At 41.5% G+C, this 144179-nt stretch overlaps 3 protein-coding genes and 1 long non-coding RNA gene across 6 annotated transcripts in view; 2 read left to right on the top strand and 2 right to left on the bottom strand.

Moving 5' to 3' along the window:
• The first annotated feature begins 12291 nt into the window (after nucleotides 1–12291).
• GHRH (growth hormone releasing hormone) lies at nucleotides 12292–14364 on the top strand. Its single transcript, XM_070419501.1, has 3 exons — nucleotides 12292–12371; nucleotides 12692–12796; nucleotides 14223–14364. Exons 1-3 carry the CDS (start codon nucleotides 12292–12294, stop codon nucleotides 14362–14364), a joined length of 327 nt encoding a protein of 108 aa, XP_070275602.1.
• An 11196-nt stretch (nucleotides 14365–25560) lies between these two features.
• On the bottom strand, nucleotides 25561–81295 carry RPN2 (ribophorin II). Of its 3 annotated transcripts, none has more exons than XM_070420284.1 (18): nucleotides 81197–81295; nucleotides 77326–77519; nucleotides 65860–65955; nucleotides 64378–64553; nucleotides 62254–62329; nucleotides 59809–59943; nucleotides 56566–56742; nucleotides 54444–54562; nucleotides 51721–51826; nucleotides 41720–41811; nucleotides 40012–40126; nucleotides 37552–37746; nucleotides 36268–36354; nucleotides 34718–34813; nucleotides 33056–33131; nucleotides 30721–30850; nucleotides 29200–29247; nucleotides 25561–25893 (listed from the first exon to the last, which is right to left on the bottom strand). In XM_070420284.1, the coding sequence occupies exons 1-18, from the start codon at nucleotides 81207–81209 to the stop codon at nucleotides 25881–25883; spliced, it is 1944 nt and encodes a 647-aa protein (XP_070276385.1). In that variant the 5' UTR covers nucleotides 81210–81295; the 3' UTR covers nucleotides 25561–25880. The 3 variants fall into 3 exon arrangements, with proteins under 3 accessions (XP_070276385.1, XP_070276387.1, XP_070276386.1); XM_070420285.1 differs by having other exon boundaries at nucleotides 25804–29037; XM_070420286.1 differs by lacking the exon at nucleotides 29200–29247.
• Nucleotides 81034–124157, top strand: MROH8 (maestro heat like repeat family member 8). The gene is made up of 18 exons (XM_070420282.1): nucleotides 81034–81343; nucleotides 84906–85024; nucleotides 90023–90120; nucleotides 94874–95002; nucleotides 101038–101117; nucleotides 102188–102332; nucleotides 103168–103263; nucleotides 104405–104509; nucleotides 107099–107234; nucleotides 108970–109088; nucleotides 110082–110234; nucleotides 112698–112858; nucleotides 117017–117152; nucleotides 119723–119913; nucleotides 120994–121131; nucleotides 121398–121512; nucleotides 121846–121986; nucleotides 123627–124157. The coding sequence occupies exons 1-18, from the start codon at nucleotides 81057–81059 to the stop codon at nucleotides 123801–123803; spliced, it is 2526 nt and encodes an 841-aa protein (XP_070276383.1). The 5' UTR covers nucleotides 81034–81056; the 3' UTR covers nucleotides 123804–124157.
• Nucleotides 124158–140800: 16643 nt separating this feature from the next.
• The window catches only part of LOC139014561 (uncharacterized), a 3628-nt gene continuing 249 nt past the window's right edge, over nucleotides 140801–144179 (bottom strand). Inside the window, exons 2-3 of the long non-coding RNA XR_011472243.1 lie at nucleotides 141943–142028; nucleotides 140801–140868 (exon numbers count right to left, since the gene is read on the bottom strand). This is a non-coding gene — a long non-coding RNA (uncharacterized lncRNA). The remainder of the gene's footprint in view (nucleotides 140869–141942; nucleotides 142029–144179) is intronic.

Genomic DNA, 144179 nt, shown 5'->3' with positions numbered 1-144179 from the left:
CTTCCTCTCCCTCCCCACCCCCGTGCTTATTGCCTTTAGCATCATCCTCTTTGAATGGCTGGCTCCCACACACTGGAAATTTGCAACACAAATGCTCGGCTTGTCTCTCCGTGGAGCCCCACTGCCCTAGCCTTTTGGGGCCTTTTAAAGCCTGCCTTTCTCTGGAGCGCTTTCTTTCCATAGCTCAAGCCCCCAGCCCCTAGCTAATTAACGCTGGGTTAAACCTTGTCCTGGGAAGAGAGCTGGGTGGCAAGTGAGGCGAGGCGTTCCCACCGCCTCTCAAGGGATAAGGACCTGGTGGCAGGAGTTGGAGGAGGCTGGGCTCTTACCCTCAAGGTTCCTTCTGGCTTCCTCCCTCCGTCCTCTTCCCCAATGGGTTTGGGGATTTACTGCAAATAAAGCTTGTCACCCAAGATGGCTCCCAGCCCTCCTTCCCACGGGCTTCCAGAGCTCAGCGCTGATCATGAGAACTAGAGTAACACATACCATTTGCCAAACATAGCAGACACTTCACATGCATATTTCTTTTTTAAAAAATAAGTTTTTGTTGATTTCAGAGATAGGAGGTGAGAGAGAAAGAAACATCAATGATGAAAGAGAATCATTGATCAGCTGCCTCCTGCACGCCCCCTACTGGTGATTGAGCCTGCAACCCCCGCATGTGACCTGACTGGGAATTGAACCATGACCTCCTGGTTCATGGGTTGACGTTCAACCACCGAGACACACTGGCCAGGCTACATGCATGTTTCTGATCCTCACAATAACATGGGGAGACAGGTATTAGCACCCCCATGCACAGATGTGGTAACAGGCTCAGAGAGGTTAAACACTTTGCCATAATCAAACAGCTTGCAAGTGACAGCTGAGTTTCAAATCCAAACCCATTTGCCACCCAAACTCATGCCTCCTGTTTTAGGCTTTTCTCTGCTCCTGTCTAATGCTCTCCCAGCTTCACTGTGTCTTTGCCCTTCTCTCCGTTCCTATGTCCCTCTCTGGGTTTACCTGCCCAAGGTAATTCCTCAGCTCCTCACATGCCCGCCTCCTGAAGCTCTCTGAAACCAAGCGCTTGCCACTTTCCTCTTAGCACACAAGAAAATGCCACTCGGGGGAGAGAAGGCCCACCCCATCCTCCTGATAGCAGACAGGGACCAGGTCTTCTGGAGATGGACTCTTATGTGCCTAAGGAGGTGCTTAATAGGTGTTTGTGGGATGAGGAAATTAATGCTTATTTAAGAACTGGTGGGGTGGCTCTTTAGCACTATTTGTGGGGAATGTAAATGGCACTGCCACTTTGGAAATAGTTTGGCTGTCTCTTAAAAAGTTAAATCTTCACTGACCCAGCAATTCCACTCCTAGGTACCTACCCACAAGCAAAGAAAGCATATGTCCACACAAAGGACATACATGTTCATAGCAGCATTATTCATAATAGCTTCAAACTAGAATCAACCTAAATGCCCAGCAGAGTGAATGGGTAAAAAACTGTGGTACATCCATAAAATGGAATACTACTCAGCCACCAAAAGGAACTTATTACTCACACGTGAGGCAACATGGATGAATCTCAAAAACATTAGGCTGAGTGAAAGAAGCCTAACACCAAAGAGGAGATGCTATGTAATTCCATTTCTGTGAAATCTCTAGCAAAGCAGGGGCAAAAAGCAGGTCAGTGGTTGCCTGAGTCTGGAGACAGAAGTGAGAATTGACACCAAATTGGCTGAAGGGAACTTTGGGGGCGATGGAAGGTGTTCTAAAACAGGATCGTGGTGATGGTGGCACAGCTATACAAACTTACGAAAACTCAATGAAACAGCTTCAAAAAGTGGCTTTAGCCCCAACCAGTTTGGCTCAGTGGATAGAGCGTCGGCCTGCAGACTTGAAGGGTCCCAGGTTCAATTCCAGTCAAGGGCATGTACCTTGGTTGCGGGCACATCCCCAGTGGGAGGTGTGCAGGAGGCAGCTGATCGATGTTTCTCTCTCATCGATGTTTCTAACTCTCTATCCTTCTCCCTTCCTCTCTGTAAAAAAATCAATAAAATATATATATTTTTAAAAAGTGGCTTTAATGGTATGTGAATTATTCTTCAATAAAACTGTTAAAGTTCTTTTTTAAAAAAAAAAAAAGTAGAAGAAGAACTAGTGGACCAAGGAAGGACATTGGGAGATCATCAGGTTGGTATGGGGCACTGCATTGGAAGTCAGAAACCTCTATTTGAGTCCTGACTCTGCCACTGCCCAGCTGTGTGACTGTGGATAAGTGGGTAACCTCTCTGTACTTCTGTTTCCTCATTTATAACAACAACAATAATTGCAGTGATAAGAGCTAGTTTATGAAACCGACTCTGTGCCAGTCTTATACTGTGTGAACTGTTACATTTAATCTTTACCCAACAGCCCATTTCACAGATGAGAAAACTAAGATCAGGCATGAAGTCCTTAGTGTCATATCTGCCACATTGAATTCTGATTCCTATGGCAACTCCTTGTGTCCTACATCTGCACTCTGGCCTGGTGTCCATTCTGGCTCTAGGTGGTCCCCACCTTGCATTTGCTGAGATAATGCCATACTTCCCAGCTGTATAAGAGAGCCCACTGGCCTGGGGCTGCCAACTATTCCATCTGCCACCTGCTGCTGTGGCCCATCAGCCCACTCTTAATCCCTGGCGATCTGGCCTGACCACTTTGTCTCCAGACGGGCAGAGTGACATGCCATTCAGTCCCTGCTTTTATGGGGGAACACCCCATGTTTTCTCTGCACCAAAAACATGGCTCAGTGCAGGCTAAAAAGCAGGACCATCAAATATCATTGCTAGGAGATTCCTTCAGAAACCACTGGTTCTAACAGTGACCCAGAGAAGTGTCTTAGGTGCAGGCAAAGGGAGTCTCCACTCCTCCCTCTTCAACCAGAGCAGCCCAATTCATTTTTAAAATTTGTTTTATTTACTGAACCTCCACAGAAGATTTCCAAAGAAAGGGATATGTTACTTTTTTTAAAGTTTGGAAGTTGCTGTTGTCTGCCACCTCTGGACTTTCCAGGTATAGAAACTGAGGCCTGGAGGGTAGAAATAACTTGCTCAGGTCACAGAGGTCGTGATTGACAGATACAGGCGGGTCAGCAGGTCTCTGTGTGTGAAGCTTAGAGCCCTCCACAACAGCCGACAGGAAAAACAGTGTCTCTGCCTCACACTTTCATGCCAATTTTCCAAGGATCCTTTAGCTATAGGCTAGCGAAATCTGGAAGCACGAGGACTCTCTCAGGATTTTCCATCCCTTTCCTCTCACTTCACACAGCTCTGAGGCAACTACCAATTTGGCTGCCTTGACACATGTCGGCGGATGCTCCCGGGGCGAGCTGCCTCCACCAGCCTGGGACCACAGCAAGTGTTAAGTCAAATAGAGGGAAATCTTGATAATTGGACGACAAGGGAGATGGCGAACAACTTTCCTACTAAGGAAAGAAAAACCCTCATCTATAATGTTGACTCCCCTAAAGTAAAATAAAGTTGCACACGGACGAAACAAAAGCATACGAACTTTTTAAGAGGCACCTTGATCTCAGAAGGTAAACGAGCCCCTTGGTGTTTTCACCGGAAGGAGTCCTCCAATTATTCGAGTAGCCGTACCAGACTCTCTGTTCTTCTTGGAATCATATTCTAACTTTGTGCTCTGTCCACTCGCTCAGAGAAAAAGGGATAGTCCAATCTGAGTCTCAGTTTGTAAGGGGCAAACTCTTTCCCCTGTTAGGGCTTGTCAGTGTGATGCTAAAAATGGTCCTTCGGTTGACTTGTGAGTAATTGATTCTCTGACGCTGACAACACTTAGGAAAATGAAGGTATAAATGATGGCAGTGCCGCGCAGCCACCGAAGCAAACGGCGAGCTGAGGGCCGTGGAACTGGAGCAGCGCCTCATAGCAGAGGGAGACCTGCCACTTCGCAGGTGAGAGGGGGGGTGTTCCTAGGGGCTGGGCTGGAAGGGAGCATGAAAGTTGACCTTCTCACCAACTCAGAAGCACCAAGTCAAAGAGGCCTACCGCCATCCTCTTTGCCGTGGTCTGGTGAGTACATTGAGGCCCCCCGTTAGGGGATCTGGAACGCGCTTCTGATGGTTGGCGCCACACTGAGGTTGCCTGGGACGTGCGGCACCTCAACCCATGGAGAAGCGGCCGGCAGACAGACATCTTGCAGGTGTCTGTGGAGGCGGGTGAGGTCTCCGTGCTCCTTTGAGTGTGTGTAGGCAGGCTTCTGCGGCAAGACGTGGGCTGGCTAGATTCTCCTGTCAACAACAGGATTCCGTATGGGTCGGAAAGGAGCCAAGTGGCGGTGCAAATCAATACCGCGCATCGATCGCTCAGAACCGATTCAACATAATTGCCTGGAAATGGATAACATTTCGCTTTCTTGCTCAATTGCAGCCGCAATCATTCCTCTAGGTTTTAGACACAATTACCTGCCCTTGGAGCGCTCCATTACCCTCATGCTTATTTCCCGATCTTTGCTTTTAATGGTCTTGAAGTATTTGTGTCTTTCATCATAAGCCACCGCAAACCCTTTCTGAAAGGAGGTGGGGGTGTCACTCTCTTGGGTGACAATTCTAGACAATTCCTCGTGAAAAGCGTAGATTTCCTAAGACTTGGAACACTATTGGTGAAACAGTTTATAAACTAGACCAGGGTCCTTAAAATACAAGGAATATTAAGAAAGGTAAAAGGCCCTAGTTGGTGTGGCTCAGTGGATAGAGCATCGGCTTATAGGCTAAAGGGTCCTAAATTTGATTGCCGTCAAGGGCATGTGGATGTGGGTTCAATCCCCAGTGGCGGGGAGGGGGCATGCAGGAGGCAGCCCATCAGTGGTTCTCTCTCATCATTGGTGTCTCTCCCTCTCCCTTCCACTCTGAAATCAATAAAAATATATTTACAAAAAGAAAAAGAAAAAGAAAAAGAAAGGTAAAAGATTTTCTCCTTAGATGTTGAAAAGTGGCCTTGCTAGCTTGGGCACTTGTGACCTGACCTCTGCTGTTAGCTGAAGGCACTTCTGCAGAATTCTCACGGCATCTGTGGCATGAAGGCTGGCGAAAGGTGGCACCTGGTGTAGACAAGTGCCCATTTACCTGAATCCAGACGAACTCACATATATCTAATCCCAGAGTTGGTTTGTAAGCAGTGCGGAAAGCTAACTGATCCTCATAATGACAGATAATAAACTCTAAAATGCTTTGGAGACATCAAGGAGTTGTCGATGATGTTGTTGGATTCGTGCTACACTTAAATCAGTGAATTCTAGCTCTTTAGACTGATCATGTGGAATGTGTCTGTCAACAGCTATTTTATCCTCGGTGATGCAGCCTCTATCCTACTCTTAGCATAAGCTGGATTCTTACTGTTTCCCATCTCTGTCCAATGGGATTTTCAACCCCATGGATTGGGTTCTCACAGCTCAAAGGGCACAGTGGTGTCTTGACCCATCCCTGGGGCACTTGGTTTATGGCAGATGCTGTGCCACTTGGTTGACCAGACTACATAGTTGCTCATTCTGAATGAGCAAGGGGTTACTGTGTTTACTATGACTTGCCCCCCAAAGTCTGCCCTCTTATCAGGTTATTTTCTACTCCCTAAACCAAGAGTGGGGAACCTTTTTTCTGCTAAGGACCATTTGGATATTTATAACATCATTCATGGGTCATACAAAATTATCAAGTTAAAAATTAGCCTTCTATATATATTTTTTTAAATATATTTTATTGATTTCAGAGAGGAAGAGAGAGGAAGAGATAGAAACATCAATAATGAGAGAGAATTATTGATTAGCTCCCTCCTGCACACCCCCTACTGGGGATCAAGACTACAACTCGAACCCAAGTATGTACCCTGACAGGGAATCGAACCGGGACCTCTTGGTCTATGGGATAATGCTCTATCCACTGAGCCACCATAGCCGAGCCTGCTATATTTGGTCAAACATTTAATTAACTTACCCCTAATGCCTTGGCAGGGCCAGACCAAATGATTTTGTGGGCCTTTTATGGCCCATGGGCCGGACGGTCCCCACCCCTGCCCTACACCATTGAGTGTAAGGACAAGCCAACCAAGCAGGTGTTCCTGTTTGTCCCCCCCTTTCTTCCCCAGAGACCAGTGAAGAAGGGCAGACCCCTTTCCCACATGCAGGTGATAAATTCTGAAGTGCCCCATGAATGGGGAGCGCTGTGAATAGGGTATTGTATCTGGGAGGCTGCCCTGCGGAAAGGAGGAAATCAGGTGGCCTGGGAATTGCGAGGGCCATTCTGAAGTGCACACACCAAAACTAATTTGACGGAGAACCATAGGTAAAGGCCCTCTCCTCTCTAGGCTCATTTCCTCAGCTATAAAGTGAAGATCTCCCCAAAGGAGAAGGGGAAGGTGGGCTGGGCAGGCCAGGAGGGCACAGGGGCTGAGAATCACTTGTGCCAGCCCCTGGAGAAGGGGCAGGAGGTGGGGAGGCCAAGGGAGGGCTTAGGCCAAGAGCAGGGATTTTGGCTTATTCTGGAGGGAGTGGGGCGGGGACTTCTGTGCAGGCGAGTGGGGTTGTTAGGGGCATAGATGTGCTCAAGTCTTTAAAAGATCAGCGAAGAGCCCAGCTGGCATGCCCCAGTGGTTGAATGTCAACCTATGAACCAAGAGGTCACGGTTCGATTCCAGGTGAGGGCACATGCCAGGGTTGCAGGCTCAATCCCTAGTGGGGGGCCTGCAGGAAGCAGCCAGTCAATGATTCTATGATCATTGATGTTTCTATCTCTCTCTCCCTCTCCCTTCCTCTCTGGAATCAATAAATATATTTTTAAAATACAAAATAAATACATAAAATAAAAGATCAACAATGAAGAGGAAAGCCCAGGCTGAAGCTGGGAGACAGGAAAGGCAGTGGTTGTGTCAAGGGGCTCTCCTTGCCTCCAAACATCTCCCTGCTCAGGAAACGCTGGAGATGGACTCAGGTTAGGAAAGGTGGAGCCACATGGAAAGTGTGTTGAGGACAGAACACTGAAGGTCCTTGCTTTGGGGATCAAAGGCCTAAGTGAGATGCAAAACACATCCAAGGGGCTTGTCGCGTGGATGAAGGTGCAGGAGCTCTGGGTGGCATGGCAGGTGGATATCAAGGGGCAGCCCTCGGGGGCAGATGCCCTGTTCTCATCTTTTCTCTAGCCCAGTCCTTATCAGAAGCTTAGCAAGTATTTGCAGGATAAGGAAACTTGGACTTGACACGATGAGAAAAACTTCCTAACAGGAAGAGCCACCTGGAAATAGGACAGACTTGCTTAGAGGTAGTGAGTGTTTGGGCAGGAACTGGAGGGTTTTCTGGAGTCAGGTGGAGGGAGGGTACACATCAAGAAAGGGCTGAAGACAAGCCTGGATGGTGGCTCCCTCCAGCTCTGGGGGTGTGGGGATCCGCCCGCATTGAGCTACCCCATTGTGCTCCCTTGGGTCTCAGGGTATCCCTGGGTCAGGACCCAGTGTCTGGGAGAAGGGGGATGATGCCCTGAGAGGGCAAGAGAGCCCAGGAAAGGAAGGTGGACCCTGCCAGGGCTGAACCGGCTTGTGTGAAATCGTTCCGAAGCAGGACCAGGGAGCAAATCGAGCAATGTGGGGTAATCGTGAGAAAGGTAGGGTCCTGCCTTTGAGGGGGTCGGGGGTTAGTGGGGGCTGGTGAGGCTTCTGGATGGGTTTGTATCCCCATGGAGTGGATATCCTACTGAAGTGGGGGGAGGGAGCCATGGGAGATGGAGAGACCCAATTCCTTGGTGGCTGAGTCACACCAGGGCAGGACTGGGTTGACAACGGAGGCACCTCCCCGCCCCTCTCCCCCCGCCCCCCCTTCAAAAAGAGGAGGGCTCTTTCCCTGTTGACAGTTCTTCCTCTAATTGCAGAGTACGGTGTCAGCAGGCCCCAATTAAGGGCAATTATGTGATCTATGAGATACTTCTGCTGCACAAGCTCCCCAGGCTCCTTGGTCTCTTTCAGGACTCAAACTCTTCGGTGAAATCTAAGCGTCTAGAGCAACAGTTCTCAACCTGTGGGTTGCGACCCCTTTGGGGGTCGAATGACCCTTTCACAGGGGTCGCCTAAATACATCCTTCATATCAGATATTTACATTACGATTCATAACAGTAGCAAAATTACAGTTACGAAGTAGCAATGAAAATAATTTTATGGTTGGGGGTCACCACAACATGAGGAACTGTATTAAAGGGTCGTGGCATTGGGAAGGTTGAGAACCACTGGTCTAGAGTAAGATTTATAGACTTCCCTTCCCTCCAACTCCACACAAAAACAAAACAGCCCATGCCTAAAAAGACTACTTGAGCAGGTCTAATATTAGATCAGCAAAGCAAAATTTTGTGGTGAATTCCCCACACTATAGGGGCCTTGGTTCATCAGATGCTCACAAGGACCCTATGCAGTAGGTAGAGTTATCAATTCCATTTTATGGATAGGAAAACTGAGCCCCAGAAAAGAGAAGTCACTTATCCCAGGATGCACAGCTAGTCGTGGCAGAGCCTGAATATGGACTCAAATTTGTCTCACTCAGAGACTGAGCTGTTAACCCTGCTCAGTACTGTCAGTGCTACACAGGAGGGTGGGGAGTGACTTAGGAGAGACTAAGGGAAGGTGATTGCTCCTCCGCTATCCCTTGCTGAGGCTTGAATTCCATGTATAATGCCTTACAGCAGTGGTTCTCAACCTTCTGGCCCTTTAAATACAGTTCCTCATGTTGTGACCCAACCATAAAATTATTTTCATTGCTACTTCGTAACTGTAATGTTGCTACTGTTATGAATCGTAATGTAAATATCTGATATGCAGGATGGTCTTAGGCGACCCCTGTGAAAGGATCGTTCGGCCGCCAAAGGGGTCGCGACCCACAGGTTGAGAACCGCTGCCTTACAGGAAGGGGTAGTTCACCATTATTTTTAATTTTCTGTTCAACCCTAAGAGGTCAGCAGGATAGCTTTATCATGCCCATTTTACAGTGACGCAATGAAGCATAGTAATATTCATCTCAGGTAAAAACTGCTGTTTGAATTTTAACCCTGCTATTCTGGCTTCTGTACACACCTGCTTGCTTAAACAATAGGGTAGTTACCTTAGTTTCCAGATTGAGACCCGGAAACTCACATAAATCACCCCATTATGTTGCCAGCCCACATCACAAAGGTTATTCTCCTGTGTCTGAGGACCAGAACCACAAAATTGCTTTCCTTAACTCAGTGGCTCTAGGAACTGAAACTATAGATAACCTTTAGAGATTATTAACTTTGCTCAATTTTGCTTCTGTAAAACTGCTTTTGCAAGATAATTCCACATTTCAATGTCTAGCAGGATGTGGTTTTTGCCTTTATAAGCTGGCTATTGCTCTCACTCAGGCGCTACAAGATTTAGAGAGCATTTGCCCCCTCATAGCCGCCGGCTTTGAAATAAATGTGGCTCCTTAATTCGACTTCTTGAGGCATCCTTGTGTGATTCGTCGGGTACACTCCAACATTTGGAGGCCCCAGCGAGATCCAGCCATTAGGGGGCACTGGTTCTGACACCGAGGGAGGCCAATCTTCCCTGAGCAGGTCGCAGTACAAACGGCTCTGCCAGACTTAAAGGATGCTCCGCTATCATCACCAGATGAGGTACTGTTCACAGATGGGAGCAGCTATGTTCAGGATGGAATCCAGTATGCAGGGGGCGGTGGTAGTCACTCTGGACCGCACTATTTGAAACAGGGGGACTTCAGCACCAAAACCTAAACTTTTGGCCTTGATCCAGGCCCTCCGATGGGGACATAGTGCCATCTACCAGGAAAGAGGGTTACTAACTTCAGCTGGAAAGGACATTAAAAATAAGGCTTAGCCTTATTAGAGGCCATTGGGCTTCCCAGAGCAGTTGCAATAGTGCACTGTGAAGGTCATCAGAAAGGGGGAACAATTGAAGCCTGAGGAAATCGGGCTGCAGACCAAGCTGCCAAGGAAGCTGCCCCAAAACCAGTGGGGTCTTCACAAGTCTTACTAACCCTGCCGGACCCAGACCTACCACAAACCCCCTCTTACACCAAACAAGAGGAGGAATTGGCAGAACAGAAACGAGCTACCAGAGGACCACATGGTTGGTGGACTCTACCAGATGACAGACTGTTGGTCCCAGAGGCTCTAGGTTGGATAATAGTTGCTCAGTTACACCAGGCTACCCACCTAGGCATCACCAAGACTTCTGAACTTTTGCGAGGGAGGTACTACATACCAAGCTTAGATAAGATAATTAAAAGCATAATCACTAGATGTACTGTCTGTGCACAGTTAAATGCTAAGCAAGGTAGGGGGGTCCCCCTGGGAATTCTGGCCTGGGGAAACTCCCCAGGAGAGCATTGGGAGGTAGATTTCACAGAGCTCAAGCCACCGGTGGCAGAGTATAAGTACCTGCTAGTTTTTATAGACACCTTCTTGGGTTGGGTTGAAGCATACCCCACTAAGACAGAAACTGCCTCTATCGTAGTCAAGAAATTACTCCAGGAGATTATACCTAGATTCGGGCTACCAGCAGTCATAGGATCAGATAATGTACCCTGCCAAGGTATCTCAAAGTATAGCTCAAGTCTTATGCATAAATTGGAAACTCCATTGTGCATACCAGCCACAAAGTTCATGACAGGTATGAACAGGACTCTAAAAAGGACTTTAACTAAATTTATCCTAGAAACCAGTGAAAACTGGACCAACCTCCTGCCCTTCGCTCTCTTATGGGCCATGTGTACCCCCTACCAGGAGGGGTTCTCCCCTTTTGAAATCATATTTGGTAGACCTTCCTCTAACCTACCCAAGGTTAGGGAGGAATTAAAAGCTGAAATTCATAACCATTCCTTGCTCAAGTCCTTACAGGCTCTGCACTACACCCAGAGAGCCACCCATAAGCTTGTGTGAGACGCCTTGCCAGTGCCAACCTTGGGCCCTATACATCCCTGCCAGTCTGGAGACTCGGTGTGAGTAAAGAAGTTCATGACCCAAGGACTAACCCCAACTTGGAAGGGACTATACACTGTTATCCTGACTATGCCCACAGCTGTTAAGGTTGACGGCATTCAGACCTGGCTACACCACTCCCAGCTCCTACACCAGGAAACGGCCTGGATCTTAGCAGCCAATGGCCTCACCCATGAGATCCCTAGCCTGGGCTCCACGCAGGCCAGGAGGAGGCTGGACGCCTGCAGGAAGGGAACTGGGCTTCAGTGAGGACAGTACTGATGGGGGCTGTGGCACTAGGGATCTTGGTAACTGTAGGAACATTTTTGCTAACAAATGAGAAAGTCCAGGGCCAAGTAGGGCTAGATGTGCTAGGGGACAGGAGAGCAAGAACAGAACAGAGAATGCCCTTGAAAGAAATAGGATGAGTAAATAGAAAACTAAATGTGCCAAGCAGGCAGTTAGAAAAATTAATTCAGTCAAACTACTTGTGGTTAGGGGGCATTACAATCCCCTAACTAATGAAGATGAGTCCATGATTTGACATGTACGTAAAACCAGTGGAGAATGAAGCAATGAAGCATAGTAACATTCATCTCAGGTAAAAACTGCTGTTTGAATTTTAACCCTGCTATTCTGGCTTCTGTACACACCTGCTTGCTTAAACAATAGGGTAGTTACCTCAGTTTCCAGATTGAGACCCGGAAACTCACATAAATCTCCCCATTATGTTGCCAGCCCACATCACAAAGGTTATTCTCCTGTGTCTGAGGACCAGAACCACAAAATTGCTTTCCTTAACTCATTGGCTCTAGGAACTGAAACTATAGATAACCTTTAGAGATTATTAACTTTGCTCAATTTTGCTTCTGTAAAACTGCTTTTGCAAGATAATTCCACATTCCAATGTCTGCAGGATGTGGTTTTTGCCTTTATAAGCTGGCTATTGCTCTCACTCAGGCACTACAAGATTTAGAGAGCATTTGCCCCCTCATAGCCACCGGCTTTGAAATAAATGTGGCTCCTTAATTTGACTTCTTGAGGCATCCTTGTGTGATTCGCGGGGTACATTACAACAACAGATGGAGAAAATGAGGTCAGAACTTGTGACTGGCAGAGGCATAACTTGAACCCAGGTCTGTCTGACTTCCAGAGTCTGGGTTCTTCTTCCTACCCTACTATTCCAAAGGACAAAGACCAAGGCTTGCACGAAGCCAAGTCTAGGGTTGGGCCCAGCCAGCAAAGGGCATCCCTGTGACTATGGCTACATCTGACCTCCCCTCCTATCGCTTTCCAGGTGCCACCACAAGGGTGAAGGATGCCGCTCTGGGTGTTCTTCCTCATGGTCCTAACTCTCAGTGGTGGCTGCCACTGCTCCTCACACTCCCCGACCCTCAGGTAAGCAGTCCTGCCAACAGGGCCTGGATTTCCGCCACCCCAAAACCATCCCTGCTGGAGAAGGGGTGCTTAGAGGATGCAGAATCCAGCCATCAGCTGGCCTCAGCCATCTCCTCAGGCAGCGCCCCCTGCCATCTCTGGGAGGGGGACAGACTCTGAGCTCCAAAGAGGTTGGCTAGCTCAGGTTCCAACTCTCTCTGGGGATGAACAGGGAAAAGGGCAATACAAGGACCTAAGAGAGACCTAATGAATGCAGCCACCTCTGTCCCCTAACCTGGGCCCACCAGACCACCCTTTGACCTTTGACTCCTCCCACATAGGATGCCACGGTATGCAGATGCCATCTACAACAACAGCTATCGGAAGGTGCTGGGCCAGCTGTCTGCCCGCAAGAAGCTCCAGGACATCATGAGCAGGCAGCAGGCGTAAGCAGAAGTTCTAGGAATTTCTTTCCACACTGCAAGTGCATCAGAGTTTGGAGGGACCAACTTTGGTTTCTTCCTCTGCAAAGCATCTGTCATTTCTGGACTTGCCGTAGCAGAAGGACCCCAGTGTCAAATCTCAGCTTACCTCTAGCTATTAAATGACTGTTGAACACTTGTTATGTGCTTCTCCCTATGCTGGGCTCCAATAGTAACAACACTGATGGTAGTTACCAGTAGATCGTTACTCTGTGCCAGAACCAAAGGCTGTGCGTTGGGATATTTACATGCACTTGGCACAGTGCTGGGCACAGTAAGCCCTTGGTAGTATTAGCCATTATTTCTCATTTCCTATTTGCTCTAACAACTCTATAAAGCAGGACTCTTACCCCATCGTCTGGAGCCATTTATAGCTCCTAAAGGACACACACCAAAGAGTGGCAGATCTGGGGTCCAAGCAGCCAAACTCCACAGCCCGTCCATTTTTCAGTTTTCATTTTGAAAAAATTTCAAACTTACAGAGAAGTTGCATCAATGGCACAAAGGACTTCCACATATACTTCCCTATATTCAATAATTTCTAACATTTTTATCATATTTGCTTACTCGTCTATAGCTATAGCTAGATATAGACCTATACATACAAACACATGTGCACATTTATTATTCTTATTCTTCTTCTTATTATTAGTGCAGAACTAGTTGAGAGTAAATTGCAGTCATCATAACCCTTTATCCTTAAATACTACTATGGGTGTCTCCCAATAGCTAATAAAAGGACATTCTCTTACATAATCACAGTATAATTATCACTTAGGGTCCCTATTAAAATGTCAGCAGTTATCCCAAAATGTCCTTTATAACAGGTATTTCTTTTCCTGATTCAGGATCATGGGTTGTATTTAGTTGTCATGTCTCTTTAGTTTTTTTCATCAGGAACAGTTCCTGTCTTTTAGTCCTGACGAATTTGTTTAGTAAAGTCCAGTAGTTTATAGAATGTCTCTCATATTGGACTTGCCTGATGCTTCCTCACGATTAGTAGAGTCAGAGTAAGCAACAGAAGTGAAGTGTCCTTCTCAGTGCATTGTCTCAGGAGACACATGAGGTCGATTTGTCCCATTATTGGTGATAACTTTGATCACTTGGTTAACATGGTGTCTGCTGGGGGAAAAGTTAATATTTTCCCTTTTGTAATTAATAAGTAATCTGTGGGGAGATATTTTGCAAATGTCTATTTTGGAGCCTCTACTCTTCACTACATATATACTGCTTTCCTAAATGTTGCTGAATCTAATTCAGTTGGATTAGATACCAGATGTCAGAAAAGGGACACACCCTGCTCTGCTCACTTTGCCCTGGCCCTTCCCAGGCCTCTCCACATCCTACCCAAAGAGCAACCTCAGCTGTTTCTCTTTTTCTAATGGAACAGAGAGAGAAACGAGGAGCAAGGAGCAAAGGTGTTGCTTCGGCGTCAGGTGGACGGCATGTGGGAAGACCAAAAGCAGATGGCATTGGAAAGCATCCCGGCAACCCTGTCGCAGAAGCTCAGGTGGGAATACATGCATGTGTAAGTGTATGCATGTGTACGTGTATGGGTGTGCATGCACATGTGTGTATGTGATATCTAGGGAGCTCTGAGGCTTCCTTCAGCAGGAAGAGGAAAGAACCTCCTCCTCTCCAAAAGCATGGGGCTCTGCCAAGCTCTCCTGACACACATCAGGAACTGGAGGAAGGGGAGAAAATGTGTGATGGCGACTGGATCTTATCCACTGCCATGTCTCCATGTGTAGCAAGAGGCTGGGCTCAGCGTCTGTGTCCAAAAACATAACTCACTCAATCGTTCTGGGATAGGACCCAAGAACCTGAATTTTAACAAGTGTCCGGGGCGGGTCTGTTGGGTGTGATCTGAGAGGTGTGCTCTGGGTTCCTTGCCAAGCTCACAAAACTATAACGTCAAAGGAAGACAACCCTTCTCAACACCCTCAGGTAGACTAGTGTGTGCAGCACTCAAGCAGGGGAGAGAGGGGAATGACACACCATCTCACTGACCCTCACATTCCCACTGGGAGTCAGGGAAGATGAGGAACGAGCTTTCCCATTTTACAGAGGAGGAAAACAGAGGCAAAGAAGGGGCAGCAGCTGGCTCCAAGTCAGGGACGGGCAGGCCCAACTGAGACCTGCTGCTTCTCTTTAGTTTCTTCACAAGAAGCCCATTTTAGTGGACAGTTTCCCAAGAATGACACGACTGTTGGGAGAAACTCTGCTATATTTTTTAGGCTGATTTTCAACTGTGAGCACAAATGTGTCCCAGTATGACTTTGCCAGGCACTTCTGGACCTAGTAAGCAAATCCAGTTTCTCCATGTGCCCTCTTACCTTCCTTCCAACCTAATTAGACACCAAGAGCTCAGAGATCTCACCAACCTCAGTCCTGTGGAGATACAAGCAGCAGCAGGCTGATGGGCAGCTGCAGGAGGGGTGAGAACCAGGATGGGAAGCAGGATGCACATCTGAGCCCCAGGTCTGGTTCTGCAGCCAACTCACTGTACACAGCAAGCTGGCTGCCTTGTTTCTTCCTCCATGAAAGGAGGGGCTTAACACCGACCACCTCTAAGGTCCCTAATGCCTCTAAGAATAATGCCTACCTTGTGCCTCTCATGCTGGGATTAGGTCATCATTCACCTGCTTTATGGCTCCCACAAGGCCCAGTAGGGTGGAGTGGCCCCATGGAGGGCCGAGTCCTAAGAATGCAGGCTTTGTTCCTGCAGGTTAAAAGCCAGAGGCTTCACAGAGCTCAAATTCACAGAGCAGCAGGAGGGGCCTGGAGGCTGCTATGGCCATTGTTCCCCCTCCAGCTCAACAGCTGCAAATACCAGGGTATCACTGGTGGGCCTGGGAAAACATAAAATAAGAATAAGTTCTTCCACCTTGATAGTGCAGAGTCAAATGATTTGGCAGATGGCACACTTTTGCACCCACCACCCTTCATGTCCACCTAACAGCCCTGTAAGGAACTGAGGTTCAGATTTGTCTGTCCTCCTGGCTCTTAAAAACATCCAATGCGTGGGGGTTAATGGGGGGGGGGATAAGGACACATTTGTAATACCTTAACTAATAAAGAATTAAAAAAAAAAACATCCAATGACTTTTATGTGCCAGTCTCTGAGCTGAGGGAATAGCAGGGAAAAGGACAGCAGTGGTCCCTGCTCTCATGGAATTCATAATTTAGTGAGACAGACAAAACTTAAACAAGTACTTGTACAGTGGATTATTTAATTTGTGATAAATGGTATGAGACATAAGGGGTAGGGTGAATGTGTGTGGCAGAAGGAATACCTAAGCTAACCCTGCAGTGACTTCAAGGCAAGTGATCAGCCTGGGATCTCAGTGGAAGAAGATCAGCAGAACTGGGGCTAACAATGAGGTTCTTTTTAAAATTTATTTCATGGGCATTTATTTTTGTCTGTCTGACTTATTTTACTTAGTATAATATCTTCTAGAACCATCTATGTTGTTGCAAATGGCAAGATTTTATTCTTTTTTATGGTTGAGTAATATTCCATTGTATACATGTACCACCTCTTATTTATCCAATGACCTACTGATGGGCACTTGGGTTGCTTCCATATCTTGGCTTTTGTAAATAATGCTCAATGAACATAGGGGTGTGTATATCTTTTTGAATTCATGTTTTGGATTTCTTCAGGTAAAGACCCAGAAGGGGTATTGCTGAGTCATGGGGTAGCTCTATTTTTAATTTTTTGAGGACCCTCCATACTATTTTACATAGTGACTGCACCAATTTACTATCCTACCAACAGTGCACAAGGGTTCTCTTCTCAAGAATGAGGTCCTTTTGGGACCCAGACAGTCTTAACACTGGAACATCCATCCCCCTGGTTTCAACTGTCCATGCCCTAACCTGCCCTTTCTTCAGTCCCCATGATTGAGCTTGTTCTTTCTTTCTGCAACAGGAATTCCCAAGGATGAAGATTCTGCCTGTGTTTTATGCTGCCTGGAGCCAAAACACAACTGCATCCAGTTCATCCTATTTAATTTTTGACCTACTTTTCCTTTTATAAATACAATAAAATTCCCCCATCCTGGTCTGCAGTTTAATTTTCTTTAATCTTCCACCTAATTTGTATGTGTTTTACATAGTTATGTTTCCCAAAGTAGTATTACATGGTAATAATAAAAAATAGCTAACATTTACCAGACTGCGCAGTACCACCTGGGCAGCTTCATGCCTAGAATCGCATATGCTCCTCACACAGCCCAAACGGAGGCATTGACACCCTTCTCATTTTACAGACAAGGAACCCTGGTACAGAAAGATTAACTGGATTGCTACGGTCACAGCCAACAAGGAGAGAGCTGGGATTTAAACCAAGGCAGTACAGCCCAGAGCCAGCCTCTTGACCATATTCTTCTACTCTGGGCCAAACTCATCCTTCATTCATTTGATGACTTGTTCATCTATAAGCAGTATCATATATTCGTTCAACATATATTTATAGAGTACCTACTATGTGCCAGGCATTGTTTTAGGCACTGGGAATATAGTTCCAAACAAACAGACAAAGGCCCTGACCTCAAAGAGTTTATATTCAAATTAGGGAAAGAATAACAAAAACAAGTAAATATAGAATATGTCCAAAAGTAGCAATTACAAAGGATAAATATTTAAGGGGATGGGCATGCCAGAGGTCATTATTTTATCTATAATGTACACATGTGCTGTGTAGTGGTCAGGGGAGGCCTCATTGATAAGGTAACACTTGAGTAAAGGCCTGAAGGAAGCAGGGTGTTGGCCTTGTGAATATCTGGGTCAAGAACATTCCATACAGAGTGAAAATCCAACACAAAGGCCCTGAGGCAAGAGCAGGGAAGGAGGAAGAATAAGGAGGTTAGAGTGGCTAGAACAGAAAGAAGGTGTTCGAGGAAGGCAAGGAGGCCCAGATGGAGCAGGAGGCCAGCTCATGAGGACCCTGCGAGGCCATGGTAAGGACTTCGGATCTCACCCTTGGTGAGACTGGAGTCATCACAGAGTTTAAGCAGAAGAATGACATGATTGGACCTGCATTTAAAGTCACTCTGAGATGAGGTCAAATTCTGAGTACATTTTTTAAAATATATGTTTTTATTGATTTTAGAGAGGGAGAAAGGGACAGGAAGAGAGAAACATTGATCCACTGCCTCATGCACAGCCCGTACTGGGGATCAAGTTGGAAACCCGGGAATGTGCCCTGACCAGGAATCAACCAATCACCTCTGGATGCATGGGATTACCCTCTACCAACTGAGCCACACAGGCCAGGGCTCTGAATACATTTTTTTTAAATATACTTTATTGACTTTTTACAGAGAGGAAGGGAGAGGGATAGAGAGTTAGAACCATCCATGAGAGAGAAACATCGACCAGCTGCCTCCTGCACACCCCCTACTGGGAATATGCCGGCAATCAAGGTACATGCCCTTGACCCAAATCGAACCTGGGACTCTTCAGTCCACAGGCCGACGCTCTAGCCACTGAACCAAACTGGTCAGGGCTCTGAATACATTTTTAGGGTAGAACTCATTTGTTGATGGATAGAGTATGGGGATTGGAGATGAGTCAAGAATGACTCCAAAGTTTTTGGCTTGAGCAACTGAAGTATGGAGTTGCCATTTAAGAGCTTAGTGGATGGGAGAGGAATTCAGAGATGGGTTAGACATGTGGAAGTCTAAGTAAGGATGTTGAGTAGGCACCTGGATATCCTGAGTCTGGAGACTGGAGTTAGGCGAGAGGTCTGGGCAGCCAGTTTGGTTTGGCAGCTGTCACATTTAGATGGTTTTTAAAATCAGGAAAGTGATTTAGATCATGAAGGAAAAAGTATGGAAAGAATAGAGAAGAGGTCCAAGAATTGAACCTGGGGCACCCCCACATTTAAACTTTGGAAAAAAGATGAAGAACTAGCAAAGAAGACTGAGAAGGAGCAGGCAGTGAGCTACTGGGAAAACTACAAGAGAGAAATTTCAGAAGTCAACTGAAAAAAAAGTGTTTCAAGAGGAAGAGAGTGATCTGCTGTACAAAGTGCTGCTGATGGGTCAGGTCAGTTGAGAACTGACCATGGAAGTGATCATGGAAGACACTGATGACCTTGGCAAGAACAAACTGGGTGGAATGGTGGAGGCAAAAGTCTGACATGAGGGGGTTCAAGAGCAAATGGTAGGGGAGGAATCAGAGCTGGCGAGTATAGACCTAGCTGTCCAATATGGCAGCTACTAGTCACAGGTGGCTACTGAACACTTGAAGTGTGGCTAGAATGAACTGAGACAAGCATTAAGTATAAAATAGACACTGGATTCCAAAGACAACATGAAAAACATAGCTCAAATTTTGTTTTATATTGTTACATGTTAAAATAATATTTTGGATATGTTAGGTTAAATAACATTTTAAATTTTTCATATGTTCCTTTTTTAGTTTTTTATTGTTGTTACTAGAAAATTTTAACAATCACCCACATGCTTTGCATTACATTTCTATTGGACAGCACCAGTAGAGATAATTCTTTTATTTTTGCTATAAAAGGAAGATGAGAACTGAAGTCACTGACCAGAGGTACTTATGTCAGTGATTGTTTTGCTGGTGGAAATGGTGTTCTTTCACAGAGTCTCAAGAAAAGCGTGGGAGGATGAGGTCTGGTGGTAAGATTTATTTGGGTGGAAATAGAAGGCTACCCCAGGTTCCCAGTGTCTCATCTCCATCCATCCCATCATGGAAAAACTCCAACCTTGTCTTTATCAGGCCGAGAAATAGAACGTGTCCAGACATTTTGCGCCATTGGTTTGGTCCATGTTAAAGCTTAGTCCATTCCAGTCTTTGTCTGTCCCCATCCAGCTAGCATAGTCTGTTTCCTGCTGCCCTTTGGCTGGTGCTGCTGTACCCAGGCTCACACTGTCTGTCATGGGCCTCAGGTGGCTGCTAGGGTCACATGGCTGCTATGGAGAGAAAACGCACAAGCCAACTGGGCAAGCACATGTTACAGGTGAGGGAGCACTTTGTTAAACTTGGGTTATATTATCCCCGGCTTGGGGAGGACCAGGTGGGCTTTCAAACTAACCAATCAACTTCCCAATCATTTGGGGGCTTCACTGGGTTCTCTCCCTAACCAATACATTTCCTAAATCTTCCCTGGCGGGAGGCGGGGGTCTTTGTCCCTTATCCAATCCAATCCTTTTCCCAGGCTACACAGGCAGGCCTCTGTGGTTGCCATCTTGGCTTTTACTGTGCATGCCTCATAGAAGCATCTCCCCTGTGCCATTTTGGTTTCTACTGGGCATGCGCCCAACAGAGGAATTTTCCCTTTATTAAAGTTCTATCTTTCCCCCCAGTAATCTGCAGGGAACTGCCCTGGGGACTGTGTGAAGCTATAGCTCTCTAGTGAAACCGGCCCAATATTGGATTCAGCTTTCCAGATTATTAGGTTTAATAATGTTTGATTCCCATTGTTCCCTTCTTTTATTAATATCTAGCTACCTACACTAATATCATTACTCAACTTTTTCTATTTATGAACCATTTCACTTGGGCCAGATATTTCCACACATCACCAACCCTACCCTGCCTCTTATTAAAATATGAACTTTCTAGGTGGATCAATATGTTATAACGGTGTCCTACCCTGCCTCTTATTAGAATCTGTGAACTTTCTAGGGGGATCAATATGTTATATCAGTGTCGTTAGAAGTAAAAATTCATTGAGCTGCACACTTAAGATTTGTACATTTTACTATAAGTATATGAAATATTTTTATAAAAATGTGAAAAGTCTGGATGATGGGATGTAAGTTTGATTAAAAGTAGAAGAATCACAGGTTTTAGTTGGTGGGGACTCAGAGATGAGCAATGCCACCCCCATCATTTTCCAGCTGGGGACACAGTCCTGTGAACTTCCTTGCCAGCACCAGAATAGAAAGCCTTGGTTCTTCACAGCAGCGGTCGCCAACCTTTCGGACCTCACGGACCACCAGTGGTCCACGGACCACCGGTTGGCAACCGCTGCTTCACAGGGTTTAGGTCACCTGCTCTCCCTGGAAGCCCAGTTCACCTTCCAAGAAAGGATGTGAATCGTGGAAAAGCCTCGGCAAGGGGCCACTGTAGCAGAGGAGACAATATGAACAATGGAGAAACAAAAGCCCCCTCAAGAAAAAAAAAGGCTGGCCATTGAGGGCGGGCAGCTCACTTCAATCAAGAGCGGCAGACAGCTGAGAAACTGCCAAGGAACAAAGGAGGGGACTGCTGAATAGGGGACGCACTCAGGCCAGCCCCCAGCCCACTCCGTCCCCCAGCCCCACCTGCTCATCTCTTTCCTCCTCCTGTCACCACAGAAGCAAACACTGAGGGCTCTCTCAACTTCAATTAGTTTTTCAAATGAAATTGTGACCATTTGGGACCCGCTGCTACTTGTGGTTTTCGAGGTGAATGCAATTATAAAGGCAGAAACCATGATGGCAACAATTCCGGTGCTTTATCACCATTAACAACGACACTAATGGAGTCTTAAAAGACTTAACCCCTCTCCACAGAGGTGCTGGGAGCTTCCTGTCCCATGGGGATCCTACTTAAGACCAAAAGCTATTTTTCCCCCTAAAGAAATGCCCTAATCAATGAGGGACTCGTCGCTCTCAATGATAATCCCTTATGGTTGTACTGAAGTTCACAGAGAGGTTTCCCATGCATTATTTCATTTGCTCCCTACCACAGCCCTCGGAGAAAGGCAGAGCAGGGTGCAGGCCTCACATGGAGGTGAGAGGAGCAAAGCCAGGAACTGATTCCTGATTCCTGATTCTAGGGTGGTGCTCTTTGTTGTTTCAAGACTCCCAGCCCCTCAGGAAATGTGAGCTGGACAATCAAGTGAAATAAAGAACAAGCAAACGTACATGGACCTGTTATAAACTGTTTCCTGGGCTCCGGCTAAAAGCACACAGGAAATAACAATAATACCTACACTAATCAGAGCAAACAGAGTCCATGCTAAGTGCCAGGCACTGTGGTATGTGCTTTGGGTGTGAGCTCAATTAATCCTTAGAAAGCCCTCAGAGGTATTATTCCAGCTTTTACTGATGGGACACAGGCCCAGAAAGGTTAAAAAAACAAACAAAAAAAAGATGTCTAAGGACAGGAATTCAGAGTGGGTCAGTTGGACTCTAAACTGCTGTGCTTAATGCTCCTTAGAGAAGGCCCAGCACTACTGTGGTGTCAAAGAAAAACCAGAGATGCACAGCAGTAAAAATGTGGTTAAAACAGATTTTACTCAGGACTATTGCAACAGGGAAAAAGAGACCTCAGTACAGAACTTGACTCAATCCCAAATACTGCCTAGGCAAGCGAGAACTTATAGCCAAGGAGGAGGGTGCGGATCAGTGGGTGGAAACTTTAAGAGGAAATGCCAGGGGTCAGTGGGATTCTGGCTAAACCGACCTAACAGGATTCCCGAAGGCAGGTGAGGATATCAGTTATCACTTGGGAAGTGGTGGAGGAGAGGAACCAATCAGATATCAAGGTGATCAGACACTGAGTGTGGGGGTTTCTGGTTAAATGGACTCAGCAGGCTTCTCCCTAAAACTAGATTTTACAAGGAAGTGCACAGATGGGCCTCGGAGTAGATTTGGAAGCCTGACTAAAGGTTGGTCAAGCAAAGTATCTTTATCAGTGGTAATTTGAGCGACAAATCCTGTGGATTTCATTAGCTATAGGAATTAGCCTACTGTCAGCTCCGGCCTTCCCAGATTCTCTGTGCAGCCTTGCTCCAGAGCTGGCGCTAAGAGCCCTTCAAGAAGCTTCACCAGGTGGGAAGCCAGAGAGAGTGCATGAGTTGAGTTTCTGCCTCTGCCATATCCCAGCATAAAATTCTAGTTCCCTAGAATTTGTCATTGGTCCTAAAATACAATCTATTCCCTTCACCATGGCCCTTAAAAGCCGTATTTGACCCTGGCCAGTGTGGCTCAGATGGTTGGAGCATCATCCTGTGCACCGAAGGGCCGCTGGTTCCATTCCCAGTCAGGGCACATACCCAGGTTTCGGGTTGGGTCCCCCGTTGGGGTGCATACAGGAGGCAATAGATGGATGTTTCTCTCACATGGACGTTTCTTTCCCTCTCTCTCTTCCTTCCTCTCTAAAATCAGTAAAAGCATATTCTCGGGTTAAGATTTTAAAAAAAAAAAAAGCAGGGAGCATTTTCTTAATCCTTTGAGATTTTGCTTCCCAGCAATTGTCATGTTTGGCTCAAATAAACTCATAGAAATTCTTTAAAAAAAAAAAAAAAAGGCAGTATTTGTTCAGTCTTCTGGGGATACTCCTTGCTAACTGCACCCTAATTGCACTGGCCTACTTTCAGCTCAAATATGCCAAGATCTTGCCTCAGAGCCTTTGCATTTGTTAATTCTCTGCCTGGAGTCCTCTGCCCCAGCTCTGCAAAGGTTCCTTCTTGTCCTTCAGGTCAGTTTAGCTTTCCCAACCCCTCTAGATAAAACTGCTTCCATTAGCCCTAGCTGGTTTGGCTCAGTGGATAGAGCGTCGGCCTGTGGACCAAAGGGTCCCAGGTTTGATCCCAGTCAAGGGCACATGACCGGGGTTGCCACACCAGGTTTGATTCCACTCAAGGGCACATGCCCAGGGTTGCAGGCTGGATTCCCAGTGGGGGGGCGTGCAGGAGGCAGCCAATCGATGAATCTCTCTTATCACTGATGTTTCTGTCTCTCCCTCTCCCTTCCTCTCTGAAATCAATATATATATATATATATATATATATATATATATATATATATATATATATATATTTTAAAAACTGCTTCCTTTAAAGCCCTTCTCATGTTTGTAATCATTTTGCTCCCTTTCCCCGTACCCTGGTTCTAAGTGGACCAAGGGCAGGGAATGTATGTCTTGCTCATTGCTGTAGTTCTGGGCACAGCACCAAGCCTGGCACGGCACAAATGTCTGCTGTTGCCTGATTCTCCAGTTCCCTCTGGGTCTGCAGGCCAGCCTGACCCAGCCTTGGTGCTCCTTAGCCTTGCCAGCCCTGCCTCTAGGAAGCCGTTGCCTGACTTCCTTTCTTCCAGCCACTGCACTTCTATCATCAGGCCCAGTTCCTCTTCCCCATAAGGCTGTCCATCAGGCCTCATCCGGTCTGTCTTCCAGAACTGTACAGGTCTGGTTACAGGGGTAACCAGCAGCCCGCCCAGCTCTCATCCCTTCCACACCACTCTAAGCTGAGGTCCCTAAGGGATACTAGAAGCCACCCAACAGCAACGGGAGGTCAACATCATATTTTCCCCTCAGGGTGGGATAAGCTACAACTTTTTTTTTTAAAAGCAAGGCTTCAGTCCTATGTCCACAGGAGTGAAGTGGCAGATGGAACAGCATGTTATGGTATGTGTACTGACACCTGTGAGGGGCAGGGCTCTGGCACACTGGGAAGTGCTGGCCCCATCCATTGGGAGCTGCTATTCAGTTCCAGCTGATTATTACCAACTCTGAATCCAAAACCCCAAACCTAGATTTTTACATGAACTTTCTCAATTTGTAAATGTTAGCTACTAATTCAATTTAAAAAAAGTCATTATGGGTCAAATAAAATGTATCTATAGGCCACCAGCTGCAACCTCCGGGAAGGTGAGGCTTTCTTCCCATCTTAGAGGCATCCCTGTAATTGCCCACATGGCCCTCTGGTCTGCAGAATCTCATTCAGAACTAGCCCCAAGTTCCAGTACCTCCTTTTGCCTTTTCCCAATCAATATCCCAATTTCCTCGCTGCAGTGAAGTCCAGCTTGGAAAGCAATCTGAATAAAAAACACTCTCTACCCCCAAATTCAATACTGTTAGGATTAGCTGCATTTCAAAAGTTATCTAAATGTATTAGTTATGTTTCAATTAATAGAATTGGAAGCAATGAGCCAAAGTACATGACTTTGGGCCAGTTAGGAAAGATGCCAAGCACTGAGCCAAGTGCTTTAGATGCATGATACTGCTTGTCAGATGAGGTTGTTATGTCTTTTACTGAAGAAAAAAAAGGAGGCTTAGAGAAGTTCAGGCCCTTGCCTAAAGTCCCTCACCCTAATAGTGGTAACAGCAGGTCTGCCTGACACTGAAGTCTATACACTTACCACACCAATTCAACGTTACTTCTCTAAGTGGTGTTATATAACCTCCATGTGATGGTGGTCCTGGGCACAACCTCACAAGGGGTGTTCTTGAGATGTGTGTGATCCTCTAAGACAGTGGTTCTCAACCTTGGCTACACATTAGACTCACCTGGGAATCTTTTTAAAATCCTGATTTCTGGGCCTCATCCTCCGGAAATTCTGTTTCTTTGTTACTAATGTTGTGGCCCCACCCCATAACAAAGAAACAGAATTTCCGGAGGATGAGGCCCAGAAACTAGGATTTTAAAAAGATTCCCAGGTGAGTCTAATGTGTAGCCAAGGTTGAGAACCACTGCTCTAAGAGCTAAGATAATGCATGTGGTCAGCCTTCTTTTAAGACAATCCCTCCCCTTCCCCATTGCACACTGACACCAAACTTTCAAGGCAAAAGCAAAGCCTTCAGATACCAACAGGGCCCCTATGCAGACTGAAGAAAGAAAGGACACTGGCTTTTCCAGGTGAGAAGGACCAATGTGAAAGGGCCTGAAGAAACGTCCTGGCTATTGTGTCAACAATACTTCCCAACTAAGTCCTCGTGTGTGTGCCCCAGGAGTCCCACAGTCCAAAACTACTAGAATATACTCTCAATCAAGCCTTTATTCCCATTATTCCCTTTATTCCAAAACAGCTTTATTTGGGTAAGTTAAGAATATTCACAGCATCCTGCTAAGGCATCATGCCAAAGAAACAAAATATCTGGCCTCACAGGAATCTGCTGTGTTGGGGCAATAAAAAAAAAAAAAAATTAAAAAAAAGAGCAAAAAAATTCTAACCACAATTTCAACTTAGGTCTTTTTAAATAAAGTTTGTTTTTCATTCCTCTTTTCAAACTGAATTGTTCTTGATTTCTCTTCTTGACATTCATTTCAGGTTTCAGAGTTTCCTTTTGACTTCTGGAACTAATGTGCTGTTCTGAAAAATGGAGAAAAATGCAAAATTATTGAAGGTTTCAATTTACTGTCATTGTTCCTAACCGGTGACAAGAGAGAGACCAAGGTACTCTCCTACTATAAGTTCCCATTAATAAAGGAATAATCATTTTTCTATGAATTCTATTTACTTATGTCCCATCTCATTTCACAAGAGTAAAAGAGCTAGTTCAAACTAAAACTGATGACAAGTTAAATAAAAATAATGAAACAAACTTGATAACTAAGAAAGTGATATGTGAAAATTTAAGATGAGGTAATTCCAGGCACACCTCTCACAGTGCAAGGCCAAAAAGACCGTGTAAATTTTTTTTTAAAAGATTTTTTATTGAGTTTTAGAGATCGAGGAAGGGAAGGGGAGAGAGAAACACTGATGTGAGAGCAAAACATTGATCAGCTGCCACACTGGCCAGGGCAAGACAGTATAAATTTTTATTATGTGAACAGAAAAGATGATTTAAAGAATGCTCATCTTCAACTTCCCAGACTCTAGGTCCACCAGCCAACATTTGGCCCTCATATAGCTAGGGAGACAACGTTCTGACCACGCAGTACAGAAACCTGCATGTGGTTATGTTCTTGCCAATGGTCAGAATCTAAATCTTAGAAAGAATGATCCTCAAATATGGGACTCAGCTCACAGAAAAATTTTAAGACGGAAAAAAACCACTAATCTCTTTATTCCTTCTTGCTGTAAGGCTGCCTGTCCCTAGACTTCAAGAAGTAATGGGGAAACACAAGAACAAAAATGACAATCTAGACAGACATTGTACAACTAGGAGGGTGACAACAGCAAGTAAGTGATTTGGTGGCTCTGGCAAGCAGACGCTGGGTGCTGACACACACGCTGTCCTCAGCAGGCAGCTATATCCAGTGGTGAGGGCCGATGTGATGACACAATCTTGCAGATGGCTACCTTCAACTCAATTAATCAGCAGTTCCAAGGGGCAGGTACAGGCACAGAACTAATCCTGAGGGCTGAAGTGAGTGCTCCTAACTCCCTACCAACACTCAGGTACTTTAAAATGTGTGTTCCAAATGTTCACGTGGAGAGGATAGCATGAGTATGAAACGAGAACAGCTGGAAGGGTAGTGGCCCACAAGCCTTTAATCCTGGCTAAGATGTTATGCTCCTGATCACATCAATGTATGACCTCAAATAAAAACCACCTAGCTACCAGGGACTTTCCTTTAAAATCCAGCCCTGGCCGGTGCACTCAGTGGTTAGAGCATTGGTCCTCACACAGAAGGGCCTCAGGTTAGGGTCAAGGGCACTGGGCTGTAGAGTCCAAGCCTGGCCCCAATCAGGGTGTGTGCGAGAGGCAACCAATCACTGGTTCTCTCTTACATTTCTTTCTCTTCTCTATCTCTCTCTCTCTCTCTCTCTCTCTCTCTCTCTCTCTCTCTCTCCCCTCCCCGCCTCCTTTCTACTCTCAAATATCCTTGGGTGAGGATTTAAAAAAAAAAATCCTAGGTCTCAACTTCAGAAAGTCCTAAACATCCAAATAATCAAGGATTATTTCCTCTCTTTCAAGCAATATGATTTGGGGACAGTAGGGTGAGGGCAGGCTATCTAAAAATCAAGAAAGACAAAATCAATCTTTGAAAAATTAAAGAGCTCAGTATTTAGCAGAAAGGACCAGTTCTGAAAGCAAATCTCAGACAGAGCATGTATGTACTTTAGGATAAAACCAAATGGAAATGGCCAAGGAATGAGGATGGGGAAGAGGACTCACTAAAAAGGGACACAGGGGCACTTTTTGGAGTGTGGAAATAGGCTATATCTTGATTGAGGTGGTGTTTACACTATTGTATGTGTTTGTCAAGATTCACAGAATTCTACACTAAAAAGGGTGAATTTTACTTTATGTAAGTTAAACCTGAAAAAATAAAATTTAGTTTCTTTTTGTGTTGAGGATGAGACATTTCAATTTATGGTCACACATCAGTGAAAAGGCTCTACAGTCTATGCTTTTGTTGATTTTTTTTTATTTTCAGAGGATTAAAAATTAGATGGCTTCATTGCTCTGGCAGGGAAAGCAATTTCCACAGAAAGAGATGAGGGAGAACATGACTAGAAAATTCAAATACTTCCACCCTCTTTTTGATCTAGTACATGGGTCAGCAAACTATGCCCCAAGGACCAAATCCAGCCCACTGCCTGTTTTTATAAGTAAAGTTCTACTGGAACACAGCCATGCTCATTTATTTTCATAGTCTGTAGCTGTTTTCACATTACAGTGGCAGAGCTGAGTAGTTCTAACAGAGACCGTATGGTCTTCGAAACCTAAAGTATTATCTGGCTCTTTCCAGAAAACTTTTGCCGATCCCTGGTCTAGAGGAGCTGATCAATGAAGCATCAGACACTCTCTCCTCCTCGCTTCCACTTCATCTTTGTTCGAGGACTAATACCTGCATGGAGAATGGGTGATATTTCACACGACATTTCAGTCACACAGGGAGCAGCCCTGATCCATATCCTAAACTCTAGGAATCTGGGTTCTGATACTGGCTTTGCTCTGTGGCCATCAGTCCATAATTTAGAGTCTCACCAAACCAACAGTTTGACCCAACCAAAGATTAGTGTTACAGAAAGGCCTAGAAACCATGACAAGGCGTGCCAGGATTTGTCATCAGATCATCATAAAATGAATTTAGATGTTCTGAATGGGGTTCCCTTTTAAGAAGTCCAAGGCTGGACCTGTCTTATCTCGACTCTGTTCTCCTATAAACATAGAGAGAGGGACTATTACCTAAAAAGTACCCCATGAGCCCAGCCAGCACAGTTCAGTAGTTGAGTGTCAACCTATGAACCAGGAGATCACAGTTCATTTCCTGGTCAGGGCACATGCCCAGGTTTGCGGGCTCAAACCCCAGTGTGGGGCATACAGGAGGCAGCTGATCAATGATTCTCGCTCATCATTTATGTTTCTCTCTCTCTATCCCTCTCCCATTCTCTCTGAAATCAATAAAAATATATTTAAAAAAAATAAAAAGTACCCCATGAGACATTAGGGAGAATGGAGTTATATAGGTAAAGCCAGGTCAAGGTTGCTCTGCTGCAAACTTACCTCACCCACTGGGCTAACTCAAGGGGCTTTGGCTTTTGCCCCGGGGCAGTCACAACCTGGGCCAGAAAGTGGGAAAATGGCCTCAGGATTCAGCTTTGGTTTAGGGATGGGTGGGGAGGAATGAGTGGGCTGCAAACTAGGTAAGTAACTGACATGCATGAGGCAGGCAAGGGGGGAAAGGGGCCCTGCTTCTGGATGAGACCGCCCTTCATCGTTACCGTAATGTCCTATATTTTGCCAATCTACTGCTCTGCTCTGCAGCGATCCTGCCAAAGGAAAGAGGGATTGAGAATCAAGAAAGGACAGTGAGAAGAGAAATAAGCTGAGGAAAGAAACCGCAAACACCCAACCAGAGCTTTCTTTAGGGTCACTGACTTTCCCAGTGTTTGTTCTAGGACTCACACATGGCAATGTAAGAATGGGCTTTAACCTTCTGTATGGGATGTATTGGGGGGCGGAGGGGGGGGGGGGGGGGGGGGAATAAGAATCATGATCTCTTTCTCCAAAAAATGTACACAATTTTAGGATTCCAGATTAGGAACTCATGCTAAGTGGGATTTCAATCAAATGGTTTCCACCCTTATCTCCCCTTGATTTTGTTTGTCTTGTGGGGCAACTTCCAGAAATAAAAGAACTCAGCAGAGTATGGCCTTGAGCTCCCTGGAGCCTAGACTTGTTGCAGCACGGTAAAGGGGCTCAGAAAACCTAGCCCTTTCTCAGATGTAATGCATAGCTGCCAAGTGAAGGCTGCTGGAGGGGCAGCAAAATGAACAGCTGCCACTGCTGGTGCTAAGGGAAGCTCTGGTGGAATCTGGATTATTCAGGGCAGTCCAGGTGCACGTCGGGGCTGGGTCTCGACGGTGAGGCCCTAGAAAGCTCACAATGGAGATTCAGGCAGGGATGAGATGTGTGGCTCTCCCGCCCACTAATGATCTCTGAGAAGGCTTCTCTCTGATCTGACCAACTTAATCAGCAGCCGTGTTGAAGGGCACACTACTGAATTACATTCTTCCAGCAAAAGTCCTGGAGAGGAGAAAGCAGGACATGTCTAAAAATGCTAACTTCCAAAGGAGAAAGCAAGTCTGACCCTCTTTTACTGACCTTCACATGGCTGAAATCACCCAAGTTCTAATAAAGTCAAATCAATGAGAAACACCTATGTGACATTTAAATGTGCCCCTAATCCAGGTTCAAAAGTCAAGATGCCATCACATGAGATCTGATCAGTGTGTGAACGTAACATTGTCTGGTTCTTGGGGACGTGGTATAGGCTACTGAGCAGTGAGGCTGTTTCTGGGGGAAGAGCATGGACCTTCATGCTCAGGAGGAAAAGCTCCGGGAGCCTGTGGAGGTTACAGAGAAGTAACCCCCTGGGGCAGGGGAGGAGGGGAGGGTTCTCTGGGGCAGCAGAGGAGAACATTGTTATACAGGCCAGCACATTAACAACAATCTTCTGCCACATGTCCTAATCCATTTTAATCTTCATAAGACAATTATTTTCTTCTCATGTTCTAATGTGTCAGGGTATAAATGGCTGGGATTTTAAAACATTTAAAGCTGACTACCAAGGCTCTTTTCTGACTTAAAAAGGCTTCTGTATTGGGCTGGATTAACATGCCACACTTGTCCCTAAGGATATAAATATTTTACCACATACTGTTGTTCAGAAAGTTGGGGGAGCAGAGCTAACAAAACATTTCTAATCCCACTCTGGGACCGTGGTCCATCCCCAATCTTACCTTTTGATTGCCTGCTGGGCCAGCATCCGATTGCCAGCCAGAAATGTCACACTACCCAAGATGGCCAGGTACTTCAGAGTCTGGAACATGTTGAGCTGAGTCCAGTAGACATACATGAGCCCCAGCATAGCTACAAGAACAGGCACCGTGAAAACCAATTAAATGAAACAGTGACAACAAACTGGGGCAGAGGACAGTGAGGAGCAGTAATTGCTAGATCCAAAAAAGGTCTGTATTTCTAGACCAGCTTGTTTTATTTCTTTTATCTGATACCAAAAAAATAGATAACTCAATATACTTGCCTCTCAGCCTTCGCTATCAAGAAATCCAGAGGTGCCAAAACCGGTTTGGCTCAGTGGATAGAGCGTCGGCCTGCGGACTGAAAGGTCCCAGGTTCGATTCCGGTCAAGGGCATGTACCTGGGTTGCGGGCACATCCCCCATGGGAGATGTGCAGGAGGCAGCTGATTGATGTTTCTCTCTCATCTATGTTTCTAACTCTCTGTCTCTCTCCCTTCCTCTCTGTAAAAAAATCAATAAAATATATTAAAAAAAAAAAAAGAAATCCAGAGGTAAAAACCAGACCTCAGCTACTTTATCTTATTCCACAGTCTGACTCACATAGATTTTCTTTAATGTCAATTTTTTTAAACATTATTGTTATTCTTGGGACTCATTTTATTTTGAAAATTCTGAATAAAAACATACAGGATTAAATAAATAAATAATTTCCTTTTTCTTAAAATTTTTTAAAATATGTTTTTATTAATTTCAGAGAGGGAGAGAGAGATAGAAACATCACTGATGACAGAAAATCATTGATTGGCTGCCTCCTGCACGCCCCCCACCTGGGATCAAGCCAGCAACCCAGGCATGTGCCCTTGACCAGAATGGAACCTGGGACCCTTTAGTCCACAGGTCGATGCTCTTATTCACTCAGCCAAACCGGCTAGGGCCTTAAAATTTTTTAAAGGATAATTTGCCACTGTGCCTAGGAGGACTGAGGAGGCTTAGTGAAAAGGGCTCAGGCCTGCGCATTGAGAGTCCAGGGTTCTGGTCCAGGCCCTGCCCTTCCATCCACTTAATTTCTCTGAGCCTAAATTCTCATCTATCAAATATGGATCATAATTCCTGCCCTGGTCACTCCCATCAGAGTTGTAATGAGAATCAAATGAGGGGATGTGCACACAAAGCATTCTGGAAGAAAAGTCACGGCTCTAAACAAATTTATATTCAGGTTTTATTCTCAACCTGACCCAGGAGGCTATCACTCAAATCCAGTAACTGGACTGGAGAGAAAGGTCATCCTATCAATTTTGCCCAGAAGATGATGAATGAACTACAGTGGGGGTTGTTAACCATTTTTGAGGTCATGGACCACTGTGAGAATCTGATAAAAGTTATAGACCAGTGATGGCGAACCTATGACACGAGTGTCAGAGGTGACACGGGAACTCATTTTTTTGGTTGATTTTTCTTTGTTAAATGGCATTTAAATATATAAAATAAATATCAAAAATATAAGTCTTTGTTTTACTATGGTTGCAAATATCAAAAAATTTCTATATGTGACACGGCATCAGAGTTAAGTTAGGGTTTTTCAAAATGCTGACACACCGAGCTCAAAAGGTTCGCCATCACTGTTAAGACTCTCTCTTTCCCCAGAAAAGAACAGATACACATTTGCCTAGAATTTCAAGGGATTCATCTGTGGTCCCCTAAAGAACCCACGCACTATGGACACAGGAGGGTCTCCTGAAAGAGTCAAATAAATTAGAAAAGAATATGAAAGTGAAATGCAAGGCAACACTGATCCAATGGTGTTGCAGCCTTTGAAATGCTTAGCTGATTTGTGAATTGAAGTTTAGGTCCTAAGTTCTCAAGAGAACAATGCAGGACAGGGTGTCTGACTGTGGAAAAAACTGTTTTCTATTACTGTCCAAACACAGCCGCCAGCAAATGTGAAGATTGATACCTTGGGGAAAGATAACCTCTGGAAACTACATTAATGCTCTTTGTCCAGGAAGATGGCTCAATGTAAAGATACGATAAGTGAGTAATCTCTGGAAATGAACAGGGCTATTAAAGGAGGGTAAATGGCCTGCCAACAGCAGCCTATTACAATGAAACCCAATATAATGACAGCTGTTCTAAGCTGATGGCCCAAACAGGTTTATCATCATATTAACTGTCCTAAAAGGCCAGGAGGAAGAGGGAAATGTTATACTATTAAGTCATTATAGTTAATAGGCTGTGGGTCTACTTAACAGGGCGTTTGCGTGGGCAGGCTAAATGTCAGAGGAGGTTAAATGGAATTAGCAGCCGGGAGCACTTACCAGCATGTCCCAGGTGAAAGATAATCGTGCTAGGAGCAAAAGTAAAGTTGGAGATATTGGCACCAATCCGGATCCACTAAACAATGGGGAGAAATAAATTAAAAAGACTTTACAATATGAAAGGGAGGCAACACCTGGCATGTCAATGCTAGTCCAATGAACAATCCTAAGGGCTTACAAGTTCATGCATACTTGGACAGGGAATTTTCCCAAGTGACAATTAACCTATTCTAAGTCTTTAGGAAAAAGTGTTCCTTTTTTTTTCCCCTTTAGAAAGGCATTCCAACACCTGCTCTCAAATGTGCTTGGGTAACTCAAACCTGAACATCATATATTGACAGCAAACTTTTCTATTTTAAAATAGGTGAACCCATGAAGCTGAAAGGTCAGAAAATGCGTTCATGATAAAGTAACTGGCACCCCTGCTATTTCCTCTAAGTATTGGTAAGATAAACCCACTGGCAGCTGGTAGGATGCGTGCTCTTGCTGTGGGTTCCTTGGCTTTTGAAATTCTGATCTCTCAAATATGACAACAGGTACCCATACCCTAGGGTCTGGTTTCTGAAAGCTTGTGGCATGCCTTTCAGATTTATATTGACCAATAATTATTTTATTAATATCAATGAATGAATTAGGAACAGGCAATTTTCCAAAAGTAAGATCTAATGAGTTGCTAATTTTCTGAACTTTGATGATATGAATCTGTTTATCATTTTTAAAAAGAAAAATAATTTGTAAAAAATTTTCAAATAGTACTTTAAAGCATAAAAGGTAAAAATTTCTTTTCTCTATACTCCTTAAAAAGACCTCTCCTTAGAGGTAACCCTATCCTAACCCCTTGTCTTCTTCACTCAGTAAGACATCCTAGCAATCTTGTCATATCAGCATATAAATCTATCCATTCTTTTAATAAACTGCATATTATTCCACAGTATGGATGTCCCCATAGTTTATAAAGACTTTAGGTTGCTTATAGTTTCATGCTCCAGTGCTGAAATGCACAGCCTCTGTACTCTATTTTTATATAGCTATAGGCATTGGAGCCTTTTTTATTTTTCTCCCACACCTCATCTGAACATTCCTAGATAGAGCATCCCAGTCCATACACCCTTATCATTTTCAATGGCCATTGGGTACTTTCTCATGCCCCTTATTAACACTTGGAGTGCGGGAAACGAGTTAAGTCGGCTCGCGTGAATTGCGCGGGAGCCGTCTTAACTCGGTTCATATAGATTTGCGGTGGAGTGCGGGAAACGTGTAAACTCGGGCCGATTGTAACTGCGTATTACCAAATATTTGTTTGTTTGCCGTTCACAAAGATACCTACCTGCGTATGCGAACCGTTTCATACCCATTGGGGTAATAGGTATCATAAAAATCCCTGATTTTGCGCGGGAAACCTAAATAATTGCCCGCGCCATCTTATATTTTGGCGGGAAATTCACCCGACACCGTAGTGTTAATGGAGTGGTTTATTTGGCTGCTTCCCCATAGCGGGGACTTTTAGTTATTCTAAAAGTTTTTGACCATTGGTGCAGGTCACAGCTGCTGGACCCCTTTGGAGCTGTGCTGAGGCCAGAGCACAAAGCCTCCTTTGGAACAGCTACATCTGCTGAATCTGGCGCCAGACACATGCTGCCCATGCTAATCACAGCTACTTACCAGAGCAAAGAGCAGGAGCAAGGGCGAGAGGATCAGGGCAGTGAATGTATTAGACACCACTGTGGGGGGCCTCTTCTCAGGCTCACGGAACAGGTGCTACCAAAATAAGTCACACCAAGAATATTTAAGAACATGCCCTTCCCAGTAGGAGCTGCCATGTTTACCAGGGTCCAAAATGCCAATGACAGTCAAGATGAGGAACTGTCTCTCAGAGGCTAAAACCCCCTGGCAATGAATGGCCACTTGGCCTTTTGCCTCATCTCAATGCTGGTTTCTGATCCCAGAGGTCTCCTTTCAAAGACAATACACTAGTCTCAGCTCACTACTTGGCCAACCCTCTTTATCCCTTCAAAGACTCATTGCCATTTAGAGGTTGGGGAAATGCAATCCATCAAGTGGCATTTGCCTAGTATCAAAGAGGGAGCCCAGGTATATGAATGGCTTGAGCAACACACTCAAGGCAGGAGTCTGGATTTTTTAATGCTTCTGGGTCTCCAGGGTGGGACTATCCATCATATGTCACTCCCCCACTTAAGTCAGCTTGTCTTTTTTTTTTAAATAGTGAAATAAGAGTAGTCTGCTTGGAATACTTCAACATTAATTTACACATAGGTTTCCACATTACTATAGTAAGATCATTTCTCATGAATGCAAAATAATTCAGAGTGGATCACCTCAGTTTTCTTAACCAGTGATGAAACTGTTGAACAATTCTTGTGCTTATTTTGAAAGTGTTTTAGAAACTTTTTAAAGCCTTTCTTGCCTTATCCATTTTCATTATCTGCTGTTTTTTTTGTTTTGTTTTTTAAATCCTTATCCCAGGATATTTTTCCCATTGATTTTTATAGACTGGAGGGGGGCAGGGAGAGAGGAAACATTGACATAAGACACATTCATTGCCTCCCGCACAAGCACTGACTGGGGCAGGGGATGGAACCTGCAACTGAGGTATGTGCCCTTGACCAGTAATCACACCCATGACCCTTAGATCCAAGGGCTGATGCTCTAACCACTGAGATAACCGGCCAGGGCTATCTATCCATTATCTGTTTTGATCCTCACAGTAGTCTGTGAACTGCGCTGGGCAGGGATCGCTAATATTTGTGTGCAAGGAAGGTGAATCCCAGAAGAGAGGAAGAATTTACCTCGGGGAGGAAAGCCCTGTTGTCCCAGCTGAGTTTTCCACCAGTCAGCCCCATCAGCCCTGATTTATGTAGGCGCAGGCAGAAAGAAAGCCAAGCCCAGCTTTGCTATAACTGTCAGGCAGTGATCTCAGGCTGTACCTCCTGGATGTTTAGGAAAAACAGACTCGAGTTCTGAGATTGTCTACAACTACCTGCTTTCTGGGAGCTGGTCACAGGGCTCTTTGAGCCAGTTTTGTCATCTCTAGAATGCGATTGATATATGCTCTGCCTAATTCACAGGGTGGTGAGGACCAAACTATACAGCATTATACAGACAGGTTAAAGAAGGGCCCAGAGCCATTGTCCAGAGTTCTGCTGCCATTTGACATTTCCTTGTGCTTAGTGGAGAAGCCTCTTGAAATATACCTGAATTTCCTGTTTGGGGGTGAAAAGGTTCTTGGACAGGACAGTCGATGGAGCATCTTCCTCAGGGAACTTGATGACCACATCAGCCTAAAAGAGTAAGAGCATCTTTAAAGTCACAGGGGCAGAGAGGGGGTAAGATTCACTAGCACAATAGTACCCCCTAACTCACATCCAGGATCATAACTGGAAAAAGTTCCAAGCAGTCCAATCACTTCTAAGTCAGCAAACTGAGGCAGTAAAAATTTCAAGAACAAAATAATAATTTATTGAAAATGTTTTTTAGAGCAAGAATTCCAATTTTCTACTAGCCTGGTGAGCTGCTTAATACAAAAATCTCAGCTAGTACTCAGGCTGTTACAGCTGCAATCAGAAAACACTCAGTGTCCCTGGGAAGTGTGATTTAGTCACAGAAAAAAAAGAAAAAAAGAAATGAAAATGCGGTCTCATACAAAAAGCAGCCCAAAGTCCAGGAGAAGAAAAGGAGCTTTGAATACAACACAAGAAGCACAGCTGCCCCTTTGTCTTGCAAAGGGAGCCAACCACCATTCAAGGATGCAATTTGGCCTCTGTTACCTTTCCAATCTCTTTGTCTACTGCTGCTGACCAGATTCATCAGGTGCTCCAGTAAAATAGACCCACACACATTGCAGTGAAAGTACCTCAGGCTGTTCCCCAGTGATCAGCCCACAGCCTCATATACTATTCTGATAAACCCTTGTAATTCTTCAATACCTAGCTCAAATGCCATGTTTTTTAAGAAGTTTTCTCTTATCAATTGAGATACACAGGTGAAAGGCACTATGTAAACTATGACATGTTATGCAAATGTTATTAGTTTATTAGCATTTTGAATATCCTATAATTCAATGTTCCACACCATCCTGGTTGTTACTGGAACTCAAATCTTACCCCAACCCCAATCCCACAAGGTATACCATATCTAGCAGTTATGTATCCTACATAGTGCTTTGATGTAATATGAAAACCATCTTCTAGTATAACTTTTATAGAAATTTGCTAGAACCCATGAGGGCAAATATATACTTCATTCATTCACTCGATTACTGTTTATTAAGCACCTACTATGTGCCAGGCTATATCATGCCCCTAAGACTACTAATAGTGACAGCACACAGCCCCTCACCCCACAATGCATATTTGTTGCCCCGTGAATGGCACAGGCAAGCCTAGGGTAAAAAAACCCAGGGCCCTGAAAAGGAACTGCCTGTGTCTGACTGTGGCACAGCCACTCTTGCCTAGGTCAAGGTGCATTTAGGCACATACCACATTCCAAAGGATTGGGTTCTTCAAAGTGGCATCTCCGATGATCAAGTAGAGAGTGTAGATGCCAGAGGCAGAGTCAAATTCGATCTTTCTCTCCGAAGTATCCAGCTCAAACTTGTACACATTCTTGCTGTCCGGCTCAGCTACAAACACTACTTCCTGGCCAGTCTTCTGGTTATGGAGTCGGACAAATGTCTAGATGAAACAATAATATTGTATCTTATCTGATAATTTAAAAACTCCCTCAGGGCCCAATACTGAATCAATGAGGCAGCAGACTGCTGACTCTTTCAACACAGTGAGAGCTCCTGCCTGAGAGAGCGGAAGGAGTGGCCATCCCACCCTAGTTCCTGGATCAGGCAGCAGTGATAACTTTTGCTAGCCTAAGAAATTTAACTTAGGGATGCAGCCAATTCTTGACACTTGGAGGATGAATGCCCAGTTTGTGGATGATTTAATCCCTTTGCTGTTGCTGCAATTTCTTCTTCCTGCCAGCCTTTTGGCCACTTCACTGCCCAATTAACTTCTTCACCAGAGGATAAAAAGAAGGGAAATGAGGTGGAACTGTGAGAGGCCCATTTTCAATTTCCTACTGCCTCCAGCTAAAGATTTAGTAGTGCAGGCTTGGAGACTGATAGCAAGGCGGAGTTCTAATCAAGCAGAGCAGCCTGGTGTCACTGACAGCGCCCCGGCTTTGAAGACAGACAGACTTGGATCCACTACTTATTAAGTGCAGGTTACTTAACCTCCTTAGGCCTTGATTTCATCTTTATGACAGTAAGATTAACTTCAACGTGCAGTATATCTGTGTGAAGATTATGTATACAAAGCATTTAGCACAGGACCTCATGTACTCTAGCTGGTCAACAACAAACAGCAGCCGATATTATCAATATGATGGTGCCAGTCTAATCACTTTATCCCCCCATGCCATAAGAAACTAAGGTTTCTCCACATTATAACTGCAGCAAAACTTAATATCCCCTCATAGCTTTTCTTCAAAATAAAGAATTCAACAAGGCAAGTAGATTGGTTCCATTTTACAGATCATAAGGCATGCGGATTAAATGAGTTACACAGCTAGTGCTGAATCCATAGAAAAAATACAAATCTCATTTGTTACTCTATACCTGGGCAACGAACCCTCAAAAGTATTTAGGAAAAGGGACCAGAGATGTGAAGCATCCTGGCTACAGTCTTGGCCAAGAAGGGGATTTCAGGAGCTCAGATGTCTGATCTTCCTCCTGTCAGAGCCAAGTGCAGGCGGCAGCCAGGTTTGTCTGCAAAATGCTATTATACCTGGGAGGTCTCTTAGCCATGGTTTTCAAACCAGAATCTTAGATGAGACAAGTATTCAGTTAAAGTTAAATTTCCTCACTAACTTTCATACCCTAACCCAAATTTCACCAATTTATTAGTCTTATAATTTCCTTTCTTCGTAGTCTTTCTTTCCTTGTGCTGTTTGGTTGGTAAATATCATTCTGAGAAGAGCTGCAAAATGCTAAGAGGCTAAGTACTTAACAGTTGGTTAGCCATGGTCCTGATCAAGTACACAAACCAAGCTCTCTGGAGCTTGAGGGTGGAAGGGAGAGAGGAACAAAGAAGTGCTGGGATGATGTTCCTGCAAGCAGTCACGTTGGGGGCTGGGCACAAGCGAAGCCACTGCAGCTATAGGAAACAGAAAGCAAAAGGTTTCCAAGTAAATTCACCCAACTCAGAGGTCAGCTCTGAAGCTGCCCCTCAAGCATGGACACAAGTCTAGTGGCTCTTGCCAAAGCATTGCTTACAAAGCACCTAAATCAAGCCCATTAAGTCCCATACTCTTTCCTGTCTTTTAGTATTCAGAGTATTTATCCGAATTTCCCTTTATAATACAACCATGGATGAGACAGTGCTGAGAGCAATTACTGCCAACCATGGGGGATGACAGAGGTGCCTGAGAGGACAGGAGGCCATATCTGATTCTCTAGGGAAAGGATTTGGTTTGAAAATCTTTCAAAGAATATTATTATTTTATAAAACTGAAACCTATCGTTTTCATAATATGAAGTAGGGACAAGTTAAAAAGAACTGTTCTTCAGATTCCCACAAATAGAAACCTGCTTTGGCCAGAACAAAAACATGCTTGAGCCCATTGCCTAGGTTTTCCTTTTTTTAAAATTATTTTAAGGCATAGTTTTTGTCGGGAGTTTTTGTCAGAAAGAAAAAAGCCTCAATTAAGTGCTAATCTGTCTTAAATATATCTTCTCAATACTAGTTAATATTTTTTAAAAAAGAGTGTATGCCAGGTTCAGGATTACAACCAATATGAGAAGGGGCAGAGTGTCATGTGGGAGAACCGGATGGACCTTCAGGGTGCAGAGTGAAGATCTGAAAGCAGAAATTTGGAATCTTCTCTAGCCAGTTATATAGTTGACTGTAATGTTTCAAGGCAAGAGAATGCCTGGGCTTTTTCCTGACCTGGTGAGGGGTGAGCTCAGCACCAGTATTCACATCTACCAGCTGGAAGAACAGAGCAAAGTTCTGGTGGCTGTCTGCGATGAACGTGCCCTTGGCCTTGGCTGGATAGGTCACCCTGAAAGAGATATTTATACAGTAAATTTATAGAGAGGATCTGCACATATCTAAGAACAGAGTAAAGAATGCAAACTTCACTTCATTTTTCAACTTCCCTCTCTCATTGTTGTGGACAGACAGACATGGAGAAATGTCTGTGACCTTAGGGTTAACTGGATTGATAAAACCAGGACCGAGAAAAGCACAGAATAAATTTTTATCAGGGTCTGGAGAAATGCTATGTTATGTGTCCAGGCTTTCTTTCACTTCAAGGACCTAAGACGTCAACCAAGTCAGGAACCAGTAGGGCTCATGTGTCCCCCTGCAGGTACACAGATGGACTAGAGCGCTGGGATGGCAAAACCACAAGGAGAAATAATAATCAGATCAATGTTAACAGCATATGTGAGCAAGGTTGGAAAATGGGGTAGGAAATGCAAAGGAAAAAAAGGGTACTTCTAAGTTTTTCTTTTTTTTAATGCTGTATGTTTTCCTAGATACTTTTTCAATTTCTTTTTCTGCCTGAAATTGGATTTTTAAAAGTCATTTTCTGAAAGGGCAGTTTTATGAGAAAACTGTTGTTGTCAAAGCTATTTCCCGGTATTTTAGGTTAAAATGGCCAGAGGGTAGAACAAGCAAAATGGTTATAGAGCTCACACCTGGCTATATTTTATACTTAGGCTTTATATTTACCTATGAGTAATAAAACTCTTCCTTTATATAGAACATTAAACTTTGCAAAACACTCTCACAGATATTATTTCAGTGGATTTTCAAAAGTGCTTTCATCTCCAGTGTCACTATGAAACTATCCAAACCAGAGGAAGAAGGGCCAGCCCTTTCACAGGACTTAAAGGTTTTTCTTGTAGGTTCTAGCTAATATCCCATCTTCAAAATGGTCTTGAGGATTCACCTACTTTCTTTGGCATCTATATCCACCCAAGTTAAGATGGGGGTCTGACTATACCCAAAGATATAGATGACCCCTCAAAGTTAGGATCTAGGAAAAGCCTGACAAATGGGCTTCATACAGTGTTCTGACTGAACCCTGATCAATTTTACTAATGGTTACTTAGAAGGTTCTGTTAAAAAAGATTCTAAGTTCAACAGGAACAAATGCTGTGACTGATCAATGATGTCTTTCATGAACTTGAGAAAGGGAATCATATTCCTACTGTTAGGTATGTGCCATCTCAGTTCTAAGAACCTATGAGGCTTCCAACATTTTCCAGACACACTGTGGGCCAAAGAGAGTTGCCATGAGGCCACTCAAAGCAACTTCAAGACTGTGAAGACAAAGAGATTACACCAGAATATAAATTAATATACTGCTTCCTTCACTGAGAAAGTTTTTCTTTAATGTGCTTGGTGACATAGCTGACTGACTCAGACTTACTCCTTATTTCATGGACCGGTTTGCTCAGAGACTGACAGCTGGTACAGATATCTCCCCAAACTGCTTGGATGCCAAGCAGCAACCCTGGTGGTGTGCCAGCAGAACTATAGCCTCTTCAATTTGGAGTGCAAGCTGGATCACTGATGACAGAAATGACATCTAGAGGGGCTCAGCTCAAGCCTGAGCTCCCCTGTGCCCAGGAGGCATCCCACCTACCGTGTGGTTTTGGGTGCAATGCTCTGATCCTTATCCACAGTGGAGAGATCAACATTTGTGATGCCAACTTCAGTGGAAATCTTGACCCTGAGCTAGAGAGAAACACAGAAGAAAATCAAAAAGTCACCTGGTAGATGTCCCAGGAATTAACACACATATCCAAACTAAGAACCAGGAGGTCACATTTCAATTCCAGGTCTTTTCTTATGTCCTTTAAAATGAATAAGGGGGGAAATCCTTAAGCAGTACCCTTCAAATAACTTAAATCAAAATCAACAGGTACTCAATTCTAATGATAGCTAACGTTTATTGAGTGTTTACTATGTGAAAGACACTGACTTTACAAAGATTATCTCATTTAATCCTCACAACTCTGTAAGGCAGTGCTATTTCAGATGGGGAAATTGAGTCCATGTTAGGCACCTTGCTATCCAGCTTCCCAGCAACACTTACTCTGTCCCAAGCAGACTAAGTCTACCCATGAAGACCTAAGAAGCCATGGCAGCCATCTGTACTGTTCACCAAGTACTGCTGGTTCTCCTGAGCATATGGTGGAATTGTACTTCCCTGCCCCTCTGGAGTCAAGCGTAGCCATGTGTCTGCTTTGGCCAATGAAATGTGAGCAAAAGTGACGTGTGTCACTTCCAAGTGAAAACTTTAAGAGTCAGCGTGTGATTCTTTTTCCCTCTGACATGGGCAATGCACAGAGAAAGGTTTGCTCTTTTAGCCTGGGTCCTAGAGTAAGGAAAACATGAAGCAGAGCCTCCAGTTGACAGATTATATACCTAGCATGGGCCAAAAAGAACCTCTTGTTTTAAGCCAGCGGCTGCCAACCTTTCGGACCTCACAGACCACACCATCAGTGGTCCACAGACCACCGGTTGGCAACCGCTGTTTTAAACCACGGAAATTTTAGAGTTTATTATAAGCACAAACCAGTCCATTTTGACTCTTATCATGTTTGAATTCTATACATTCCTTATAAACGTCTTCACAAAGAGCTCACTGATGCCAGTACACAAATTTTTAAAAATTAAAATATAAAATTCCAAAAAAGACAGAAAATATACTGTCTATTCATAGAGAATTTTTTAATTTAAAATCTAAATTCGAATGTGCAAATTATGCAAACACACCAAAGGCACTTATGTGTAAACATCTGTGAGATTTCCAAATATCTGATAAGCCTGAATGCAATACTTAAGGAAATCTTTGCCAAAATCCACTGGTTTATAGTCTAAGTCAAGATCAAGGAAGAGAGATAAAGGACTGGAGAAATAAATGAAGGATAGCTTCAGCATTTTTCTAAAATGTACTATCAAGGTGTGACAGTCTCAAATCAAGGACAAATAAGAAAAATTATAAAAGAATAAAGATAACTATCAAATAATTCCTTTTAACAGCCTTCTCTTCTGCCATCATAACTATTTTGTGACAACAGCCTGCATTATCAGATTGAATAGGGGTGTTCTGTTTTGCTTTAAAAAAAAAAAGAAAAGAAACTTGAATGTAAAAGATTTATTATCAAAAGCCGTAAGGCTGTTATCTATTTTTTGAATACATAGCCACCTATTGACAGAATTATATTTAGTATCACTGCTTGTCACTGAATCTAGGCAAATGGGTGGATTAGGCAGTGTGGGAAAACAGTCGGCCTTTAAGTTGAATAAACCCCCAAGGAGAGAGCTGGGAGCCTCTACTGACTCTTTGGGCTCTCTGCTGAGCAACAGCTTCACAACTCATACCGAACACAGAAACAGCAGGCTCTCTTTCTATATAAAGCTCAACCCAGAGACACACTGACACTACTTCCATTTGAAGAAAAACTGAAGTGGAAGGTTCATCTGGAGCACCTAGGTACAGGGGATATACAGAGATGGCAAAATGTACTTCCTGTCCTCAAGGGACGCATATATGCAAAGCTAAATTATAAGAGACCAGGCTGCTTTAATGGAAGAATATACAAAGTGCTACAAAAGCACAGAAGGACCGTGACTCAAGTTGGCCTTAGGGTATCCCTGGCTGGGAAGTAGAAAATGTAAGGAAGGAGTTGTTTAGCAAGACCCCATACTATTAAAAAAAACATCTGTCTTCATAGTAACTACTCCGCAAACTTCACCAACATTAAATAAGTCCCTCTTCACTCCAGTGACTCATTCTCTTAAGAACTCACTCATTTAATTTGTAAATGTGATCTTGAAATCATCGTCCCACCTAAACGCCCATAAACAGGAGACAAGTTAAGTAAATAATGGCACATGTATGCTATGAATTACTATGAAGCAATTCAAAAGAACAAGGTAGATGTCCACAGACTCCTACTTTTGAATACACAGCCATCTATTGGAAGAATTATACTTAACATCACTGCCTGTGATCAAGTCTAAGCAACTGGGTGAATTATTGGGGGGGTTGGGGGAGGAGAGAGGAGGCCATTAAGTTGAATAGACCCCCAAGGAAAAAGCTGGAGGCCTCTACTTCGTGACAAAAGCAAAGAATACAGCTGCTTATAGAATGATCCCTTTTGTGCAAATAAGAAAGGCTATGCAGACATTCATTGATACATGCATCCTTCTTTTTCTTAAAGTGAACAGTTAACTGCTAATAATGGATTCTCAATAAGGAGAAGGACTGGATTGAGGGTTTGAGAGAAGGCTCTTATATTTCATTACATATATATTTTTTAAAATATGTTTTATTGATTTTTACAGAGAGAAAGGGAGAAAGATAGAGAGTTAGAAACATCGATGAGAGAGAAACATCGATCAGCTGCCTCCTGCACATCTCCCACGGGGGATGTGCCCGCAACCCAGGTACATGCCCTTGACCGGAATCGAACCTGGGACCCTTCAGTCCGCAGGCCGATGCTCTATCCACTGAGCCAAACTGGTTTCGGCCATTACATATCTTTTGGTACCTTGAATTTTTTTTAACTACATGCATATTTTACTATTTTTATTAAAAATAGGGATTATTTGAGTAATAAGATTGCATGCCATATACCTTCTTTTTAAAAAAAAATATGTTTTCATTGATTTTACAGAGAGGAAGGGAGAGGGATAGAGAGTTAGAAACATTCGATGAGAGAGAAACATCGACCAGCTGTCTCCTGCACCCCCCCTACTGAGGATCGAGCCTGCAACCAAGGTACATGCCCTTGACTGGAATCGAATCCGGAACCCTTTGTCCATGGGCCAACACTCTATCCACTGAGCCAAACCGGTTAGAATTACCTTCTTCTTTATAAATGTTTTGTATTAAAAAGTACCACCACCACCCCAAAAGTACCACCCAATATATATGATTTTGAAAATAATTACTCTCCTTTCAGCAGATGGATATACACAAACTGATGTTCAAAGACTAGTGTAAGGCTCTTCCATATATGCTAATTATAGTGATAAGGAAGCCATTAGATTTTTGCTTAGACTCCCGACTATAAACTTACAATAATAAGATGATCACTAAAGTCTACTAATCAAGATTCAATTGTGTTTGTTCTAAGAATATCATAAGTATTCCCAGACAATACAGACACACGAATGACAAAAGGGCAAACTACAGTGAACTCAAGCCAATTGGGGTTTGCTCTCAGCCCTAATTTTAAAAGGCATCCTAAGTTGCAGCTTTATTATACAGAAATATTGTAGGGCAGTTCTTAAATAGGGAAGTTTTTGAAAAATCCTTCTATTCCTAAAATCTTACTACAAATGGGTCTCTGAAAACATTGAAAAGAAAAGCATTTTTATGATACTCTTTTAAAGCAAACTGAGAAATAAAAACCATCGTAACTTTTTTCAAAGCCCTGTTATAAAGGGTTCAAAGTAGGATACTTGTTGGTTAGCTTCTTCCTTTAACCAAGCACAGCAAGATTAGTTTTTATAAGAGGGAGGGGACTTGTTTAGCCACTTTAAATGCAGCTAAACCTGTTTTACAGTGAATCATGCTAAGTCCTTTCTTTGGCTGTGCTGCATGCCACATACACCTCAAAAAATGTTTTAACTCCAGGAAATGTGGTCTTTATGCTGAGTAATAACCCCTCTGTTTAGCTCATTATTGTCAAAATTGATGGTGCATTAGGGGCAATTAATGCTAAAGACAGTTCTAAAACCGATGCTTCCTCTGACAGCAAGTGCAATGCAGTGAGTGCTATTACAGGCCTTTCATACCAAACCACTGTTAATGCACTCTGACCAATGTCAAGCATCCCTCAGGAGAGTAAACAGGACCTGCTCACCCACTCTAAGGCTATAAGTGTGACTATTACTGAAATTACAAAATAAAGCCGCCTATGCGACAGAAGTTAGAGCATGCACACACACAAACATGCACATATAAAGCTCTAATGTAATGAAAAGGGGGAGAGGAGATTTTGAAATGTTTACCCCATCACTGTGAAGTAAAAGGACAGCAATGGCCTAAATGAGGGCTTATTTCATTGCACGAATAACAGCTATTAACTGTTCTATTTCTGCTATTTTGTACTTCGATAATTTTCCCAACAACCACAGAAACACTTGGACAAACACCAAATTTGAATTTTGTACAAAACGCCAAGCTATTACAGTAATCAAGACAGCACAGTATTGGTGGTATAAAGATAAAAATACAGGCTAATGAAACAGAAGTGCAAGTCTAGAAATTAACTCTTAAATTTATGGTCAACTGACTTTTGACAAGGATGCCAAGGCAATTCAACAAGAAAAGAAAAGTCCTTTCAACAACTGTACTGGGGACAACTGGCTATCCACATGCAAAAGAAGAAAGTTAGACCCATACCTCAGACCATACATAGAAATTAACTCAAAATGGATCAGAAACCTAAATGTGAGAGCTAAAACTACAAAATTCTTATAAGAAAACAGGAGTAAATCTTCATGACCTTGCATTAAGCAATGTTTCTTAAGTATAACACTTAAAGCACAAGCAGTGAAAGAAAAATAAAGAAATTGGACTTCATCAAAATTAAAGTTCTTCGTGCTTCAAAGGAAACAAGGGAAAAGAGGGCCTAGAGACTGTGAGAAAGTATTTGCAAATCATATACCTCCTAAGAGACTTGTACCAGAATATAAAAAGAAGTGCTGCAACATGTAATAGTTCATGTGTACCATGAGATGAAGAAGGTTGAAAATCGATGCTCTAGATAAACAAGACATGCATAAGGAAACATGTACTAAGATGTTCACAGCAGCATTGTAATAGTGGAAATCTAAATGTCCAACAATAGGAAAATGAATAAAATCTGATTTATTCACAAAATGATTACTTTTATAATTATCCATATTTATGCATATAGCTCTAGTTCTACATGTATAAATATGGCTAACTGTCATAAAATTAATATTGAGTGAAAACAAGCAAATTGCAAATGGAACATATAGTGTAATGCAATACATAAATTTCGAGAAGATGCAAATCAATGCAACATATTGTTTAAAAATACAGTAGGGCCTTGACTTACAAGTATCCCGACTAACAAGTTTTTTGAGATACCAGCTGTCTCTCGGCAGATTTTTTGCATTGAGTTGATAGAGTAATTTGAGTTAACGAGCTCCTTAACGAGCTCGGTCTCGGAAAGAATTAAACTCGTAAGTCAAGGCCCCACTGTACATACTCTACATGTAAAAACTGGCATTGGAACAATAAACCCAAAATCTGGGGGAAAAGTGTTTGAGAAATACAGAGAGCTTGAATTTAACCTATAGGGGTTTTATTTCTTCCCCCCAAAATGGAGCAAATACAGCAAAATGTTAGGGTCTGAAAAAGATGCATGGCCAGTAGTACATGAGGATTAATTGTATTATTCCCTGTTTCTTTCTGTGTATTTAAAATAGTGCATACTGAAAAATAAAATTAAGTTCTAGGAAAGCACGATGAAGGGGCACCATTCACACTGAACCAGCATATGAGCAAGGAAAGGGAAGAGCACTGGGTGGAAGAAACAGAAGTCCAAAGGCATGAGCATACTTGGGGATCAGTATGCAGTCAAAAGCAGCTAGAGCTGAGGCGATGGGGATGCACCCACACTGAAGTATGTGCATGTGCCTTGTCGAGGACCTTCTAAGTCATACTGAAGGGTCTAGACCTCACTCACAGACAATAGGAACCAATGAAATGTTTATGCAGAGGAATAATGTGTTTTTGCCATTCTAGTGGCACTTATGGAAAATTAAATAAAAGGACAGAGATCAATGACGATGAAACTAGTCAGAAACTATCTTATCAGTCTAGATCAGTGATGGTGAACCTTTTGAGCTCGGCGTTTCAGCATTTTGAAAAACCCTAACTTAACTCTGGTGCCGTGTCACATATAGAAATTTTTTGATATTTGCAACCATAGTAAAACTAAGATTTATATTTTTGATATTTATTTTAAATATTTAAATGCCATTTAACAAAGAAAAATCAACCAAAAAAATGAATTCGCGTGTCACCTCTGACACTCGTGTCATAGGTTCGCCATCACTGGTCTAGATAGAAAGCATAGGGCTCTACCCAACTAGGATCACTGCGACTGAAGAACAAAGGGCTCATGCAAAGGCCACTCAAAGGTGGAATCAACAGACTTGGTGACTGACCAGAAGTGGTTGAGTGTGGAAAGAAAGGAAGAGGTTAAGAATGACTGTGATTACAGGTATGGTACTTAAAATGAATATGTTATTATCAATTGTAGAGGTAGAAGAAGAAGAGGTTGCAGACAACAAAGGAAAAAAATTGCCTTTTAATGTGTTCAGTTGCAAATAAGGCCCCTTAAGGAAGGAAGCGAAAATGGAAAGAACCTAGACTTCACATGTTAAGGCACGCACTACAATAGTTCCTATCCAAACTTTGTGTTAGTGAATGGACTAGGACCAAATGCCTCCTGCCCAAAAAGGTCAGGCATGAGGCTGAGAAAAGGCAGAGACTAGAGTTCCATAAAAACATCTTCCTTTCTGCCAAACTTTAAATATAAGTGTGTAATCTACCTATGTTAAGTAATGCCCCACTTTTGAAAGGTCAAACTTTCCAGCTGTCTCTTGTCTTATCATTTAAAAAAAAGTGAGTATCCCAGGAGCCAACCTGAGAAGCTCTCCAAAGACCAAATCTGGGATATGAGCAACACAATAAATGATAGTAGTGAATCATAATCTACAAAGTAAAATAATTATTCATGAGTCCAAAGTGTTATAAATAATTGAATGAATAATTAAATTGGGGTGGGGTGAGACAGTTGGTTTTTTTATTTGTTTTTTTACCACAGAATTCTAATTAATAAATGTAGAAGAAATGAAAGGAGAAAGAAAGAGAAAATCACTTTTGGCAAGTACCACATTACTAACTGTTGCATGCAAGATCATAAGGACATTTGCAGAGTCTCAAGGTATCATTCCACCAAATACTAAATTACAAAGCAGAAAAACAGCAACTTTACAGTGGAGAAACCTAGCAGACACCGCCTTCACCAAGTGATAAAGATTAGCATGTCAATATCATATACTTGTGTTTAACAAGATGCACTGACAAAGGCAGAGCGTCCCTTTGGAGTATTCTTGCAAAAAATGCATAACCTAAATTTAATTATGAGAAAATTTCAGACAAACCCAAAGTGAGGGACATTCTGCAAAGTAACTAGCCAGTATTCTTAAAAAGTGTTAAAGTCACAAAAGACAAACTATCTTAGATTGGAGAAGGCTAAAGGGATATGACAACTAAAGGACTATGTGATCCTAGATTGAATCCTGGACCAGAAAGGAACATTAGTGGGATAACTAGCAGAATTTTAAATAAAGCCTGTGGACTATTTAATAGTATTATATCAGGATAAACTTCTTGGTATTGATAATTATTTTCGTTATATAAGATGTTAATATTTGGGGAAGCTGGGTAAAGAGTATATGAGAATTCTTCATACTATTTTTGCAACTTAAGATTGAAATTATTTTTAAAATTTTTAATTTAAAGGTGAGTAGAGTCCGGCTGTTGTGGCTCAGTGGTTGAGTGCTGATCCATGAACCAGGAGGTCATGGTTTGATTCCTGGTCAGGGCACATGTTGGGGGTGCGGGCTCAATCCCCAGTCGGGGGGCGTGCAGGAGGCAGCCGATCTCGATGACTCTCTCTCATCATTGATATTTCTATCTCTCTCTCCCTCTCCCTTCCTCTATCATAAATCAATAAATATTTTTTTAAAAAAAGAACCAGAGCTTTTAAAAAATACATTAAAAAAAAAGAAAAAGGTGAGAAAATGATATTTGATAGTGAAGAAAAGAGTTGTCACAAACAGCATATATTTAACTATTCAGGGAAGTTACAGTACTACTCCAAGTTCACCTGACCCAACAGAGTGTATGACAATGTAGTTGAGTAGAAGCAGCAAAGAACAGAGGCAGAAACATTGAGAAATTACAACTAAAAGGAGAAAGCAATATCATAAGGAGAGTTGCTGGAGCTGCACAGAGCTCAGCCTCTAGACTAGCTCTCTACCAGGGCACACTCACTAACCTGGTACTGTACAGGAGATCCACCCAAGTGTAAGTTGGATGTCCTTGGACAAGTTACTCTACCCCTTTGAGCCTCAACTATGAAATGAAGATGACTCCATCCATCTCTAGTGGTTGTCCTAAGAATAACATAATATACAAAGAAGTACACAGAACTGTACTTCTCATGTCACAGGCATTCAATAAAGGGTTCATACTCATGATCCTAATTCAGAGTAAGAAAAGGCTAACCCATTTCCCATAGTTTAAGAAAGTAAGAAAATCGCTCTGGCCGGTTTGGCTCAGTGGATAGAGCGTCGGCCTGCGGACTCAAGGGTCCCAGGTTCGATTCCGGTCAAGGGCATATACCTTGGTTGCAGACACATCCCCAGTGGGGAGTGTGCAGGAGGCGGCTGATTGATGTTTCTCTCTCATTGATGTTTCTAACTCTCTATCCCTCTCCCTTCCTCTCTGTAAAAAATCAATAAAATATATATAAAAAAAAGAAAGTAGGAAAATGCATAATTCATTGTAAATGTCTATCCAAAAAGGTTAAAATGAAAGCCACAGTGCCTGAAGGGGTACACTTCAATTAGCTAAGAAAACCACTCATGTGAAATACCTCATACCCACAAAGCACCAGATAAATTAAGCATAGCTTTCCATCCTTAAAACCACTTGGATCTTCAACACAACTAGAGTCAGCTAAACATCTGAAGCACATCTATAATAATAAAAGCATAATATGCTAATTAGACCAGCCGCCTTTCCTGACAAAGCCAGGTCTGCGAGGGCCAAGGCAAGCCACCGCAGCTGCAAGGGCCAAGCTCCTTGCATGAATTTTGTGCTTCGGGCCTCTAGTTTCAATATAAAAGATTACCAATTTTGCCCTAGCCACTTCGCTCAGTGGTTAGAACATTGGACTGTGGACTGAAGTGTCTCAGGTTCAATTCCAGTCAAGGGCACGTACTTGCAGGAGGCAACCAGTCTATGTGTCTCTCTCACATCAATGTTTCTCTCTCTCTGTCTCTTCCCCTCCCTTCCACTCTCTCTAAAAATCAATGGAAAAAAATATCCTCGAGTGAGGATTAACAACAACAAAAAAAGATTACCAATTTTCTGTTGTACTTCACCTAAAGAGCTCACCACAGTGCTATCTATCACTTGATATTTTTCATTGACCAATTAGCATCAAGTACTGTTCTAAATCTATCAAGGCCCACCACAAAAACATTTTAAGAATACTTATGCCTCAGTGGAATTATGGGTGATTTTTATTTTTTCTACTTGCCAATTTTGTGTAAATTTTTAAAAAGTTAAATGGAAAATGAATTAATTTATAAATAAAAGAAAACTTGCTATAATCAAGTTCTTGGCTAATTCTGTCAAATAGCATATTTCAAACCTATCCCTCTTTTAATATAGTCACATTAACATGACCGTAAAGTGAAGTCAACATACCAGACAATCAATGCTGTGTGCCTATTCAGTCATTTCTTTGGATATATCAACATGGCAACGGGGAAGACAAGAAAAGCACTTACCTCTAAACTATTTGCAATATAACGATTGTCACCTTCAACTTTGATAGAGAAGTCGTAATAACCACTGGACAACTTGACATTCACAAAGTTTAGTTCAAAAACATCCCTGTTAAGAATGACAGCAGGGTTAGCAAGCACTCACATGGGAAAGTCATAAATACAACAAATGGGCTGCAAAGAGAGGCACTCCTTGAGACAGTCCAGGGCTACACCATTATTTTGTTGTTATTGTTAATCCTCACCGGAGGCTATTTTTTTCCACTGATTTTTAGAAGAAGTAAGGAGGGAGGGAGAGAGGAAGAGAGAAGGAAAGAAACATCTATGTGAGAGAGACACATCAATTGGTCACCTCTTGCACATGCCCCGACAGGGACTGGGGATCAAACCTGTAACCCAGGTAAGTGCCCTTGATGCATGGGACAACATTCTAATCATTGAGCAATAGCACCCAGGACTACACCACTTCTTCCCTTTTGATTATAATGTGGGAAAAACTTTAAAAACAATTAAAAAATCAACTCTTCCAAAAAAATCCCACCTCTCTGGGGATTTCATTTCACAATGAAATGCCAAACAGGTGAATCTACAATATGATCCCCATTATGTTAAAAAAGAAAGAGAAAAAGAAAAGAGTGATTAACTCTAACTACATAGCAAAATCCTCAATGTCTTTTACCATTCCACTGATCATCCCTAAAAATGACTTTGCTTTTTTATTTCACATATTGCCTACATATCTTTAATCACTAAGAATTGCACTTTCTAAAACTCAAAGTTCCTGATCTCATTAACTTACTAATTTAACATTTAACAAAGTTTCACATAAAATTGACCTTTAATTTTTAAAAAATTTACATAACAATAATATGTAGCCATTAAAAATAAGGCTATAAAAGAATATTAATCCTTTTGGGGAAATGGTCATGACACATTGTTTTAGATAAGGCATAATCTTAATTCAATTTTTAAATATATTTATATGCATAGAAAAAAGCCTACAGAAGATAGCAAAATGTTAATAGCAATTATGTATAAGTTGTACAATTATGGGTGACTTATATTTTTTTTGTGTGTTTTACCATATTTTTTCCTACAATAAACACGTATTACACATAAAAAAAAATATTAAACTTAAAACTGGCTAAATAACAACTAGAGGCCTGGTGCATGAAATTCATGTACAGATAGGGTCCCTAGGCCTGGCTGGTGATCAGGGCCGATTGGGGCCTTCTGGCTGCCGGCCACTGGTTGGGACCTCCCTTCCCCAGCTGCTGGTCGCGGCCTTCCTTCATTCCATGCTGCCCCCTGGTGGTCAGTGCACATCACAGTGAGCAATTGAACTTCCAGGCTCCCTGTCGAACTCGTGAAAGGACAATTTGCATATTAGGCTTTCATATATATATATATATATATATATATATATTCGTGCACTGGGCGGGGGGGGGGGGGGGCCCTCAGCCCAGCCTGCCCCCTCTCACAGTCCGGGAGCCCTCAGGGGATGTCCTACTGATGGCTTAGGCCCACTCTCCACAGGGAAGCGGGCCTAAGCCGCAGTCTGGCCTCCCTCTGCAGGAGGCAACCGGGCTGATCAGGGGAAGGCGCTACCCCCATCACCACACTGCTGCTGCCACTGCCAGCCGCCACAGCCACCAAGGTGTTTTCATCAACACAGGCTCCAGTCCCTTCACCACGAAAAAATGACAACTTTCTTTAGGCATTTTCAAGATGTCTCTTTCATGTGATATGACATTTCTTTCTTTCTTTCTTTTTATCCTCGCCTGAGGATATTTTTCCATTGATTTTTAAAGAGCGTGGAAGAGAGAGGGAAAGACAGAGAGAAACATCAATGTGAGAGGCACACTGCGATTGGTTGCCTCCTGGATGAGCCCTGACCTGGGCCCCAGCCAGGGACGAGCCTGCAATCTAGATACATGCCTTTGATCAGAATCGAATCCGGACCCTGTGGTTCGCAGGCCGAGGCTCTATCCACTGAGCAAAACTGGCTAGGGCAGGATATGACATTTCTTAGCTCCTCCAGCAGCGGACCTTCGTTTTTTCCTCCAGGAGTGAGGTGGAAAAGCCCTAGACCACCTTCTTGGATTCTTTATTATGCAAGTTACCAAGAACTCTGTGAGTGGCGTACAAGGAGCTTAGCCAATGAGCGGTAAGAAAAGGTGTTTCCTCTACAGCTCACGTGCAGAGGCGGGACTGCTGGCGCACAGCGGCTGCTGGGGCAGGCAGCCATGCCGCAACCACTGGGGCTGGGGCAGGTCCCCTGTGTGTGTGTGTCTCCGCTCCAGGCCCACCCCAACCCCATCCATGCCATGGCCACTGGGGCTGGCCCCCGTGTGTGTCTCCACTCCAGGGCCGCCCCCCGACCTCCTGTCTCTGGGCCTGCGCCATCTGTGGCTTGCCTCACCATGCACACAGTCCCCTCCCGCCCATCTGCGTACGCAGCCTCCTCCTGAGCCAGTTGTGACTGTTATGGCATCCTGGCTAATTTGTACATATATCTTTTTATATATAAATATATAGATATAGATGACAAGACAGAGACAACTATAGGATTTTGATACCAGTAGGTCAAATTTACCTAACCAAAGTTTAGGTAAATTTGGTTTTATGATCTTGGTAATATCAGCATTAATCTGGGTTATTTTTGTTTCAAGCTACTTTCCAAAACAAGTTTATTGGCCCCTGATAAAAATATGCTCAGAACTTACCCTACAGGGGTGAAAGAAGTCTTCTGGAGGACAGTGGCTCTGGAAGCAACAGATTTAGCATGTTCTAGTTTAACAGTGGCCTGAGTCAGAGGCTGGGACAGAACATTGGTGACCTGCAACTGGAAATAAATTTAAAAATTATCTGTAGCAACCAAGGTGGAGGGAACACAAAATTTTGTTCTAGGGTGTTTTATCTAAAGGGAGTGAGCTCTGCAGAAGAAACACCTCATTTTAGAAAATCTTCACTGACCTTTGGTCTACTGTCTATCAGAGATCAAATACAGAAAAACACAATTATATTGGGAATGGGATAGATTATAGAATGTTAAAGGTGGGGAGGATCTTAAAGATGATCTTGTCCAATGATCTCATTTTTCAAATAAGCAAACTAGAGCCCAGAGAAAGAGAATGACTGACCCCAGATCATACAGTTATGTGACCTTCTTTCTGTTCCCTGTTCTATCCACTCTACCAGAATATATTTAAAAAATACATATCAGCAAGAAAAATACTTCAGGAAAGTATGGGCAATGAGAAAATTAAAGAAATATGGATAACATTAATAATTATCTCTTGCCGAAACCGGTTTGGCTCAGTGGATAGAGCATCAGCCTGCGGACTGAAAGGTCCCGGGTTCGATTCCGGTCAAGGGCATGTACCTGAGTTGTGGGCACATCCCCAGTGGGATGTGTGCAGGAGTCAGCTGATCGATGTTTCTCTCTCATTGATGTTTCTAACTCTCTCTCTCTCTCCCTTCCTCTCTGTAAAAAATCAATAAAATATATTTTAAAAAAAATAATAATTATCTCTTGTTGAAAGTCAACTATTTGCCAGATACAAAACTAGGTCCTTTATTTTCCCATCAATCATCAGAAATAGATAGCTTAATCTCTATTTTAGAGATGAAGAAACTGAGGTCACAGAAGGTTTAAGGACTGCCAAAGGTGGGATTGCCACTTAAGTGACAAATAGGACAGAGATTTTCAACCTTTTTCTTTTCATGGTACACTAAACTAATTACTAAAATCTGCAGCACACCAAAAAATATATTTTTTGCCAATCTGACAAAGGAATTGGTATAATTTTGAATCATTCATACTGGACAACTATTGTTGTATTGGCTGTTGTCATTTTTTTTTTTTAATTTGACAATCTAAGGAAAAAGAGGTCAGTGCCCCTACTAAATAGTCAGGTAGTTCATGTTTTAAAAATTCTTGCTGCACACTGGTTGATCTAGGATTCAAACCCAAGCCCAGTTTGCAAGACAGTATTTTTCTACTTTGCTCTCGTACCACTTACTGTCTCATGATGAATTATGTTAATTAGGTTACTTCTCATTCTAAGTAGGTTGTAAGTAGGGGCAGGAGAGGCAATTTTGAAGTACAGGGCACTTCCTCAGGAGAATATCTGCAGAAAATAGAACTGATGGGACAGACAGAACTGTCCCATGTGGAACTCCCAAGGTTTAGATATAAAATGCTTCATTTTTTTTTTATAAAGATCTAACTTATCAGTGATTTTCAAACAACAGCAACAAAAGTTTCATTTGAGATAAAATCTCTAAGTGAATTCAATAATGGTGCATTTGCTCTCTGTTCAACAAGTTAACACAATAGAGAAGTCTATGGTTACTGCTGAGTGAGAAGGAGGGTCATACAATGAAGAGACAGAAAGATACACTGTCAACACCAGGAAGGAAGATACCTGATATTTTATTTTAACAACTATAAGTACCAAAAGTACTCAGGAATTTTAAAATAATGTATTTAGAAAGTTTTGGTGTCAAAAAATGTATTTTAGAAGCAAGACTTCTCTAAACTTCTCTGGAGTTATGAACCCAGGAATGCAATTTTCTTGTACTTAATTTTTTTAAAGCCTTATTATTAAAATTTCTCTAGAAAAAAAAGGTCTTTTTTTTTTTTTTTAATGGATCTCAGGGGTTTTCTGACTAGCTCACTCAGTAGTCATGTCCCATTTCCAGGCTAAGGGAATGAGCCTTGCTCTACATTACTGGGTAAGTGCTCATGGGTGACAATAGACTGTGTAGCAGTCTTTAGATTTCTGAAAGCCTCACACTGGAAATGGCAATCAGGGCAGCATGTTTGGGGCATGGAGGTCATACCCGCAGGATCGCCTGTTCATGAGTGTCAGAAGGAGAGCCCTCGGATACAACCACAACTGGCACGTGGTAGCGATTCTGGGAGAGTGCAGCGGCAGCAGAGGCCACACTGAAGGCTTCTGAGAGTGAGTCAAAGTTCTTCTTGCTAAAGATTGTATTCATTAGCTGGATGACCTGATCCTGAAAGAAAAGGGAAATGCAGTTCGAGATCTTCCTCCAGCAGGAAGGCAGGAGAGCCAACGTCCCTCCCCACTGGCTCAAGTCATTCCTTATCTGTTTCTAGGTGTTCACATGGAAGGTCTTTTAGCTATTAATCCAAGTTGGTAGATGGGGGGAAAGCAAATATTCACTTAAGTTTAAAACTTAGATTTGGTTGTTTATTTTATACATCTTCCAGTACAAACTGAAATTCGTGCATTTATTTGTTAACCATTTATTAAATGTTTACTAGACATTTGCAAGGTACCTGTAGGTAACTACTGAGATATGAAAGTATATTATAAAATATACAAAACAGTAACCATTTGTTCAATGTCTATACGTGCCAGACACTGTTATAGGTGCTTTATGTGCATTAACTCAAATCTTGACAAAAACCTGGAAAAGACTAATATTATCAATGTTTTTCAAACAAGGAAACTGAGTCTAAAGGAGGTTAAGTAACTCCTACAAGTTATTTACGGAAAAAAAAAAAAAAAAAAGACCAAAATTCACATGTAGGTCTATTTGTCCCCAAAGTCCTTCCACAATAAAATTCATTCTTTCCTGATTCCTCTCACCCTCCCAGCTAAGCTACCTTCCCTCACAGCACACCTCTAAGCAGAACAGGGCAGCCTAACAGCCAAAATATACATTAGAAAGAAACTAAAATAACTCTCCATTAAGAATTAATGGGCTGCTTAGAAGAGAAAACTAAAAGCAATTTTTTTAAAAAGTAGAACCTAAAAGGCATTATTAAAATTCTGGAGGTTGTTTACTTAGGAGGAAAAATTTTCCATTTCAATCAGTTTTGTTTTTTAAAATCTACCATCTAACAAAAAAGCTCTCTTGTTCCCGACAGTGTTATTCATAGTCGACATGAAATAATTTTCTTTAATTGACCAATTACATTTTTCCATCACTAGGCTGTTGACTTGTTAAAATGGGTGACTGTTCACCAGAACGGTTATGTCAAAAACAGTGACAGCAAAATTACTCCATCCAAATACCTGATTACTAAAAGCTTGGGAATAAAGCAAGAAAAAGTTTAAGTTATATACAAAGAATATCACCAACTTATCTAACATATTGTGCATAAAAAAGTCCCTAGATGATTTGTATCCTAAGACCCACATTTTTGCACTTTAACTCAAAAACAGAAATTAAAAGGCATTATGATATCTCCAGACTTCCTATACTTAGGATGAAGGAAAAGACAACATAAGAATGCTAATACATGAATAAATTATTAGATCATGTCCTCCATAGAAAATATGAAATTAATTCAAATTACCCAGGCAGATAATCATTTACTGTTCACTTGAAAAAACTCAGCACAGAACTCCTAATGCATAAAAGAAAGTTCTAAATGTTATTACCGATAAGGGTTTAATCTCCAACATTTACAGGGAACTCATGCAACTTAACAATAGGAAGATAAACAATCCAATCAAAAAATGGGCAATGGACCTAAATAGACACTTTTCAAAAGAGGACATTCAGAAAGCCAAGAGACATATGAAAACATGCTCAAAGTCACTAATCATCCGAGAGATGCAAATCAAAACAACAATGAGGTACCATCTCACACCTGTCAGAATGGCTATCATCAACAAATTAACAAAGGACAAGTGCTGGAGAGGATGTGGAGAAAAAGGAACACTCGTGCACTGCTGGTGGGAATGCAGACTGGTGCAGCCACTCTGGAAGACAGTATGGAGTTTCCTCAAAAAACTAAAAATGGAGCTCCCATTTGACCCCGTGATCCCACTTCTAGGAATATATCCCAAGAAAACAGAAACACCAATCAGAAAGGATATATGCACCCATATGTTCATAGCAGCACAATTCACCATAGCTAAGATCTGGAAACAGCCTAAGTGCCCATCAGTAGATGAATGGATTAGAAAACTGTGGTACAGCTACAGGATGGAATACTATGCTGCTGTAAAAAAAAGGAATTCTTACCATTTGCAACAGCATGGATGGAACTGGAGAGCATTATGCTAAGTGAAATAAGCCAGTCAATGAAGGAAAAATACCACATGATCTCACTCATTTATGGGTAATAAAGACCATTATAAACTTATGAACAAAAATAGACACAGAGGCAGAGCAGCCTCGAACAGACTGTCAAACTACAGCGGGAAGGCCAGGGAGGGTTGGGGGGCAGGAGGGGAGGGTAAGAGATCAACCGAAGGACTTGTATGCATGCATATAAGCATAACCAATGGACATAAGACACTGGGGGGTAGGGTAGGCCAGGGGATTGTCAAGGGCGGGAAAAAAAGGAGACATATGTAATACTCTTTGTAATACTTTAAGCAATAAAACAACTAAAAAAAAAAAAAAGAAAGAAAAGTTCTAACTTGAAACCCCAACCTCTCCTCCTAAAATTAAAACAGCAGCAGTTTATATTTTAAGCCCTTTAGGTCAAGAGTGGTAATCTTCCCATAAATAAGGGGTACAAAGAGGGTCCTACTCCAGAAGACTTCCCACACACATCCCGCTAAAGGTTCTTTCAGGTTAACAAGCTCCTCTTGAAAAAGAAAAAAAGAATTAACTCTTGGTGGGTGTCTGGTAGACACACAAGCCTCTCATTGAACTATATCAATCAACAAAGATTAGCTAAGATTTAGCCACTGCTAAATGAGGGGGGAGGGAGAACAGGCAATTCTGAAGTACAAGGCACTTCTCAAGAGAAAGAGGATTTGATTGGGCCACCAACACGGAAAGCATTCATGAGACAAGTGGGAGTTATCAGGAAGAAAAGGGAGCTGAAACAAGAGTAATACACTTGGCCTCCTTGTCACTACCTCATACGTTCATACCCCATTTGAAGCAAGTATAACAAACTGTTTACATGTCTATCCCACTGACAACCAGCTTCTTGAGGACAACTTTCTATTTCTCATCCTCAATGCCTAACCCAAGACACTGAATGACTACACCCAAGGCTACTGAACAGCTCTCTGAAAAAAGCTATCTGGAGCAGATAAAGTCAACAACCCCTTTGGGATTCACTCTTGAGAATTATTAGACAGGCACCTCCTTAATGGATGGCTCGGTTCCCACATGGTCCATGAGCTTGTAGGTGGCAGCCACAAATAATGCTGTTGTTTCCAGTCCTTCTTCAAACTGAAGATATACACCTCCCAGTTCATCCAGGCGAGCAACAAGGTCCTGTCACAACAACAAAGAAGCATGTTGGAAGTCACGTGAGAACAGAAATGAGAGTGCAACAGTTTTGAGAAATCTCACTCTAAATCTGGAGACCATTTCAGTAACTTAGTATTTCTCAAAAAAAGGTGTAGGTAGAGAGTAAAGTATATTGTACAGGCATTTGAAGAGAACATCGTCTTCTGCAGCTCTATGAGTATACCTTCCCTGACCCTTTGTACTCAAGTCTAAACCCAGGAGTCATGATACTGAAGGCACCACCTGCTCTGGGCAGAAGGCCAGTGGGTCAGGCTACAGTGCACCCAGGAAGCATCGTGACACAGACAGTTTCCATGACCATTCATTTGGATACAGCCTACAGAGCTGAGCATTTCTCTTTCCCAGTCAATGCTCTAAGGATGAAGAGAGACATACTGCTCTCCTGGGCCACATGATGAGGTAGCTAATGTGCTTCTGGAGCATCCAGTGATGACACTGTCAGGCTGCCTGTCATCACTGACTATGCAGTCCAGGAGCAGCAGGAGGTTCTGGGCACTGGAAAGCATAGAGTAATAATAAAAACCACAGTGACCACTTGCTGAGCACCTATATGTATGAGGTACTTTAGCACCTCACTTGTTCCTACAACCACAGGAAAAGGAAACTGAGGTTCAGACATTAAATAATTTGCCACAAAGTAGTAAGTGGCAGAAAAAAAATTTTGATTTCAGGGTTTTTGGCTCTAAAAAAACTTGGACTATGAAACCATACCTACAAAAAACTGAAAAAGTAGTTTTTTGCCTAACTGATGTGGTAACTATACTGGCCTAACAAATACTCCCTAGGACAGGGGTGGGCAACCCCTGGCACACGTGCCAAACATGGCACGCCAGTAACTTTTGCTGGCACGCGAAACCCTCTCTTATAATCTTCCATTTACAATTTTTGTGAACATTTGAATGACTTAAATGTTAAATTACAAGGAACTGGCAAGACACTTGATGTTATGTTTGGTAACATAAAGGCTTTTGAAAAGAAACTGGAAGTCTTTAAGAGGAATGTGGATGGTGAGAGATTTAGATATTTCCCAAACCTCAAGAGGCACATCAAAGACCTCCCAAAAGCCCTAACTGGTCTGTCTCAGTGGATAGAGCACCGGCCTGCGGACTCAAGGGTCCCAGGTTCGATTCTGGTCAAGGGCATGTACCTTGGTTGCGGGCACATCCCCAGTGGGGAGTGTGCAGGAGGCAGCTGATGGATGTTTCTCTCTCATGGATGTTTCTAACTCTCTATCCCTCTCCCTTCCTCTCTGTAAAAAATCAATAAAATATGTTAAATAAAATTTTTAAAAAAAGACCTCCCAAAAGATGACAAAACAGACTGTCAAAGCCTTCAAAAGCTGTTTTTAAACATCATCGAGTCAACTATTGAGCAGTTCTCAAGATTTGCGAAATTCAGAGAACTGGAAGAGACAGCAAAATTCATGAGGTTTCCAGACAGCATGAAACTGGAGGAACTAAACTTACAAATGTTTTCATGGCTAGACATGGCTGACTTTGAAATGCAGTTGACTGAATTTCAGAGTAGCTCAATTTGGAAGCAGAAATTTATTGACCTTAGAGTTGACTTGGAAAACATTGAAAAAAAGCTATTAGAGACAGGAGTACCAGAGAGAAGTGTCAAAAACAAACTATTGAGGACTTGGAATGCCATTCCAGAAAATTTTTTCTGTTTAAAAAACTTTGCAACAGCGTTACTCTCCATGTTTTCATCCACATACGCTTGTGAATCTTCGTTCTCAGTGATGAATTTTGTTAAGTCTCGTAATAGGAGTAGCCTGACGGATGAAAGTAGTAGCTCATGCATATCTCTGAAGGTCACGAAATATAAACCTGATATAAAATCTCTGTCATCAGAGATGCAGCAGCAAAAGTCCCACTGATAATATCAAACGGAGTCATAAAGTTTTTTGTCGGACTATCAGTATACATGTATACATTAAAAAATAAATGTATTTTTCATGCTGTGTTTTTGTCACTCGAATAAATTTTATTATTTCTTCAAGGTTCTTCACATACGTACACCTTAAGAGATATCAAGTAGGTGTAACATGTTCTCAAAAAATTCGGGTTGGCACGCAGAAGAATTTTGAGTCAGAGATTTTGCTGGTTTTGGCACGTACTCACAAAAAGGTTGCCCACCCCTGCCCTAGGACATTGCTGTGATACAAAGAACATAAGTGTGCCATGAATATGAACATGGCTATACTAAATCATACATGTCTATCTGCAAGCTCTTCTAAAAAAGTTTTATTTTATTTAAATAAATTCACACCTCAATCTCCTCCACGATGCTCCTCAGGTCAGCCTGCTGGGACAGGTGAGATGCTGTCTGGAGAGCCTGGACTGTTCTGGAAGGTAAAAAGTAGAACCCTAATGAACAGCAAGTCTTCTTTCAACTACTCAGCCCTTCCTATATTGAGACACCTTCATGAATATCCTACTCTTATTTTTCAGAAGGATAAGACAGTCTCAACCTTTAAGGAGCTTATTTACAATCTTGTTGGGAAAGATGTAACAAAGACCAGTACATTATAAAGATCATTACAGCTAGAAGAAGACCATCTGTACAATAGGACCCACAAGAAGTACTGTGGGCACAGAGAAGAGAGGGAGCATAGGTTCACCTCCCTCTGAAAATCTATTTCATTCCTAATGGCATCACATACAGAATAATGAGACTAGATTAGGTTTAAAAGAGATAGACTCTTAGAGAGAACAGAATTCAATTTGACCAAGGTCAAATTGGCAGAAGTTGACTTCTTGTTAATTTTCTACTTTTCTTACTCCAAGACCAAAGAAATATTGTAAAATCTACACATGTAGATTGCTGGGTAGAATTTGGAACAACTTTTCTGAAACCAACATGAGACAAGCGTACAGTAAACACATGTTGAATAATTTAATAATATATTATATAAATGTTTCCATGAATACATATACGGTCAATATACTTCATTCTTTTTTAAAAAAATAAGATTTTTTCTACTGAATTTGAGAGAGAGAGAGAGAGAGAGAGAGAGAGAACATCAATTCGAGAACAAAATATCAATCAGCTTCCTCCTTGCACACCCCCTACCAGGGATCAGGATCAAGCCTACAACTCGGGCGTGTGCCCTGACTAGAATAGAATTGGCTACATTTTGGTGCACTGGATGACCCTCAACCAACTGAGCTACAACAATCAGGGCAAATATACCTCATTCTTATTAGCAATAACATAGTATTAGATGCACTGTAATTATGTCCAATTAATACACTTAATGTCCAATTACTTAATGTCCAATTGATAAATATTAAATGTTTTACTGGGTCATACAATGCTATAATGATAACCCTTACTCATATAGATATTTTTTTAAATCACTGAAGTGAAGTTCACATAGCCATTTGAAAGTGAACAATTCAGTGGCACTTAGTGTATTTCACAATGTTGCGCAATCACCACCTCTATCTAGTTCCAAAATATTCCCATTAATCCCAATTAAAACCTTGTGCCTATTAAGCATTTTCTTTCTCTTTCTCTCTCTCTCTCTCTCTCTCTCTCTCACACACACACACACACACACACACACACACACTCCACTCCCACCCCAGCCCCTGCAACCACCAATCTGCATTCTGTCTCTATAGATTTACCTATTCTGGATATTTCATATAAGTGGATCATACAATATATGATCTTTCATGTCTGGCTTCTTTCATAAGGTTCATCCATGTTGTAGCATGTGTCAGTATTTCATTCTTTTTTTTTAAATGGCTAATTAATATATTTTTATACACTTACGAGTATATTTCTGTAAGATAAACTTTTTAAATTAAATTTATTGGGGTAACACTGGTTAATAAAAAGATCATCTTTTTAAGGTAGAATGTGGTAGGTATACACATCAGATTTTTTATTAGATTCTTCTCTTGTTACAGATAACTTGGAAAATATAAATGGTGCTTTTCTGAGTTGAACAGAAAAAAGCTGAGGACCCTTGGTGGTTAAGCAAACTGCTGCTCAACCTGGGACTAGCTTCCTAATTCCCAAGAGAGGATTGGGCCTTTGTGTAAAAGCACCATTTATTAAGTCAATGTATTAGGGCATGTACAGTGAGAATTTGTCTGCTTTCATAAAGATCACAATTAAGATTCCCTCCATGGAAAACTAATTCCATTAAGATGACCATGATGAAGGCACTGATGGAAAAACCTGAGCAGCTTGGAGAAGACTGTGTCTAGGTGAGCTGCATGAGGACAGGAACCTTTCCTGTCTTAGTGTAGTAGTACACCTAGCAGAGCACCTGACACATAGTAGATGCCCAGAAAATATTGGCTGAACCAGTGGATGAACCCTCTCAGGATAGTATCCAACACAAATGAAGCCTGAGAAATACTTGAGATGATGACTCACGCTAGCACGGTCTCTTCCTTGCTGAGGCGAGTGGTAAGGGCACTGAGGGCTTCTTGGGAAGCCAAGGGAAGGCCAAAGCCGCTTAGGGCTGCAACTGCATGGTAGATCTGGGTAACAGACGAGTCTTCACTCACAGCTGCCAGAAGCAGATCTTTGGTCTCATTTGAAATAGAGATCTAAGGAAGGATTGGCAGACACAGAGTTTTAGAATAGTTGCTAACAATTAGTAGCACATATGCCAAAGATGGCACACAGAGCAACTGCCAAAGTCACACCACCCACCTGTCACATGATCATTCCCCCTCGACTACTCAGATGGCAGAATTAAATGTTTTTAAAACCTTAACACAACACTTGAAAAAATTCTGCAAATTACTTGTCTACTTATATGGCTCTTCTATGTTCAATAACATGGATTTCCAGATTGGTGTGGGGCATTCTTGCTTTACTTTGAACATTTTTAAATGTTAAAGGGAGACAGAAAGAAAAATCAAGGCTTCCCAGAAGAGAGGCAACTATAGGAAAAAGTTATTTTAAAATTAACAAAAAGTGAAAACTCACAGGAAAAATAAACCACACTTCCTTTAAAAAAAAAAATCACGAGCCCAGCAGGTGTGGCTCAGTGGTTGAGCATCAATCTATGAACCAGGAGGTCATGGTTCGATTCCAGTCAAGGCTCATGCCTGGGTGGCGGTCTCGATCCTCAGTGTGGGGTGTGGGCATGCGGGAGGCAGCCCACCAATGATTCTCTCTTATCACTGATGTTTCCATCTCTCACCATTTCCCTTCCTCTTTCTTAAATCAACAAAATATATAGATAAAAATCACAAAAATGGAATTCCAATCCTCACTAATGGATTTTTATTGTTTAAACTAGAGGCCTGGTGCACGGGGTCCCTCAGCCTGGCCTGCCCCTCTCACAATCTGGCAATCTGGGACCCCTCGGGGGATGTTAGATAGCCAGTTTTGGCCTAATCCCCACAGGTCTGATCCAGACAGGAGGGAGCCCGATCCTGTACATTGAGCATCTGTCCCCTGGTGGTCAGTGCACATCATAGCAATTGGTCATTCAGTCACTTAGGCTTTTATATATATAGACTAGAGACCCAATGCACAAAATTCATGCAAGAGTAGGCCTTCCTTTGATCCTTTGATCCCAACTGCTAGGACTGGCTTCCCTCTGGCTGCAGGGAGGCACCCGGGATCTGGGCTTCCCTCCTCAAAGAGTCTATCTCCTCTTTGTTTCTCAAACCTAATCCCCACCCTCTGGTTCCAGCTTTGTCTGGAAGAACATCCGGAATGACATCCAGAATGATGTCTGGTCTAATTAGCATATTACCCTTATATTGTTATAGAAGATACATACATATATATATGTGTGTGTATATATACATACATACATATATATCTAACATGACCCTCCTTCTTTAAAAATAAACTTTATGATTTAAGGTATATAAAAATGTAGGAAGCTGGACTCACCTCACAACCTGAGAGGACCTGGCTGGCCTGGGCAGCGTAGAACAGGGAATCCACATTGCTGGGATCAAGGTTTGATTTAATGAAGGCGCATGCTTTCTAAAAAGGGGGAAAAGTCAGTAAGCGGTGATATACAAGTGAGTGGGAAAGGCATCCATGTTTTTTGGATGACAAAATTCTAAGCAATCTATGATGACTTAAAGTATGAGTTACATAAGATTTCATTTTTTAAGTTCTTACTTTCCATAGAACACTGTATTATCCCAAATTGCTGACTTCAAAAAAGGAGTGACAAACCTGAAGGAACTCTACTCCTTGTGAATCCTAGAAAGGAAGGAAAGAAACCACTTCCATCGAACACCTGCTCTGGTTATGACCCATGCTGGGTGTTTATGATGCTCTTCTTTTAAATAAACATAAGGACCCTGCGGTAGGTAGTATCATCCCCTTTAACAGAAAAGGAAACTGAGGCCTGGAATTGGTAAGTAATCTGATAAAGGCAACAGATCTAATAAGTGGCAGAGTGGATCCTTTGATTCCAACTGTACTGGGGTCTCTACTTAGATGTACAAAGCTAAGTCAAATTGAACATACCTAAAATGAGCTTGAAACCTTCTATTTCTTCACCTGGACTTTCCAGCTCATGTAGGGGCATCACTATGCACCCAATTACCTAAAGCAGAAACCTGAGACTCAGTCTTGGACTTTACCCTTAACTCCCAGTCTATCGAGTCTATCTCCTCTTTGTTTCTCAAACCTAATCCCCACCCTCTGGTTCTATCATTGCCTTATTCCAGGCTCTTGCCATTTCTCACCTAGATTGTTACAATCATCTCCTAACTGGTCTCAAGCCATGCAATCTACCCTGTAAGCTGCTTCTATGTCAGCGGTTCTCAACCTGTGGGTCGAGGCCCCTTTGGCAGTTGAACGACCCTTTCACAGGGGTCACCTAAGACCATCCTGCATATCAGATATTTACATTATGATTCCTAACAGTAGCAACATTACAGTTATGAAGTAGCAACAAAAATAATTTTATGGTTGGGTCACAACATGAGAAACTGTATTTAAAGGGCCAGAAGGTTGAGAACCACTGTTCTCTGTGATCTTTACAAAATACAAATGTTATCATCTTACTTTGCTATTAAAACCCTTATGTGGTTCCTTATGATTACCCTCAGAACAAGAGAGAAAGTTTCTGATACAGCATAAAATGCGCTCATGACTGACCCTTTCTCTGTGCCAGCTTTATCACATCCCCACCTCCAACTTCAAAATCTTACCGCCAGACTACTGCAGCTCCCCAGATATACTAAGCTCTCACCATTTATGTTTTTGACCCTGCCAGTTCCCCTGCCAGGAGACCTATCTCTTGTCCTTCTTGTCTGCCAAATCTGGTCTTATCTTCATCTCTGCTCAGATGTCACCTCTTCCAGTGATTCCAGAAAGCCTTCACTGACATTCATCCCAGAACAGGCCAGTTGCCCTCCTCCCTAAGTGCTCCTCAAAGCACTTACCATACTGTACCAACATCCTTCCCCAGTGACTGGTTACCTGAGATCAGAAACTTGATGAACCCCCATCACAGTGCCGGGCACAGAGTAGGCACATACTAAAGCCCATGCTATTTCTACATAGCAAACTCTGAAAAATGTTATTTACTAGTTATATTGCTAAATATTTTGGTTGAGGTAACAAAATTCAGCTATTCAAAATTAAATGGTAATAAAAAGTTAAAAGTGGGTGCACTGGGAAACAGGACAGGGAGTAAGACAAGGTGAGGCATGCAGTGGATTATTGCTTTTCATTAATAGCTGTTCTGCATTATCTGATATTTTACTGTGTGCATATGTTACTTCAACCAAAAAGCTTTTTAAAGTTTTTTTATGAATAAGCTTTAAATAAGAGTCTCAAAACAAATGAGTTTCAACCAGAAGTTTGAAAGAAACCAAAGAGAGAAAGAAAGAAAATATTCACACTACACAAATCAGGGATCTGAAAGAGAAAACCTATTAGAGACCTTTTGATAGAATTGTTGAGTAAGCTTAAGACCTGTGCTTTGCTGCCATCTGGTGCTTAACAGTGGAATGACAGCACTGGAGCTCCAAAAAATGATTAGGGTCACTGCTACCACTTTTCAAGCACCTAAAATGTGTCAAGCACTGTTCTAAGTGCTTTATGTGCGTATCTAATGTATAGGTCCTCTTATTATCTTAAGTTTAGAAAAAGAAAACTGAGTTCTTAATGGAGGAGGTAGAATTCTAACTAACCCAGGCAGCCTGGCTCCAGAGTTTGAACTATACAATTTCTACCTCTCAAGGGACCACTAAAAATGTTCTGTTCTGAAGTAAAACCAACATCATGCTTACTCTAATTCATTGCACAGACAACTCAAGGTAAACAGTTCCAGCAGTCAGTGGCTTCAAAACCCACGATGTTGACAGCATGGTTGTTTCAACTGTAGCAGAAGTGGAGAAGACCTCACAAACCCACTCTGAACTCAATAAGCCCAACCTGTGCTGGGGTGTGGTAATGCAGCTGACAGAGAGAATATCAGTCATAAGGTCATTTCACGCTACATCTGTGAATATGTAACTCTGACTCCAGCTGGCCTCCCATGTACCAGACTCATCTTCCCAATTGAAGGCTGAAAATCATCCCTAAATGCCCATTTTCCCATCTGTTCCCCTCAGCTTTCTGTGCCCCATACTAATACTCCAATTATCTAAACAGCCTCCTGAGTAAAGAACTGATCAGTGCTTTCCTCTACCTACTCTTCCCTATACTGTAACTCCCTAAACCAATCAGGAAACAACAAACATCCAATAAAAAAGGCAGTAACCTCAGTCTCATCTGCCCTTTCGTCTACCTTGTTTCCCCCACCAAAAGCTCCCAACTACTCATCTCCTCTCAGACTATGCTTTGTAATCTCACCAGACTTTAATTGTGTCATGTTATTGAGGCATACCCTGGTGGGAGTCTCACCCCACCAAGTCCTTTGTACCAGACTCATTTTTCCCATGTGTTCGAGGTGTACCGGTTAATAATGAGGATTTTGGAATCAAAGAAAACATGGTAATTTCAAGAGAAACATCAAAAGTGCTTTATTCAAAGTAATGTCCGTCGCTAGCTACACATTTCACCCATCTTTCAGGTAATTTGTGGATACCGTCCCAATACAACTATTCTTGTTTTGAGGCAAACCATTCAGAGACCCAATTTTCCATTTCTTTGTACATTTTGAAGTGCTGCTCAGAAAGTGCATGTGCCATCAATGGGAACAAGTGGTAATCTGAAGGAGCAAGGTCTGGTGAATACAGTAGATGGGTTAATACTTCTCAGGCAAGATCTTTTAATGTGTTTTTAATGTGTTTTGAAGTGTGTGATGGTGCATTATCATGAAGCAAAATTACTTTGCCGTGTCTTCTGGCCCATTCTGGTTGTTTTACGATCAAAGTGCGGTTCAAATTGATTATTTGTTGTCGGTAGGGATCAGCATTAATGCTTTCACCTGGTTTTAGAAGCTCATAATACACACCTTCCTGATCCCACCAAACGCAGAGCATTGTCTTCTTTCTGAAGTGATTTGGCCTTTCAGTCGATGTGGATGGTTGACCTGGATCAACCCATGATTTTGTGCATTTGGGATTCTCAAAATAAATCCACTTTTCATTGCCAATCAATAAAATATATTTTTAAAAAATAAAAATAAAAAAATAAAAGAGAGAGAAGGAGAAGCAAATACTCAAGGGAAGGAGGGCTAAACATTAAAAAAATAAAACAAAACAAAAAAATGTTCCAAGTTGGACTTGATCTTGGAGGCCACAATTTGTCAACCCCTTTGCCATATGGTATTCAGAGGATGGCTGGCAGACATTGGACAATTAATTTCCTTAACCTCTCTGAGCTTCTATTTCCTCCTCTATTACAGGATATTTCTAACTATACAGAATTAAGACAATTAATTCAAGATAACATCCAGTGTACCTGGCATATAACAAAAAATTTAATAAATAATAGCAATGACTTATTCTAGTCTGGGGCAGGAAATATAAAAGCCCAGGACATTAGAAACTCTCAAAGACTACTGGATCACATTTTTTAAAAAAAGCCCAGCCGGCGTGGCTCAGTGGTTGAGCATCGACCTATGAACCAGGAGGTCACGGTTCGATTCCCGGTCAGGGCACATGCCCAAGATAAAGGCTCGGTCCCCAGTGTGGGGCATGCAGGAGGCGGCCAATCAATGATACTCTCTCTTCATTGATGATTCTCTCTCTCCTTTTCCCTTCCTCTCTTAAATCAATAAAAATATATTTAAAAACAAAAATAAAACTAAACACATGCACACCCAGACATTTTGGCCCACTAGCAAAAATGGGATATTTTGAGCATCAAAAAGAATTAACAACTTCAATGGTTGAAAGACATCAACAGAAAAAATATACAAGAGTTGCTGTTCTTTTAATTTCCACTAGACTGTAAGCTCTCTGAAGGCAGTGACTATGTGCCAAGGGCCTAGCACAGGCGTTCAGTAAACTGCTCCATAAATAAGGAGTTCATACTAAAGTGGGCTAATTTGTCAATCGAGTGGATCAGCGTGCTCACCACTCTCCTCAGAAAAAAAACGTTACTTTTTTTTTAATCATTATTGTTGAAAATATTATTGATGTCCTTCTTTTCCCCCTCATTGATCCCCTTCACCAGGCACCCACCAGTATCAAAGCTCAGGAGTTACCATTCACTACAATGCATTCCTTATGTTAAGGTATGAACATACCTCAACATAAGGACCATATATGACAATCCCACAGCCAATATCATACTCAGTGGGCAAAACTACAAGCATTTCCCTTAAGATCGGGAACAAGACAGGATGTCTGCTTTCTTCACTCTTATTCAATAAAGTACTGGAAGTCTTAGCCACAGTAATCAAACAAGAAGAAGAAATAACAGGCATCCAAATTGGAAAGGAAGAAGTAAAACTGTCATTATTTGAAGACTAGCGCCCCACCAGGAAATTAATTAAAAGAAATATTTTAACATTGCTATTCACACTTTCTCTGTAATAGAAGTGTCAGAGAAGAAAGAAAATTAGTAAAATGTATCTAAAAATTATATAAATTGATTAATAAACATGATATAACAACAAAGACATGATATAAAAAGAAAACATGATATAAAAACAACACTGATAAAAACAATGACTGATAAATTGATTAAACTTATTCTAACACTGAGGCCAGTGTCAGACGGAGACGAATCAATTCTTAGAATCAGAACAACCTCTCCTCCACAGATCCTGTTAATACTTCAGCTTCAATTATGTTAGGTCACAATCTTTTGATAATAAATCTAGTACCATTACAAAGACCCCATTTACTATTAAGATTTCTCAGTAGCATGATGATTGCACCTACTTTTTTTATTTTTTTAATTAAATCTTTATTGTTCAGATTATTACAATTGTTCCTCTTTTTTTCCCCCATAGCTCCCCTCCACCCAGTTCCCACCCCACCCTCTGCCCTTACACCCCGCACTGTCCTCATCCATAGGTGTACGATTTTTGTCCAGTCTCTTCCCGCACCACCACACCCCTTTCCTTCCGAGAACTGTCAGTCCACTCCCTTTCTATGCCCGATTCTATTCTATTCACCAGTTTATTCTGTTCATCAGATTTTTTATTCACTTGATTTTTAGATTCACTTGTTGTAGATATGCATTTGTTGTTCATAATTTTTATCTTTACCTTTTCCTTCTACTTCCTCTTCTTAAAGAATACCTTTCAGCATTTCATATAATACTGGTTTGGTGGTGATGAACTCCTTTAGCTTTTCCTTATCTGTGAAGTTCTTTATCTGACCTTCAATTCTGAATGATAGCTTTGCTAGGTAAAGTAATCTTGGTTGTAGGTTCTTGCTATTCATCACTTTGAATATTTCTTTTTTTTTTTTAATATATATATATTATTGGTTTTTTTTACAGAGAGAAGGGAGAGGGATAGAGAGTTAGAAACATTGATCAGCTGCCTCCTGCACACACCCTACTGGGTATGTGCCCGCAACCAAGGTACATGCCCCTGACCGGAATCGAACCTGGGACCCTTGAGTCCGCAGGCTGACACTCTATCCATTGAGCCAAACCAGTTAGGGCTGAATATTTCTTGCCACTCCCTTCTGGCTTGCAAAGTTTCTGTTGAGAAATCAGCTGACAATCTTATGGGTACTCGCTTGTAGGTAACTGACTGTTTTTCTCTTGCTGCTTTTAAGATTCTCTCTTTGTCTTTTGCTCTTGGCATTTTAATTATGATGTGTCTTGGTGTGGTCCTCTTTGGATTCCTTTTGTTTGGGGTTCTCTGCGCTTCCTGGACTTGGAAGTCTATTTCTTTCACCAGGTAGGGGAAGTTTTCTGTCATTATTTCTTCAAATAGGTTTTCAATATCTTGCTCTCTTTTCTTCTGGCACCCCTATAATTCAGATGTTGGTTCGCTTGAAGTTGTCCCAGAGGCTCCTTACACTATCTTCATATTCTTTTATTCTTTTTTCTTTTTCCTTTTCCGGTTGGGTGTTTTTTACTTCTTCGTATTTCAAATCTTTGACTTGATTCTTGGGATCCTCTAGTCTGCTGTTGGATCTCTGTATATTATTCTTTATTTCAGTCAGTGTATGCTTAATTTCTAGTTGGTCCTTTTTCATATCCTCGAGAGTCTCATTAGATTTCTTAAGGGTCTCACTAAATTTATCGGCGGTTTCTAGAAAATTCTTGAAAAACCTTATAAGAGTGGTTTTGAACTCTATATCCAGTAGTTTGCTTTCCTCCATTTCTGTCATTTGTGACCTGTTTCTTTGTCTCCGCATTTTTTATGCTTCCCTGGGCTGATAGAGTGGCTTTCTGTGCTAGGTGTCCTATAGGGCCCAGTGGCTCAGCCTCCCCAGTTACCTGAGGTGGACACTCTTGGTGCACCCCTTTGTGGGCTGTGTGCACAGTCTTGTTGTAGTTAAGCCTTGATTGTAGTTGGTATCACTGGGAGGAATTGACCTCCAGGCCAATTGGCTGTGAGAATCAGCTGTGTCTATGGTGGGAGAACTTCTGTGCTGGAGACACCCTTATGGGGCAAGACTTGCTTCAGTGGGGCTTTGGTGCTCACTGAGTCTGACACCTGAGTGTGTCCCTTATGGATCTGAGGAGTTGTAATCTGGATGGTCCCACTCTAACCACTGGGTACACAGGCTCTTGAATCTCTAAGGAGGTGCTAATTTAGCATCTGCTGAGGCTACCCAGCAGGAGCTACAGAGAGATCTGCAGATTCCTCTTCTTTGTTTGGGATTTGGAGGTGCCCAGATGAGGCCCAGCTGTGAAGCAATGCAAGCTACTGTGGGACCTTGGACCTTCTTTTGGATGTTCTGGGTCTCTCTGACCCAGCTGCAGTTTGTTAGGTAATTTTAGATTGCAAAGGGACAGGTCGTTCATATGCAAAAGCCTCTGCACACAGCTTGGGTGGGGCGGGGTCTCAGGGAATCAACAGGGCAGAGCAAACAGCTATGGCTGATCCTCAGTCCTGCCCTAAGAGGCCCCGGATCTCAGTGTCCCACGGTAATGGCTGCAAGCACCTCTGAGAGAAAGCCGCCTTCGAGTTCTGACCAATGCCAGACAGTCCAGTTTCTCCCCATATGAGTCCGAGTCCCCAGAGACTCGCCCGGAACTGGAGTTCAGAGCAGTCGGGAGCTTATGTCTCCCTCCCAATTGAAAAAGACTACCAGGTCCTCAGTTGCCGGCCCTTTCCTCATGCACCTCCATACCTCTGCACTTTACTTCCGCACCTCCTCTGAGTTTCAGTGTGCTTTTCTCTTTCCTTCTAGTTGTAGAATTTCCACTCAGCCAGCCTTCCTGTGGTTCTGGATGATGTCCATTTTGTCTTTTAGTTGTATTTTTGAAGTGGTTGTGTGAGGCAGCAATTTCAGGTGTTTACCTATGCCGCCAACTTGGTTTCTCCCCTGCATATTAATCTTGAAAACCTGTGACCATGTTGTCTTATATGACCTGATTGCACCTATTTTCAATTCTAATTTTGACACGTACTTCCAAAGGAGTAATACTTTTAAGAAATTGGATGGGAAAATTTTCCTTTTCAGCATCATCCATTGAATCTAGTATTATTGTCCATTACATTGTTGTCTATGAGTCTTAATGTAATATCCGTTCCCCAGCCTTTTTCACCATGTGGGAAACGAACAGGATATGTCATTGCATCTAATGTAGGAAACAGGATACTGATTTGTTTCATTTTAGTGGCATTTGGATTATTGAGATCTGGTTTACAATGAATGAGCAAGTCCCTTTCAAAAGGAGGTCCTCCATCTTCATTTCTGAATATGACGGCAACTTCGGTTACATGGGGATAATTTTATCTACCCAGATCACTGTTATGATCATATTTAATTGCCATTGTTCCTTCCGTGCAATGCCACCGCTTTCTTTCAGCTTCAGAATGTCAACAAAAACAACAAAATTCACAATCAACAATGACTGATCGAAACACATGCATGCGATTGGCACCACCGAGAGCTTTATATGTATAGCGCATGCACAAGTCAACTTAGCCTTTTATAGATATAGAACAAACTTGCTTAATTAGACCTGCTTTCTGATGTAGCTAAACTTTTTCCAGCCCAGTGAAGTACCCCAACTTCTCTTTCAGGTAATTAATTGTCAGCAACACAGCAGTAAATATCAACACAAAGCAGATTATTATTATTATTATTATTATTATTATTATAAATCACACAAGGAGAACAAAAGGTAAAATATTTAACTGCAGCAGTTTTTGACTATATTCTGCGCAGTGAGAAAACCTGAAGTCATTTTCAAGGTCCACCGTGTCTTACTTCTTTTCAGTTGGGTCAAGTTGCTAAGCTTTCTAAATCTCCATTTTCTGGCTAATGAAAAGAAAATAGGATTCCACCAAGTCTCCTATCTATCTACTCCAGGACTTCTGAGAGGATCAAATGAGATGAGGCACCGGAAAACGCTTCACAGACATTTGGTTACAGTGTAAAGTGTTTCCACCTAAGGCTAGTTGTCGCTACGGAGAGAAAGCCAGGTGTTGCTACTTGACGTCATCACCCAGACAGTTGGACACTTAGCATATTAGCCTTTTATATAAGTAGATGACATGATACTGTATATAAAGAACCCTAAAGATTCCACACAAAAAATATTAGAACTGATAAATGAATTCAGTAAAGTAGCAGGATACAAAATAAATATCCAGAAATCAGTTGCATTTGTATACACCAATAATGAACTATCAAAAAGGGAAACTGATAAAACACTCTCATTCACAATTGCTTCAAAAAGAATAAAATTCCTAGGAATATACTTAAACAAGGTTGTAAAAGACCTACACTCAGAAAACTTTAAGATACTAAGGAAAGAAACTGAAGAAGATACAAGTTAAGTGGAAACATATACCATACTCATGGATAGGAAAAATTAGCATTATTAAAATGTCCATACCACCCAAAGCAATCTATAGATTCAACAAAATTCCTAGCAAGACAAAAACAGCATATTTCACAGAACCATAACAAATATTCTAAAATAAATTAATAAAATAAAATGTATTTCTTCTCTGAAGAAGTATTATACTTCCCTGTCAACTTAGGTATGGTCATGTGACTTGCTTTAGGTAACAAAATTAGAAAGATAAAAGAAGTTCCACATATTTCTTCTGAGCAGAAGTTTTTTTTTGTTGTTTTTTTTTGTTTTTTAAAAATATTTTTATTGATTTCAGAGAGGAAGGCAGAGGGAGAGAGATAGAAACAGATGAGAATCATTGATTGGCTGCCTCCTGCACGCCCCCTACTGGGGATCAAGCCCACAACCCAGGCATGTGCCATTGACTGGAATCAAACCTGGGACCCTTCAGTCCACAGGCTGATGCTCTATCCACTGAGCCAAACGGGTCAGGACCTGAGCAGAAGTTTTAAGAGTCATGTTTTCATTTGCCCTCTGCACAATCAGATAGAGACTGCTCCAGCATGCTACCAGTAAATCCTGGACTTAAGAAAGATGGAGCAGCCCTAACTGGTTTGGCTCAGTGGATAGAGCGTTGGCCTGCGGATTGACGGGTCCCAGGTTCGATTCCGGTGAAGGGCATATATCTTGATTGCGGGCACATCCCCAGCAGGGGTTGTGCAGGCGGCAGCTAATCGATGTTTCTAACTCTCTATCCCTCTTCCTTCCTCTCTGTAAAAAAATAAATTATATATATATAAGAAAGATGGAGCAAAGCCCCAGCTGACCCATGAGGGCCATACAGTCTAAGCAAAAATAAACTTTTGCCATAAGACACTGAGATTTGGGGTCCTTTCTATGCTAATACAAGAAAGAACAGGCAGAATTCAAAAGATGCCATGTTTACATTTCCACCCACTGATTATTCATTTAAATACTAATCTAAGAACTGCTCTGAAGAGATTTTGCAGATGTAATTAAAACCTTGAGTCGGCTGACCTTAAAATTCAGAGACTATCCAGGCCGTCCTGACCCGAACAGGTAATCCCTCTTTAACAGCAGAAAGTTTCTCAGGCTGGTGGCAGAAGAGGAATTAGAGAAATTTGAAGAATAAGAAGAACTCAACATGCCATCACTGAATTAAAAAGGGATGGGTCACATAAGAAATGTGGGTGACAGTGAGAAGCAGAGAGCAGTCCTTAGCTGAAAGCCAGCAAGAAAATGGGAACCTCAGACCTAAAACCACAAAGCAGTGGATTCTGCCAACAACCTGAAGGAACTTGAAGCAGATTGTTCCCCAGAGCCTCCAAATAAGAGCCCAGCCAAGCCTGCCTGGACTTCTGACCTACAGAACTATGAGCTCATAAGTGAGTATTGTGTTACATTGCTAAATGTATGGTAATTTGTTTTGCAGTCATAGAAGATTAATACATAACGCTTATACTAGTATATGAGAAACCTGGCCCTAATTTCGTACCCTAGCTATCCATGCTACTATAGTGAATAAAATGTCAATTCACTTAATATTATTCCTAAATGCAAGAGAGGTTTTAATCATGATGCATTTTCATCATCAAAGGTTTATATCAAAATTGCCTGATGCAGTGACAGTGACTGTTTAATAAATCTGAATGCCCTCCCATCTTGAGATCCTTTATTATTTACTAGGCTCACATATAGGGCACTTCATAAGTATATGTAGTACTGCATAGGCCCACTCAGAGCTGCAGTAAAAGTTTCTCAAGGATCTATGACTTGCTCTTTCCTATATTCTGCTAAAAGATCTGACTAGATCGTAAACACACATTAGGCACTCAAAGAAAGAACCCGTCCGACTGATATAAGTATTTATTATATTGTATTAACTTTGGTTATCCTCAAATGAGCAAAAGGTTATGAAGTATACAAAAGGAACATAGTAAAAGGATGAGGCCACCAAGGCAAAAGGAGCCTTACCTTTACATCTGGCACCTGGGCACCAAGGTTGTTGAGTCCCACGATGGAGTAGAAAGCAGATTCTAAACTTGTGAAAGGGTGATCCAGCGAAGCTTTCAATCTCTCCACATCATGCTTGGTGAGGTAGTGAGTGGGCGTCAGAGCCTGGGCATTGGCTATGATTGTCAGGGCCAACAGGAAGACAGTGCTTGAACCTTGAGAAAAAAAATGACTATTAAGCACACTCCATACTATTCCAAAGTCTATACAGAGTTTCAAGGATGATGCCCACCAAAGTCTAAAAACCAAATCATGTAAGGAAGGGTGAGGGAACTGGAAGGTTTAAACTGGAGAGAAGCCTTGGGGAAGTGGTAGGCACTGTCTTCAACTATCTGGACAGTCCTCCCAGCAGCCTCCATGTGGCTAAAGCACAGGACTCATCACACTATCCCCATTTCAAGTACACTAGCAACTCCTACACCTCTCAGGACAGACACAATCCTGAATCTTCATCATGGCCTTGCCTACCTCTCAACCAGATCTCTTCCCTCACTTCCTTCTATGACTCTCTAGCCTCCTCTCTGCTTCTCTAAGGTGCCATGTTTTTCCCCACCCAGCATTTTTTCATGCTTTCCAAACCTATTTATACTTTGCTTAATTTTTACGTTTAGATTCCAGTTCAAGTATCTTTTCCTTAAGAAACCTCCCAATAGGTCTCCCTTGGATTAGGTCCCAAGTCAGTACTATGAAGTAGTGAAGAATATGGCCTGTGGAGCCAAGTTTAAATCCTAACTCTGCCATTTATTAGCAATGTGACTGTGGCAATTACAATAAGGCCAGCCTGTGCCTCATTATAAAAAGGAATTAATAATAGTACCTACTCCTCAATGTTAAGAGCTTTACATGACTTAATATACGAAGATCTTAGAATAGCGGTTGACATTTAACAAGGACTATCTAAATGTTAGCTGAATTGTTATTGTTGCTATATCCACTTATTGCAACCTGTACTTCTATATTTTTCACAACTATAACAGTGTAATGTGTGATGCCTCTGCTAAACTGTAAGCTCCATGAGGACAGACGCTCTTGTTCATCTCAATATTTCCAAGTCTTGCACACTCCCTTGGACAAAGGAATATTGAATTAACATTTGCTAAATAAATGGAAATAAAATTAATCCTCATCTATTATGCCCAGGAAACAGGAAGTCATAGGAGTGGTACAATCTACTTGTCATTAACACACACACACACACACTTTTGAATAGTCTGTGTCATGAACTGTCTGCTATCCAAGTAACAGTGATCACAAGGGTAGCATTAATGGTCCTAAATTCTTTGTCTACAGTGTCAAACTGAGTTTGAACTAGAACCCTTTAAGAAAGCAATTATTATATCCATTTTACAAATAAAAAAATTGAGGGCCAGAGTAGTTTACACATAGTCAATCTTGGACTCAAACCCAAGTCTAACTGTAGTGTCCATACTGCACTATGTTTTGGAAAATGTTGTAGAAGAGATGCTTACCTTGGGGCATGAAGGTTAGTTAGTTCTACTTAATTCCTTGAGTGTATTAAGTAATCTAGAGTGTAAAAACTCTTAAAAAAAAACAACAAAAACTAGAGCCCAGCCGGTGTGGCTCAGTGGTTGAGCATCAACCTATGAATCAGGAGGTCACTGTTCAATTCCTGGTCAGGTCACATGCCTGGGTTTCAGGCTCAATCCCCAGTATGGGGCATGCAGGAGGTAGCCGATTAATGATTCTCTCTCATCATGGATGTTTCCCTCTCTCGCTCTCCCTTACTCCCTAAAATCAATAAAAATATTTTTTTTTAAATAAAAATTTTAAAAACTAGAGATATTTGTAATGTGGAGTACTCATTAATCAAATATTTACTGAATGCCTACTATGCACCAAACATTGTTTTAGTGTTGAAGATACAGCAGGAAACAGAGCAAACAAAAGCCTCCAATGTCCTGGAGCTTACATTCTAACCGGAAAAGAAAAATATCTCACTCAATAATTAAGATGCATTATTTAGCATTTAAAAAGGTGAAACGTGCTATGGAGAAAAATACAACACAGAAGGGACACCTGAGAAGAACTTCAATTTTAAATATGATAGGCCAAGTAAGAAATAAAAAAATGTAGTAGACTTGAAGAAGGAGCAAATCATAAAGGTATTTTGCGGGAAACAAGCCCAAGAAGAAAAGCAAGTTCAAAGACCCTGAATCAGGAGTGTATGTGGTGTTTTTTTACATTAGCAAGAAGAACAGTATGACTAAAGAGGAGTAAGCAAAGGATGATAAGTAGGGACAAGGTGACAGACTGCAGAAGCCAAATCCAGAGGGTCTTATCAGCCACTGCAGGAACTATGGCTTTTACTGAGCAAGATGGGATCCACTGGAAAGTTTTGAGGAAAGGAGTGATTTGACTTATATTTTAACAGAACCACTGTGTTGAGCATAAACAATACTATATTGAGACTATACAGGTCCAGGGACCTAGAGAGGGACACCAGTTAGGAGACTATTGCCATAATCCAAGTAAAAAGATGAGTGACCCAACAGGGTGACAGCAGTAGAGATGGTGAGAAGCGACCTGGCTAAAATTCATAGTTAAAGCCAGAATTGCTAATGGATAGAAAGATATGAGAGAATGAGGAGTCAAGATACTAATGCTGAATGAATCCCCAATGCCTTGTGTACATGCATATCCTCAATATATTAAAATCTAGCAAATGGCTATGATCTATCCAGCATTTTCCCAGCTAGACTGTAAATTCCCCTAACACAGCATCCGTGTCACAGAATCCTAACCTTCCCACCTCCCATTAATGATAACAATAACTTTCTTGGCTAAAATTTGCACACTTAACACGAGTCGGGTATGCCCATACTAAGCTAGGTACTTTGTATGCAATGAGTCATTAAATCCTCAACATCCAAGTGAGTGCCCTTTAAAAACCAAGAAATTGAGACTCGGATAGTAATTACCGGCCCTACCACACACAACTACCTGAGAATCAAACGGCAGGCAACCGGTTTGAATCCCAAGTTTGTTTTTAACACCTCTTTTACCTTCTTCTTAAATAATGGAGCAGTAAGCCATTGGCCTCCTCTCTTCCCTCCCGCCTGTCACGTGGAAATAACAATAGTACACATTTCCCAAGCTGCGGTGGGACCTGAGAGTCCATCCTGCAGTGACCACTCGTTAACTAGCAATGCAGGTAACTTCACTGAGTGCTTACTTAGTGACACACACTGTTCTAAACCGTGCACGGAGACCATCTCATTTAATACAGCAATTTAAGAGGCAGACAATGTGTAGTCTGTTTTACAGATGAGAAACTGAGGTGCAGAGGGGGGTTGAGTAAATGGCGGTGGGGTCACATAATAAATGCGTGGCGGCCTGCAAGTCTGCACCCGGAGAACCTGACTTCAGAACTCTCAACTCCCAGAGAGGTGATCTGCTTTGCCCTTTCCACTAAAAAGGAAACTGGGGCCCAATGGATGATTTGGCCAAAGGCTAGCTCTGCGGCCGCCGGACCCGGGAGCCCGCGCGAGTCAAATGAATGAGCGAAGCCGCGACCAGCGGTTAATCACGCCCCTCGGTGCCCGGCTGGTCCTCGGGGGTACCCGTAGCTCGGCACCGCACTCCCCTCCCACCCCAACCCCTCCTCAGGTCCCGTGCATCCCACCCGCTCGCCAGCCCTCCCTCAGACTCTCGACCCGAGAGAGGCGGAGCCCATGCCCCAGTCCCGCCGAGGAAGGGGACCCCGCCTGGCCGGCTCCCGAGTGGCGAACACTAGCCTCCCGCGGACGCTGGCCCAGTCGCCGAGGCGTGGCGTCCGCGGGGCCCCGCCGTCGAGCCATGCGCAACACCTCACCCGGCGGCGCCATTCCTCCGAGCAGGTCCAAGAAGGGTCCGCACCGCCAGCTGACTTCCGCTCAGAAAAGTGGCTCCGGGAGCGCGCCGGAGGGGACGCCGGGAACTCGCGGCAGGCTCCGCGTGCTGAGATGGCCTCTAGGGACAGGTCAGTCCCCGCCGTCCCGCTGGGCCGGGCTGCTCCCTGTACCCACAGCCGGAATTCTGGTCCTCGCGCCCAAAGGACCTCGCGGTCCTCGCGTACAGGCCCGCTCCCCCCGGCGCCCAGGTCCACTTGGTACCGGCCACCTTGCAACGGTCTTATTCCGGGCGCTACCACGACGCTATTGGGCAAGGCTTCAGGGCGGGCCCGAGACGGGGCCACCTCTGATTGGTCGGTCGCCTGTCATTCAGTCGTCTCAGCAGCCCGGCCAATTTTAAAGAAATGGGAAGGGTCAGGTGGGGAAGGGCGGTATTCGAGGGTTGTTTTTTTTTTGCCCTTTCGTAAATTATGGCAATTAGCTCTAAAGATTGTTTCGGTTGTTAGTAACTAACCTATGAGTGCCATTTCATCTGATTTGCAAAGCATTTGTCTTGACTCCCGATAATTCAGTGACTCCTCATTATTATGAGGAGCATATTAGCCAAGGTTACGAAGTAACAAGCTCAAAAATGGAAGTGATCTAAGAATTAATAATAACTAATTCCACTTATTGAGAGTTAACAGCATAGCCCGACAGTGTCTCTACGTACACAACATTTCGTTTACTCCCTGTCACCACTCTCTGAGGTGTATAGTTAGTCTAGTTGATAGAGAAGGAAACAAAGATTTGAACCCAGGTAGTTTGACTCCGTCATCTGTGTTTTTTAACTATTATGAACATACGAAGCATGCACAAAATGGTAACTCTTTTTTGTTTTGTTAATCCTCACCAGAGGATATTTTTTCCATTGCTTTTCAGAGAGGATGAAAAGGAGGGAGGGGGGAGCAACAGACAGAGAGAGAGAGAGAGAGAGACATGGACTAGTTGCCTCCTGCACGTGCAGGGATGGGGAGAGAACCCGAAACCCAGGTGTGTGCCCTTGACAAGGAACCCAACCAGAGACCCTTTGATGCTATAACCACTGAGCACCACCGGCCAAGGCACAATATGGTAACTTCTTATCATTATTAGTGCCACAGATATTATTACCCCAAACAGTGAGAGTCAGTTCTTGCTATGTCTGGTGCTGTGCTGTTTTGTGTGGTAGATACTAGCTATATGTAAGTATTTAAATTTGAATTTAAATGAACCAAAAGTAAAAATTAGTTTGTACTAGCCACATGTGCTCAGTAGCCACGTGTGGCTAGTAGGTATCATATGGACAGAGCAGAATTATAGAACATTTCCACTATCACAGAAAGTACTATTGGACAGTGCTGATCCAGAATATATAAAGAACTCCTTCAATTCAGTAATAAAATAACCAATAGTATGCTGGAGCCATCTCATACTGGTTTGCAAAGTCAGTTGTTGAATTTATCAGGAATTTGCAAATTAGTTGTTAAATACAACTAAGAAAAATTAAATTATACAAACTGATAATGAAATAAAGTATATTGAAAACCAAACTCATCACTTCCTAAGTGTTTCACTACATTTTCCCATTGTCTGTTTTCGTGGCTGCTTATTTCTATTGTATCTGAATAGTGGAAATATGATGGTGTGTGCTACTGCACATTTCTTCCCAAAGTGACATTGGTAGCTTGATTTTGGCCGCAACCATAGATTCAGCAAATGCTACAAACCAGAGCTTGATTTTATAAACAATAAAAACAAACACAAAACATGAAGCCACTTTAAAACAGAGCTGGAGGCTTCATTTGGAGCATCACCCCATATACCAAAAGGTGTCGGGTTCAATTCCCGGTCAGGGCACGTACCCAAATTTCGATGTCAATCCCCAGTTGGGGTACATATAGGAGGCAACCAAAAAAACCCCCATAAATATGTTTTGTTTTTTTAAAATGGAGCTGAAGCTACCATGCCAGAGGAAAACAGGGCAAAATAACCTTTGACTGGACCTAAACAACTTTGCTTCCCAAAGAACTGTTTGCAAAAATAAGAAAAAAGCAGTTCTAACTGATGACTACCTGACTAAAAATTTAAAACATAGCCTAGAATTAACATCACCATATTGTTATCTTCACCAATAGAAATGCTTTCCTTCTATTAATGTAATTGTTCCTCTTTTCTTCCTCATAAATACCTTTTGCCTTTGTCTCCTAATCAGAACATTATTTGGGCTCCCACCTGAATTGATTCCAAAATAGTTATTCTTATTGATCACAAATAAATGCTTGTTTGCCTCTGACTTTGAAAGTCCTTTTTATTTTTAGGTTATCAATTATTGCTTTGTTACTGTCTAAACCTAATGGTGGATAAAATGTTAATAGAAATTAAACTTAAGCCGAAACCGGTTTGGCTCAGTGAATAGAGCGTCGGCCTGCAGACTGAAAGGTCCCGGGTTCGATTCCGGTCAAGGGCATGTACCTAGGTTGCAGGCACATCCCCAGTAGGAGATGTGCAGGAGGCAGCTGATCCGTGTTTCTGACTCTCTATCTCTCTCCTTTCCTCTCTGTAAAAAATCAATAAAAAAATATATAAAAAATTTAAAAAAGTTTAAAAAAAATTAAAAAATTAAACTTAAAAATGTGTCATGTCTTTATAGATTTTACATGGTGAATAGTACAAAAATTTGAAGAAATATTTTTCTAGTAATGAAAACTATTATCCAATAAACAATATCATAAATAAGTGAATCACATATTAGAAGGTATTTTGTCTATAGAAAAAAAGAAAGGGGAAGAGGAATTGAGGTAGGTGGGGGGTATTCTACCTCAGTCTTTTTTTTTTCATTGAATGTATTGGGGTGACACTGGTTAATAAAAGTATTTAGGTTTCAGGTGTACAATTCTATAATACATCATCTGTATGTTGTGTATTCACCACCCCAAGTCAAGTCTCCTTCCATCACCATTTATCCCCTCTTTACCCTCTTCTACCTCCCCCCAACCCTCTTTCCCTCTGGTAAACACTGTACTGTTGTCTGTGTCTGTTTTTTGTTTTGTTTTGTTTGCTAAATCCCTCTACCGTTTTCACCAAGCCTGGTAAACCCTCTCCCCTCTGACAGCTGTCAATCTGTTCTTTACGAGTCTGTTTCTATTTTGTTTGTTAGTTAATTTTGTTCATTACTACCCACATATAAGTGAAATCATGGTACTTGACTTTCTCTGACTAATTTTACTTAGCATAATGCTCTTGAGGCCCATCCATGCTGTAGCAAAGGGTAAGATTTCCTTTTTCATGGCGAGTAGCATTTCTTTGTCTCAGTCTCTTTTTAACAGTGGCATAGTATTTCTTACCTATCCATTTACTCCCCATAAGGCTGACAATATGCTAAGTGCTGAGGATACAACTATGACCATATAAACAGGGTTTCTCCTCTCATGAAGTTTATAGTTTAATGGGAGACAGTCAATAAACAACACAAATTAACTTGATAATTATAGGCAATGATTAAATACTATGAAAACATAAGAAAAATAACTGTCAGACTGGGGTGGGGAGAGACTGGTTAACCTAGATTGGTGATCAATAAACGCCTCTGAAAAGTGACATTTAAGCTTGAGTGATGAGACAGAAGCAGTCTTGAAAAACTAATTTTTCTAATCCCCTCTTTTTTCCTAGGATCTGTAGTTGGGACGTAGTAGTCCCTTATGCGTCCGATAGTGATTCAGGAAGTGTGGATTTGCAGCTGAGCAACTTAGAGGATATTATAAAGGGCCCAAGTAGCCTTGAATTTACAGGTAAAAGGGGGAAAGAGCGGGGTGGAGGGGTATCTCTTTTCAAGTCAAGTGACTCGGTAACCAGCCCTTAACTAGACTTTGACAATGAATTTGGTCCGTGACTTTAAAACCTTGGAATATGATTGGAAAAATGAGATAAGATACATTATTCTAGACATACAGGATACTAACTTGGTCCTGAGACAAATAATCCTGCCTATTTGCACAAGGTCTACATGCTAGAAGGATTCTGAGAAGAGAAAGGTAGGTGTGGGTGGAATTTGGATTGGCCTATAAAATAACTATCTTTCATTTATTCTATAACTATTAAGTACAGGCTGGTGCTGGTGCCGGCCTTGGGCCTTTTATTGATAGCTTTGGGGCTCCCTGACCCAGCTGCAGCTTGGTTGACAGGTTTTAGGCTGAGAAAGGACAGGCCATTCATATCCAAAAGCCACTGCACACAGCTTGGGTGGGATTGTAAATTGGGTGGGACAGGGTCTCAGGGAATCTCCAGGGCGGAACAAACAGAAATGGCTGCCAATCAGCCCTGCACCAAGGAGGCCCCAGCACGGGAACAATGACATGCATCAGTGAACAAAACTAACATGGTTCCTGCCCTCACAATTTATATCATAGTGCTGAGAAGAACCAAAATAAGTAAAGAGACAGTAAATAAAGTAATTACAAGTTGTAGTAAACATTATGAAAGAATTAAACAAGGACTAAGACAATAAATAAATAAATAAATAAATAAATAAATAAATGGATGGGAACCTAATTTAAATCATGTTTGGCAGAGAGAACCTGTCTGAGACACTGCTGTTTAAACCTAAAGAGGGTCTCAAAGACATGAAAGAGCTACCCAGGTGAGAAGTAGAGGGAAGAGCATTCCAGATAGGTGGAGCAGTATGTGCACAAGACAGGAAAGACTATAGTATGTTTGAGGAACTACATTCATTTATTTGTACATTCATTCAATAAATAATTATTTAAGCCCTGCTATACTCTAAACACTGATCTAGCTGCTGGAGATATAGCAGTGAACAGAACAAATACAGTATACTTCTAGAGAAACAAAGAAATGGAACTCAGTATAATGTGTGACTGGGGATGGAGGTGGGAGTAAGGAGCAAATGTGAAGAGGTTTATTAGCAGCTAGGAGGATATTTAGCCAACATGAGCAGAGGGGATTCAGGAAAGGCATGCTGGAGCTGAGCCCTGAAGAATGAGTAAGAGTTAGATATGCGAGGAGAGATAAGGGAAGGTGGGACAGAAGAAGGGGAAACATACAAGCAAAAGGAAAGCCTTTGCGAAGATAGGAGGTGAACAAGAACATGGCTTCTACTGGATAACAAGGACATGGCAGGGAGTGGGAGGAATTTGCAGAAGAGGCTATAATTCAGGAGACCAAAAGGAGTACAAACATTGAGTGGTAGAAACCTTCAGATGATAGGTATGTTAAGGTGGAAATAGCCTCTTTGTCCAATAGGAACAGGGATTTGGAATTGAAAAATAGAGAAGGTAAGGATGTAAACCTACATGATGCCACCATAATTATTGTCACTCAGTGAGCAAAGGAATAAGATTTGCCAACACTTCTTTGGTGCTAGTTCTGTACCAGCCAAATGAGGTAGATTCTATTATGATCCCCATTTTGGAAATGAAGAAATAGGCCCAGAGAAAGTAAGGCCTCACAGAGTCAGAATGCTAGAAAAAAGCAGAGCACGGATTCCCTACACTGGAGCCTGTGCTTTTAAAGTACATCTCCGGTCAGGAAGGAAATAATACCGCAAGCACTTATTGCAACCTGGTCAAGCAGGAAGAAAACAGCAAGGTACTGTTAGTATATTTTAAGCTCTTGTCACCATAGTCATAAGCTTTTGAATTTGAATAATATCTACTATTTAAGTGCTTACTATGGGCCACATACTGGAATAAGTCTTATATGTATTTTCTCACTTAATCCTCATAATGGTCCTGTTTTACAAGTGAGGAAACTAAGGTTTCAACAGACAAACTAACTTGATTCTCTAGTTCAAGGATCTTAGAACTAGAGGAGGAACCAAGATGGTGACATAGTTAAACACATGTACTTGCTGCCTCCCACTACCAAATCAAAATTACAACTAAAATACAGAACAACTATCATCCAGAACCACAGGAAAGCTGGCTGAGTGGAAGTACTACAACTAGAGAGGTAAAGAAGAAAGCGCTTTGAGACTGGTAGGAGGTGCGGAGGTGCAGAGGTGTGGAACGGGCTGGTCTGGCACCCGGGTGTGCTGCCTTTTTAATCGTGAGGGAGATCGCTTCTTTGGAGGCTGCCCAGAGGAGCGAGGAGTCCCAGCCCCACACCAGACCCCCAGCCCAGGATCCCAGAACTGGGGAAAGAAGTCCCTACAGACAGTAAGAACTACGGACTATAAAAACAAGTGCGGATTGGGGCTGAGTGACACACAGGCTGTTGGAGAACCAGCTGCTCCTCTTAAAGGGCCAGCACCGTGAACTGAATTTACAAGCTCCCACTTGCTCTGAGTTCCAGTGCCAGGCAAGGCTCTGGGGGGACCCAGACACAAACAGGGAGAAACTGGACTATCTGGCATTGGGGTAGGAATGCAGGGGTGGCTTTCTTCCAGATGGAGGTGCTCCCAGCAGTCATTGTTCCCATGCTGGGGCCTCCTCGGTGCAGGGCTGACTGGCAGACATTTCTGTTTGCTCTACCCTGGAGATTCCCTGAGAGCCTGTCCCACCCAATTTGCAACCACATCCAAGCTGTGTGCAGCAGCTTTTGCATATGAATGGCTTGTCCTTTCTCAGCCTAAAACCTGTCAACCAAGCTGCAATTGGGTTAGGGAGTCCCAGAGCTATCAATAAAAGGCCCAAGGCCGGCACCAACACCAGCCTGCCTTGCTTCACAGCTGGGCCTCATTTGGACACTTCCAAATCTGATACAAAGAGGAGGAATCTGCAGATCTTTCTGTAGTTCCTGCTGGGTGGCCCTAGGCAGTGGCCGACTTTGCACATTCTTGGAGATCCAAGAGCCAGTGTACCCAGTGGTCAGTGTGAGACCATACCAGATTACAACTCTTCACATCCATAAGGGGCAGACTCAGTGGGCACCAAAGCCTCACTGAAGCAAGTCCTGCCTAATAAGGGTGTCTCCTGCACAGCAGCTCTCCCACTGTAGTCACAGCTGGTCCCTACAGCCAATTGGCCTAGAGGTCAATTTCTCCCAGTGATACCAACAGCAATCACGGTTTAACTACAAGACTGTGCACACAGCCCACAAAGGGGTACATCAAGAGTGTCCACCTCAGGTGATTGGGGAGGTTGAGCCATTGGCATCATAGGACACCTACTACACAAGGCCACTCTATCAATTCAAGGAGACTTAGCAGCTACCTAATACATAGAAACAAACACAGGGAAGCAGCCAAAATGCAGAGACAAAGAAACATGTCACAAATGAAAGAAATGGAAGAAAGCAAACTACTGGATATAGAGTTCAAAACCACAGTTATAAGGTTACTCGAGAATCTTCTAGAAATCTTCAAGGAACTTAGTGAGACCTTCAAGGATCTTAGTGAGAATGCCAAAAAATGGAAAAGGACCAGTCAGAAATTAAGCATACACTGACTGAAATAAAGAATAATACACAGGAATTCAACAGTAGACTAGAGGATCCCAAGAATCAAGTTAATGATTTGAAATATGAGGAAGCAAAAAACACCCAGCAAGAAGAGCAAAAAGAAAAAAGAATCAAAAAATATGAAGATAGTGTAAGGAGCCTCTGGGACAATTTCAAGAATATCAACATCTGAATTATGGCGGTACCAGAAGAAGAGAGAGAGCAAGATACTGAAAACCTATTTGAAGAAATAATGACAGAAAACTTCCCCTACCTGGTGAAAGAAATAGACTTACAAGTCCAGGAAGCGCAGAGAACCCCAAACAAAAGGAATCCAAAGAGGACCACACCAAGACACATCATAATTAAAATGCCAAGAGCAAAAGACAAAGAGAGAATCTTAAAAGCAGCAAGAGAAAAAACGGTTAGTTACCTACAAGGGAGTGCCCATACAACTATCAACTGATTTCTCAACAGAAACTATGCAGGCCAGAAGGGAGTGGCAAGAAATATTCAAAGTGATGAATAGTAAGAACCTACAGCCAAGAATACTCTCCCCAGCGAAGCTATCTTTTAGAATTGAAGGTCAGATAAAGAGCTTCACAGACAAAAAAAAAGCTAAAGGAGTTTATCACCACGAAACCAGTATTATATCTAATGCTGAAGGGTATTCTTTAAGAAGAGGAAGAAGAAGAAAAAGTTAAAGAAAAATTATGAACAACAAAGTGACAACAAATACATATCTATCAACAAGTGAATCTAAAAATCAAATAAATAAAAAATCTGATGAACAGAATAAACTGGTGAATGGAATAGAATCAGGGGCATGGAAATGGAACAGACTGACGGTTCTCAGAGGAAGGGGGTTGGAGGGGGGTGTGGGAAGAGATAAGACAAAGATCTTTTATGTATGCAGTACCTATGGACACAGACAGTAGGGTGGCAAGGGCCTGGGGTGGAGTGGGAATCGAGTGGAGAGGAGCTTTGGAGGGGGGAAAGAGGGATATCTATAATAATCTCAATAATAAAATTTTTTTTTAAGTCATAGAACTAATAAGTGGGAGAGCCAGGATTCCAGCTAGTCTGAAACTGAGATAAGGTTTGTGTTCTTAACCATTCTGCTAGAGTTCACTCCAATGTTTTTGTAGCTTAGGAAGCCCTTAGAGAACATTGAATTTGTAATTGAGAAAACTGAGACTCATAAAGGGGAAGGGCTTGGGCAGAGCAGACAGTAAAGGTGAGAACAGGAACTGTCTATCCTGATGTCTGGTGGTTCTCCCCACTAAACCATATAACTTTACATAGTATGGGGGCATCATCTGATGTCTTTCTTTTGATATTAGACTCAGACATCTCTGTCATCTCTTGACTTCCTCTGGAATCCCTCACAGATAGGTTCAGATACCTGACTCATGATGACGCCTTCAGTGAGGCCAACGTTGAGAACCTGATCGAGTCCATCCAGGAGTTTTTTCATGGTGAGCTAAAGGTATGCACAAGCAATCTTTTTTTTCTTTTTTAATATATATTTGATTGATTTTTTACAGAGAGTAAGAGAGAGGATAGAATTAGAAACATCAATGAGAGAGAAACATCGATCAGCTGCCTCCTGCACACCCCCTACTGGGGATGTACCCGCAACCAACATACATGCCCTTGACTGGAATTGAACTTGGGACCCTTTAGTCTGCAGGCCGACGCTCTATCCACTGAGCCAAACCGGTTAGAGTACAAGCAATCTTTTCAATCTTTTCAAGCAATCTTTTCATCATATTCCTCCATTTTAACAAATATTTTAAACTCTATTATTTCTTTTTATGCAAATAATTTATAAGCTATAAATTTTATATTTATACTTTTTTATTTTTCTATTTATAATATCCTGTCTAATAAAAGAGAAACATGGTAATTAACCATAACTTTGCTACCCTTCCCATTGGCTAATCAGGGTGATATGCAAATTAACTGCCAACCAAGATGGCGGCCCGCAGCCAGGCAGCTGAAGTAAACAGGCTTGCTTGCTCCAGTGACGGAGGAAGCCAAGGTTCCCTGCCTGCCTTGCCGGCCTCTGAGCTTGCTCTCTAAGAAACATTGTTGCAAATATAGAAGCTAAACAAAACCCTAGAAACCTGCTTTCAGCAGTCAGAGCTGGAGCGAGCAGGATCAAAACAGTGTTACAATTATAGAACTCAAACAAACCCAAATCCCTGCTTTCAGCAGCCGAGGCCTCAAGCTGGAGCCGGCCTCAGAGCTAAAGCCGGCTCTCAGCTCCAGTGACAGCTATAGAAGGTAAATAAATCCCAGAATAAAAGAAAAAAAAGAAAAAAGGAGAGGTTGGGAGCTTCAGTCGCCCACCAGCCTGAAAACGGCCCTCAGCCCCTCACCCAGACTGGCCAGGCACCCCAGTGGGGACCCCCACACTGAAGGGGGTGTGACCAGCGGCAAACAGCCATCATCCCCTCATCCAGGCTGGCCAGGTACCCAAGCGGGACCCCCATCCTGATCCGGGACACCCTTCAGGGCAAACCAGCCGGCCCCCACCAGGCCTCTATCCTATATAGTAAAAGGGTAATATGCCTCCCAGCACCAGGATCAGTAGAGCCTCGAGGCCTCCCGAACCCAGGATCAGCGGAGCCGCGAGGCCTTCTGAACCCGGGATCAGCGGAGCCACAAGGCCTCCTGGCACCAGGATCAGCGGAGCCTCAAGGCCTCCTGGCACCGGGATTAGCAGAGCCGTGAGGCCTCACTGCCCCGGTGTCAGGCGGAGCCGTGAGGCCTCCAAGCACTGGGATCAGCGGAGCCTTGAGGCCTCCTGGCCCCTGGAGCAGCGTGACAGGGGGCAGCGCCCAAACCCCCTGATCACCCTGTGGCTCTGTGTGTGACAGGGAGCGGGACCATAACCTCCCTATCCGCCCTGCTCTGTTCCTGACAGGGGAAGGTGCCCCAACCCCCTGATCGGCCCTGCTCTGTGCCTGATAGGGGAAGGCGCCCCAACCCCCCCCATTGGCCCTCCTCTGTGTGACAGGGTAGAGCCGCAACCTCCCCATCGGCCCTGCCCTCAGTGTGACAGCAGCGGCGCCCCAACCCCCTGATCGGCCCTGCTCTGTGGGTGACAGGGGGCGGCGCCCCAACCCCCTGATCGGCCCTGCTCTGTGGGTGACAGGGGGCGACACCCCAACCCCCTGATCCGCCCTGCTCTGTGTGTGATGGGTCGGCGCCCCAACCCCTGATCCGCCCTGCTCTGTGGGTGACAGGGGGCGGCGCCCCAACCCCCTGATCCGCCCTGCTCTGTGGGTGACAGGAGGCAGCACCCCAACCCCCTGATCCACCCTGCTCTGTGTGTGACGGGGGGAGCTCCCCAACCCCCTGATTGGCCCTGCTCGGTGTGTGACAGGGGGGAGCTCCCCAACCCCCTGATTGCCCCTGCTCGGTGTGTGACGGGGGGAGCTCCCCAACCCCCTAATGGGCCGTGCTCTGTGCATGACAAGGGGGAGCTCCCCAACCCCCTGATCAGCCCTGCTCTGTGCATGACAGGGTACGGAGCTCCAACCCCCCTAATGGGCCCTGCTCTGTGCGTGACAGGGGGCAGCGCCCCAACCCCCTGATCGCCCTGCTCTGTGCGTGACGGGGTGGCGCCGCAACCTCCCTATCGACCCTGCCTTGAGTGTGACGGGGGCGGTGCCCCAACTCCCCAATTGGCCCTACCCTGAGCGTGACTGGGGGTGGCATCGCAACCTCCCGATCCGCCCTGCTCTGTCCATGGCAGGGGCAGCGCCCCAACTCCCCAATCGGCCCTGCTCTGAGCCCGACCAGGGGCTGCACCTAGGGATTGGGCCTGCCCTCTGCCACCCGAGAGCATGCCTAAGCCAGCAAGTCGTTATCTCCCAAGGGGTCCCAGACTGTGAGAGGGCACAAGTGGGGCTGAGGGACATCCCCTCCCCCCGCCAGTGCACAAATTTTTGTGCACCGGGCCTCTAGTATATTTATAACACTTATTACATTCCTATAAAAACAAAGAAAATCATAATAAAAATTTAAGTTAACCTTTATTAATTCTACTGTCCTGAGATGACTCCTGTTAATATTTTGGTATATATATTTTCAGAGTTTTTTCTGTGCATACCAATGAATGTCATTATAGACAAATAAACATCAGAAATGGTGGGAGAAAAACATTTCTAAGTCAATAGCTAGAATCTATATTATCCTGCCCTGGCTGATTGTGGCTCTTTGGTTAAAGCTTGTGCCCACGCACTGAAGAGACTCGGGTTTGATTCCTGGTGGAGGGCAAGTACCTGGATTGTGGGTTTGATCCCTGGCCCTGGTCAGGCAAGTGTGGAAGGCAACTAGTCAATGTGTGTCTCTCTCACATCAGTGTTTCTCTCTCTTTCTCTCTCTCCCTCTCTCTCTCTCTCTTCCCCTACCCCCCACCCCCTTATTTTCCTCTCCCTCTCCCTCCTCTCTCCCTCCCTTCCACCCTCTCTAAAAACCAATGGAAAAAATATCCTTGGTGAGGATTAACAACAACAACAAAAATCTATATTATCCTACTTAATACAGTATTCCATTGTTAGGTGAAACATTCATCCATTCACTTATTCATTCTATGAGAGTACATAACAGAAGAATTTATCATAACCTGGGAGTAAAAGAAGGCATTGCTGAGGAAGTAACCCTTAGCTTAGATCTGAGGGATGAATAGGTGAAAATAGAAGTTAGAGTTGGAGGGTGTGTTCAGAAAAAGTAAATGGAGTGCTTGACAACTTTGTGGCAGAAAGGAGCAGAGAATCAAATAAAGTCTGGGATGTTTAAAGCATAGTGTGGAAGGTGTGTCATTCGTCAACAGACACTTAGGTTTCCATATTTTGGCTCCTATGAATAATGATGCAATAAACAAGGAAGTGCAGACGTCTCTTTGAGATCCAGATTTCATTTCCTTTGGATATATGTACATATACACAGATGTTTTTGGTTTGTGAAAATTGATCAAGCTTTACATTTTTTTCTATGTATAATACCAGTAAAAATGTTTTTAAAACACTTAAAACCAGAATCTTGGTCTTCACTTTTGACTCAGACTATTTCCCAAAGGCATCACAAACTCAACATATAAAAACTAAATGGCCACAGCCGGTTTGGCTCAGTGGATAGAGTGTCGGCCTGTGGACTGAAGGGTCCCAGGTTCGATTCCGGTCAAGGGCACGTGCCAGGGTTGTGGGCTCGATCCCCAGTGGGTGGTGTGCAGGAGGCAGCCAATCAATGGTTCTCTTTCATCATTGATGTTTCTATCTCTCTCTCCTTCTCCCTTCCTCTCTGAAATCAATAAAAATATATTTAAAATAAATAAAATAAAAACTAAATGAATTTGAAGACATTAGCAGGGGTCCCTTTGGGAAGGGCCTTGACCTCCACGGGTGCTATTTGCATTTTTTAAACAATCTGATGATGGGAGACAGCGGCGGAGGGGGGGGGGGGGGGCGGGGGCGGGGGTGGCGGGGCGGGGGGGGGGGGGGAATAGATCGGAGAGAGACAAAACTAGAGCAGGCAAACCTAGTGTTGCATTGTTATACTAATCCTGGTGAGAGATAATCAGGCCATAAAGTCAGTTTCTTGCTCTGTATTGCTACTTGCTTTCCAGAGAGCTTCTACCAGTTTTATACCATCTATATGTGTGGACAAGGCAGGACAGGAGATGAGACAAGAAATTTTTTCCAGATTGTGGAATTATTGGTCTTTTATTTTCTTCTTTATACTTTATTTTTTCCAAGTTTCTATGGTAAATAGATAGTGCTTTCATATTTAGAAAAAGAGAATAATACAAAAGAGATTTTGTTCTTCAAATCAGAACTTGTATTTTAATAGGAAACAAAGACTCAAAATAATGAATATTTAATGGCATCAGGAGAGCTAGAAGTAACAGCATCAGGGGTCTCCTTTAGGAAGCTTAATCAGACAGCAGTATGCAGCGTGAGTAGGTGAGGCAACAAAGACTAAAGGTGGGAAAAGCCATCTAGGAGCACTTAGAAATCTAGCTGAGAGGGAAAACGAGGTCACAAACCCAGGCAGGACCAGTGGACAAGGAATTCAGTCCTCTGTAATTTATTCATTACTCATAATAAAAGACTGACATTGGATTGAATGACATGTCTGTTATTTAAAACATTCCAAGAAACTTCAAAAGCCCTCTATAATGACCAAGTGGGATGACAATGTATAATTGTATTTTTATCATTTTTTTACAGATTCAGAGTGAACATGAGAAGCTGACATACCTAAGATCTTTGTCTTCTCTCAGCCGAATTTTACCTTATGATGAAACCACAGAATCATTCATTCATGGCCACATCGCAGACATTGTGCATATTCTATACGTAAGTATCATGACTTTACCACAAATTATTGGTGCCATGCAAATTCAGTGATCTGGCTAACAAATTTTTAGTGGCTTTACTTTTTTTCCCCCTGTTAATCCTCACCTGAGGATATTTTTCCATTGATTTTTAGGGAGAGTAGAAGAGAGAGGGGAAGACAGAAAGAAACATTGATGTGAGAGAAACACATCAATTGGTTGCCTCTTGCATGAGCCCCGACCAGGGCCCAGGCCTGAGTGGAGCCTGCAACCTAGGTATGTGCCCTTGACCAGAATCAAACCCAGGACCCTTTGATCCACAGGCTGATGCTCTATCCACTGAGCCAAACCGGCTATGGCTTCACTTTTATTATTGATCCCCTTATCCTTTTCTCATATCGGTATTTCTGCATGGAGGAGAAATACTCAGGGATACTCTACAAACGTAATCAGCCTTGACAAATCAATTGAAAAAGAAGTAGAAAGGAGAGGGATAACAATTAAACTTCTCAGTAAAAACAATGCTATGTTCTCATTAATCAAGCAGTAGTTCTGAGGCAGACTCTATAATGCAGTACCTAGGTTCAAGGACTAGCTCTGCCTCTTTCTAGCAATGTGACTTGGGAATACTACCAACTTCTCAGTGCCTCAGTTTCTTCATCTATAAAATAAGGATAGCTGTATCTACTTCACACAGCTATTGAGAGCATTAAATAAGAAGTAGATGTAAGCCAGGTAGCATAGTACCTAACACACATTTTGCATTTAAGAAACATGATTGTAGGTGTTCACAATCGCCCTTGCTCTCTAACCCCAGCTCCAGCCCAAGGAGAAGGGAGGTAAGTAAAGAGGTCTCTGTACCATGGCTTCTATAAAGCAGGCTGCCCACAAATCCACCAGTGGTAAAGCACCAAGGAAACAACTGGCTACCGAAGCCCCTCACAAGAGTGGGGTGTCCGCTGGAGGAATAAAGAAACCTCATTGTTAAAGGCCTGGTACTGTGGCACTTTGTGAAATTAGAAGTCCATCAGAAGTCCATTGAACTAATTTCCAAACTTACCTTCCAGTGTCTGGTATGAGAAATTGCTCAGGATTTCAAAACAGATCTGTGCTTCCAGAGTGTAGCAATTGGTGCTTTGCAGGAGGCAAGTGAGGCCTATCGGGTTGGCCTTTTTGAAGACACCAACCTGTATGCTATCCATGCCAAACATGTAACAGTTATGCCAAAAGACATCCAGCTAGCATGCCTCAGACACAGAGAACATGCTTAAGAATTCACTAGGATGGGAAACATTTCATTCTTTTTTTTAAAAAAATTTTTTTTCTCTCCTTCCTGTTATTGGTAGTTCTGAACATTAAATATTTTTTCGCCATGGGGTTAAAAGGTACCTAAGTATATGATTGTAAGTGGGAAATAGGGGCCAGGAATCAGGTATTGGCAGTTTTTCCATTTTCATTTGTGTGTGAATTTTTTTTACTATAAATGTCGGAACATAAAGCATTAATGCAAGTCAAAACGTTTCAGTAAACAAGTTTCAGCAGTTCAACTTTATAACAATATAAATAAACCCATTAAATTTTTTCTGGACAATGCCAGCATTTGGATTTTTTAAAAACAAGTAAAGTTCTTATTGATGGCAACTAAATGATATTTGTAGCATTTTTATCATACAGTAGATTCTATCCATTCAGTATATTTTTCTGAGTTGTTTCACATGCAAGTACATGTTTTTAATGTTGTCTGTCTGCTGTGCTATTCCTGTAAGTTTGCTATTAAAATACATTAAACTGTTTTTTTAAAAAAAACATGATTGTGTTCTTTTTATTTTTTTTGGTCCTATTTGTAATTAACTTAAGCCACACTCTGCCACAAACTCATTCATTCATTGCCCTCTTAGGTGCCTGACTGTCCAAGGCAGTGACCTGGAAATTGGGGCTTCAAAGACAAGACATAATCCCTGTTTCTGCAGCCAAGCAAGGTGTAGTCAGCTGTCACAAGGACTGTGACAAAAGTTTAAATAGGTATAGTGAGGGCACAGAGGAGTGAGTGAGTAGTCAATTCCATATCAAAGGATCCAGACTTTACAAAGGAGATGATGCACTTAAGCAAGCACTTAACTTTTTGATGCTTTAATTTTCTCATCCATGGTATGTCCCCTTTGGGTTTCCTAAAGCTCTAAAATTCTGAATCTGAGATTTCTTGTACACTCCAGGAAAATGAGCAGTTCTTCCACCCACAGATCTAAAGGCTGATTAGATTGATGATTCGCATTCAGAATTGAAGGCTAACCAGTTAACAGGTTTGTTCAGCAAGGATCTTCTGTATCTAGGACACTCTGGTGGTTTGATAAAGGACACACATTTCCTAAAAGTGTTAATTCATGTCTTCCAAGAGTTTACAATCCTTTTGGAAGTGACCACACCTCATAATAGTAAATAGGTTGAGAACTATTCCCAACAATACTTCAAGAAGAGCAGAATGCTGTAATGCAGATTTTAAGAATGGATGCATAGGGGCTGGGAGAAGGGGGGTTAGGAAGGTGGGGAATGGGAGATATCTGTAATGCTATCAACAATAAAAAAATATATTTTAAAAAATTAAAAATTTAAATTAAAAAAAAGAAGAATGGATGCAGCTTTCTACTTGGCTATTGTCTATGGGCAGAGAATTATAGGCAGCCATAGGACGTAGCCAAAATAGCAAGACTCCAAAGTCCTACTTTCACAAGAATTGGTAGCAGTGGGTTGCCACATGGTTTAACCGATCAGCTCAGAAGACCTACAAATACAAGTCTCGAACAGCAAAAGCACACTGTATTTCCCTGTGCTCTGCATCTGGATCTGTCCAGCCAGTAGTAAAACACCCACTGTCAAGTAACAACCAAAATGTGACTGGCAGGGGGTTCAGCCTAGAAGAGTTAAGGGTAGTTGTGAGAGAATAGCATGGATTTTTGCATCATTATGCAAGTCTACAAAGTCCCTGCAAGTCCACGTGCAGGGCCTAAGAGAGTACAGCTCCCAAAACCAAGAGGAGAGATGTCCAAAGAGAGGCAGTTCTACTGAGGAACCAACAGAATGAGAAAGCCAAAGTCATCATAAAAAAGGAAGAATTTTAATGCATTTGCCAGTCTTACGACCCATGCCAATGAATGGCTCCTCAGTGTCCAAATAAAAAGAGCAAAGGAAGCTAAGAACAGATATGGAAAGGAATGGGGGTGGGGGGGGGTGGGGGAGAGCAGAAATGTAACACTTTACCAAAGAAGATGTATAAATAAGCACACGAATCGATGCTCCATTACTATGATTAGGGAAAAGCAAATTAAAACCAAGATGAGAGTCAACCATACACCCATTGGAATGGCTAAAATAAAGAAGAAAGATAATACCAAATGTAGGTGACATATGGTGCAACCGAAAATCTTACACACTGCTGGTGGGAATGTAAACATGGCACAACCACTGTGGAAAACAGTTGGGCAATTTCTTCAAAAGTTATGCTTACCATATGAACCAGCCATTCCACTCCTAGGTAACATGCAGGATTTGGCTGGACAAAGGCAGGTACACAGATATTCATAGCAGCTTTATTTGTAATAGCTAAATAGCTCAAATGCCCATCAGCAGATGACTTGATAAACAAATTTTGGAATACTAAAGCAATAAGAAGAAATGAACTCTCGATAACATGCTACAACTCTGGTGAATCTCAAAATAATTACGTTGAGTGAAAGAAGCCACACAGAGGATATGCTATATGATACTATTTATACAAAATTCTAGAAAATGCAGACTTATCTAAGGTGATAAGATCAATGGTTTCCTGGAGATAGAAGTAGAGTGGGAAGAGACAGGAGAGAGAAATTATAAAGTAGCACAAGAGAACTTTTCGGATTGATCCATTTGTTCATAATCTTGATTGTGGTGATGTATACATATGCTGTTTAGGCCTATCTGCTTTTTAAAAAAAAGAAAAGGAAAGCTTATTTCTGGCGGAAGTGGCCAAGTAGGTGAAAGTCGAAGGGGATGCAGACCTGGTTGTTTAGCTAAGAGGGCATTGCCTTCACCCACAGGTGAGGGTGTGGCTGCAGGAATGGAGAATCAAACTGCAGAACAGGGAGTGGCTATTACTGTGATTGGTTGGATGTGGGAAGTGAATAAAGGAGAAAAAAAGGCATAAATCATTTTTTATGAGCCCCAGGAAAGGGCACAATTGACAGCAATTGAAGACTAGTTGGGATGGGGTGTCACTTTTTAACACTAGTGGTGATGCCTCTGAGATAACTAGATTTGGACAAGTGAGTCCTGGGAGACTGAAGGCAGAGCCTTATACTTTGTCCTTCCAGACTATAAAACCATAAAAATAACTAAGCTTCTTAGGGAAATACGGAAGAAGAGGGTTAGGACTCCAGCAAGATCTGACCAGAATTGGAAAGTGAGAAGAGAAAGAGAAAACGCAAGGGCAAGAAAGATAACCCAGTAATATTTATTGAGCACTGCCTCCTGGGCACCAACCTAATTTCCTAATGAGGTGTTTTGGTGGGAGGTAAAAGTTCACTAAAGGCTACTGAACACAAAAAGGAGTATTTGCTCTTAGAATAACTGAGTCTTCCCAGAATCCTATGACAGGAAAAATAGCCTGCACCAGGAGGGAATGAAACCAGAAAAGAAAAAAAGAAAAAACACTTTTCACATACTAAGAACTTTATTTTTTAATTGATTTTTATTTTGTTTTAAATGTTTTTTATTCGTACATGTATTTTGTTGTTCATCCTCATCCGAAGATATTTTTCCATTGATTTTTAGAGAGAGTGGAAGGGAGGGAGAGAGATACAGAGAGAGAAACATTGATGTGAGAGAGCCACAACAATTGGTTGCTCCCCACCCCCACCCCGAACACACCCTGACTGGGGCTGGGGTTCAAGCCTGTAACTGATGTACATGCCCTTGACCAAAATTGAACCCTAGACCCTTCAGTCCTCAGGCCAATGCTCTATTCACTGAGCCAAACCGGCTAGGGCTCTCTATTTATCTTTGCTCCTTTGTATGCATTTCTATTTCTTTCTTTCCCTCCATTCCCCACCTCTCTCCCCTTCTCTTTCCAAAATTGACTTTCTGTGCACTTGTCCATAGGGCCCAGTGCTCCCAAACTTTGAATTTTCTTTTGGTAGATCAGCCAAACTGAAATTGAAGCTCTTTGTCTCAATTCCAGATTCCTGAGAAGGAGAGTCTAATTGACCCTGGTGTCTACTCCTGGAGAAATGAGCTGTTGTTAGTGGGACAGAATGACGTAGATGAACCATGACTATGAGGCACCAATTCCTATGGGCTGGGAGCAGTTTCCAGAGAGACAATCCAATAAGGTTTCCACTACAACCATTTACATTTGCTCTTCCCGTCAACTCCCTGAGATATATTCTCATGCCCTCCATTCAGATAAGAAAACTCAGAGGGAAGTTAATACATCAACGTCACACAATGAGCGAGTGGCAGAGCCAGTGCTCACTCCCAGGTGCTGTATAGCTCCAAAGCTTCTGTTATTTCCTCTCTATCACTCTGCTGATTTTTCCAGCAGAGCACGGCAGCTTTCCCTTTACCAATATGGGATTTGTAAAGTTACTCCTTTTTTAAGACAAGTAACATAATTTTATTAGACACTATATTAGAGATGGCTGGTTTAGTAGAAAGAGGAGTTAGGATGTCTAGTAGTTATTGAGGGCTTCTAGATATTATGAATTAGCTCATTTAGTGCTCACAACTACCCTATGAAGATAAGTAGCACTGTTATCTCATTCTACAGATGAGGAAACTGAGGTACAGGGAGGTTGAATAAGTTGTGTCAGCTCAAAGAGCTAGTAAGAGGCAGACCTCAGGGTCTGACTCTGGAGAATAAACTGCTAGCCTGGCCACTGTCCTGCTGCCAGTCCTGTGGAGCCGAGGAGCAGAGCCCCCTGAAGGACCTGCTCTTGTTCTTACAGGCCACCCACATCTCTGATCTCTGGGCCTAATGACTTGGCACGTTCTGGACTCTCTCCTAAAGCTCTTTCCCTCTCATTACAGATTCTGGTGGAGGAGGAGCCCCTGCATTCTCTCTTCAGCCCTGTGCGCCAGGAGGTCTTTGTCACCATCACTGACCTCAGGTGATACCCACATGCCCTCTACACATGCATCCTGGTTCTTCATTCAGGGCCAATAGTAAAGCCAACTGACACGTTTCATATTTTTAACTTCTCAAAACTATTTAGAGAAGTGGAAACCAAATCCGTGTTTTGTGTAAGAACTTTGATTTCACGTATGCTACCATTTGTATTTGAAAGACCTTATTGGAACCTCCTTTGAGTTAGGTTTTGTCCCAAGAATATTCGGTGGAAGGTTACTACCATGTCTGTTTCATGACAGAGTTCCACAGTGCAAGAGATTTGGAAGGGCTGTCTCCTTGGAAGTTCATACTGCACACTAACTGATTAAAGGTCCCGAAAAGTCCCATAGTTAAAAAAAGTTTTTATTTTTTATTTTTATTTTTTTTTTTAATTTTTATTTTTATTTTTTTTGCTAAAAGTATTACAAAGGGTATTACATATGTGCCCCCCCCCCCCGCCCTTGACAATCCCCTGCCCTCCCTTACCCCCCAGTGTCTTATGTCCATTAGTTATGCTTATATGCATGCATAAAAGTCCTTGGGTTGATCTCTTACCCCCCTCCCTCCTGCCCCCCAACCCTCCCTGGCCTTCCCACTGCAGTTTGACAATCAGTTTGAGGCAGCTCTGCCTCTGTATCTATTATTGTTCAAATAAAAAAAGTTTTTAACTTGGTTTAACTTGCCATTCCCCAAACTAACAAACCCTTGATAGAGCAGTACACTCTCCTTGGCAGAACACACTTTGAAAAATCGTGCTCTCCTATATTAGACTGCAGCAGGCTTCTCTTCCATGGTTGAACTGAAGGAAAAGCCTTGAAGGACGTCACTCCAGTGACCTCCGGGGCAGGCAGGGAGGGTAAGGGGAGAAGGATGGAGGCTCTGAGCCTGAAACTCTTTCTCTAACCTTTTGTAAGATCTATCTAAACAGACTGACAAGCAAGCCATTGATCCCTTTCATCAGAACGTTATACCGATCAGTCTATTCTTTCCTTTTGGGTTACTTTGATCTCTGCTTATCAATGTCAAGTCACACCCTTCCCCATTTGCTATTCCCAAGCTGTCTTTTTCTAGTTACCAAGATGTCCATTTGCTGTTTGGCTCTGAAGATCGAGTTAACTTGTTTAGTCTTATCATCAAAAGTATAATCACTCTGCCCTCTGAAAAGACCCTTACCCAGCTGCAGGAAATCAAACCAAGTGGGTCCTGCAAATCAGAGGTAACTCACACTTTGCTTTAATAACTTGGAGAGTGCATTTGATATTTTTGGAACTAGCCAAAAACCATTTAAACCAAGTCTGGTAAATAGAATAGGTGGTTAAATAGTTTTTCTCTTATTATTTTGTCTTCTTTTCCCTTGCTTTTGGCTTTAAAATAAGGTGGAGCGTTCATATACTTAGCAGATATGTAGGGTTACCATGTGCTAAGCATCATGAGAGGCAGCAGAAATAGAGCAGTACACTCTCTGATCCAGGGAGCTTCTATCCTAGTGCAGAGATACAGTTCGCCAGTAAATACACTATCAGGTGGTAGTGAGTGCTGTGAAAAATTAAAACAGGGAAAGAAGAGGATAAAGAGTACTGTGGGTGGGAGGCACGGGGGTTTTCTACACAGGGTGGTCAGGGAAAGCTCCCTGTGACAGTTGAAGAGAGTGTGGATATCTCTGGAGGAGAAGCTTTCAGGCAGAGCCAGGAGGAAGTGCAAAGGCCTTGATTTTCCTGCCACTAGAAAACCGGTTGGGAAAGCAATTGCTAAAGGCAACTTTATTCCCCTTTGTTTCAAGATGTCAGAAAGAGTCACAAGTCAAACTTTAAAAGTACTTTGATGCCCCTAAGTGATTCCCCAAATGTAGTTAGAATCAGTTAACTATCTTCCCACTAATGTTGCGATGTCCATGTAATGTGAATATATATTGTTTCACAAACTGCCTCCCGACACTTTCACACTGGGTCTGCAATGTTAAGTAAAGTCTCAAGATAATGAGGAGAGCCTTAAAAGTGTGCAGTGCTGGGGAACTCGCATGGATGGCATCACTTATCCCTGTGCCTTTTCAGTGTCTCTACAGGCAGACGTTTCAGGTATTCTCTGAGATGCTCCAGAGTTTGGTGGTAAAAGACCCACATTTGGAAAATTTTGACATCATTTTGAAGGTAAACAGGCTATCAGGAGAGAATGGGAAAGTTACTAGTTATATTAAATGGTAAAAGTGGGAGAAAATGTGGCAGGACTAAGTTTTAAGAGATAGCATAATAGTTAAGAGTACTCACTATCCATTTTGAGTCAGACTTGAGTTCAAATTCCAACTCTCTGCCATTCATTGGTTATAAATTCAGCAAGGAATGTGATTTTTCAAAGTCTCATTTTTTTCACCTTTACAGGAGACAATAATTACTGTATTAAATAAATGGCTTTCAGTTTAAGTGATTGCTGTATTCCTTAAATTATTATTGCTTACTACCACAGAAGGGTTTCAATCAGTGACCAGAGAATAGAGTCAGCCTCATGAATGAGCCAGGTGAGACTTAAATGTTATTAATGCCTACCTGCTCTCACCTGTACTGGTCCCAGCAGATGCCATTCCATCGTTAGAAATGTATTCATTGGAGTGCATTCACTGCATTCAAACATCTCGCTCTCTTGGCCCTTTTCAAGATGTAGCTATCCCAGAAAGGGATAGCCCTTTAAACTATTATTAATCATTTGTGCCTAAGTGCAGGTGGTCATTTATCATTGCCATAATCAACCTTAACATTATTTCTCATTTGTCTTATTTTTGTACATCAACACTGCAGCCAGATTGGCTTTCTTTCCTTTATCCAGTTGTGCGTTAAACTTTCCTGCCTTGGCAACTTAATTCAAGCCATTTCTTCTTTATGAAGCTCCTACTCATGGACATTATATTTTCCATGAATCCGTCCCCGACTGTTCTAGGCAGATACAATTTCCCCATCTTCAGAGTTCTTTAATAGCATGTCATTAATTTCCTGTCTTTCCAAAGCAGGTTTCAGAAAGCTGAAAAAATACAGAAGAATAGGATAAATAATTGAAGAAAGTGGGATGAAGGGAAAATAAGCCTAGGAAATAAGCCCCTAAGGAAGCTGGACCACCTGATCCCCTAGGTCTTTGGGCCTCGTTTGTCATCCGCCATTTTTATTTCCAAAATAAGTTTATAATTTAGGAAAATATTTTCAGACATAGTAGTGACATGTGGAACTTCTCTCCAAAAACAGAATAAAGGTGTTATCCCAGATCTTCCCAATAAATCATTTAGGCTCCCTTCATTTTTCATAGCACATGGACCTATGGTTACAATCAATTAAAGGCCATGAGCGGGAAAGAGCCGCAGCCAGCATTGCTCAAGTTCTAAAGTGCTTATGCATGCATCTCAACTTGAAGGTAAGCTGCCCTTCAGTTGCAGAGGAGGAAGGATCCAAAGCCATCCTATTACTGCCTATTTCCCCTCCTGTTTATGACTCCCAGACTTATGACTCCTCGGTGCTCAGGCATTATTCATATATCTCCCCCTCTCCTAAAATTCAAGCACTTTGAGGCCAGGTACTGTGTTTATTAATCTTGTATCCTCGTTGCTTAGCACAATATAGTAAATGTTTTTGAATGAGTAAATAAATGTAATCTAAAAATATCTGAGGGCCCATGTTAATAGCCACTGTTGACATTTTTTTTAATTCCTTCTGAGGATGTTTTGTGCATGAGTGTGTTGGGATGGGGGCTTCTACTTCAGTTCCTTCCAGTTTGTTCTCTATATGTAGCCAGAGTAATCTTCTTAAAACCCACATCACTTCTTTGATCCAATAATTTCCAACTATTTTTAGAATACAAGGTCTTGTATGATATAGTGCCTGCCTGCCCACTCCAGCCACATTGACCTCCCTTACATTCTTTATCATCTAAAGCTCTTCCTGTTTCATGGCCTTTGCATTTACTATGTCCTCTGCTTGGAATAACCTTCCCTAACTCTTCACATAGCTAACTTCTCCTCAATCTTCAGTGCTCAGTTTAAATGTCTCCACCTCAAAAAGGCCTTTGCTTACAAATAGATCTACCCTTGCTCTCTCTCTCTCTCTTTCCTTCCTATGACATCTTAGAATCAAAGGTTATCTTGTTTGATTATTTTTATTGGTCCAATAAAAATGGATTTATGGTCCATTTTCCTCTAGAATGTAAATTTTATCAGTGATTATGTTTTCTTGTTTACCACAGCATCCCCAGTGCTTAGTACAGAACATGCTACATGTAGATGCTCAATTAAATATGTACTGAATAAATGTAGGTCAGCTTAGATTCCTTCTCTGCTCAGAACCCTCCAATGGCTTCCCGGCTCATACAGAATAAAATTCTTACAATATTCTCTAAGTCAACGGTTCTCAACCTGTGGGTCACAACCCCTTTGGCGGTTGAACGACCCTTTCACAGTGGTCGTCTAAGACCATCCTGCATATCAGATATTTACATTACGATTCATAGCATTACAGTTATGAAGTAGCAACAAAAATAATTTTATGTCTGGGTCACAACATGAGGAACTGTATTTAAAGGGCCAGAAGGTTGAGAACCACTGCTCTAAGTTGTTATGTGATCTGGGCCCATCTTCATCTACCTCCCATTTCTTTTGTTTCTCATTTACTCTGCTCCAGCCAACCTCACCTACTTGCTCCTCAGAAACACCACATACTGTCCCTTCTCTTTGCACTTGTTATTCTCTCCATCTGGAATGTCTTTCCCTCAGATTTCTACATGGTGCAGTCCCTCATTTTAACTTTAGTGAGATCGTCCCTGACCATTCTAAAATAGCAATTCCTATCCTTATCCTCTATGTTTTTCTTCATCATGGTATATATCACTATTGGATACATATACATTTACTTCATTTTTTCCTTTATATTCCTCCAGTTAGAATATCATCTCCATGAGTAGGGATGTTATCTGTTGTTCACTGTCTATATCCCCAGTGCCAATCATAGTGCCTTAGCCATAAGTGCCATAGTCATAACCAGTTCCTGGCTTATAACTGACACATAGTATTTGTTGATTGAATGAATGGACGAAAGCTATACCAGTGAATGAAAGATATTATACAGTTTTGTATATGTGTTGCTGTGTTGACTGTAAATAAGTTGTAGAGGCTACTGTTCACAATATCTCAGTGTATTTTTCTGAAGAGCCACCGAAGAAATTTCTTTCTGACTCAGTCCTAGAAACAGTTGTGTTTTCCCTCCATGGCTATTTGCTTCTTGTCTTATGGGCAATTTGAATTATATTATATGGGACATTGCATTAGTCCTGAGAAAATTCAGCGCTGAGCTCCGGTGCATAGCTCCATGGCCTATCTCAAGCAAATGATGACTAGAATTCTGCATACTAACCAAATTCTTAGCTTCATTTATCTTTTCTACATTCATTTTTTAAATTTATCCCACTTTCTTCACTATTTATTTTAAATTACATTTCTTTTGCTGATATGGCTTTGCCTGCTACTTTACTTTTTTTCATAATAAAGCAAACTATCAATAAATAAATTTTAAAGTAGTATTTAATGGTACACCTCAACTTTGTATCCAACTTTTTCACTTATTAGACTAGCAACACCTTATTATAAATTCCTAGGATACTTAATTTCTAATTATTATATTCAGAGTGGCTAAACAATAGTTCTTTTTACTATTGGATAATTTTTTTTCAGTGTGGGGTCTTTAAAAACAGTGCTAGAATGAACATCTTTACGTATAAACTTTTTGAAATTTCAGATTGCTTACTTAGTTTAGAAGTTACCACATTTACTATCATTTGCTGGACATATTGTATCCATACGTGTTAAATGTTAACTTTCAAGAGACCCAAGGGCTGAATGCAACTCTTGCACTTCTCTTGAATAGATGGTGGAAGTGGAATTACTTCTCAACAACTTAAATCTAAGGCACTAAATACACCTGTATTCCAATGGCATTTTTCTTTTCTCTCAACTAGCTTCCACTACGATTCCAAAGACTTGGACACCTAGTGGCTCTAATGGTTCTACTGTGTGGAGACCCACTGAATGAGGTGGCTGAGGAGGCTGCAGAGAGCACGTACTATCTGCTGCACATCACCTTGCAGCTGAAGTGTAAGGCACCGCTGAAAGCAGCCAAGCCCTACATAAGTTCTCTAGCACAACACAAGCTCCAGTCCTCCTGCGCCCTCACTCCCCACATCCTAGAAAGTCTTTTTACAGTGGTTTACAGTGAGAAAGGTTCATAGTCCATAGGCCGAGATGGAGCAACACTGACTTAATAATTAGAATCATAACACTGGGTCAGACCCACAGTGTCAGCCATATACATGGCCATGGAGCTAAGAGTATCTAAACATGTAACACTCTGGACATGCTGGAGTGATTAGTTTGGACAGAAGTAGAAGAGGTTCTTGCCATTATTTGGGCTTTCGTTCATTTATTTATCTCATAAATGTTTACTGAGTACTTACTTGGGATACAATAGTAACCAGAATATAAGCCATCCAGTCCTTATATGACATAGTCTAGAGCAGGGGTGGGCAAACTTTTTGACTCGAGGGCCACAATGGGTTCTTAAACTGGACCGGAGGGCCGGAACAAAAGCATGGATGGAGTGTTTGTGTGAACTAATATAAATTCAAAGTAAACATCATTACATAAAAGGGTATGGTCTTTTTTTTTTAGTTTTATTCATTTCAAACGGGCCGGATCTGGCCCGCGGGCCGTAGTTTGCCCACGGCTGGTCTAGCGTGTGAGTCAGACAATCAAAGAATCAACAAATAACTATTATTATAAATAAAGATAACTGCTGTGAAGGGAAACCACAGGGGCTATGAGTAAGAATTAAATCTAGTGTGGGATTCAAAAAAGTCTCTGAAGATAATCTGAAAAATAAAGAATATTAGCAAGGAGGTATGATGACCTCCATGCTTCCCAAAGTAATAATCTAATCTCTGGGCAGCTCCAAGTATGAGGACAGTTTACCAAGACATACACTTAAGGAACTACAACTGATTATTCATTCAAGAAGTATTTATGAAGCATTTATTGTTTTTAAGGGGAGCACTGGTGAACAAGACAAACTCCCTTCCCCTAGAAGCTTATTTTCTAGTTGGAGAGACAGTATCCTCAACCAAGGGCTCAAAGACTTCCCATAGATAAGTTTCTAGGGAACATGAGAAAAACAGGGCACTGCGAGGGAGTACTGGCAGACTCAACAATCAGCAAAACCATACACATAAAAAATTCTGATATCAGCCAGACCAGTTTGGCTCAGTGGATAGAGCGTCAGCCTGCGGACTGAAGGGTCCCAGGTTCGATTCCGGTCAAGGGCATGTACCTTGGTTGTGGGCACATCCCCAGTGGGACGTGTGCGGGAGGCGGCTGGTCGATGTTTCTCTCTCATCGATGTTTCTAACTCTCTGCCCCTCTCCCTTCCTCTCTGTAAAGAATCAATAAAATATATTTAAAAAAAAAAATTCTGATATCAGAATTATCAGACACAGTACAAAATTGTGCAACTTTTTTTGTGGGGACCTGAGTTTCATCGGGAGATCCCTCAAAAGTCTTGTCTTGGTTGTACTCCTAACTCACTCAAAAAAGCTCTGCTCTTACAAAAAGCTCTTCTTTTTCTTTCAGCCCTTCTTGTATGTTGTCCTATAACAGAGGGGGAACAAATCAGCCTTCAGATTTACACACACTCCTTCCCCAGGCATTTGTATTCAAATGAAAAAGACAAGAAGAGTGATATCTTGGGATCCATTTCAACCTGGAAATCCACCAAACTTGCAAAATCGGAAGAAAGAAATAAGCCAGAAAGTATCAGTATTTCATATTTTCTTCTCAGATATCACTGAGGACAAGAAAAATCGCCCAATCTTGAGAGGAGCAATGAAAAACTGTCAAGAACTCCTAGAATTCTACAGTATTAAACAATTCTACGCGTGTCCCTTCAAAATTGCCAAGGTAATCAGAATGGCAAAAATTAAGACAAACATCTTGAAGTGTTGGAGAGGATGAGAAACAATCAGAAGTCTCGTACATTTGTTGACGGGAATGTAAAATGGTAAAAATACTTTGGGAAAAGTTCTGGCAATGTATTGTATGGGGCCAATATCACTGGATAGCTCTTCAGACATGCTCTGCTCCCATTAATTGTCCCCCTAACCCTAGCCAGCCTCTTGCATGTATAAAACCTTGTTACAAAAAGGAGCTGTAAGAGAATGTAGTTGAGCCAAAAAGCCATACACTTTTTAGTTAATGTATTTATTCATTATTCACCAAATATTTAAGCATCTACTAGGTACCAGGCACTATGTTAGGGAATATGAGGGAAAAGAAAACCTACAGATCTTGTTCATGTAGGGTCAAAGGTATCAGGTAATTTTAATTCTCTGCATCAGTTTCCTCATCTGTACAAGGGGGATCTGTAAAAATTAGGATCACTCAAATGCTGTAAGGGTTAAATGAGATGCTTGTATGGAAAATGCCTTGCTTAGTGCCTGTCACATAGTAAGTGCCTAATCAGTTATATCTATTAAAATCAAGGGAAGGACTTTATACACTGGCAAGTGCAATGAGAAGCAGAATGACACCTTCTTTTAATACATTGTCTCCAGACAAGGTATTTTAGCGATGCCTCGGACTCCGTCAGCCATACTAGTTTAGCACTAGGGCCTTTCCTTTAATTCTGTTCCTATGAAAGTGGGACTCTTTCTGCGGATCTCAGTAATAAACCTTCTTACTAAAAGTCAGAGCTATAAAAGGCCATGCACAGACCCAACAGTGGACATTTGGGTTACTTCCAGCTTTTCACTTTTATAAACAAAATTGAAGTAAGCAGCATTGTACATTCTAGTATTTAAACTTTTCTCTGATTGTTAACTTATAATTGATTCCTTGTTCAGGGCTCTGTCATACCATGTAACTTGGAAGTTCATTTTTCTTAAATCATTTCAGATCTTCGAAGTTTTACTCGATTCAAATGAGCTCTGCCAGTTTGTAGTGACTATATTGGATGGCCTAAAAAATCTGGAACATTCCTGTACCCAGCAATTAGCCGGAGAATTGCTGATGTCATTGGTAGAAAATGTGGAGTTCCGATTTGAGGAGGTAAAAAGCTCCATGGCTCTTTCCTGGGTTTAAAATATCAGCTAGAGCTCTCCTTCCTGCAGCTGCTCAGATCTCTCCTACTGCTTCTTTTCAGCTGACAACAATTGGTCTTCAGTTGGAGACCAAGGCCAACCTTTAGTCCATTTGGTCAATGTTGAATATTCATCCTTTCAACAAGTATATCATAAATGACTACTGTGTATGCAGCTAGGGAGGGAACTTTTTTAAAATCTAAGGTGTAATCCATATTTTTCAGAAGAGTATTGTTTTGCTGGGAAGATATAATTAACACATATGAGAATGGTAACTTCAATTTAGATCCTCATTCAGGTTAATTAATGGTGTTAAATTTTTATTTTTTTAAATATATGTTTATTGATTTGAGAGAGGAAGGAAGAGAGAGATAGAAACATCAATGATGATAGAGAATCATTGATCGGTTGCCTCCTGCACGCCTCCTACTGGGGATCGAGCCCACAACCTGGGCATGTGCCCTGACCAAGATTGAACCATGACTTCCTGGTTCATATGTTGACTCTCGGCCACTGAACCATGCTAATCAGGCAGTGGTGTCAAATTTTTAAAAATCAAGCCATCGGTGATCCTAGAAGGGGGCCAACTTAGTAAGTATAAAATAAAGAAAGTTTATGTAAATGTATCGAAAATGGAAACATCAAGAAATAACAATGGCCGAAACCGGTTTGGGGCTCAGTGGATAGAGCGTCGGCCTGCGGACTGAAAGGTCCCAGGTTCGATTCCGGTCAAGGGCATGTACTTGGGTTGCGGGCACATCCCCAGTGGGAGATGTGCAGGAGGCAGCTGGTCAATGTTTCTCTCTCATCAATGTTTCTGACTTTCTATCTCTCTCCCTTCCTCTCTGTAAAAAATCAATAAAATATATTTTTTAAAAAAAGAAATAACAATGTAATTATATCACTTAGAAATATGGAAGGACATGGGAAGCGATAAAAGTAGTTATCTCTGAATAACAGACCCGGGGGATAGACAAGAGAGAGCCTTGAAATACCACTGGACCTTTAAAATTGTGTGCACTTTGGTAAAAATAAAAAGTAATTCTTAAATTATGAAAACCCATTTTTAAAGCTATTAAAATAGCAAAGATGCAAAAAGAACAATATAATTAGAGCACAATGAGATGAACACATATCAGTTGGGTACTTTCAGGTGTTAAAAAATAAACTAAGCCCAGCCGGGTGTAGGTCAGCAGTAGAGCGTCGATCTAGGAATCAAGAGGTCACCAGTTCGATTCCTGGTCAGGGCATGTGCCCAGGTTGCGGGCTCGATCCCCAGTCGGGGGCGTGCAGGAGGCAGCCGATCAATGATTCTCATCATTGATGTTTCTCTCTCTCTCTCTCTCTCTCTCTCTCTCTCTCCCTTCCTCTCTGAAATCAATAAAAAATATATATTAAAAAAAAATAAACTAAGAAGATTATGCCAAGAGTTTATCATTTCATATAAGAAGTCAGGAAGTAGAGCATATGTTCTAGGATTAGTTTGGTGACTCAACAGTGTTATCAGAGAGACAGGGGCTTTTGCATCTTTCTGCTTTGCCTGTTCATATAGCCAGAGGTACTTGCCACAGTTTCAGACTTTATGACTCAGCAAAAAAAAAGATGTTTTCCTTTTGTCCCTTTAATCAAAGAGGACACTCTTTCCCAATACCCCCCAGTGGATTTTCCCTCATGTTTTACTGGCCAGGACTGCCATCCTTAAACCAGTTTCTGGCAGCTGCTGGTAATGACAGCCATTTTATATGAGGTTGTTGAGGACTGCCTCTCAGACACTGACATTTCCACAGAGCCCTGAAGTGATGAGCCTGTGCGCAGGAAGAGTAGTTCAAGTAGAGAAATGGACCAAAGCCCAATGGCAGGTATGACTCCTCTGCCAATCTCAGAGTCAAAGTGAAAAAATCTCAGCTTTCTTGCAACACTAAATTTAGTAATTTATCTTATTATAAAATCAATACATAATCATTAAAGAAAAATTAGAAACTATATAAGCAAAAGCCTGGCTGGCGTGGCTCAGTGGGTGAGCAGCAACTTATGAACCAGGACATTGTGGTTTGATTCCCAGTCAGGGCACATGCGCAGGTTGTGGGCTCGATACCCAGTGGGGAGCATGTAGGAGGCAGCCGATCAATGATTTTCTCTCATCATTGATGTTTCTTCTCTGAAATCAATAAAAAATATATATATAAGCAAAACATTAATATCACTCAAAGACACATTACTGACATCTTTGTATATATGGTCTTCCAAAAACTTTTATACGCATATACTTACATACAGATAAGTTTTAAGTAGATTTGATAATAAACTTTAAAAAAAAAAAGATTCTGTTTTAAAAGTCATCCCAGGACCTTTCAGAAATAACCACAATAATCTCAGTAACTATCAATGTCCCACAGGATTAAGGTCTTAGTCATTTCTTTTTCCTCTTCAGGTACCAGAGATTGTGGGAGTTATCTGTGCCCAGCTATCCATGATCAGCCAGCCTAGTGTCCGCCAACAAGTCATAACTATCGTGAGTTTGCTTATCTCCAGGCCCAAGTACACAGATATAGTGATCAGCTACCTTCTGTATCATCCAGTACCATATGACAGGTAACAGAACCTAATACAACCTCTGGGTGTGTGACACATGGTTGTAGTATTGTAGAACATGGTTGCCCTAAAAATTTATCCTTATAAGGAGATAAGATATAAACAGATGCCTGCAATATAAGTCAGAATATAATGCTAAACACAAAGAAATAATTCAACAAATCCAGAATAGAGAACATTTACAAGATGGTTGGGCTGAACTCTTCAAAGAAGTTACTGTCACAAAAGAAAAAATGGTGCTGGGAGCACTGTTCTAGAATTTTAAAAAAGGAAAGAGACATAGCCAAATGCAATATGTAACTTTGTTTGAATCCTGGATGAAAAGCAAATGCTCAAAAGAGACTCTATGCTAGATTATTAAATAAATGTAATTTTCTGAGGTGTGAAATGATAATATGGTTATACAGAAGAATGTCCTTATTCTTAGGAGATAGATGTTGAAGTATTTAGGGATGGATGTCACAATGTCTGCAATGCACTTAAGAAAGATTTAGCAAAAAATAGATTGAGCCCTGACCAGTTTGGCTCAGTGGCTAGAGCATCGGCCTGTGGACTGAAGAGTCCCAGGTTCGATTCTGGTCAAGGGCATGTACCTTGATTGCGGGCACATCCCCAGTAGGGGGTGTGCAGGAGGCAGCTGATCGATGTTTCTCTCTCATCAATGTTTCTAACTCTCTATCCCTCTCCCTTCCTCTCTGTAAAAAAATCAATAAAATATATTTTAAAAATAGATACACATTTTTTTAAAAAGAGTAGAATCATAGAGCAGAACAAACAAGATGTTTGTTTTGAGGTTGCTGTTTTTTTAGATTAGTGATAAGTGGTTTTCATAGTTGGAGGCCCCCAGGAAGTTCCAGGAGATGCCTTATGGGGAAGGCAGTGAGGCATCAGGAGAGGGCTCCAGGTGCCCCCATCCCCACTCCACTTTACCCAGAGTAGCACCCCTTTTATCTGCTTTATAGTATACTGTGATTCTGGGTAATTATGTAATTTGAAGAAAAGATTTCTCAGCTTTAAACTGTTCAAAAACACTTTCAATGAATGGTTCCACAGAATGTTTTGGTATAGTGCCGATATTTTTATGAGCTGAACTTATACATTCTGCCACTAAATCAAATACAGGATGACTTTAACTCATCCAAAGGAAAAAAATAGTTCATACAGGTTTTTTAAAAAATATTCTGACTTTATATATTTCTGTAATGTATTTTTAAATCTTTACTACTTGCTTCAGTTTAGCTACACTAGATTCTTGTATAAAACACTTGACTTAGTATAAATATTAACTATATCTAGCTATTTTAAGTGCAATTTTAGCATTATTTTATTGTTTGTATGTGTTCTAGCTCTTGGATGACTTTGAGAAAGAACTACTGCTTTAGATCATATGAGAATGTGGATTCTGTTAGAAATAAAATGACTTAGGAAACTTCATTATGATTATGTTTTTGGTCACTTACCTGAAGCCCATTAGTTTGTTTACAGATTGGCGTAATTGTTCTTAGGAGTCTGTGTGCTATTAGGCACTGGGGAAATAATGGACAGGACATGGACCCTCCCTCTAGCAGCACACTATTTGGTAGCAGACATAGATGAATAACAGAGGATGCTAAAGCAAAATAAGAGAGTTCTGTGGAAACCCCTAGGAGGAAACTTAATCAGATGAAGGATTGGTAAAGGATTTCTGAAAGAAAGGATGTCCCTAGCTGAGTTTTTAGTGTAAATTACCATGTAGATGGTAGGATGGGGGATGAGAAGAGACCATCTAGACAGAAAGTATAGAGAAAATAAATACCAGGAAGGTATGAAACAGTTTAATGGCCGAAACCGGTTTGGCTCAGTGGATAGAGCGTCGGCCTGCAGACTGAAAGGTCCCAGGTTCGATTCCGGTCAAGGGCATGTACCTGGGTTGCGGGCACATCCCCAGTAGGAGATGTGCAGGAGGCAGCTGATCGATGTTTCTCTCTCATCGATGTTTCTAACTCTCTATCTCGCTCCCTTCCTCTCTGTAAAAAATCAATAAAATATATTAAAAAAAAAAAAAAAGAAACAGTTTAATGAATGCTCATTCCCAAATGATGGGCAAACAAAAACAATGTCACATCTACAGACTCAGTATCACTGAAGTGAGACCTGTTTCTTATTTTTAACAAACTCCCAGATGATTTTTTTCACACTAAACTTTGAGAAGGCTTATAGGCCCATGTGTGTGTGTTCCTAGTTCAAATGCATTCCCAGCACACTTAAAGACTTGCAGAACCAAAAGTATTTTGAAACACTTCTTTCACAATAAATAGCTTTTTCTTTTTAAAAATATGTTTTTATTGATTTTGGAAATAGGAAGGGACAGAAAGAGAAACATCCATGAGAGAGAGAAACTTTGATCGGCTGCCTCCTGCAAGGATCGAGCCTGAAACCTGGGTATGTGCCCTGATTGGGAATCAAACCTTTGACCTTTTGGTGCAGAGACAACGCTCAACCAACTGAGCCACACCGGCCAGGGCACAATAAATAGCTTCTTAAGTACTTTATCTACTCCCTCAGGAATTCAGAGAAAAAAATCAAAAGTAAATATAGGAATTTCTTAGTTTCACCCCAGAATGAATGTTAATATTCTACAATCTGTTTCCCCAGTCAAGAGCCTTTTCAATATCCCACACTGCATCTATCTTCCCTTCAGGAATTTTTTAGAAACTTACTTTGTTTTATTCACAGACTAGAGGCCCGGTGAACGAATTCGTGCACAGATGAGGTCCAGCCGGCCTGCTCTGATCAGGGTGATCAGGCCCAGCTGGCCGGGGGGAGGGGCCACGGGTGGTTGGCCAGCTGCCCCCGCCCTCTGGTCAAACTACAGGTTGAACTTCCCATCGAGGGGATAATTTGCATATTAGCCTTTTATTATATAGGATTCATATTACCAAAGTAAGGAGCGGAAATGTAGGAATAATCGTTAAGCCTCTCAGTTTTTAGAGTGATTCTGAGCAGGTAGTTGGAAAATCATGCTTTACAAAAACACTGAGTCTAGCACACAAAGATACCTAGGTAGATTTTGAGTTAAAACATGAGTAGCTCCCAATCTTCTCATCTTTCTCAATAATGCTCCTCCACAGTGTTTATATAAGTCAGGCCCTATCTTTGAGTCAGTGATAGAAGAGAAGTTATTACATGCTACTTTTAAGAAGAGATACCTTCTAAAGAAGATCAAAGCTTTATTTCAAGGCTTGACCTTAGCCAAAATTTGAAGACCATATACTAGATTGAATAAGTATGTCTTTAAATGCCTTCTGTAAGCTTGGCATTGTGCTAGGCCCTGAGGGATTCATAGAAGCCAGAGGTATTCCCTGCCTCAGAGGGAACAGGTGGACACACCTACAGAGAACTGACAATAGCACATTGAGACTGAGGCAACCTCTGTAACAAACAAATTTTTAAAGTGTTGTGGGCACTCTCATGAATGACATGGTGATGAAGCAGCAAAGGCTTCATAGAAAAGAGGACTTTGGAGCTGGACCTAGAAGGATGTTGATGGGCAGAGGAGAGTTTTGGAAAGGGCCTTTTAGTTTAAGGAAATGACTTGAGCAAAGATGTAGGGTTTTCAAAATTCATTGTTTATTTGGTGAAGGTGAATAGTTTGGGTAGCTAGAGCACAAAGTATGTGATAGGGAAGTTATGAGACTGAAAAGGTAAGTTAGGGACAGTTTGTGAATGTCTTGAAGTCTGTGCTAAAGCAATGGGAACTTTGGTCTATAAAACCTTGGGAATTACTAGTACTGTTATGAAATCAGAGAGTAAGTGTTTTGCTACCCTGAAGAACTAAACAGCAGGAAACCTCTTATAGATTGGATTCTAAACAGACTCTAAACCAGCCGTGGGCAAACTACGGCCCGCGGGCCGGATCCGGCCGTTTGAAATGAATAAAACTAAAAAAATAAAAATAAAAAAAGACCGTACCCTTTTATGTAATGATGTTTACTTTGAATTTATATTAGTTCACACAAACACTCCATCCATGCTTTTGTTCCGGCCCTCCGGTCCAGTTTAAGAACCCATTGTGGCCCTCGAGTCAAAAAGTTTGCCCACCCCTGCTCTAAACACATTGTGGTCATGATAGGCCTGGAATAAGCCATTTTCCTGAACCTTCTTACTCTGGTTTTCTAGAAATCTGGCTGAGATGTGGAGAACTCTGAAGGTGGAGGTGCCCAGCACAACTGGGATCCTGTCGAGGCTCCTGAGGAAGTTGCAGACATGCCATAATGAGCCCACCCAGGAGAAGATGGCCTATGTGGCCGTTGCTGTAAGCCATTGAGCTGTGCTCCTCCAACTTCAGCCCACCATGCTTCCCCCTTGGGATGACTGGCCCAACACCCTATCTGGAGAGTGTTCCTTTTGGTTCCTCTCAAAGTTTGCTTCTGTCATCCATTTATAAATCTACAGTGTCTCTACCAATGGATTGACATGGATGGGGCTGAGGAAAGTGAAGCAATCAGTATGGTTTATAAGTTTTAAACATTCCTTCCCTCAACCTTAAAAGATATATATCATCATAGTTAAAAGTAATACAAACTTGTTAAAATTTTTTTCAAATAATACAGAAGAATATAAATTAGAAAGCAAAGGTCCTCCTTAAGCAGAGGTTTACAAACCTTTTCTGTAAAGGACCAGATGGTAATGTTTAAATAATGGCCGTACCATTTCCCTAAAAATGAACTTTTTAGAAGTGTTTATACATAAATGAAGTTTTTGTATATGTATTTGGTATACTTTTTTCTTTTAAATAGACTTTATCTTTTAAAAAGATATTTTTATTGATTTCAGAGAGGAAGGGAGAGGGAGATAGAGATAGAAACATCAATGATGAGAGAGAATCATTGATCAGCTGCCTCCTGCACGCCCCACACTGGGGATCGAGCCCGCAGCCTGGGCATGTGCCCTGACTGGGAATCGAACCATGACCTCCTGATTCATAGGTCGATGCTCAACCACTGAGCCACACTGGCCAACTAGACTTTATTTTTTAAAGAGTTTTAGGTTTACAGCAAAATTGAGCAGAAAATACAGCGTTCCTATGTACGCCCTGTCTAGTATATGCACAGCCTCCCCCTCTTATCCACATGTACTTTTTACTTTATTTTCTTTCCAACCAGTTTATGGTTCAGCTTTCCCTGACCTAAGGTACCATCACACTTTTTTTTAGCTTCCAAAAATACTTTGACATCTCTGGTCTGCTATTGTCTCCTCTCCTATTCTGATTCTTGTAGATTTATGCCTTTTTAAAAATCCCTGTAATGCCATTTTAGTGCAATTCTAGGAGTTAGGATATATAAAGCTATTTAACTATATTAGTCTATAAAATTATTTGTGCATATACATATATATATATATATATATATGATCATAATACATACTCTTTGATGACCTGCTGTTTTTATTTAACAATATATTACTACTTTCCATATCAATATATGAGGCTCTCTGTTATCTTTTTCATGGTTGAATAGTAATTTATTTTCAATTACTTTTAAAAAAAATAGGTAATACATAGTATTGAATCATTTATTTTATTATCAAGTTTCATATTAGTGAATATTTTAATCATTTTTAAACTTTTGCCATTAAAACAGTACTGTAGCAGACATAAATTTTGTTATACTGTACATACCAATTATTTAGGATAAAGTCCATTGAAGGGAAATTTCTAGGTCAAAGGGTGGGATTATTTAAACTTCTGATAATTTTCCCAGATGGTCCTCTAGAATGTTGCCCTCCTACTAGTCATGTACGAGAATGCCCATTTACCCACCCTCTCACTACATTGAGTATTACCGGTCTTTTTATTGTTGCCTACCTGATAGGTTAAAAGGAAACATTTTGTTTTTGTTTTTTAAATTTATCTTTATTGTTAAAGTATTACAGATGACCCCTATATCCCCCACTAATCCCCTTCAAAAGGAACATGTTTTAATTATAATTTTGTTATTGGTGAGGTGAAACATTTGTATATATTCTTTTTTAAAATCTTCATCCAAGGATATGCCTTTAATTGATTTTCAGAGAGAAAGGAAGATAGAGAAACATCTATGTGAGAGAGAAAAACACTAATTGGTTGCCTCCTGCACACGCCCCAACTGGGACCAAACCCACAACCTAGGTATGTGCCCTGACCCGGAACCAAATGCACAACCTTTTGGCGTACAGCATGATGCTCCAACTGACTGAGCCACCTGACCAGGGCTGTATATGTTTTTTAATTGGTTATTTATAATTCTTCTTTTGTAACTCATCTGCGCATGTCCTATATACCAGTGCATCTCAGTTTTAATATGCACACCAGCCACAGTCATCTAGAGATCTAATTGAAATACAGATTCTGATGCAGAAGGTCTGGGGTAGGGCTTTTTATTCTCCATTTTTAACCAGCTCTCATGTGATGCCAGTGCTACTGCTGTGTGTGGTCCACACTTTGAGTAGCAAGCCTTAACATTTTTTTTCTTACTGATATGTGAGAGCATTGTATATATTAAAGATATCACATTGATGCAAATACTTTCCCAGATTATTATATTCTAACTTTGTTAATCATAAATTTTGCTTTGGCTTTTTATTTGCATGCAAATATGATAATAGTTTCCTTGATAGTTTACTTCTGGGTTTCAGGACTCCCCCTCACTCTTTGACAACTTTTAATTACCACTTTACTCCTATTCCTTCCCCCCCTCACTTTCATGTTCCTGCACTGAGTACCACTACTATTGTGCCTATGAGATAGTAGAACCAGAAAGCATGTTCTGGCACAAGCAGAAGTAAAGCAAGAATAACGATTAGGGCTAGCATGTTCAGCTCTGCTGTGTGCCTTTTCTACCACAGGCAACAGATGCCCTTTATGAGGTGTTTATGGGAAACAAGCTCCAAGAAGCTATGTTCCAACTCTTTCCTCAGCTTCTCATGACACTGCTCATCCAGATTCACCACAGCATTGACCTCACCATGTCTGAAGTCGCCATCCCACCTGGCCTGTACAAAGAACAAGAAATGTCTTCAAAGGTTACTCCTTTGTGGTACTGCCCATTGTGATTTTATTGACCTTAACTAACACTTTAAGCACCGGGCACTGTAGTAGATGCAAGGATGGCCAAGATGTGGTCCCAACTGTGGAAGCACTTACAGTCTGCTACCTTCATGAGACATCAAGATGAAATGCCCAGGAATTATTCTGGCTGTTATTGGTTGTCCTTGGTTTTATTGATGCCAAGATAAATAAGGCTATCTGGGTCCAGATGCCCTGCAAAATAATGTGTGATATCATACAAGCCTTTTTTGATAAATCAAGTAGAGACAGAATTCAGCAAAACAGCCATAAACCCACCTCCAAAACCATACTGATCCATAATTGAATAATTCCCTATTTCTGCTTTATTGCACAGAGAGGTATTTTTAGTTTCCAATTAGGGTATCAGTAGATTTTTTTAAAAATATATTTTATTGATTTTTTTACAGAGCGGAAGGGAGAGGAATAGAGAGTTAGAAACATTGATGAGAGAGAAACATCGATCAGCTGCCTCCTACACACCCCCTATTGGGGATGTGCCCACAACCAAGGTACATGCCCTTGACTGGAATCGAACCTGGGACCCTTGAGTCCGCAGGCCGACGCTCTATCCACTGAGCCAAAACAGTTAGGGCTCAGTAGATATTTTTTAAGTGTTTCTGTGGCACATGGATCTCTTTCAGTGATGTTATGTCCAGGATACTAGTTCAATAAGTAATTTTTAATAGTAATGGGGTAAAAAAAAAAGTAATGGGGTAAATTTATAGGGTATAAATAAGTAGTATCTAAATAAAGATTTTTTAAAAAGCAGTGGGCATCAGCTTAGCATCCCATATAATTTGTTTTATCATAGATTTCTTTCCAAATCCCAGGGAAACAAAATCTTGTTAGATTTCTCTATGCCTATAATTTGTGTGAGGGGACCTATCTAGTTCTTAGAGCATTCCAAGTTTTTTGGGGAATCTAGAAAGAAGAGAATTACAGTCTAGCAGCTATCAATGCCTGCCCTCCTCAGAGAGAGCAGGGTAATTGTGTGCTGTAAGTTGGAGGGGCCTGTTCTATTCACTTGTACTGTTTTTGTTTGATTTAGCTTTGCCATACAGGCTACAAAGACTCTCCTCCTCAGAACATTGTGCTTTCAGGAATTCAACATCATGGAAAAGAATGAAGGATGGGCCCTCCTGGCAGGAAAAGATTGCCACCTTCAGGGAGTATCTCTCCTTGCCAAGTAAGGCTTCCTTGACATGCATACATGCTCTAAATCAGCATTGTTTTAAGGTATTCTCCCCCCTTTAGTTACCACAACAACCAAGGTTGGATAACCTTCTCATCATAGGGTGGGCAAATACCCATAATGCCAGGCAAAGTTTTCAGAGGTCCTGGCCCTGCCAGACCCTCCTGTGCACCTGCAGCTGGGCAAACACTTCTGTGGGGAAAATGCTCTCTATTTAGGAAAATTTCTAAGAGCTGTTCTGTTGGTGTTCTGTTTTGCAGTGCATTGCTGGAAAGAAATCACGTCCTTGCACATAAGATATTGTACTTGTTAGTCCCTCTTCTTAACCGAGGGAATGCTAAACATAAACTCACATCTGCAGGCTTTTTTGTGGAGGTAAGACTCCTTACTTAGAAGCTGGATTCAGGAAGTCTATAAAGCAGCAGGACCTGCCTTCCTAGGCCCTGTCCAACTTAGTGGCAGGCTATGATTCCTTTCAAACTTGGGATAGAAATAGTTTCAGATTCAAGCCTATTGAAATTTTTCTTTCCCCATATTCATCATTCAACATTCCTTATTTACCTCCAGTGTAGGCATCACCCTGTAATATATGTGCTGTATAGTAGAGGTTTTATAGGTAATAGTATTTTAGAGTTGGTGTGAAAGTGGCTCCTCTCATGAAAAAGGGCTCCAAGTTAACTTCTTTGGTTGATTTCTGGGTTCTTTCAGCTTCTCCAGAGTCCAGTGGCTAGGAGACTGCCCAGCATATACTCTATTGCCCGCTTGAAAGACTGGCTACATCATGGAAATAATATCTTTAAAATTCTCGCCCTGACGGGACTGTACTACATTATCAGACACCAGAAGATGGTAGGAGGGGCCCCCAGACTACAGATTCACAAGTCACAGATAAAACATACCCCAAAAAGACACACAAGAAACTGATAATAGCTGAGGCTGAAAATTGGGTGGTCTGGGCACATGGTGAGTGGGAGTACATACCTTTGTACCATTTGAAATGTATACCTAGAAAATACGCAAGTACAGATTATTAAGCATTTAATGAAATTTTTAAAAATAAAACAGCTAAGCCATACATATTCATAATACTTGAAACCTGCAGTTTGTGTACATTTCAAATCATTATCATCACATCATGGGCAACATTCGTGTGTCTTTTTATGCCTTGTACTATATTACCTTATCATCTAGGACAGCGGTTCTCAACCTGTGGGTCGCGACCCCTTTGGGGGCCAAACGACCTTTTCACAGGGGTCGCCTAAGACCATCAGAAAACACATATATAATTACATATTATTTTTGTGATTAATCACTATGCTTTGATTATGTTCAATTTGTAACAATGAAAATACATCCTGCATATCAGATATTTACATTACGATTCATAACAGTAGCAAAATTACAGTTATGAAGTAGCAACGAAAATAATTTTTTTGGGGGGGGTCACCACAACATAAGGAACTGTATTAAAGGGTTGCAACATTAGGGAGGTTGAGGACAAGAGTCACTGACATTCATGTTGAAAGCTCATTTTCCATAGGCCTACTAGATGCTAAGCCAGGTCAGAAGAGAAAATTAACCCCTGAGGCTTCAATTTTATCAGTTTAATTCTATTTTCTTTTATTTCAAATACAGGGATGGGCAAAAATAGGTTTACAGTTTTGAGTACACAAAACACAGTTAATAAAGCTGTTGTAATCATTGTAACCTGCATGTCTTTCTCCATGCAAACAACTGTAAACCTGCTTTTGCCCATCCCTGTGTATCTGAAATTCTGGTTGATTGGATATATGAATATTTGTGGCTTATTCTATTTAATTTTTACATGTATGTGGTTTTTTTTAAATATTTTTATTGATTTCAGAGAGGGAGAGAGAGATAGAAACATCAATGATTAGAAAGAATCATTAATGGGCTGCCTCCTAAACGCCCCTATAGGGGATCGAGCCTGCAACCTGGGCATGTGCCCTTGACCAGAATCGAACCCGGGACCCTTCAGTCCACAGGCCGACACTCTATCCACTGAGCCAAACCAGCTAGGGCATAACTTTTACATGTATGTTTTAAATTTTAAAACCCTGAAAAGAACCCGTGTCAATTTCTGCTTGAATTCCTCCAGAGAATCTTTTAGCCTCTGTTTGAATACCTTTCATGATGGGATACTTGCTGTGACCTAAACTAGCCATTCCACTTTCTCTCATTGTTAGGTGAACTGTTCCTTACATTAAGCCCCAGTACATATCACTTGACCTTCATGTGGTCCTATTTCTGCCCTGTGGGGCAGCTCACAACAGCTCTGCTTCCTTCTCTACATGTCAGCACTATCAGTGCTGACAGAGGGCAGTCTTGCCTTCTTTATTCTATGTTCTTGAGTAGCCAAAAATTCAATAAGCACTGGGTACTGGGTAAAGGAGGGGAGCCCTACTTCGGTACCAGATGGAGTGCTATCAGGAGAGGTGGTGATGCACTCACTCCCTTTGGGCACACAGAGGGAAGACATCCAGAGCCTGTTGCCGTGCATCTTAGACCTGTTGTGTGAATCTGATGAGAAGATTGTTTTGTTGGCCATCCAGATACTCCTGCTTCTCGTTAGAACAATGGATTTCTCTACCCTGGCTGCTATGATGAGGAAAATGTTCTCCTTATTTGGTGATGTAAGACAATGAAGGATACTTTCCTGGGGGGAAGGTAATTGGTGTAACAGCAAATAGAAGTTGGGATAATAATAAATACACTCTATTTTGTATAGTACTTTTTATGTTCAGAGCACTTTCAAATCTCCTCTCGTAGGCCCTTCCAGGTAATCCGTAATGTTGCTAGGGTTGGTGTTACTGTTTTTCACATTTAAAAAACCTTGAAACATAAAGACTTGCCAAGTGCTCCCCTGCTTCATGGGATGGGGAAGGAGTTTCTAAAAGGAAAGACATTATCTTTCCTTTCAAGTAACAATCAGGACTGGGTCAAGATGGTAGACATATATCCCCATCCCAAATCATAAAGATTTTTCAAAAGGAAATACATGAACCACAATGAGCCACATCTTGAAAGAGTCAAATATGCAAAGGCTGGGATTTTGAATTTCAGTAAAACAGCTATGGATGTTTACCAGGTGTACCAGTACTGGTTAATAATGCAGATTTTTTCAATAGATGGAGTTACATATATGTTGATATATATGCAATTTGATATGTATGCTGTTTTGTTGTATTGACAACAAGCTTCAAAACTTCATATGTCAAATTTTCTGAAGGTGTTACATCATAGATATTTTTATGCTTAAAAATATCAAATTTTCCCTAACCAGTTTGGCTCAGTGAATAGAGCGTCGGCCTGCAGACTGAAGTGTCCCAGGTTCAATTCCAGCCAAGGGCATGTACCTTGGTTGCGGGCACATCCCCAATAGGGGGTGTGCAGGAGGCAGCTGATCGATGTTTCTCTCTCATCGATGTTTCTGACTCTCTGTCCCTCTCCCTTCCTCTCTGTAAAAAATCAATAAAATATATTTTTTTAAAATGTTGAATTTCGTGCCAAAAAAAAGAGCATTTGCGGGAAGTTTTAATTCATTATTTTGAAGAAAAGTGCTGCTGAAAGTTATCGTATACTTTGGGAAGCTTATGGTGAACATACTCCATCTCAAGATACTTGTAAACGCTGGTTTAAACGCTTTAAAAGTGATGATTTCGACGTGAAAGACAAAGAACGTCCAGGTCAACCAAAAAAGTTTGAAGACCAACAATTCCAAGCAGTATTGGATGAAGATGTATGTCAAACTCAGAAACAACTTGCACAAAGATTAAACGTTGCTCAGCAAACAATTTCCGATCATTTACAAGCAATGGGAAAGATTTTAAAGAGAGGAAAATGGGTGCCACATCAACTGAACGAAAGACAAATGGAAAACCGAGAAGTCATCAGTAAAATGTTGCTTCAGTGGCACAAAAGAAAGTCTTTTTTGCATTGAATTGTGACTGGCAATGAAAAGTGGATTTATTTTGAGAATCCCAAATGCACAAAATCATGGGTTGATCCAGGTCAACCATCCACATCGACTGCAAGGCCAAATCGCTTCAGAAAGAAGACAATGCTCTGTGTTTGGTGTGTTATGAGCTTCTAAAACCAAGTGAAACTGTTAATACTGATCATTACCGACAACAAATAATAATTTGAACCACGCTTTGATTGTAAAACTACCAGAATGAGCCAGAAGACACGGCAAAATAATTTTGCTTCATGATGACGCACCATCACACACTTCAAAACCAGTTAAAGACATGTTAAAAGATCTTGCCTGGGAAGTATTAACCTACCTGCCATATTCACCAGACCTTGCTCCTTCAGATTGCCACTTGTTCTGATTGATGGCACACATACTTTCTGAACAGCACTTCAAAATGTACAAAGTAGTAGAAAATTAGGTCTCTGAATGGTTTGCCTCAAAACAAGAAAAGTTCTATTGGGACAGTATCCACAAATTACCTGAAAGATGGGGGAAATGTGTAGCTAGCGATGGACATTACTTTGAATAAAGCACTTTTGATGTTTCTCTTTAAATTATCATGTTTTCTTTGATCACAGAATTCTCATTATTAACCGGTACACCTGGCAGTACCAGTGTCAGGCACAAATGTGAGACTACAGGTGGAACTGTGACAATTTCTCACTCATAAAATGAGAGAACAACAAGTAGTACAAAGCAGCAGGTCTTACTGTCTCCACATATATTTGGTTTCTTGCTCTCAGCTACCTACAGCTAAATAGCTTCGTGTTAGGACTGGCATTTCAATTAACCTAGAGCTCTTGTAAGTTAAGCATGAACACTTTCAGTGAGTTGCTTCTCTTTGAATATTCCCTTCATAGGTGAGACCTAATGTTCATTGTTTCTCCATGACCCTCTTTGGAGCCTCTGTAAAGTCTGTGAAATATGCAGATAAGAAAGGTGTAGAGAACCAAGTCCTGGACAGCTTGCTCCCACTACTTCTGTATTCTCAGGATGAAAATGATGCAGTAGCTGAGGTAATGTGTAGTGTCAACTTCTTTCTGACTTTACCTCAAATCCAGAGCCAAATCTGCAAATAAATGCTCATATATTTGAAAGCAGAGATTTTTGTGGTACCATCTTTTCTTCCCATTTCCTCTGGTACAGGCTACCTTTTAATTATCTTGACTAAGTGAATTGTTTAAAAAGTACTACTATTTCTCTGTGGCAAATTATGGCCCTTTGTGGGTAGCCCAACCCAAAATTCAGCCTAGCACAGAGTCCAAGATATAGTGCCCCATTCAACAAACTCTTTTGTATTTAGATTTTTAAAATTGATTTGAGAAACAAAGAGTGTGAGAGAGAGATAAACAGAAACATTGATGTGAGAGAAAAAAATCAATCGGCTACCCTCTGCACATGCCCTGACCAGGGATCATGCCCTGTATGGGACAATGCTGTAACCAACTGAACTAAGGCAACAAACTCTTTTTGATAACATTAATAATATTCCTTTTCTTCTTTCATTCAAGAACTGCCTCTAAGCCTTGAGACAAAAAAGACTTGTATTGAGGCTAAGTGACAGACAGTAGCTTTTCTGGCAATCTAGAGAAGCATTTGCCTCTCCTTAATCTTCTCAGAGCTTCTGCCATAAAAGTTGTGAGTAGGATGTCATCATCTTTAGTATTACTGTCCCACATCTCCAAAGTCCATTCCAAGGTACTAACTATAACCACCAGTTACAGCAAACCAGAGAAGTAGGTTTAGACTTCAAGGATTCTGGACAAATGCTGGCGCTCTCACCTACTTACGTTCCTTACAGAAGTGAAAGCAGTTTCAGAAAAAGGATTTAATACTATGGTAGACCTTGGCGTCTTGTTACGGGGGAAGTTTTATGGCCTTGTGGCCATAAATATAAAATATTTTAGATCTCAATAAAGTATAAAGCAAAGCTTCCCAACCAAGTGATGAGAAAGTATGCCATGTAGGGGTTACAATATATGCAGGTACTGATATTCACCCACCCCCAACCCTGCCCAGGCAAGGCCTAGAGCAGTGGTTTTCAACCTTCCTAATGCTGCGACCCTTTAATACAGTTAGTTCCTCATGTTGTGGAGACCCCAAACATAAAATTAGTTTCGTTGCTACTTCATAACTGTAATTTTGCTACTGTTATGAATCGTCATGTAAATATCTGATATGCAGGATGTATTTTCATTGTTACAAATTGAACATAATTAAAGCATAGTGATTAATCACAAAAACAATATGTAATTATATATGTGTTTTCTGATGGTCTTAGGCGACCCCTGTGAAAGGGTCGTTAGACTCCCAAAGGGGTCGTGACCCACAGGTTGAGAACCGCTGGCCTAGAGCAATGAACACTCTGGGCTTATTTTCCTTCAAACATTGAATAACCTATAGTCCCCTCTTTAAGGCTCCTTAGCGGGTTAGCCTAAGCAGAGAGAAGGGATATAACATTATACAAGTTAGGAATCACTAATACAGTGGGGCCTTGACTTACGAGTGTCCTGACTAACGAGTTTTTTGAGATACCAGCTGTCTCTCGGCTGATTTTTTGCATTGAGTTGATAGAGTAATTTGAGTTAACGAGCTCCTTAAGGAGCTCCGTCTCGGAACGAATTAAACTCGTAAGTCAAGGCCCCACTGTACAGAAAACATAATAAACGCCCATACATCTACCACTCATGCTAAGAAATTAATCAAGCACCTATTTCCAATTCCAATAGAATTCCCATAAGAACTATCATCCTGAATTTCATTTTTATCATTTCTGTGGTAATATTTCTCATGTTTTAAAACCTTATATGTAAAAGTATTTTGTGTTGTGTCATTTATATATCAGCACCATTTTGTTTAATGTTATACTTACAGGATTTATCTGTTGTATAGCTCTACTTCATTTGTTTTTACTGCTATATAAAATTTTACCATGTGAATATCCTACATCCCATTTTCCTATTCCTACACATTCAGATTGTCAATTTTTCATTATTACATTGCTGCAATATTTTCTTGTGTACAGTGTGAGAGTTTCTTGATGGCATAAACCCAGAAGTAGAATATTTGGGTATCTTTAACTTTACCAGATATTTACAAATCGCTAAACAAAGTAACTGAACTAATTTGTATTCCTATCAGTCCCCAAAAGGAATTTCAATGGCCCGAATATCTAGTGGACCTGGGACAAAATACTTGCTTGAAGTCATCAGAGGTGTTCTATGGTGCATGGGAGGCATTCTAAGAGTAATGCCTAGAGAAGAGGCCTACTTGTGAAATTTTGCTCAAGTATCTGGATCAGGAAAGGATCAATACTCTCCAGAGTTCCTTCCAAGCCAGAGATCCCACAAGGACTCTGAGGAACTACACTTTCCTGTGCAGAGTGACAGAAAAGTGATAACAGGAGCAATAAGTGGGTGTAGGAGCCCTATCTCTAGAGCATGGGGTAGTGGGAACTCCTACCTGAATCTCTGGTCTGGGTATTACACCTGATAGCTCTCACTTTTGCCTTAGATCAGTGGTTTGTACATCCGCCCAAGAACCCCACAGTTTTTATGGATTCCCTTTAGGGACTATGGGGAAGTTTGAGGGCAGTACTCTGGTTCCTTTCCACCCCTCCTCTCACTTCAACGGGGATAATTGGGAGCTTATCAGCTTTTCATATTGGACTTTAGTGACAGTTCTGAGGAAAGGTTACCTCAGTTAAAAAATGTTTGAGCCCTGGGTGGTGTGGTTCAATTGGTTGAGTGTCATCCAGTGGACTGAAGGGTCACAGGTTTGGTTTCCAGTCATGGCAAATGCCCAGGTTGCAGGGTCGATCCCTGGTTGGGGTGCATGTGGGAGGCAACTGAGCCGATCAACATTTCTCTCTCACATTGATGTTCTCTCTCTCTCTCTCTCTCTCTCTCTCTCTTTCTCCCACCCCTAAAATCAATAAAAACATTAATTTTTAAAAAATGAAATTGCATCTTTTTTTAAAAAAGAGTTAAAAAATACTGATCTCTGATAATCTTTTTCACAGGAGAGCAGGCGAATCCTAACTATATGTGCCCAGTTTCTTAAGTGGAAGCTGCCCCAACAAGTGTACTACAAAGATCCCTGGTATATCAACCCTAGTGAAGTTGAAACAATCTGCAAATTCTTTGTATGTGAGAAATCATGGTTTTGTTAACTTTAATACATTGACCTTTTTTTCAGATGTTGTTTTTTTAATATATTTTTTATTGATTTCAGAGAGGAAGGGAAAGGGAAAGAAAGAGACATCAATGATGAGAGAGAATCACTGATCAGCTGCCCTCTACACGCCCCCCATTGGGGATCAAGCCTACAACCCAGGCACGTGCCCTGACCAGGAATCAAACTGTGATTTCCTGGTTCATAGGTCCACGCTCAACCACTGAGCCACACCGGCTGGGCTCAGATGTCGTTTTTTAATCATAAGTTTCTATCTAAGAACTGTTCTGTACTGTGAATCTATAGCTTCCTCCCAACTGAGTCACAAATACACTTTCTATTACCACCTTTCCTAATGGAAAAGACTGGTGAATTCTTGGGATCCCCAAGATTACAGGTTAGGCTACCTGCACATACAGCTAATAGCACATACTCAAATAACTACTTGTAGAGTAAACTGAAATGGAGTTACGTATTGCCTTTACAATGATCTCTAATTCCTGTCCTTGGATATAGTAGATTGTTTTACCCTCCATTAGAGCATTTTCAGGGAGCCCCAAGCAAGGCTGCCATACTGTTGTAGGCCATGCAGCATGATGACAGTATGCCACTGACTCTGCCAGAACCCTGCTAGCATCCTTTCTCCCCACAAATTTGACAATCTTAGGGGTAGGCTTAAGCCAGAACAGCCTCAGGAGGCCGTTTTTTTGTTTTGTTTTGTTTTCTAGACAACTGACTGTAGAACCACTGGGGTCCTAATGAAGACCTTAGGACTTGTCCTGGCCAGGTGGCTCATTTGGTTGGAGCGTTTTCCCTTGCACCAAAATGTTGTGGGCTCAATTCCCAGTCAGGGCATTTACCTAGGTTGCAGGTTCGTTCCCCGGCCGGATGCGTACAGGAGGCAACCAATCAATGTTTCTCTCTCACATTGATGTTTCTTTCTCTCTCCTTATTAAAAAAAATTAATAAATAAAAACACATCCTCGGGTGAGGATTTAAAAAAAAATACCCTAGGACTGACTATTCCCAGAGATCTTCCATATGTGTAATCTGTTTAGGTCCCAGCAGGGGCTTCCCTGATTGGACTTACAGGGCTAGCAAGCCCCACAGTACCCTTGTGTGCAGGTTTTCCTTTAGGGATTATCTCTCTGACCTGCAGCCAAAACTTATAACTGATGCACTGATGACAGTATTTACAGCAGGAAATTCAGTGCTCTCAGTGGATAAGACTACAGATTATGTTAAATCGTAAGTCCTATGAGAACCAATTCCTGTTGTTCTCCTCCAATCCCCAAGATACCTATCCTTGTAAGAGATCCACTGAGAAGTGAACTCACTCATCCAATAAGCGTAACACATCCAATGTGCAAGAGACCATGGAGAACCCAGAAACATGCCAATGATTAAAACTTCCTCAGGGGAGCTTGCAAGCTAGTAAGGGAAATAAAACCTCTGTGCAATATTAAATAGAAATTCAAAGTGGAAAATATGTGCCAAGAGAGGAGTACTTGCAAAATGCTGAGTAGGGTTAGGTCAGGAAGGCAGGAGCTGTCAGGGAAGAGCTCATAGGGAGGCAGAACTCAAGGTGGATTATAGAGAACAGAGAAGACTTAGATACAGAGAAATGACAGATTTAGAGGCATTACAGGCGCAACATGCAGCATGAGTGGGTGTGAGCAAGGTGTATTCAGAGGATTTAACTGTCTAGGGCAGGAGTGGGGAACCTTTTTTCTGCCAAGGGCAATTGGATATTTATAATGTCATTCACAAGCCATACAACTAAAAAATTATGTGGCTATGAAAAAAGCTCCTAGATTTATTGAATGTTGAGTCCCACCTGTGGCTGCCTTGGCAGGGCCAGACCAAATATACAGCCGTCGGGCCGGATGTTCCCCACCCCTGGTCTAGAGGATTGTTGTGGCATATTATTTATTGAGCAACTGTAGTTATTTCAAGTACTGTACTATATATGTATATCTGACCTAGTTCCTGACTATGGAAATTACAGTGAGGCTGATAAAAATAGTGCTGCTACTTCACTCCTTTATACTTACTTTTTTCCTCACTTAGGGAAAAAAATGCCAGGAGAAAGTTAACATCCTAGCCCAAGCATTGACGTTCTTCAAGAATGCAAAACTTCCTATCAGAAGAGCAGCAGTCTTGTTTGTCGGTACAAAGAAAATCCTTTCATTACTACAGTTAACGTCTATCCTGAACTTTCCCAAATTGTGTTGTTGAATATCCCCATTCTTTATGAAGACCTTGAAAATATTTCTTTGGACAAAGGGGCTATGTTATCTATCGGTAATTATCAAGTAGTTGTAAATCCAGTTTTTAGAATCTAATTATCAGAAGTCAATTCTGCCAGCTGCTTAGAGCCAAAGCCAGATCACAGACTCACTGACTTTATTCTGCATTTAGGGATCTTTTCAAAGTACTTGGATCGCAATGAGCTTAAAACGAAGGGTACTAAATGGATAGAGGATGGTAAGTAATAAAACACTGGGGCTTGGGGTGCCCCATCTTTTGGAAGGTATCTGCAGCAGTGACTGGGCAGGCACTGTGGCAGAGCTGGCAGAGCTGAGACTGGGAACTAGAAAGCCTGACTTCTGTGGTAAGTGGAAATCCTTGGAGATTTCAGCTGAATGAGTCTCACCCTAATCCAATCCCCTCTTTAAGAAAGAACATGACCTTATTTGTCTGGGAACCAGCTTTGATGAATTGTCTCAGGGACAGTTCCTGAACTTTGTCAGGAAATAAGACATTACATAGAAACACTATCTTAGTAAATTATGATGACACCTCACAAGTACCTCACAAGATGATTGCAGCACTATTTTTTATAAGCAGTTGCCCTGTAAGGTGGTAGGACTTGATAATAAAGATGTTTATAGTCATATAAGGCAACCATCATACAAATGGTTTTCTGAATTGTTAGTGAAAAGTTTCCATAATTGTACAGTTTTGAGGATTTCTTAAAGAATTATTTATTCCCACTTAAGAAGTAGGCCTATAATTTTAAAATGCCATTGCTAATTCTCACAACCCCAAAGGATATACTTTGAGAACCAAATTAAAATCCTGGATAATTCACTGCTTTTAAAATAAAAATATAGAGCCCTAGTTAGTTGGTGCTCAGTGGTTAGAGCATTGACCCACGAACTGAAGAGTCTCAGGTTTGATTCCGGTCAAGGGCACATACCTCGGGTTGCAGGCTCGATCTGGTAGGGGCACATGTGGGAGGCAACTTTTACATCAATGATTTTCTCTGTCTCTCCCCCATTCTCTCTGAAGAATCAATGGGAAAAATGTCCTCGGGTGAACATTAACAAAAAAATAAAAATATATAGAACTGGTAAAATAGCCAGGAGCTAAAGCTTATTTAGGAAAGATCATGCCACTTTTCTAAGGACTCTTACTTCTGCACAGTTATCAGAAGCAAAATAATAGGAAGGTCATGTAGATTATTTTATTCTATGAGGTAGGATTCTACATGGTTGATTATATTCAATTAAAAGTAAATTATATTCTAAAACACTGAGGAATCAAAGTTGCTTTTCTATTCTAAAGTTATCTATATGGAAAATCTAAATTTGTATATATATATATATATATATATATATATATATATATGAATGGACCATATAAATTTGCCATTTTGTAGGGCAAAAACAGTCACATATCAGCAATCTCAACCTAATGGAATAACCTCACACTATTTCCTCCCTAACAGTGGCTAATCTGTTTTAGAAATAGGGTAGAACACCCTAGCACTCTTTTTGAATAAGCTTATGTCATTTACCACAGGCAGTTTTAAGCAAATTTAAACAAAAATGTCAAAAATTAAAATAACAATTAAAATTAATTTCATGACAAAATAAGTTTCAATTCCTTTGGGTTCCAAAATAGATGCCTGTTTCCTCATGTGTTCTGTGGAACATGTAGACAGATCTTAACGCAGGAACTGAAAGAAACTAACACCTAGTCAAGTATTCCATTTTAGAAATCAACATGACAAATTTAAAGGCTAAAATGGTACTTTAAAACAAAAAGCTCCTAATTATGAAAAGGTCTTGAGCATTTTTGAGACCTTGAAGAATTAGAAATTGGCTGGGTAGTTCAGTTGGTTAGAGCATGGTCCTGATATGCCAAGGTTGTGGGTTTGATCCCTGGTCAAGACATGTACAAGAATCAACCAGTGAATACATAAATAAGTGGAACACCAAATCAATATTTCTCTCTCTCTCTCTCTCTCAAATCAATAAATGAAAAATTTTAAAAAGAGAATAACCTTTTCTAATATGATAAAAACATAGATCCATAAAGTAAAAGAATGATAGATTTGTCTATGTAAACTTTTTAAATACCAACTTTGAAACAAAAAATAACAGACAGAAAGGGTATAAGGTAATAAATAGTGATGGAAAAAAATTTTTTAAAAAATTTAAAGTAACAGAAAAAAACTGAAAAATAAACAATGATATGGGGGACATATTTGCCATATAATAAAGGGTTAATATCCTTAAAACAAATCAGTACTTTCTCAAAAGAAAAGTGGCAAACAATATGAATAAGCAATTCATAGAAGAGAAATGGCCAACAAATATATAAAAATATTCAATATTACTAGTAAAATTTATAAAACAAAATGATGAGATACCAGTATGTATTTTTCTGTCAACATGGCAAAGATTATTAATTAAATCTCAACATTGGTGAGTAAAGAGAAAACACATTATCACACACTGTGCTGGTATGAGCATAAATTGATACTTTTTTTATGGGGAAGTTTGGTAATATGTATCAAAACACTTTAAATAAGTACATACTTTCACTTATAAATCCCAGTTGAGAAATTAACCTATGAAAATAAGCAGAACTCATTATATGAATGTTCATTTCAGTGTTACTTAAGCAAAAATGGGAAACATCAAGATTAGAAACAAGGAAATTATAGTATATCCATATTGTACAATCTTATGAAGCTGTGAAAAATATTGTTAAAAAAGGGAATAATGGCCCTAACCGGTTTGGCTCAGTGGATAAAGCATCGGCCTGCGGACTCAATGGTCCCGGGTTCAATTCCCGTCAAGGGCATGTGCCTTGGTTGCGGGCACATCCCTAGTGGGGAGTGTGCAGGAGGCAGCTGATCTATGTTTCTAACTCTCTATCCCTCTCCCTTCCTCTCTGTAAAAAAAATCAATAAAATATATTTTTTAAAAAAAGGAATAATGATTTAAGAGTAACCGCTAGAACCAACAGGAACTTAGAAATTAATAATATTAGACAAAACTTAATGAGTCCAGATAATCTGACTTTATGTAGACTACTTGGCAGTGTGATTAGTGTAAAGGAGAAAAATATTCGACAACCCAAAAATGAGTAAGTTTTGTAGGTCAAAACTGGAATTGATTTATAAACTTTCAGATAGAGGTTTGGAAAAATGTTAGCCCTTCATCTCAGCTGCTGTAGGCATGTTGGCTGTTTGGTGTCTGGACCATTTACAATGTTCTTCACCTCCCGCCTGGGTTGTCTTGCACTTAGATCTGAGACACCTGCTGCGTGACCCTGAGCCCTCTATGCACATCGTCGTTTCTCAAGCCTTATTCCAAATCCAGAAGGTGGGGGCTGAACCAGAACCTGAGCAGACTATATGCGGATTGAGGAAGCTCATGTGTTGTCTTCCAACCTAGAAATGCAAGGCAAGCAACATCAGGTAAAAAATAACCCTTTCAGAAACCACAGAAGCAACTAGTGCTCCTTTTTTTTCCTCAGACTTAAAGAAAGCTACCTCCACCCATTTACTTACCTCAGGATATTTTTTGCTGTCAAGACCTTTAAGGAACTAGAATATGTAAGAGCAAACAGTTCTTGGTTTGGCAGGTAGAGTGACAATGTACTGAATTTTTGAGGCATTCCAGAGCATCCACAAAGTCCCAGTTTGACAAACATGTCTAGGAGAGCTTCAAAAGAGATTCTAAATAAATGTTAATGTTGCAGTGTTTTTATTGTTGGCTCTTTTGACAAAACTCAGTCTACTTGTCAACAATCTAAGAATAACATCCAATTCTTATAGTTTGATATTAATGATGTGTTTTTATAAAATTCCTACATCCTTTCTTTCTTTCCTTTTCCTTTAAAAACCTTCAAGCAAGAAAAAACTTCTGAAGTGGTGTAATGCTAAACCTATTCCAATATGTAAGGTTTCCACTCCTTCCCCTTTTTCATTTTTCTGATTCCCTCTCCTACAACTGTTGTCAGATTCTACTATTTGTTGGTTACCCACTGTCTGCTTATGAGAAAATTTTCTTACAAACAGAAATTTTCTGAGAAATAGATTACTTTGTATTTATCAATACTTTGATAAGCTACATGTAGAAATGGTTACTATTGACCTAATTCCCAGGCCCTTGTTTGGTTGAGGAACATAAGCAAAGAACCAGGACTTAACTATTTAGGGCAATGGAGAGGCCTTGTAATATGGGAAAAGGAAAAGAAAATGAGGCAACTAGCATATGAAGAATAGATAGATCCAGTGGTGAATTGCATTAAGTTTTTGTTGTAAAGTGAGCAATATGAATCTTTACCACCCTATCCCTACCACCTTTCACCCCAATCCTTCTGCCAAGACATTGCTAGAAACAAATTTCTTCACAATTCATGGTGAGTAAGATGTTTTGAGGGATGTGATAGCATGCCAAGTGTGGTTTCAAGGGGATCCCTGCCCAAGAGAGGTCTTGTTTAAGACTAGCAGTCAAGAGTTTGAGCTAAAATGCAGGACCTGGCTGCTTGATGAACTAACTCTTCACCCTCAAGCAGAGCCACCTTGAGGGTGATCACTGGATGCTGAACTTCAGTGCAGCAAGCCCATTTGACTTCCATGGATCCCATGCTACTTTCTCCTTGGTCTCATAGCACTTACCCAACTCCACTCCACTCCACGCAACTCCACTATCCATTTTATGGATTATCCAATAAAAATGACTAAGGCTTATTGAATATTGACAATGAACCAGACTCTAACTATATTACACAATTAACTCTTTTAATCCTCATAACTACTCCATGTATTATCTCCATTTTGCAGATGGAGAAGCTGAGAAACAGAACATGAAAGGTATTTGCACAAGCTTACACAACCTAGTAAATGCTAAACTCAAGTAGTCTGGCTCCAAAGCCCACATCTTTGATTGGTCTGCTTTGTTCCTCTACAATCTGATTTTACCCTCTAATGTGAATAAAAGTACATTTATTCTACAATTAATCTCAGTTGCTGGACTTGTGCCCAAAATTCATATACTCAAATAATGTTATAAATTATGATTAAGCCTGGCTGGCATGGCTCAATGGATGAGCATCGAACTATGAACCAGGAGGTCACAGTTCGATTCTCAGTCAGGGCACGTGTCTGGGTTGCAAGCTCAGTCCTCAGTGTGAGGCGTGCAGAAGGCAGTTAATGATTCCCTCTTATCATTGATATTTCTATCTGTCCCTTCCTCTCTGAAATCAATAAAAATATATTTAAAAAATAAATTATGATTGAACCTTAAATAATACAAAGTTTGAATACTTCTTACCTAAAAGTTAGCATATCTCATTTTATTTTTAATGGGAAAGGATGCACATCCTACATTGAGGAAAGTGAAGTTAGAACAAAAAGCGGTGGTTATTCTTGAGGAATTTTTTGAGTCCTTCGTTTGACTTCATGGTCTTTGTCTCACAGCAAAAAAACAGACCTTTAGGTTTAGGGTGCAGTTTAAATCTCCAGTGACATATAAGAAGTTGAATGAATCCTTTCGCTCTACTCAGATTTACACTGGAGTCCCTGTCCTCCCAGGCAGATTTTTATTTCTGAGTAATAATAATAGGGAGAAGCCAGCACAACAATGCATATCTTATTTGTTTTATTGTGTTAAAATTCACAGAGAGAAGCTTCCATTAAGAGACAGAGAGGACTGCTCTGTACAGAACTACCTCAGCAGTTTGGGAAGAGCTGAGAAAGTACTTGATAGTGATTCTATTACCAAGTCTTTTTATTCCAAAGATCTCTATTATTTTTATACAAGGCTGTCCTCAGAGACAGGCTTATGTTTTTATGGGATTTTTTAAATATACAAAACAAAAATTTCTGGACATTTAATTTTGTTGTAATATGTTGAAATAAAAGTTCAATATATTTGAATATTATTTTGGCTTTATTTTTATTACATACTATTAAAATGTATTATTCATTATCTATTACTGGCCCAGCTGTCTTTATTAGTTTAGATTTTCACTTTTTAAAATTCAAGTATTGCTTTTTCTCCTTATACTGAGATACCTTATTTTATAAGAAATTCATTTTTTTTTCTTATTGAAAGATTAAACTATCATGTAAGTAAAAGATGGGATTGGGTGAGGGGAGAATCTCTCAGGCATCGGCCCTGGCAAATAAAACAGTACTAGGTACAAGTATAAAATAAGTCAAATTGTTAGGGGAGGGAGAGAGAAATAGTGAGGACTAGCTATAGTTACAAGAATATTAATCATGCTCTGTTAACCATGATTGTTTTGTTCTGATTAAAGAAAGCACAGTCTGACCTGGCTGGGACCTGGGAGTTAATGCCCCTGGGACCTGGTAGTTACCCTCCAAATGCGGTCCATTCTCCTTATCAGAGAACTGCCTATCATCATGGAAAGAATAACAACCTTGTTGCCAAAACAATGGAGTCCTGGAGGGGAGCCTGCCATTTGCAACCCCAGCTCTTGCCTGTAGTGGGTAATCATTATACCCATTCTTATCCCTTTTGTCTACTTACCCATGCCTATAATTCCCTTTGCCTACTTCCCATGTAATCTTTGTCCTTCTACCCAAAATAAGCAGCTAGCTTGGGGAGGGGGCGAGGGGAGGGGGAGGCTGGAGGGGATATAGAGTAGATTTTTGTGGATGACCTGCTGTTCTCCCATGTTGCAGGCAATATTGAAAAGTAAAACCTCATACATAATTCAACCCTGTCTCTGCTTGATTGGCTAAAGTAGTGACAGGCAGCCCAGGCCCATTCCTTGTCTGGTTTCAAAATCTCTCTGTCCCTTCCAGCACCCCCTCCTTCCTTCTTCTAGTTTTTAAACTCCATGCTCCTTTTTCTATCTCTCCTCTTAGGAAAGGATCTGGTGAACTCACTGTTAGTGTGAGTGACTAATAATGCAACCTAACATACACCAATCACAACCTGCCAACTCAGTTTTAGCTAGCTTACCTTACTCTAGAAAATAGGACCTTCTAGCCTTTAAGCAAATCCCTGACCTCCTAGCCAGGAACTGTGCTAGGTAATTAGGAAACATCAAGAAATAAAACAGAACAAGCCCTGGCCAGTTGCTCAATTGGTTGGAGCATCATCTCAATGTGTCAAGGTTGAGGGTTCCATCCTTGGTTAGGTCACATAGAAGAAGCAACCAATGAATGCATAAATAAATGGAACAAATCTGTTTTTCTCTCTCCCTTCCTCTCTCTAAAAATCAATACAATTTTTTGTATAAAAGAAAACAGGAAAAAAAAGATAAAAAATAAATTTAAAAAATATATATAGAAAAATAAACTACAAAAAGTGGAATGACAAATTGATATTTCTCTCTTCCTTCTTTTCTAAAATCAATTTTTTAAAATGCTATTGCTATTCTGAAATATCTTCTTGTGACCAGAGAGTGCCCTGGTCACTCTAGATTTTGATAAAGGCCTTAAAATGAACAGTTTTAAGTTATATTGGTGTTTTCAGTTTTTCAGTTCTTTATCCAAAGTCTAAAGGAGATACAAAAATCACTTAATTTTCCTTGTGAGTAGGGCTGGCACTACTTTCCCTGTAGGGACCCAGCTTAAGGATCACCACTTCAGTTTTCCCTTGCGGAATAACTTCTTACTAGAATGATGAGGTCAGGACTTGCCCCTCCCCCACAACTATCAACTGCTTTTTTTGGACAGTTAGATGATTAGGGAGCAGTTTTTTCCTAAGAGGGACATGTGCTGATCAAACATCTGCTAATGACGCATAGCAAAGCCGGAGGACAAATGTTTTTGAAAATATTTCAAAATGAAATAACCATTTTGAGAGAAATAATCAGAACTTAGTTGTACTTTCTTACACTTATTTTCTGGTTTAGAATTGTTTATATTTTGAATGATATTTGGGAGAGTGTCCATATAATTTTTTAGTCTTGGAGCTTCTAAAAGTCTTAATCAGACTTTGGACACATACTCTGGGGAACTCTGAAATATTAAACCATAACAAGGAGGCTAATTATAGAAGCTATCACACAATGGGATCAGAATAGAAACAACCTTCATGATGTATCTGGATCAGAAATGAAGGCAGAATAAATCTATTTCACTACTCATACTTCATTTTCTATTCAAAAAAAGCTCAACATAGAGTTAAATGGACATGCCACTGGATATTAAGAAAAAATTTAAAACCCTGATTTAAAAAGTAGGGTGAGCATTGGGTAAAGGGATTTTTTTAAAAAAGCATTCAGATGAGGCTGGGTCTGACGGATATGTCCTCAAAGCTGCCTACATTTGATTCAAATGGTAACAGTGAAGCTGTGAAGTACTAAGAAAGAAAGTGACATAAACACTAGACTAGTAACTAAATATAAAATGTATTGGAAGAGAAAAATATAAAATGTTGAGACAACTAGAAACCCAGTGGAGGAGAAATCTACAACCTTTCATGATTAGATGTAGAGAATAAAGGAGCTGGGGATTCAGTGACAACAAAGAGGACAGCCATGGGCTAGGTTTTTTGGTGAGTATGGCAGTGCTGTTTATTGAAAACCAATGACAGTTTACCATCCAAAATAGGGGAGGAAAAGAGTACTGCTTAAATCTGCTTTATTTCATAAGGGAACTGAAGAGTATTTCCCTTTTATTTTGGCCTCATTTCCAAGGTCCGTACTTCCTAATAATTCAACTCAGAACAGCATAAGAATTGCAACATAGCAAAAAGAAAAGTCATAGAAATGAGTGATTGATTGGATGTAAAGTGACAAACCAGGTGAATCAAGAGATAGATGAAAATGGAAGGTTTTACATGGACAGGCTATGACTATTGACAGTCCAGATTTAGCCCTGAAGAGGAGAAAAAAAATGAATAATGTTTTGCCGGGGTTCTTGTTTCGGCATTAAGAAGGGTTCAGCAATCTGGAAAAGGGGCTGTGTGTAACTTAAGAGTCCAGAGACGAAGCATAATTTTGAAAGGCATATGGGGGTCAGAGGAGCCTAGCTAAAGAAACTAAGTTCTCCTTGTCTCAGGACCCCATGCTTTTTATTAACACAAATTGTCCTGAGGTGAGGCAGAGATATACACTTCAAAGGGTAGGGTTTCCTATACACTGTCCATTGTCAGAACGGAAGAATTAGCCTAGGGCAGTGGTCAGCAAACTGCAGCTCGGAAGCCACATGCGGCTCTTTGGCCCCTTGAGTGTGGCTCTTCCATTTTTTTTGTTTGATAGATGACCTGTGAGAGATGTTTCTTTTGTTCTTGGATCATTTTCAAGCTGGCAATGCCCCTCAGTTCAAGTCTGGATATCTGAAAGTCACAGTAAAGGAAGAATCAGTATCTTGCACATAGCAGGTATTCAGTAAACATTTGTGGAATGAAGAAATTAAGGTTTTTCAAGAGTTAATATGCATAAATTGGGAAAAGAATCAGGAGAATCAAATCTAATAGTAAAGAAGAAATAGGCTATGGTACCAATGCCCATTCACTGAAAACCAAACTACTAAAAAGATGAAAAATGGGGCAATGAATCCCTGGTTTTGTTTGATTTATCATTTCTGAGAGTTAACTGTTATCTTGGTTTCTTTTTAAGGCCAGAATTACCCTCTACAGTTCAAATCAGGGGGGAAAAAAGAGATTGGTTAATTATGGCAAAGGCAAAAAACTTGAGGCTTCTTGGCTCCTGTTATCTTGTCCATGACCAGCTATGAAAGCCAGGATTCCATGGGGAAGACTTACTTTTATTCCATTTTTCCTTAAAAATTCCAATCACAAGGTCTACAGTTGACAGACCCAGTGATATTTCTCAACAATCGTTCCAACCTCTTCCATTTTACTGCAAGTGGCTCTATTTCCTTTTTAATTATTTTATTGCTTAAAGTATTACAAAGAGTATTACATATGTCTCCTAAGTGGCTCTATTTTCTACTCAGTAGAGCACCTGGCCGGTCTGCTGAATCTGGATGTAAGGTAATTACCTTCTAGACAGGCGCTATGAAGAGGAAGGCCAGGCTCTGAATTCCCAGTTTGACCAACTTTTTCAGGGCCTGGCCACATCAATGATCTCTCACTTTCTCTTTTTATCTTCAGACTTTCTCTGCCTGTTTCTGTCTGTGATTATTCACATGCTTGGGTTTCCCCTAGCCTAGAAAATATTCTTTATTTTGCCTCTCCTCCACAAAACTTCTTAAAGAGAACTTTTTACTCCCTAATTCAACTTTCTGACCTTCCATTGGCCTCTTGGCCATAGTAATATGGCTTCCACACCCATTGTGCTAAAGAAAACTGCTCTGGCAGACGTCACTAAAAGTATGAGTGCTCCTACCTCTTGGGAGCCCGCCTGTGCCTTTCCTTTCCTCCCTTCCTTTTCCTTTGGCACGTTACCTTTGCCTTTCTTTCTCCTAAGCTCCAAGGGTCCTTCTTCTGCCTCTGTAACTTGTTTCTTGAGCCTATGCAGTCCAGCTGGCTCACTTAAAAACAAAACAAAACAAATATATGAATGCTAATATATAAGGCCATTGAATTCTTCATCTTATTTGAATTTTCTGCTGGACTCTGTAGAATACTTCTTTCCTGGCCTCTGAGATATTTGCTCTTTGTTTTTTATACCTCTCTGGTCAGTTTTGGGTGTTTTTTTTTTCATTCACTCCCCAAATTCTGACCATCTCTGATGTGTTGGGTTTCCTAAAGTCTCTTCTCATACCAACACACTGCCTGCTATGAATCTCCTCCTTTAGCTTCAGGTACTGAATGGATATTCTCAAATCCTCATGTCCTGGCTGTGTCCCCATTCCTGGAGCTCTTTTTTGTTTTAAAACCAAAATTTATTTAAACTTTTGGGTTTTGAAGACTATAGTAAATAGTGCACAGTCCACTTCCTCTCAGACTAACCATTGGGGGTCAGAGTTATGAGCTCTGTTTCAGGGCCTGCGAGGAGTCCTGGCTACCGCTCTGAGAGGTAGGTGGGGGCTCCTCTCTGGAGCCAGAAAGCACTAAGTCTCTTACAGTAGGTAATGGAGCTCTCTCTTAAATAAGCACAGTGGTTTTATTAGAAAACAAATCTTGCCACTACAAGATTACTTTCATCCATCTCACTTCCACTAATTCCAGCATTTCTTTGCTGACAGGAAAGGAAGTTAGGAGGAGGGATGATAAGCCTGTTACAGACCCATTGGCATTGGAGATAGACTGTCCATAAGCAATCCTCTAAGTAAGTAAAAACTCGTGGGAAGAGTCTCTGGCAGACACTGTGTGCTAAGAGAATAAAGAGATGATCCTGAAGACAGCTGCAGCAGTAGCTTCTAGATTCTAGAAGGAAGCAGAGTTGGAAGTACCACCTGGGAAGTTCAGTTTGAGTTTGAGTTTTTGGGGGCAGTTTGAGTTTTTACTCATTTGAGACCTAGCATGCAGCTGGTTCCCAAGTCCCAAAGGGCCACCTCCCAGGGTTCAGTAGCCTCCTCTTAAACTTCTGCAAGCATCCCAAACACAACAGTGTGAGAACTGATCTGATCCTTCTGCTTGGACTCCGATTCTAGTTAACACAGTGGTTCTCAACCTTCTGGCCCTTTAAAACAGTTCCTCATGTTGTGGCCCCCAACCATAAAAATATTTTCGGTGCTACTTCATAACTAATTTTGCTACTGTTATGAATCGTAATGTAAATATCTGATATGCAGGATGGTCTTAGGCGACCCCTGTGAAAGGGTCATTCGACCGCCAAAGGGGTGGCGACCCACAGGTTGAGAACTGCTGATTAACAGTAGCACCTTTCACCCTCTTGGCCCAGATGGAAACTTACTACTGGGGACTCATCCCTCCCTAGCAGCGCCCCCTTCAGTTCTAGGCCAGAGACCTCTCTCCAGGCTGGCTCCTTCCTATGGCGGACCAGTCCTCTACCAGCTTCAGACCTCTAGTCTCTACTCCATCCAATCTGTATGTCACAATGCAGCCAGAGAAACCTGTCCAAAACGCATCCTGATCATTTGTCACCTTCTTTCCTTAAAACCCGCACGGATAATAGCCAGGCTTTTAGGGAGGCATCCGAGGTGCTTTACAACCTATCTTGACCTGTCTTCCATTTTCCCCTCCGGTGACTCCTTTTCTCATCCAAGCAACAAGGGACACTTGGTAATTTTCCAAACACACCATGCTAAGTATGTGCTGAGTACCAACCATGGTACTATGAACCAGGCACTAACCTAAACTTCGGAGTATAGTGAACATGAAAGGAAGGCCCATGCTCTCATGCAACTCACATTTTAGCAGAAAGAGCCAGTGAATAAACAAGACAATTTCAGATAGTGATAAGGTGCTATGAAGACACATGGGGTGGAGGGTGAGGTCAGTAATTTTCGATACAGTGCTCGGGGATGGCCCGAGGAGGCGACATTTCATTGACCTTGAATGAGGAGGAGCCAGACCAGCAAAGATCTGGTGCAGCGTGTTTGGGGGCATTTGATCAGCACGTGGCAAAGGCCTTGAAGCAAGAACGAGCTTGGTAGCTTTGCGTTTTGGAGGTTCCAAAACGAAGCAATGAGGCTAAACGTTACTATATGTCTGAGGGGTAGGGGCGGGAGAGCAAAGCCCTAAATAGGGTGGGGCCCGATCACAAGGGGCCTTGT

This window comes from Myotis yumanensis, unplaced genomic scaffold (genome assembly GCF_028538775.1).
Source record: "Myotis yumanensis isolate MYYU_CA2020_CCGP unplaced genomic scaffold, mMyoYum1.0.hap1 SCAF_7, whole genome shotgun sequence".
Lineage (NCBI taxonomy): Eukaryota > Metazoa > Chordata > Mammalia > Chiroptera > Vespertilionidae > Myotis > Myotis yumanensis.
This window is presented reverse-complemented; position numbering and strand designations above follow the sequence as displayed.

What these genes read in the sequence shown, in the direction of transcription:
- GHRH (XM_070419501.1), top strand. Translation starts at nt 12,292, where the DNA reads ATGCCGCTCTGGGTGTTCTTCCTCATGGTCCTAACTCTCAGTGGTGGC. An exon ending in TCACACTCCCCGACCCTCAG is followed by an intron (nt 12,372 to 12,691) that starts GTAAGCAGTCCT and finishes CCTCCCACATAG; the next exon opens with GATGCCACGGTATGCAGATG. An exon ending in ATCATGAGCAGGCAGCAGGC is followed by an intron (nt 12,797 to 14,222) that starts GTAAGCAGAAGT and finishes CTAATGGAACAG; the next exon opens with AGAGAGAAACGAGGAGCAAG.
- MROH8 (XM_070420282.1), top strand. Translation starts at nt 81,057, where the DNA reads ATGCCCCAGTCCCGCCGAGGAAGGGGACCCCGCCTGGCCGGCTCCCGA. An exon ending in TGGCCTATGTGGCCGTTGCT is followed by an intron (nt 117,153 to 119,722) that starts GTAAGCCATTGA and finishes TTTCTACCACAG; the next exon opens with GCAACAGATGCCCTTTATGA. An exon ending in TTATCAGACACCAGAAGATG is followed by an intron (nt 121,987 to 123,626) that starts GTAGGAGGGGCC and finishes TTGGGCACACAG; the next exon opens with AGGGAAGACATCCAGAGCCT.
- RPN2 (XM_070420284.1), bottom strand. An exon ending in AAGGAAGAGACCGTGCTAGC is followed by an intron (nt 62,330 to 64,377) that starts GTGAGTCATCAT and finishes TTTACCTTCCAG; the next exon opens with AACAGTCCAGGCTCTCCAGA. An exon ending in ACTTCTTTCACCCCTGTAGG is followed by an intron (nt 51,827 to 54,443) that starts GTAAGTTCTGAG and finishes CATTCTTAACAG; the next exon opens with GGATGTTTTTGAACTAAACT.